Source organism: Mustelus asterias, unplaced genomic scaffold (assembly GCF_964213995.1).
Source record: "Mustelus asterias unplaced genomic scaffold, sMusAst1.hap1.1 HAP1_SCAFFOLD_944, whole genome shotgun sequence".
Taxonomy (NCBI): Eukaryota; Metazoa; Chordata; class Chondrichthyes; order Carcharhiniformes; family Triakidae; genus Mustelus; species Mustelus asterias.
In genome coordinates, this window is record NW_027590890.1 from 3568 (window position 1) to 146586 (window position 143019).

The following is a 143019-nucleotide window of genomic DNA, read 5'->3' on the forward strand; positions in this document are numbered from 1 at the left end:
CCCTCCTGATTTTTTACACCTCAACAGGTTCTCCCCGCCTGCCCTCCACCGAGGTGCCTGCCTTGAATTGGGCTCGTCAGCGATGCCACTGCAGTCGAATAGCTCACCTGTTCTGTAATACTGGCTGGAGAGGCAGGTGAATACGCTTTAACCCAGTCACTTTCTCACTCAGACACATCGGAGGAGGATGAGGGAGGAGATTGGAGCCGGAGTGGTCTTCCTGGTGCGCTTGGTCAGCAGACGGAGTGATCTGCAACCGGATAAGATTGAGGAGTTTGGGGAGAAACTGCGGGAGGTGCTACGCCAGAGATACCTGGGGCATTGGTACCCAGCCAATCCCAGCAAAGGACAGGCGTACAGGTAACCAATCAGCAGAGCTGCTCACTATGTTGACCTCTCTCTGTGATGTGATATTCTGGCCATTCGGCCCCTCTGCTCCAGGCTGGCATTCCTGCCCCACACCAGCCTCTTCCCACCCCCCTCTCCATCTCCAGCCACCCCTCCCCCCCCCCCCACCCAATCACCATATCTGTCATGGGAACAGTATGAATATTGGGTCAGTGCTGAGGGAGTGCCGCACTGTCAGAGGGTCAGTACTGAGGGAGTGCCGCACTGTCAGAGGGTCAGTGCTGAGGGAGTGCCGCATTGTCAGAGGGTCAGTGCTGAGGGAGTGCCGCACTGTCAGAGGGTCAGTGCTGAGGGAGTGCCGCACTGTCAGAGGGTCAGTGCTGAGGGAGTGCCGCACTGTCAGAGGGTCAGTACTGAGGGAGTGCCGCACTGTCAGAGGGTCAGTACTGAGGGAGTGCCGCACTGTCAGAGGGTCAGTGCTGAGGGAGTGCCGCAGTGTCAGAGGGTCAGTACTGAGGGAGTGCCACACTGTCAGAGGGTCAGTACTGAGGGAGTGCCGCACTATCAGAGGGTCAGTGCTGAGGGAGTGCCGCACTGTCAGAGGGTCAGTGCTGAGGGAGTGCCGCACTGTCAGGGGGTCAGTGCTGAGGGAGTGCCGCACTGTCAGAGGGTCAGTACTGAGGGAGTGCCGCACTGTCAGAGGGTCAGTACTGAGGGAGTGCCGCACTGTCAGAGGGTCAGTACTGAGGGAGTGCCGCACTGTCAGAGGGTCAGTACTGAGGGAGTGCCGCACTGTCAGAAGGTCAGTACTGAGGGAGTGCCGCACTGTCAGAGGGTCAGTACGGAGGGAGTGCCGCACTGTCAGAGTGTCAGTGCTGAGGGAGTGCCGCACTGTCAGAGGGTCAGTGCTGAGGGAGTGCCGCACTGTCAGAGGGTCAGTACTGAGGGAGTGCCGCACTGTCAGAGGGTCAGTACTGAGGGAGTGCCGCACTGTCAGAGGGTCAGTACTGAGGGAGTGCCGCACTGTCAGTGGGTCAGTACTGAGGGAGTGCCGCACTGTCAGAGGGTCAGTACTGAGGGAGTGCCGCACTGTCAGTGGGTCAGTACTGAGGGAGTGCCGCAGTGTCAGAGGGTCAGTGCTGAGGGAGTGCCGCACTGTCGGAGATGCTGCCTTTCAGGATGATCCATTAAACCATCCTCTCTCGGGATGGATGTGAAAGAATTATTTGTTAGAACAAGGGTGGGGGTGAGTGGGGTGGAGTTCTCTTCAGCGTCCAGGGGCCAATATTTATCCTTCAGTAAAAAAAATTAATTGATATGCTTTATCATCACAGTGCTGTCTGTGGGATCTTGCTGTGCACAAGTTGGCTGCTGTTTTTCCCACAACGGTGACCATACTCCCCCCAAAAAATCTTTCCTTGTCTGTGAAACACTTTGGGTGGTCCTGTGTTCGGATAGGCGCTATCGAAATGCAGCTCTGCCCTTTGGCAGTTGTCCCTCGTGCTGTGCTTCGCCCTCAATGTGGTTGCGCTGCGCCATCTACTGGCGGTGCCCGTTATTACAGGAAACAAAAAGTAACAACAACTTGCATTTATATAGCACTGAACCAAAAGCAAAATATTGGCTGCTGGGAACCTGAAATTTAAACAGAAAATGCTGGATAGAATTTTTGCAGCATTTTCTGTCTGTGTTTATACATTGCCATTTATATTGTAAAGGTGTTTCTGTGTTTGAGGATTTTGAGTCAGAATGTCAGCCTCGTAGTCAGAATTGGAGGAGTGCAGTGATCTGGCAGTGTTGGAGGAGGTTACAGTGATAGGGACGGTTGTCGGGGCTGGAGGAGGTTACAAGAGATAGGGAGGGGTGTAGGGGCTGGAGATTACAGAGGGAGGGTTGTTGGAGCTACAGGAGGTTACAGAGATAGGGAAGGTTGTAGGGACTGGAGGAGGTTATGGAGATGGGGAGAAGGAGTGGGGCTGGCAGAGGTTACAGAGATAGGGACAGTTGTAGGGGTTGGAGGAGGTTACAGAGATAGGGAGGGTTGTAGGGGCTGCAGGAGGTTATGGAGATAGGGTTGTCGGGGCTGGAGAAGGTTACAGTGATAGGGCGGGGTGTAGGGGCTGAAGGCGGTTACAGTGATGGGGGGGTGTAGGGGCTGGCAGAGGTTACAGCGAGGGGGGTGTAGGGGCTGGAGGGGGTTAGAGATAGGGAGGGTTTTGGGGCTGCAGGAGGTTATGGAGATAGGGAGGAGGAGTGGGGCTGGCAGAGGTTACAGAGATGGGGAGGGTTGTAGGGTTTGGAGGAGGTTATGGAGATAGGGTTGTCGGGGCTGGAGAAGGTTACAGAGATAGGGTGGGGTGTAGGGGCTGGAGAAGGTTAGAGATAGGGAAGAGTGTAGGGGCTGGAGGAGGTTTCAGAGATGAGGGTTGTCGGCGCTGGAGGAGGTTACATAGATAGAAATCATAGAACTCATAGAAACCCTACAGTGCAGAAGGAGGCCATTCGGCCCATCGAGTCTGCACCGACCACAATCCCACCCAGGCCCTACCCCCACATATTTTACCCGCTAATCCCTCTAACCTACGCATCCCAGGACTCTAAGGGGCAATTTTTAACCTGGCCAATCACCCTAACCCGCACATCTTTGGACTGTGGGAGGAAACCGGAGCACCCGGAGGAAACCCACGCAGACACGAGGAGAATGTACAAACTCCACACAGACAGTGACCCGAGCCGGGAATCGAACCCGGGACCCTGGAGCTGTGAAGCAGCAGTGCTAACCACTGTGCTACCGGGCCGCCATAAGGTTAGAGATAGGGAGGGGTTGTAGGGGCTGGAGGAGGTTACAGAGATAGGGGTGTAGGGGCTGGAGGGGGTTACAGAGATAGGGAAGGTTGTAGGGGCTGGAGGAGGTTACGGAGATATGGAGGGGTGTAGGAGCTGGAGGAGGTTACAACAATAGGGAGGGGTGTAGGGGCTGGAAGAGGTTACAGAGATAGGGGTGTAGGGGCTGGAGGGGGTTACAGAGATAGGGAAGGTTGTAGGGGCTGGAGGAGGTTACGGAGATATGGAGGGGTGTAAGAGCTGGAGGAGGTTACAGAGATGGGGAGGGTTGTAGGTGCTGGAAGAGGTTATGGAGATAGGGAGGGTTGTAGGGGCTGGCAGAGGTTACAGGGATAGGGAGGGTTGTAGGGATTGGAGGAGGTTATGGAGATAGGGTTGTCGGGGCTGGAGAAGGTTACAGAGATGGGGGAGGTGTCGGGGCTGGGGGAGGTTAGAGATCGGGACGGGATGAAGTTACAGAGATTGGGAGGGTTGTCGGGTCTGGAGGAGGTTACAGATAGGGAGGGGTGTTGGGGCTGGAGGAGGTTACAGAGATAGGGAGGGGTGTTGGGGCTGGAGGAGGTTACAGAGATCGGGAGGGTTGTAGGGGTTGCAGGAGGTTACAGAGATAGGGAGGGGTGTTGGGGCTGGAGGAGGTTACAGAGATAGGGAGGGTTGTAGGGGCTGGAGGAGGTTACAGAGATAGGGAGGGGTGTTGGGGCTGGAGGAGGTTACAGAGATAGGGAGGGGTGTTGGGGCTGGAGGAGGTTACAGAGATAGGGAGGGGTGTTGGGGCTGGAGGATGTTACGGAGATAGGTAGTTAGTGAGGAGTAATTTGACAGATTTTGAGTGGAGGTTGGATTAGGAGCTGCTGTTAATTGGTGAGTGACTTGGGGGGGTGAAAGGTTAATTTGGGGTGAGTTTGGAAATGCGACAATAATGTTGAATATTCCATCAGTTTATTTTTCCTTCTTCCTGATAGGTGCATTCGGATAAACAGGAAACAGAAAATAGACCCCACACTGCTCCTGGCATGTCAGGACTGTGAGCTGGACTATAATCAACTGAAACTTCCCAAGGAGATTACGCTGTGGATCGATCCCAGAGAGGTGTGGTGTCGGTGAGTCTACACACAGATCGATTAGCAACAGAGACCGACACAGGGGCTTGTCTACAATCAACCCCAGTCTCAGTCTCGGGTCCAGTTCTGACCTCAATTCTCTTTGGGAAGAACGTCAGGACCTTGGAGAGGGAGATTTACCAGAACATTCCCAGGGATGAGGGGGCTTCAGTTCACGCGGAGAGACGGGGAGAAGCTGGGATCGCTCCCCTCGGAGCGGAGAAGGTTCAGGGGGAGATTGAATCGAGGCGTTCAGAATCACGAGGGGGAGGGAGGGGGTTTGGATGGAGTGAATGAGGAGAAAGTGTTTCCAGTGACAGGAGGCTCGGTAACCAGGGGGGACACAGATTGAAGAGAATCGGGGAAAGAACCAGAGCGGGGGGGAGATGAGGGGAATTTTATTTTGGACACACAGCGAGTTGTTGTGATCTGGAAGGCGCTGCCTGACAGGGCGGTGGAAGCAGATTCAACAGGAACTTTCAAAAGGGGGGATAGGGTCTCGGTGTCTCTCGCCCTCGTGCCCATGCGCATGCTGGATCACGGTTTGGGGGCCAGACGCACTCAGTCTCTCATTCTCCGTGTAGTGAACTTCTCTGCGCTGTGTGTGGTGTTCGTGCGGGCGGCTGTTTTGTCACGACCCTGTCTGAGGTTCACACTCAGTCTGGTTTTCTGAATCGCTGTAGGTCTGGAGAGGGCAGTCAACCCTTCACCGTGGCTGAGTTTGAAGAGGACTCCAGGAAGCCGGGATCGCTGGACTCTGAGCAGAGCAGTGAAGTGTCATCGGGGGCCAGCACGTCCGATTACCACTCAGACACCTCGTCAGACGATGAGGAACGTATCAAGGGACAAACAACCAAGGAGCCGACGGCAAAAGCTGCTGCCTCTCATCACAGGGTGAGTGACAGGAATATCGAGTATCTGGGCTGGAGGTCAGGGGGAGGTCAGAATGAACAAACTCTCAGCCACATTCACCACTCAATTAAACCTCCAACTGCCCCCATTACCCAGCCCGAACTGAGACCCATTCAACCATCTCCACTTGTCACGCACTGACCCCACACTGACCTCCCGGTTCCAGCAACCCTATCTCTGCAACCTCCTCCAGCCCCTACACCCCTCCCTATCTCTGTAACCTCCTCCAGCCCCGACACCCCTCCCTATCTCTGTAACCTCCTCCAGCCCCGACACCCCTCCCTATTTCTGCAACCTCCTCCAGTCCCTACACCCTCCCTATTTCTGTAACCTCCTCCAGCCCCGACACCCCTCCCTATCTCTGTAACCTCCTCCAGCCCCGACACCCCTCCCTATTTCTGCAACCTCCTCCAGTCCCTACACCCTCCCTATTTCTGTAACCTCCTCCAGCCCCGACACCCCTCCCTATCTCTGTAACCTCCTCCAGACCCTACACCCCTCCCAATCTCTGTAACCTCCTTCAGCCCCGACACCCCTCCCTATCTCTGTAACCTCCTCCAGCCCCGACACCCCTCCCTATTTCTGTAACCTCCTCCAGCCCCTACACCCCTCCCTATCTCTGTAACCTCCTCCAGCCCCGACACCCCTCCCTATTTCTGTAACCTCCTCCAGCCCCGACACCCCTCCCTATCTCTGTAACCTCCTCCAGCCCCGACACCCCTCCCTACTTCTGTAACCTCCTCCAGCCCCGACACCGCTCCCTATCTCTGTAACCTCCTCCAGCCCCTACACCCCTCCCTATCTCTGTAACCTCCTCCAGCCCCGACACCCCTCCCTATTTCTGTAACCCCCTCCAGCCCCTCCCTACTTCTGTAACCTCCTCCAGCCCCTACACCCCTCCCTATTTCTGTAACCTCCTCCAGCCCCTACACCCCTCCCTATCTCTGTAACCTCCTCCAGCCCCGACACCCCTCCCTATTTCTGTAACCCCCTCCAGCCCCTCCCTACTTCTGTAACCTCCTCCAGCCCCTACACCCCTCCCTATCTCTGTAACCTCCTCCAGCCCCTACACCCCTCCCTATTTCTGTAACCTCCTCCAGCCCCTACAACCCTCCCTAGCTCTGTAACCTCCTCCAGCCCCTACAACCCTCCCTATCTCTGTAACCTCCTCCAGCCCCTACAACCCTCCCTATCTCTGTAACCTCCTCCAGCCCCTACATCCCTCCCTAGCTCTATAACCTCCTCCAGCCCCTCCCTATTTCTGTAACCTCCTCCAGCCCCGACACCCCTCCCTATCTCTGTAACCTCCTCCAGCCCCTACACACCTCCCTATCTCTGTAACCTCCTCCAGCCCCAACACCCCTCCCTACTTCTGTAACCTCCTCCAGCCCCTACACCCCTCCCTATCTCTGTAACCTCCTCCAGCCCCTACACCCCTCCCTATCTCTGTAACCTCCTCCAGCCCCTACACCCCTCCCTATTTCTGTAACCTCCTCCATCCCCTACACCCCTCCCTATTTCTGTAACCTCCTCCAGCCCCTACAACCCTCCCTATTTCTGTAACCTCCTCCAGCCCCTACAACCCTCCCTAGCTCTATAACCTCCTCCAGCCCCTCCCTATTTCTGTAACCTCCTCCAGCCCCTACACCCCTCCCTATCTCTGTAACCTCCTCCAGCCCCTACACCCCTCCCTATTTCTGTAACCTCCTCCAGCCCCTACAATCCTCCCTAGCTCTATAACCTCCTCCAGCCCCTACAACCCTCCCTATTTCTGTAACCTCCTCCAGCCCCTACAACCCTCCCTAGCTCTATAACCTCCTCCAGCCCCTCCAGCCCCTCCCTATTTATGTAACCTCCTCCAGCCCCTACACCCCTCCCTATCTCTGTAACCTCCTCCAGCCCCGACACCCCTCCCTATTTCTGTAACCTCCTCCAGCCCCTACACCCCTCCCTATCTCTGTAACCTCCTCCAGCCCCGACACCCCTCCCTATTTCTGTAACCCCCTCCAGCCCCTCCCTACTTCTGTAACCTCCTCCAGCCCCTACACCCCTCCCTATCTCTGTAACCTCCTCCAGCCCCTACACCCCTCCCTATTTCTGTAACCTCCTCCAGCCCCTACACCCCTCCCTATTTCTGTAACCTCCTCCAGCTCCTACAACCCTCCCTATCTCTGTAACCTCCTCCAGCCCCTACACCCCTCCCTATCTCCGTAACCCCCTCCAGCCCCTACACCCCTCCCTATCTCTGTAACCTCCTCCAGCCCCTGCAACCCTCCCTAGCTCTATAACCTCCTCCAGCCCCTACAACCCTCCCTATTTCTGTAACCTCCTCCAGCCCCGACACCCCTCCCTATCTCTGTAACCTCCTCCAGCCCCGACACCCCTCCCTATCTCTGTAACCTCCTCCAGCCCCGACACCCCTCCCTATCTCTGTAACCTCCTCCAGCCCCGACACCCCTCCCTATCTCTGTAACCTCCTCCAGCCCCGACACCCCTCCCTATCTCTGTAACCTCCTCCAGCCCCGACACCCCTCCCTATTTCTGCAACCTCCTCCAGTCCCTACACCCTCCCTATTTCTGTAACCTCCTCCAGCCCCGACACCCCTCCCTATCTCTGTAACCTCCTCCAGCCCCGACACCCCTCCCTATTTCTGCAACCTCCTCCAGACCCTACACCCCTCCCTATCTCTGTAATCTCCTCCAGCCCCGACACCCCTCCCTATCTTTGTAACCACCTCCAGCCCCGACACCCCTCCCTATTTCTGTAACCTCCTCCAGCCCCTACACCCCTCCCTATCTCTGTAACCTCCTCCAGCCCCGACACCCCTCCCTATTTCTGTAACCCCCTCCAGCCCCTCCCTACTTCTGTAACCTCCTCCAGCCCCTACACCCCTCCCTATCTCTGTAACCTCCTCCAGCCCCTACACCCCTCCCTATCTCTGTAACCTCCTCCAGCCCCGACACCCCTCCCTATTTCTGTAACCCCCTCCAGCCCCTTCCTACTTCTGTAACCTCCTCCAGCCCCTACACCCCTCCCTATTTCTGTAACCTCCTCCAGCCCCTACACCCCTCCCTATCTCTGTAACCTCCTCCAGCCCCGACACCCCTCCCTATTTCTGTAACCCCCTCCAGCCCCTCCCTACTTCTGTAACCTCCTCCAGCCCCTACACCCCTCCCTATCTCTGTAACCTCCTCCAGCCCCTACACCCCTCCCTATTTCTGTAACCTCCTCCAGCACCTACAACCCTCCCTAGCTCTATAACCTCCTCCAGCCCCTACACCCCTCCCTATTTCTGTAACCTCCTCCAGCCCCTACAACCCTCCCTATCTCTGTAACCTCCTCCAGCCCCTACAACCCTCCCTATCTCTGTAACTTCCTCCAGCCCCTACAACCCTCCCTAGCTCTATAACCTCCTCCAGCCCCTCCCTATTTCTGTAACCTCCTCCAGCCCCGACACCCCTCCCTATCTCTGTAACCTCCTCCAGCCCCTACACACCTCCCTATCTCTGTAACCTCCTCCAGCCCCTACACCCCTCCCTATCTCTGTAACCTCCTCCAGCCCCAACACCCCTCCCTATCTCTGTAACCTCCTCCAGCCCCTACACCCCTCCCTATTTCTGTAACCTCCTCCAGCCCCTACACCCCTCCCTATTTCTGTAACCTCCTCCAGCCCCTACAACCCTCCCTATTTCTGTAACCTCCTCCAGCCCCTACAACCCTCCCTAGCTCTATAACCTCCTCCAGCCCGTCCCTATTTGTGTAACCTCCTCCAGCCCCTACACCCCTCCCTATCTCTGTAACCTCCTCCAGCCCCTACACCCCTCCCTATTTCTGTAACCTCCTCCAGCCCCTACAATCCTCCCTAGCTCTATAACCTCCTCCAGCCCCTACAACCCTCCCTATTTCTGTAACCTCCTCCAGCCCCTACAACCCTCCCTAGCTCTATAACCTCCTCCAGCCCCTCCCTATTTCTGTAACCTCCTCCAGCCCCTCCACCCCTCCCTATCTCTGTAACCTCCTCCAGCCCCGACACCCCTCCCTATTTCTGTAACCTCCTCCAGCCCCTACACCCCTCCCTATCTCTGTAACCTCCTCCAGCCCCGACACCCCTCCCTATTTCTGTAACCCCCTCCAGCCCCTCCCTACTTCTGTAACCTCCTCCAGCCCCTACACCCATCCCTATCTCTGTAACCTCCTCCAGCCCCTACACCCCTCCCTATTTCTGTAACCTCCTCCAGCCCCTACACCCCTCCCTATTTCTGTAACCTCCTCCAGCCCCTACACCCCTCCCTATCTCTGTAACCTCCTCCAGCCCCTACACCCCTCCCTATCTCCGTAACCCCCTCCAGCCCCTACACCCCTCCCTATCTCTGTAACCTCCTCCAGCCCCTACAACCCTCCCTAGCTCTATAACCTCCTCCAGCCCCTACAACCCTCCCTATTTCTGTAACCTCCTCCAGCCCCTACACCCCGCCCTATCTCTGTAACCTCCTCCAGCCCCTACAACCCTCCCTATTTCTGTAACCTCCTCCAGCCCCTACAACCCTCCCTAGCTCTGTAACCTCCTCCAGCCCCTACACCCCTCCCTATCTCAGTAACCTCCTCCAGCCCCGACACCCCTCCCTATCTCTGTAAACACCTCCAGACCCTACACCCCTCCCTATCTCTGTAACCTCCTCCAGCCCCTACACTCCTCCCTATCTCTGTAACCTCCTCCAGCCCCTACACCCCGCCCTATCCCTGTAACCTCCTCCAGCCCCTACAACCCTCCCTATCTCTGTAACCTCCTCCAGTCCCTACACCCCTCCCTATCTCTGTAACCTCCTCCAGCCCCTACACCCCTCCCTATCTCTGTAACCTCCTCCAGTCCCTACACCCCTCCCTATCTCTGTAACCTCCTCCAGTCCCTACAACCCTCCCTATCTCTGTAACCTCCTCCAGTCCCTACAACCCTCCCTATCTCTGTAACCTCCTCCAGTCCCTACACCCCTCCCTATCTCTGTAACCTCCTCCAGTCCCTACACCCCTCCCTATCTCTGTAACCTCCTCCAGTCCCTACAACCCTCCAAGATCTCAGCACTCCTCCAATTCCGGCCTCTTGAGCATCCCCCCGATTCCCATCGCTCCGCCATTGGCGGCCGTGCCTTCAGCTGCCCGGGGGCCTTCACTTCTGGGATTCCTCCCTAAACCTCTCTGACTTTCTCTGTCGCTCTCATTCTCACTCTCGCTCTGTCTCTCACTGGCATTTTGATGCCACATTAATCCAAGGCACTGTCTGCCTTAGGGTGGATGTAAAAGACCCCATGGTCACCATCTGGAAGAAAAGGGAGGGGAGGTCTCCCTGGTGCCCTGGGCCCGATGTTTATCCCTCAAACAACATCACTTTAAAAATGCTCTGGGCCATTGCTGTTTGTGGGATCTTGCTGTTGCAGATTGGCTGCTGCGTTTCCAACTATTTGGCTGTGATCACACTTCAGCTAAATTCTTTCATTGGTTGCAAAATCTTTGAGGTGGTGACGGGCGCTAGAGGAATGCAGGTCGGAACACGGGGGACTGGGCTGGGGATGGAAGGGAGTGTGTGTGCTTGGAAATGTTGTTTAGTTGCTTCAATTGATTTTCTCAGGTTTCCGGAAGTTTCTCCTTCCCCGCGGCCACCTGGCCTCAGTACCCTCACAAGCTGGTGCAGTACAGCACTGCCTTCTACCAACCTGTGCCCCTGGTCACTTACTACCTGGTGCCCAGACTGGACAGCGCATTGCGACCTCCGCCGGGCTTCCTCCTGCCTCAGGGGCAGCCACACCGTTCAAAGATGGGCAAAAGGCGCAAATGACCAGCGTCCTGGCTGACCAGATGGATCGGATACCTCACTGTCGCTGAGCTGTGAGCAACCCTATACTTGATCACTCTGTACTAACACCTATGGGCAGGTCTGCAATCGTGCGTGTCCGTGTGAGAGGAATATTGCTGTATACAACACCGTGTGTGGGAGGAATATTGTTGTATACAACACCGTGTGCATGTGTGAGGGGAATATTATTCAATACAACGTGTGCATAAGGAATATTGCTGTATACAATACTGTCAGAAATATTGCTGTATGCAGTGTGTGTGTACTCGTGTGTGTACTCGTGTGTGTACTCGTGTGTGTACTCGTGTGTGTACTCGTGTGTGTACTCGTGTGTGTACTCGTGTGTGTACTCGTGTGTGTGTGTGTGTGAGAATGAGTCAGAAATATTGCTGTATGCATTCTGTGTGAGAATGATTGGGAATATTGCTGTACATAACATTTTATGTGTATGTGAACGAGTCAGGAATTGTACTGTAGATAACGTGTGTGTGTAATTATTGAGAAGAATAATGCTGTGTACAACATTGTGTGTGAATGATTGAGAGAGGAATATTGCTGTGTACAACATTCACTGTGAATGAATATTGCTGTGTACAACATTGTGTGTGTGCGTGTGAATGAGCCGGGAATATTGTTGTATATTACATTCACTCTGCGTGTATGTCACTGTCTGTACGGTTCGTACCATTGCCTGTCTGTGTATATTTTATACAGAAATTGAGGCAGTTTCTGTATTATAAATCTAAACACTCAGGGATATCAGAAAATGTAAGATGTGTCCACATTGCCTGACAGCTGTTTGTTATTTATAATATTTCTATTGGAGAGTGCATGATATTAAATTAAAATAACCCAGAGTCTCTGTTCAAACGTACCTGTCAAATCATCATGTTTTTGTACATTTCTTATATTTCCTGATCACTGTCTACGCCCTCCTGTTGAAATCTGAGCCTCTCTCTGGTACGAAGCTTAACTGTGATGCCTGTCATAGTCAAATAGCCCGTCCACATCCACCGAGCGAGGCTCCAGCAGGCACCTGGTGTCAGTGGAACGAACTGGAGTTCAAAAACATGGGGACAAAATCTAGGATTGAAATGATTTTTAAAAATGAATATTGGGTCATTTAAATTATATTTGCCAGGGTTGTACAGTGGTTAGCCCTGCTGCCTCACAGCGCCAGGGACCCAGGTTCGATTCCCAGCTGGGTAACACAGTGGTTAGCACTGCTGCCTCACAGCGCCAGGGACCCAGGTTCGATTCCCAGCTGGGTTGTACAGTGGTTAGCACTGCTGCCTCACAGCACCAGGGACCCGGGTTCGATTCCCAGCTGGGTAACACAGTGGTTAGCACTGCTGCCTCACAGTGCCAGGGACCCAGGTTCGATTCCCAGCTGGGTTGTACAGTGGTTAGCACTGCTGCCTCACAGCGCCAGGGACCCGGGTTCGATTCCCGGGGGCACGGTGACACAGTGATTAGCACTGCTGCCTCACAGCGCCAGGGACCCAGGTTCGATTCCCAGCTGGGTTGTACAGTGGTTAGCACTGCTGCCTCACAGCGCCAGGGACCCGGGTTCGATTCCCAGCTGGGTAACACAGTGGTTAGCACTGCTGCCTCACAGCACCAGGGACCCGGGTTCAATTGGGTGTTGGAGGGAAAAATCCCTTGTACCAGTGCATTCAAGAGGTCGAGTCTCAAGGCAAGGTTCAAAGTGTTTTTCTTTATTGTATAATTACTGGGATCCCAGGGAGACCCCCGTAGCCAGCTCAGAAACAGTGGCATGGCCACGATGATCTCAACTGTTACACATTCGCTCTGGATATTTATAGGAATCCAAATTCGAGCGGGAACATTTGCTCATACATTTTTACAATACCTAAAAAGTGGCGGGACTCTTTAATTGCTGCCCTGAAGATTTGGCGGGCAGTTTCGATTCGAACAGATTAACACTAAGAATATGTATCCTATCCGGTCAGGAAGTTCCCTGGTAGACTTTGTCAATTTGCATCTGTATGGTGTGTGTCCGTGTTAATGGGACTGCCTGTTCTTGCCCCGGTGTTTTAATGTGTTTCCCATTATCCTCTCGATGTGTCCCCTTATCCGATGTTTGTGTCTGTATTCCCTGCTTGCGAGATTAGATGTTAATGTCATTTTGTCCTGCTGTGTGTAGGGGGATTTAATCTAATCTTTTATTCTTTTTATCCTGGTTTATGTCTCTCCAGCTCGTCACAGATGTTAGAGAAAAAGCAGTGTTACTGCCCCCCAATTTGTGAATGGGGGAGGCTTTTATAAAACTCAGTATTTATTGACTGTCAGTTAACATGTTGAAGTGTTTAGTCAAATGGATCGTTAGCAGTTTATTCTGAATGTCTTGCCCTTGTGTGTGTGTAAAGGAAATTAAACCACTACGTTCAAAATAAAATTCACCGGCTGCTGTTTGCGTTTCTGTAAGGGTTGGAGCTCCTCCTATCAGATGTCTCACCGTGTTCATTGGCTGCGAGACCCTTTGGGATTATCGGGTGAGGGAATATTGGTCAGTCACTGGTGAGAGAGACGAGGCGCTGTACTCTGATCACAGAGTGGTTCTCCCACGCTGCCCACCCCCACTGCCAACCTGTGTTAATACGGACAAAGTTTAACATTTATTAATACACCAAATTTAACCTCAAATAAAAACATTTAACTAAAAATTAAAGTTTGTTTATTAGTCACCAGTAAGGCTTACATTAACACTGCAATGAAGTTACTGTGCAACTCCCCTAGTCACCACACTCCGGCGCCTGTTCGGGTACACAGAGAGAATTTAGCATGGCCATTGCACCTAACCAGCACATCTTTTGGACTGCGGGAGGAAACTGGAGCACCCGGAAGAAACCCACGCAGACACGGGGAGAATGTGCAAACTCCACACAGACAGTGACCCAAGCCGAGAATCGAACATGGGTCCCTGGCGCTGTGAGGCAGTAGTGCTAACCCACTGTGTTACCCACAGACAACTACAAGGGCAAACAATATTTATTAATGCAAAGTTTAACTTTGTATCAGTCAAACTTTAAATTAAAACATTTAATACAAAGTTTAAGGACAAACAATATTAACACACAAGTTTAAAGGGAGAACAATATTTCTAAGAGAGAATTAAGTTGGGTCTGTGTTGTAGTCCTGATGTGTTTTAAAGTTGACATGTTGTGTTGTCTGAAGCGAAAGGTTTGAAGTTGTAAGAATGTCTCCATCTGTGATGGCTCCTGCAGTCGAGTTGCCAGACATTGGTTCAATAGGTAGGCTCAGGTTTACAGGGAGGCTCCTCGTTGAGCTGGAACCACTCCTATCTTATCAGATCACAGGATCTAAACACTGGGTGCTGTGCATTTAGTGATCTTTCCTGAGACTCTACGAGTGACGAGGGCTCGTGGTCAGCGGGAAGTGATTCTGATCTCAATGCTACCCTCAATCACCCACAAGGAACCACTGAGTAACTCCCTGTCGTGAATTAATTTAACCCTCCCAACCTCAGTGCGGTGGAGACTCACTCAGTGTTGGACAGTCCTGTTCCCCAGAAGGTTTTGTTCTCCAGACGCTCCATCCTGATGCTCAGGTGCTGTTGTCACAAGGCCCTGTGCTTCACATTAACCGGTCTCCCCTGTCAAAAGGTCATCATTAGATGCTTCATTTTGATCGATCGTGTGTCTATTTTGATTCCTAGAAGAGAACAAACAGCAGAGTTCAGAACGAAAAGAATCCAACACTTTGGCCAGGTGAGTAAAGGAGCCGTTCAGGAACACAGACCCATTAAATTCCACTCAACATCCTGGGTCCCAATGGCAGCTGGAAAATGGGTCACAGGAGCTGCACGGTGATGGAGCACAGAGTGTAGAGGAGAGGAGGCTTATCGGGGAGGCAACGGGCAAGAGCTGGACACTCCACAGGAGCTGTGCAGACCCACAGGGAGGGTCAGAGGATAGAGTTAGAGAACCCTGCAATAGTTCCTGCTGCCACTGTGAGGGGTGTGTGTGGGGATAGGCGGTGAGCACGGAGATGTGGATATTGAGTGAGACAAGGAAATCCGAGATGGCTTTCCCAGTGACTGAATCCTCTGATGTCCGGGTTAAGGGGGAGGTCTGAAAAGTGCAGGAAGAGATTGAACGACAACTGACATTTATAGAGTGTCTTTAACAGAAATCACACCAATTGCTTCACAGGTGTGAAAGCAAAACACCAAAACTCCACCTGGAGAAATTCAGGCAGGAGGGAGGTTTTTAAGGAGCATCTGAAAGTTAGAGATGGGGCAAGCTGTGGGGACAGTGAAGGGGGAGAGGTACATTTATCCTGCATTAGACATATAAGGAGATACTCCAGAATAAACAAAGAGAAATTCTTATCAAAGACTCTTGGGGTGAAATGTAATGGTGAATGATAGTATCAAATTGTAAGGTATCAATTCTGTGAAATTAAATGGGAGGTCAGAATGTTGGCTAACAAGTAAAGAGTAACTTTTTTAAATGTGGAGGAAGGAATTAGGGTGTGAGAGAAAGCTAGCTGGAAATATAAAACAGATAGGAAGAGCTTCTGCAATTATTTAAAAAGAGCAAGTGTAACTAAAGTAATCACTGGTCCTCTGGAGAGAGAATTTGGGATAATGGGAAATAATCAAACGGTGGAAGCATTGAACAGATATTTTGTGTCTGTCTTCAGATGAATAACACCCCAGGAATAATTGTAAATCGAGAGGGGCGGCACGGTAGCACAGTGGTTAGCACTGCTGCTTCACAGCTCCAGGGACCTGGGTTCGATTCCCGGCTTGGGTCACTGTCTGTGTGGAGTTTGCACATTCTCCTCGTGTCTGCGTGGGTTTCCTCCGGGTGCTCCGGTTTCCTCCCACAGTCCAAAGATGTGCGGGTTAGGTTGATTGGCCAGGTTAAAAATTGCCCTTAGTGTCCTGGGATGCGTAGATTAGAGGGATTAGTGGGTAGGGATATAGGGATAGGGTCTGGGTGGGATTGTGGTCGGTGCAGACTCGATGGGTTGAATGGTCTCTTTCTGTGCTGTACGGTTTCTAAGATTTCTAAGAGAGGTGAATGGGTGGGAGGAACTGAAAACAATTAGAAATCGTCAGGGAACGGATACTGAGAAAATGATTAGAACTAAAGACAGACAATAAATAAACTGAACTTACACAGTCTGCCGGACTTGATCACCTTCATCCCAGGATCTGAAAAAGAAGTGGCTGCCGAGATATAGATTCATTGGTTTTAATCTTCCAAAATCTCTCGATTCGGGAAAGGTTCCATCAGATTGGAAATGAGGGATTGTGACCCCTCGCCAAGAAAAGATAGAGACGGAAAGCAGGAAACTACAGTTTAGCTAGCTTTAACATCTGTCACAGGGAGAAGACTAGAATCTATGATTGAGGAGGTTTTGGCAGAGTCAGCATGATCTTGTGAAAGGGAAATCCTGTGTGACTGATCTATCAGAGTTTTTTGAGAAAGGATCAAGCAAGGTGGATTAAGGAGAACCTGTAGATGTGGTGTTCTTGGATTTCCAAAAGGCAGTTGATAAGGTGAATGCAAGCAGGCTTTTTCCGCTGAGGCTCGGGGAGAAAAAAACCAGAGGGCATGGGTTAAGGGTGAAAGGAGAAAAGTTTAAAGGGAATATTAGGGGGGGCTTCTTCACGCAGAGAGTGGTGGGAGTGTGGAATGAGCTGCCGGATAAAGTGGTAAATGCGGGGTCACTTTTAACATTTAAGAAAAACTTGGACGGGTTCATGGATGAGAGGGGTGTGGAGGAATATGGTCCAAGTGCAGGTCAGTGGGACTAGGCAAAAAATGGTTCGGCACAGACAAGAAGGGCCAAAAGGCCTGTTTCTGAGCTGTAATTTTCTATGGTTCTATCAAAGATGCATATTAAAAGTGCCCCTGGTGTAATGGGTAACATATCAGCCTGGATAAAGGGCGATGGGCTGATAGGGAACAGGCAGTAGAGACAATTGGGTCATTTTCTACCAGTGGAGTGTGACAAGGATCAGCGCTGGGCCCCAACTATTCACAATTTATACAAATGAGTTGTATGAAGGGACCAAATGTATAGTTGCTAAATTTCCTGAGCGCAGCGCTGCCCGCGTCATTTCAATGAGACATTGAACTGAGGCCCCATCCACCCTCCCAAGTAGATTTTAAAAATCCCACTACCTCACAATGAATCCATGGAATTCCTACAGTGCTGGGGAGGCCACTCAGCCCATTGAGATTGCTCCTATCCCTGTAAACCTGCACATTGATCATCCACCCAACCTGCCCATCTTCGGAGTGAGAGCACCCGGAGGAAACCCACACAGACACGGGGAGAATCCTAATGCAGACTCCACACAGACAGTCACCCGAGGCCGGAATCGAACCTGGGTCCCTGGCACTGAGGCAGCAGTGCTAACCACCGTGCCAGCCACGCCCTCCTCCTGCTAATTCGATTTAAGGAGCATTAGGAGACTCACTGCCTGTAGACAGCATTATCTGTGTTAGTGCAGTGATGAGCAGAGTCATTAAACATCAGACTGCAGATCCACTAATATCAGCACCGGCTTCTCTTTAATCACAGCTCAGAGTGGAAACTACACAGAAATACAAACCCCCAAATGTCTGCACAAATTTCCCCAGACGGCGGCACAATGGTTCGCACTGCTGCCTCACAGCACCAGAGACCCGGGTTCGATTCCAGCCTTGGGTCACTGTGTGGAGTTTACACATTCTCCCCATGTCTGCGTGTCTGAAAGACGTGCTGGTTAGGGTGCATTGATCTGAACAGGTGCCAGAATGTGGCGACTTGGGGATTTTCACAGTAACTTCATTGCAGTGTTAATGCAAACCTTACCTGTAACTAATAAATAAACTTTAACTTTAAAATCAATATAATATTTATAACATATTCTGAACATACATTGACAAACATGACAACCACTGTTGTGACTAAAAACTTCAAATAGAAAGCGACATTTAAATTGCTGTTTGGAGTAAAGATATTGGAGTTATAACATCTGACCTATTGCTGTTTGGAGAAAAGGGCAGAATTTTCCGGCCATTCTTGCCGACAGGATTTTCCAGACCCGCTGCAGTGGCTCCAACCTCTCTGTCCTCACTTGCAGCGGAAGTGGGGCATGAACAGCCAAAAAATTCCCACCACGATTTCAGTGCTATAACAAGTCTGAGATTATATGGTTTAGATCCTGTATATTTGTGGTGAACCATCGTTGGTTCCCACTAGATAGTACTGAGCCAGGGTCTGGCCAGTACTACGAGTCTGTATATATGTTGCTGTTGGGGTTAGGGATGGGTTGTCCTACTTGTTACTGTTGGGGTTAGGGTTGGGCTGTTACACCTGTATTATAGTTCTTATGGTACATCCCAGTCGGGCTCCGCCTCCTGGGAGAGGTATAAAGGTCATTGCTCTGTCTGGGACCCCTCAGTCTGGGATCGTGTACTATACATGGTAGCTTCGTTGTAATAGTAAATAAAAGCCTTTATTTCCTTGAGCATCTCAAGCCTCGTGTGTGATAACGCGCATCAATATTTAAATGTTGCTTTTCTAAATATCTGCATCAAACACTGTTTGTGACATTCTGGAACCCTCCGTGTGTGACACACACTCTGCCCAGTGTAATTGGTGTTGGAAGAGAAGGTATTCAGTTCTGGACAGATTGGTGCTGTTGAGAACATCATTGTTTGTGATGTAGTTCTGCCGTCTGCTGTTCATGATGGATCGAGGGCAGTGTTGATGGAAGCTCTCCATTTGTTTTCTGTACCGAACCCATCATTCTGACCCACTCAAGAGGGCAGTAATGACAATCTCTCTGTAAACCCGAGTTCTGTTAGACACGGGTAGTGAATGGTTTCAACACACATTCAAGAGGTGGCCAAAGGAGCTGTTAGTCTTCGACAGTCGATTGTCAATGTCCTCATCGACAGTAATACTGAGATACATTAAATAAATACTGGTTGGAAACAATTACAGAAGGGATGTTGGCATCAGTCAGTTTTCTTGAGGCTGTGGTGGTTACCCAGGGCTGTGCAAAGTGATTCAGTGCAAAGTGATTCAGTGCTGGACAGTCCCATTCCCCAGAAGGTTTTGTTCTCCAGCCGCTCCATCCTGATGCTCAGGTGCTGTTGTCACAAGGCCCCGTGCTTCACATTAACAGGTCTCCCCTGTCAAAGGGACATCATTAGATGCTTCATTTTGATCGATCGTGTGTCTATTTTGATTCCTAGAAGAGAACAAACAGCAAGAGTTCAGAATGAAAAGAATCCAACACTTTGGCCAGGTGAGTAAAGGAGCCGTTCAGGAACACAGACCCATTAAATTCCACGCAACATCCTGGGTCCCAATGGAAGCTGGAAAATGGGTCACAGGAGCTGCACAGTGATGGAGCACAGAGTGTAGAGGAGAGGAGGCTTATCGGGGAGGCAACGGGCAAGAGCTGGACAGTCCACAGGAGCTGTGCTGACCCACAGAGGGAGGGTCAGAGGATAGAGTTAGAGAACCCTGCAATAGCTCCTGCTGCCACTGTGAGGGGAGTGTGTGGGGATAGGCGGTGAGCACGGAGATGTGGATATTGAGTGAGACAAGGAAATCCGAGATGGCTTTCCCAGTGACTGAATCCTCTGATGTCCGGGTTAAGGGGGAGGTCTGAAAAGTGCAGGAAGAGATTGAACTACAACTGACATTTATAGAGTGTCTTTAACAGAAATCACACCAATTGCTTCACAGGTGTGAAAGCAAAACACCAAAACTCCACCCGGAGAAATTCAGGCAGGAGGGAGGTTTTTAAGGAGCATCTGAAAGTTAGAGATGGGGCAAGCTGTGGGGACAGTGAAGGGGGAGAGGTACATTTATCCTGCATTAGACATATAAGGAGATACTCCAGAATAAACAAAGATAAATTCTTATCAAAGACTCTTGGGGTGAAATGTAATGGTGAATGATAGTATCAAATTGTAAGGTATCAATTCTGTGAAATTAAATGGGAGGTCAGAATGTTGGCTAACAAGTAAAGAGTAACTTTTTTAAATGTGGAGGAAGGAATTAGGGTGTGAGAGAAAGCTAGCTGGAAATATAAAACAGATAGGAAGAGCTTCTGCAATTATTTAAAAAGAGCAAGTGTAACTAAAGTAATCACTGGTCCTCTGGAGAGAGAATTTGGGATAATGGGAAATAATCAAACGGTGGAAGCATTGAACAGATATTTTGTGTCTGTCTTCAGATGAATAACACCCCAGGAATAATTGTAAATCGAGAGGGGCGGCACGGTAGCACAGTGGTTAGCACTGCTGCTTCACAGCTCCAGGGACCTGGGTTCGATTCCCAGCTTGGGTCACTGTCTGTGTGGAGTTTGCACATTCTCCTCGTGTCTGCGTGGGTTTCCTCCGGGTGCTCCGGTTTCCTCCCACAGTCCAAAGATGTGCGGGTTAGGTTGATTGGCCAGGTTAAAAATTGCCCTTAGTGTCCTGGGATGCGTAGATTAGAGGGATTAGTGGGTAGGGATATAGGGATAGGGCCTGGGTGGGATTGTGGTCGGTGCAGACTCGATGGGTCGAATGGTCTCTTTCTGTGCTGTACGGTTTCTAAGATTTCTAAGAGAGGTGAATGGGTGGGAGGAACTGAAAACAATTAGAAATCGTCAGGGAACGGATACTGAGAAAATGATTAGAACTAAAGACAGACAATAAATAAACTGAACTTACACAGTCTGCCGGACTTGATCACCTTCATCCCAGGATGCTGAAAAAGAAGTGGCTGCCGAGATACAGATTCATTGGTTTTAATCTTCCAAAATCTCTCGATTCGGGAAAGGTTCCATCAGATTGGAAATGAGGGATTGTGACCCCTCGCCAAGAAAAGATAGAGACGGAAAGCAGGAAACTACAGTTTAGCTAGCTTTAACATCTGTCACAGGGAGAAGACTAGAATCTATGATTGAGGAGGTTTTGGCAGAGTCAGCATGATCTTGTGAAAGGGAAATCCTGTGTGACTGATCTATCAGAGTTTTTTGAGAAAGGATCAAGCAAGGTGGATTAAGGAGAACCTGTACATGTGGTGTTCTTGGATTTCCAAAAGGCAGTTGATAAGGTGCTGCATTGTTCTTTGTTCTTTGTTCACACTGGAGGCTGCTGAGTAAGATCAGAGCCCATGGTGTCGGAGGCAAGGTACCAGCATGGATAGAAGATTGGTTGAGTGGTAGAAGGCAGAGAGTGGGGATAAAGGGGTCTTTTTCAGGATGGCAGCCGGTGACTAGTGGAGTTGCGCAGGATCCACAAACTTTTTACTTTATATATCAATGATCTCGATGAAGGAATTGAGGGCATTGTGGCTAAGTTTACAAATGAGACAAAGATAGGTGGAGGGACAGGTAATATTGAAGAGGCGGAAGGACAGGTTAGGAGAGTGGGCAAAGAAGTTGCAGAGGGAATACAACGTGTGAGGTTATAAACTTTGGTGGGAAGAACAGAGGCATAGACTTTTTTCTAAATGGGGAGAGAATTCAGAAATCGGAATCGCAAAGGGACTTGGGAGTCTTAGTTCAGGATTCGCTCAAGGTTAATTTGCAGGTTCAGTCTGAGGAAGGCAAATGCAATTCATTTCGATAGGACTAGAATGCAAAAGCAGGGGTGTACTGCTGAGGTTTTATAAATCAGATCACGTTTAGAATATTGCGAGAAACTTTGGGCCCCGTATCTAAGGAAAGATGTGCTGGCTTTAGAGGGTTCAGAGGAGGTTCACGAGAATGATGCCGGGAATGAAAAGCTGAATGTACGAGGAGAGTCTGAGGACTCTGGGTCAGTACTCGATGGAGTTTAGAAGGCTGAGGGGGGGGAATCTCATTGAAACTTACAGAATAATTAAAGACCTTGATAGAGTGGACGTGGGGAAGATGTTTCCATTAGTGGGAGAGACTAGTATCCGAAGGCACAGCCTCAGAGTAGAGGGACGACCCTTTAGAACCGAGACGAGGAGGAATTTCTTCAGCCAGAGGATGGTGAATCTATGGAGTTCATTGCCACAGAAAGCTGTGGAGGCCGGGTCACTGAGTGCATTTAAGACAGAGACAGATAGGTTTTTGATTGGTAAAGAGATCAAAGGTTACTGGGAAAAGGCGGGAGAATGGAGTTGAGAAACTTATAAAGAACAAAGAACAATACAGCACAGGAACAGGCCCTTCGGCCCTCCAAGCCCGTGCCACTCCCTGGTCCAAACTAGACCATTCTTTTGTATCCCTCCATTCCCACTCCATTCATATGACTATCTAGATAAGTCTTAAACGTTCCCAGTGTGTCCGCCTTCACCACCTTGCCTGGCAGCGCATTCCAGGCCCCCACCACCCTCTGTGTAAAATATGTCCTTCTGATATCTGTGTTAAACCTCCCCTCTTCACCTTGAACCTATGACCCCTCGTGAACGTCACCACCGACCTGGGGAAAAGCTTCCCACCGTTCACCCTATCTATGCCTTTCATAATTTTATACACCTCTATTAAGTCTCCCCTCATCCTCCGTCTTTCCAGGGAGAACAACCCCAGTTTACCCAATCTCTCCTCATAACTAAGCCCCTCCATACCAGGCAACATCCTGGTAAACCTCCTCTCTACTCTCTCCAAACCCTCCACGTCCTTCTGGTAGTGTGGCGACCAGAACTGGACGCAGTATTCCAAATGCGGCCGAACCAACGTTCTATACATCTGCAACATCAGACCCCAACTTTTATACTCTATGCCCCGTCCTATAAAGGCAAGCATGCCATATGCCTTCTTCACCACCTTCTCCACCTGTGACATCACCTTCAAGCATCTGTGGACTTGCACGCCCAGGTCCCTCTGCGTATCTACACCCTTTATGGTTCTGCCATTTATCATATAGCTCCCCCCTACATTATTTCTACCAAAATGCATCACTTCGCATTTATCTGGATTGAACTCCATCTGCCATTTCTTTGCCCAAATTTCCAGCCTATCCATATCCTTCTGTCGCCTCTGACAATGCTCCTCACTATCTGCAAGTCCTGCCAATTTTGTGTCGTCATGATATCAGCCATGATGGCATGCTGGAGCAGTCTCAATGGGCAAAATTACCTAATTCTGCTCCTATATCCTATGGTCTTATAGAGGGCAGTGGAGGTAGGGTCATGGAGTACTTTAATTTTGGAGTTAAACAGATTTTTATTGATAAGGAAGTCAAAGGGTATTAGAAACATAGAAAAACTACAGCACAAACAGGCCCTTCGGCCCCACAAGTTGTGCCGAACATATCCCTACCTTTTAGGCCTACCTATAACCCTCCATCCTATTAAGTCCCATGTACTCATCCAGGAGTCTCTTAAAAGACCCTATTGAGTTCGCCTCCACCACCACTGACGGCAGCCGATTCCACTCGCCCACCACCTTCTGTGTGAAAAACTTGCCCCTAACATTTCCCCTGTACCTACCCCCCAGCACCTTAAACCTGTGTCCTCTCGTAGCAGCCATTTCCACCCTGGGAAAAAGCCTCTGAGAGTCCACCCGATCTATGCCTCTCAACATCTTATATACCTCTATTAGGTCTCCTCTCATCCTAGAGAAAAGACCGAGCTCCCTCAGCCTATCCTCATAAGGCATGCCACTCAATCCAGGCAACATCCTTGTAAATCTCCTCTGCACCCTTTCAATCTTTTCCACATCCTTCCTGTAATGTGGCGACCAGAACTGAGCACAGTACTCCAAGTGGGGTCTGATGAGTGTCTTATATTGAGGGCGGGTAGTCAAAAGAACAAAGAACAATACAGCACAGGAACAGGCCCTTCGGCCCTCCAAGCCCGCGCCGCTCCCCGGTCCAGGATTGAATCCTGAATCCAGGATCCCCGCCCAATTTTCCAGCCTATCTACATACCAATATCCTATCCACCGAGCTGTCCCTCACAGCTACGATGCTTTGTTCATTACAACCTATTAACTCACCCCCACCCCCCTATTCCAGACCATGTGATCCCCAGGGAGAGGCGAAAACCCAGAGTGAAAAACCCCAGGGCCAATATGGGGAAAAAAAAAATCTGGGAAATTCCTCTCCGACCCCCTGAGGCGATCGAAACGAGTGAGAAAAAATTGTGAGAAAACAGGAAAATAAAATTGAGGCCACTGTCAAGTCCGCCATTAAGTGGTCAAATGGTGATGCAGGGTTGAGGAGCTGAATGGCCTACTCCTGTTCCGAATTTCTAAGTTCCTGTGTCTTGGATTAGCAGAACAAACTGGACACAGTACTCAATGTTTGGTCTGACCCATGCTCCACTTACATTTCAGCAAGATTTCTTTCCTCTTATTCTCCGAGCAAATTGCAATGGAGGCCAACATCCCATTTACCTTGCTGGCTGTTTGCAGTACCTGGATGTTAACTTGGTGATTGGTGTACAAATCCCTCCAAATGTCATTCATTGGCCTCTCAGCTTTTCCATTCTTCCAAACCATTTCCCACATTGTACTCCATCTGCCACCATTATTTCCTGATGTGGAGATGCTGGCGTTGGACAGACGAACTTAGGGCCTTAATGCTCACGAGGAATTTGGATGTGGTTGCGGTGACAGAGACTTGGTTGAAGGAGGGACAGGACTGGCAGCTGAATATTCCGGGGTACAAGTGTTTTAGGCGAGACAGAGGAGGGGCCAAAAGGGGGTGGGGGAGTAGCAGTATTAGTTGGAGAGCATATTACAGCGGTGCAGAGGGAGGGCAATTCAGAGGGGTTGTGTAACGAGTCACTCTGGGTGGAGCTTAGAAACAGGAAGGGCGCAGTCACTATGTTGGGGGTATACTACAGGCCCCCCAACAGCCCAAGGGAAGTGGAAGAACGGATATGTCAGGAGATACTGGATAGGTGCAGGAAAAATAGGGTTGTTGTAGTGGGAGACTTCAATTTCCCTGGTATAGACTGGAAATCGCTGAGAGCTGGGACTCTGAATGGGGAGGAATTTGTAAAATGCGTACAGGAGGGTTCTTTGGAACAATATGTAGATAGCCCGACTAGAGAGGGGGCTATACTGGACCTAGTACTGGGGAATGAGCCCGGTCAGGTCTTCAAAGTTTTGGTTGGGGAACATGTGGCAAATAGTGACCACAATTCTGTTAGCTTTAGGATAGTGAAGGAAAAGGATGAGTGGTGTCCCAAGGGTAAGGTGTTGGATTGGGGGAAGGCTAACTTTAGTGGGATTAGGCAGAAATTGGCAGCTCTTGATTGGGAGAGGCTGTTTGAGGGTAAATCCACATCTGGCATGTGGGAGTCTTTTAAGGAACAGTTGTTAGGGCTACAGGACAGGCATGTGCCTGTAAAAAAGGATAGGAAGGGTAGGATTCGAGAACCGTGGATAACCAGGGAAATTGAGGGACTGGTCAAAAAGAAAAGAGAGGCGTATGTTAGGTCCAGGCAGCTAAAAACGGAGGGAGCTCTGGAGGAGTACAAAGAAAGTAGGAAAGAACTCAATGAACGGGGAATTAGAAGGGCAAAAAGGGGTCATGAAATGTCCTTGGCAGACAGGATTAAGGACAATCCCAAGGCATTTTATTCATACGTTAGGAACAAAAGGGTTGTCAGGGAAAAAATCGGACCTCTCAGTGACAAAAGTGGGAAATTATGCTTGGAGCCCAAAGAAGTAGGGGAGATCCTAAATGAATACTTTGCGTCGGTATTCACAAAGGAGAGGGACGTGTTGACTGGGAGTGTCTCGGAGGGGAGTGTTGAACCGTTGGAGAAAATCTCCATTACAAGGGAGGAAGTGTTAGGTTTGTTAGAGAATATAAAGACTGACAAATCCCCAGGGCCTGATAGAATCTATCCAAGGCTGCTCAGGGAGATGAGAGATGAAATCGCTGGGCCTCTGACGCAAATCTTTGTCTCGTCACTGGATGCAGGTGAGGTCCCAGAGGATTGGAGGATAGCTAATGTGGTCCCGTTATTTAAGAAGGGTAGGAAGGATAACCTGGGTAATGATGGGCCGGTGAGCTTGACGTCCGTGTTCGGGAAGTTGTTGGGAGAAGATTCTTAGAGATAGGATGTATGCGCATTTAGAAAGGAATAAACTCAATAACGATAGTCAGCTTGGTTTTGTGAGAGGGAGGTCATGCCTCACTAACCTGGTGGAGTTTTTTGAAGAAGTGACCAGAATGGTTGATGAGGTAAGGGCCGTGGGTGTCGTCTATATGGACTTTAGTAAAGCGTTTGACAAAGTCCCTCATGGTAGGCTGGTGAAAAAGGTTGGATCTCATGGGATAAAGGGGGAGGTGGCTAGATGGGTGGAGAACTGGCTTGGTCACAGAAGACAGAGGGTGGTAGTGGAAGGGTCTTTTTCCGGCTGCAGGCCTGTGACTAGTGGTGTTCCGCAGGGCTCTGTATTGGGATCTCTGCTGTTTGTGATTTATATCAACAATCTGGAAGAAGGTGTAACTGGGGTGATCAGTAAGTTTGCGGACGACACAAAATTGGCAGGACTTGCAGATAGTGAGGAGCATTGTCAGAAGCTACAGAAGGATATAGGTAGGCTGGAAATTTGGGCAAAGAAATGGCAGATGGAGTTCAATCCTGATATATGCGAAGTGATGCATTTTGGTAGAAATAATGTAGCGAGGAGCTATACGATAAATGGCAGAACCATAAAGGGTGTAGATACGCAGAGGGACCTGGGTGTGCAAGTCCAAAGGTCCTTGAAGGTGACGTCACAGGTGGAGAAGGTGGTGAAGAAGGCATATGGCATGCTTGCCTTTATAGGATGGGGTATAGAGTATAAAAGTTGGGGTCTGATGTTGCAGATGTATAGAACGTTGGTTCGGCCGCATTTGGAGTACTGCGTCCAGTTCTGGTCACCACACTACCAGAAGGACGTGGAGGCTTTGGAGAGAGTACAGAGGAGGTTTACCAGGATGTTGCCTGGTATGGAGGGGCTTAGTTATGAGGAGAGATTGGGTAAACTGGGGTTGTTCTCCCTGGAAAGACGGAGGATGAGGGGAGACTTAATAGAGGTGTATAAAATTATGAAAGGCATAGATAGGGTGAATAGTGGGAAGCTTTTCCCCAGGTCGGTGGTGACGTTCACGAGGGGTCATAGGTTCAAGGTGAAGGGGGGGAGGTTTAACACAGATATCAGAAGGACATGTTTTACACAGAGGGTGGTGGGGGCCTGGAATGCGCTGCCAGGCAAGGTGGTGGAGGAGGACACACTGGGAAAGACTTATCTAGATAGCCATATGAACGGAGTGGGAATGGAGGGATACAAAAGAATGGTCTAGTTTGGACCAGGGAGCGGCACGGGCTTGGAGGGCCGAAGGGCCTGTTCCTGTGCTGTATTGTCCTTTGTTCTTTGGACTGCTGTGGGAGATCCTCTCCACTTTGAGCCGGCGCTGTGCAGTATCGGTGGCACACACCAGTCCGACGGCTACCACCGACACCGCAAACCGCTGGCTCAAAGCGGAGAGGATCTCCAAGAAGGTTGTGCATATCGCCACTCACCTGATGAAGGAGCAGCACTCCGAAAGCTCGTGATTCCAAATAAACCTGTTGGACTTTAACCTGCTGTTGTGTGACTTCTTACTGTGCCCGTTATTTCCCGATTATTGAACTGGTCAAGATCTGTTTGCAGCCTCGGTGTCCTCCTCACAGCTTACTCTCCCACCCAACTTTCTATCGCCAGTAAACTTGGACACATCGCACTCTCTCCCCTGATCAAAGACTGCCCCCCAATTTGTGAATGGGGGAGGCTCTTATAAAACTCAGCAATCTCTAAGGCAGTGGTTCCCAAACGTTTTTCACTGGGCCGCACTTTCGCAATAAAAATTTGCTCGTGCAACACCGAATTTTTTATTGATAAGAAATACATTCCAAAACAAAAAAAAACAACTCCGAGCAGTGCTTGATTCATAACATAGAACACAACTAATTTATAATATCATGGGACATCCAGAAAGTATAAAACAATCACTTTGGAAAAATATCTAATCCATGTTTAAATGTTTCTTTGATTATCCTTGAATCTTCCCGCCGCACTTGCCACCCTCTCTCGCCGCACCCTTTGGGAACCACTGCTCTTAAGTGTTTGTTGAATAATTGTTCTGTATGTCTCACTCACCATCTTTGTTGTATTGTGTGTGTGAAATAAATTAAATCATTCAAAATTCACAGGGTGATGTGTGTTTTTGTACAGATTTGGGAATCATGACTTCTGATCAGTGACCTCATTGACAATGAGGTACTTAGGAATTTTCTAGGGCAGTTGAAGAAAGGGCAGATGAAGTGGGGCAAAGCATTAATCTTCACCCCCATTGCAGGGGTGGTGGTCCCCACAGTGGAATTGACCAGAATGGGCACCAGAGAGCAGCTGGTGACCCAGAGTGTTAAGGTGGTGAAAGCCTGAACCCTCTTAATCCCACAAAGCTGCCATAGTGAACCCACCAAATACAGCTGTACTGGGGAACCCTTAAATATAGTGGACTGTTTGTTGCAGGTCTTCCTTGATGTCCTGCCTGTTACTGTATTTATTACTTTGTTCCATTTAAGTATCCAGACAAAGTCACAGAGTAGTTCAAAATGATTTATTCTTAAATTATAGGACTCTGAAAGGTCAGCAAGGCCAGTCAGAATACAGATTTCAGGAATACAGAAGCAGATATAGTTTCAAATTCAATTACAAATAATTAACATATACCAATCAAGGTATAGGAGTTATCTCTATCCACTCACAGCTATTGATTAAGGTTACATCATGCGTAAAATACAGATATCAAAACTAATCACAATGGGGAGAATTTTACCATTTTGAGTCTAAGTGCCGAATCCGGGCATCAAATAGATCCGCGCCTGGAATCCTCTTTGCAGCGCGCCCATACGCGTTTTGCCGGCTCCGGCCCAATCCGTGCCATGTCCGGGCCTTAGCGCTGCCGGACAGTTCGAAAAAAATCTGACAGAGCGCGCCCGGGCTCAAAAAAAAGCAGAAAGAGCGGCTCTCTGACGTTCATCCTCTGGTCGGGGGGGGAGGGGAGGGGGTGTGACCGATCATTCCCTGGGGGGAGTGGGAGGGGAGGGGGTGTGACCGATCATCCCCTGGGGGGGGGGGGAGAGAGGGGGTGTGATGTCTCATCCTCTGGTCGGGAGGGGGGTGTCGGCTGCCAGTCTGCGGCCAATGCCTCCTGCCGGAGTGGACGTGCGGCCATGCCATCCCACGAAACCTTCAGGATGAAGCAATTCCTCGCGAAGAAGATGAAGCAGAACCGGCCGATTCCACCGTGTAAAGGGATACACCATCACTGGTACACTACCAGCCACAGCCATCTCTCCCGCTCTCTTGCCCCTGCAGGGAAGAGTAATCTGTGGCTGGTAGTGTACCAGTGATGGTGCCAGGAGGCATCGGCCACAGACTGGCAGCCGACCCCCACCGCCCCCCCCCCCCACCACCCCGACCAGAGGATGATACATCACACCCCATCCCCCCCCCCCCCTGGGGTGATACGTCACACCCCCTCTCCTCCCCCCCCACTCCGACCAGGGGATGAGACGTCACACCCCCTCTCCTCCCCCCCCACTCCGACCAGGGGATGAGACGTCACACCCCCTCTCCTCCTCCTCCCACCCCCCTCCCGCCCCGACCAGAGGATGACCTGGGTCAGAGAGTCGTTGCAGTCTCTGACCCCGCTCTTCGGAAGCTGCAGCAGCGACTTCAGACTTTTATTTTGCAGGTCGGTTACAGCCCGGACGCGGATCGGGCCGGAAGACGGTAAAGTGGGATTTGGCGGTAGAGTTGGGCGCGCGGTTCATTAAGTCGATTTAAATATATGCAAATGCATTTAAATCGTCGGGCCGCCCGATTCGGGTGTGGGCCGGACCCATGCCCGAATCGGGTGTCGGAAAGGTGCGATCTGCTCGTATTCAGGTGCAGATCGCGTTAAAGGCCCGACGCCCAACTTTACCATGATTTCGCGCCCGTTTGGTAAAATCAGGCCCAATCATTGCATTCCTGCTTAATTATAATATCCAATCAGTGTGAAGACTTAAATCATGTCAGCTGACCGAACTCATCATTGATGCCAAGTTATCATTGATGTCCGAGTTTGTGTCTGTGTTTATGGATATCACTCCCTCCTCCCATGTCCAGATGTCTGATTTAATGAATTCTCTCAGACTAAAGTCCTTTACGTTTATCTGTGTTGGCTTCTATAAAGATTTCTGTTTCTCTTATAGCAGCTTATGTGACTTTTAAACTTGAGTGATTATTAACCCTTTTACCGATGAAAGGAAAGATCATGAAAAGCAGATAACCTTAATACAAACTTTATACAACACAAAATATGATTTAGAGAATCACTAGTAGATTATTTCATTTGTTGTATGTAAAGTAATGGCAGTCTTTGGCAGGAATATATTTCTCAAAAATACTGTAGTGAGTTTGAATATTTTGGTCTGATTCAATTTAAACCATGTCATTTGTCTGAACACAATATTTTCAAGTTACTTTTTGTAGTAAATTTCAGTGTAAACTCAGGTGGCACAGACTTTCCCCACCCCAAAAACAAACACTAGCAGACAGAAGACCGTAATAGTTCAGTTTTTACTCTTGGGCTTTATGTTGCTGATTGACAATCCAACCACATTATTATTCAGCTATTATAATTATCCTTTTATTAAAGAAAGGAGCAGAAATATGTTCTCAACTTTTAAAATGATAACTTTGTACACTTTCCACCTCATCCTCCAGTGTCTAATAGAGGGTACGTAAAGATTGACAGCGAATGGAGCTCCGGCAGCATCACCCACACTGAGAACAAGTTAATAAATTCATCGGAAACTACCTGATGTTCCCACTCATCAATGGGATATTTTGGAAGTTACCATCTCACACAGCAAGTGACCAATCGACACAGCTGACTCGGCAGCCTATCAGAATCCAGTGTTTCACTTCACTGACACACTAGGAAGCTTTTATTGAAACAAATTTTATTTCAACAATACATTTAAAATATAACAAAAATAATTAGCTTCACTTTTGGAAACATAGAAACCCTACAGTGCAGAAAGAGGCCATTTGGCCCATCGAGTCTGCACCGACCACAATCCCACCCAGGCCTTACCCCCATATCCCGACATATTTACCCGCTAATCCCTCTAACCGACGCATCTCAAGACACTAAGGGGCAATTTAGCATGGCCAATCAACCTAACTCGCACATCTTTGGACTGTGGGAGGAAACCGGAGCGCCCGGAAGAAACCCACGCAGAGACGGGGAGAATGTGCAAACTCCGCACAGACAGTGACCCAAGCCGGGAATGGAACCCAGGTCCCTGGAGCTGTGAAGCAGCAGTGCTAACCACTGTGCTACCGTGCCGCCCATATTACCAAATGAAAATACTTAATCATGACAAGATACAATTCTTAACTGCTAACTTAGCTCTATTAGTTCATATTTTTAAGTACTGTTGCAACTATACAAGGCCTTGGTGAGACTGCACCTGGAGTACTGTGCACAGTTGTGGTCCCCTTATTTGAGAAAAGATGTGGCATTGGAAGCAGTTCAGAGGAGGTTCACTAGATTGATTCCAGAGATGAGGGATTTGTCGTATGAAGAGAGATTGAACAGTTTAGGCCTGTACTCTCTGGAATTTAGAAGAATGAGGGGAGATCAAATTGAGGTTTACAAGATGATAAAAGGTATGGATAAAGTAGACGTGGAGCGGATGCTTCCTCTTGTGGGGCATTCTAGGACAAGAGGTCATCGTCTTAGGATAAGGGGCAGCAAATTTAAAACAGAGTTGAGGAGAAACTATTTCTCCCAAAGGGTTGTGAATCTGTGGAACTTACCACCCCAACGTGCAGTAGATCTGGGACAGTGAGCAAAATTTAAGGAGGAGTTAGACAGATTTTTAATTGGTAATGGGTTGAAGGGTTATGGGGAGAAGGCAGGAAAATGGGGACGAGGAGCATAGCAGCCATGATCGAATGGCAGAGCAGATGCAATGGGCCGAATGGCCTAATTCTGCTCCTATATCTTATGAACTTTTGAAATTTAAGCAATATTCCTCAGAGGCACAAACCCCTCTTCAAAATCAGTTCGCAAACAATAGGCCTATGTTCTGGTGCATGGGCTGCCAGACTTCAAGCCTCCAGAACACCTCTGGGGAGAGATATCTATTTTCTAGCAGGTCTCAAACTATAGTCACCAGAGAGGGAGAGTCCCCTTGCAGACCCAAGTGTAAGTGTAGCTCCTCCCATTAACTCATGACTCAGCCTGTCAATCAACCTAATTAAACCCTACTCTAAAACCCCTGGGGACAACCCAAACAATCAACCGAATTGTATCAGCTCAGCTAAATCATATACCCAAATATCTAGGATCAATTATCCTTCTACATTCCCAGCATGTGGACTGTCTGGAACAGACAGATTGATACTGATTCAACAAAGTAGGTCTTAATCATACCCTTCCACAAGAACCATGATACAAATACATTTCTTAAAGGCACAGTATCGTCACAAATTGAACACATACTTTGGTTCACTCTTCACAAAAGAATGCACAAATAACCTCCCAGAGACGTTAGGGAACCAAGAGGGTGGAATTGAAGGAAATCAGTATTTGTAAGAAAATGGCTAAATTAATGGGGTTCAAGCCTGACAATCAGCAGGGCCTGATGATCTACATCCCAGAGTATTAAAGGAAGTGGCCCTCGAAATACTGGATGCATTGGTGGTCACCTGTGAAAATTCGATGAACTCTGGAACAGTTCCTACAGATTGGAGGGTGGAAGAAGTAATCCATGTTGACTGAGATCCTCGAATGACAAGACACAACACCATTGAATCAAATCACTTCTTAATTAAATATAAAATCACGACTACACCCTGTTTAAAACACACAAATGATTCTACCTTCCTCTGCTACCACTACAAATTCCTCAGCATAGGTTTAAACGAACAATACTAATCTAGTGACTTCCAGTGAAGTTGTGGAGATGTCATTGCCTAATCGTACTGGCCAGGCATGAATGGAGACCAAACTCCCTCTTGAAGCTGAAAGCTTGAGGCTCCCTTCCACAATGGTTCTTCCTGAAGGTTATCACGGCACGGTGGCACAGTGGAATATAAGAACATAAGAAATAGGAGCAGGAGTAGGCCATCTAGCCCCTCGAGCCTGCCCCGCCATTCAATAAGATCATGGCTGATCTGAAGTGGATCAGTACCACTTACCCGCCTGATCCCTATAACCCACAATTCCATTACCGATCAGGAATCCATCTATCCGTGATTTAAACATATTCAACGAGGAAGCCTCCACCACTTCAGTGGGCAGAGAATTCCAGAGATTCACCACCCTCTGAGAGAAGAAGTTCCTCCTCAACTCTGTCCTAAACTGACCCCCCTTTATTTTGAGGCTGTGCCCTCTAGTTCTAGTTTTCTTTCTAAGTGGAAAGAATCTCTCCATCTCTACCCTATCCAGCCCCTTCATTATCTTATAGGTCTCTATAAGATCCCCCCTCAGCCTTCTAAATTCCAACAAATACAAACCCAATCTGCTCAGTCTCTCCTCATAATCAACACCCCTCATCTCTGGTATCAACCTGGTGATCCTTCTCTGCACTCCCTCCAAGGCCAATATATCCTTCCGCAAATAAGGGGACCAATACTGCACACAGTATTCCAGCTGCGGCCTCACCAATCCCCTGTACAGATGCAGCAAGACATCTCTGCTTTTATATTCTATCCCCCTTGCGATATAGGCCAACATCCCATTTGCCTTCTTGATTACCTGTTGCACCTGCAGACTGGGTTTTTGCGTCTCATGCACAAGGACCCCCAGGTCCCTCTGCACAGCAGCATGTTGTAATTTCTTTCCATTTAGATAATAATCCAATTTGCGATTATTTCTTCCAAAGTGAATAACCTCGCATTTGTTAACGTTATACTCCATCGGCCAGATCCTCGCCCACTCACTCAGTCTGTCCAAATCTCTCTGCAGACCTTCTACGCCCTCCACACGATTCACTTTTCCACTTATCTTTGTGTAGTCTGCAAACTTTGTTACCCTACACTCAGTCCCCTCCTCCAGATCGTCCAGATCTCCAGACGCTCCATCCTGATGCTCAGCTGCTGTTGTCACAAGGCCCCGTGCTTCACGTTAACAGGTCTCCCCTGTCAAAGGGACATCATTAGAGGTTTCATTTTGATTCATGCTGTATCTGGTTGGTTGCCTAGGAGAGGAAAAAAACAGCAGAGTTCAGGTTACATGAAAAGAATCCAACACTTTGGCCAGGTGAGTAAAGGAGCCGTTCAGGAGCACAGACCCATTAAATTCCACGCAACATCCTGGGTACCAATGGCAGCTGGAAAATGGGTCACAGGAGCTGCACAGTGATGGAGCACAGAGTGTAGAGGAGAGGAGGCAACGGGCAAGAGCTGGACAGTCCACAGGAGCTGTGCTGACCCACAGAGGGAGGGTCAGAGGATAGAGTTAGAGAACCCTGCAATAGTTCCTGCTGCCACTGTGAGGGGAGTGTGTGGGGATAGGCGGTGAGCACGGAGATGTGGATATTGAGTGAGACAAGGAAATCCGAGATGGCTTTCCCAGTGACTGAATCCTCTGATGTCCGGGTTAAGGGGAATGTTTTAAAAGTGCAGGAGGTGATTGACTAACAACAACTTGCATTTATATAGCACCTTTATAGAACACCCAGAAATACTTCACAGAAAGATAAACAATATTTAACATTGAGTTACTGAGGGAGAAATTCAGGCAGAAGGATAAGTTTTAAAGGAGCATTATAGTGGAGGAGGGAGAGAGAGTCCAAGGTTTAGGAAGGGATTTTCCGAGATTAGAGCCCAGGCTTTTGGAGGCATGATCAGCAATGGTGGAGCGGTAGAAACCGAGGGACGTGCGAGAGCACAGAATTTCAGAGATCGCAAGAGTTGTCGGATAATCCATTCATAGGATTCTGTGAGAGATGGGAAAACAACATCATTCAAAATTTGGTAAAAATAGAAAATAAACGATAAAATCAGGAGGTGGCCATTCGGCCCCTTGAGTCTGTGTGCCAACATCCCAATTGCCTGCTTGCCCTGCAGGGAGACTGTGATTCACGCACAAGGACACTAAAATCCTTCAGAATACCAACATTTTCCAGTCTGCCAGCTAATCTGTTTTTCCATTCTTCCCAGCAAAGTGGAAAATTCAGACTGCCCATATTATAGCTTTGTGTCCTCTTTGTGTCTTTGTGTCCTCCACACAGCTTACTTTCCCATCCAGGGTTACATCTTCAGCAAACTTCGACATATATGAAGGGATGGAGTGTAATAAGTCACTGACATGGATTGTGATTAGCTGAGGCTCCAGCACTGATCCCGGCAGCACCAGTTACATCCTGCCAACCAAAAATCACCCATTGTTCCTCCTCTGTTTCTGTCCACTCACCAATCCTCAATCCATGCTATATTACCCCCAATCCCCTGAGCCCGTCTTGTGGAACAACCTATTGTGTGGCACCTTATCAAATACCTTCTGAAATCCCAGATACATTCCTCATCCACTGGTTCTCCCAGTGGGATAATATTCGCTCCTTTCCAGTCCACGGGGACTGTTCAGCAGCAAGAGGATGACAAGCTGGAAGTGACTGGTTAACGCTGCTCAATGATAGGGTGGATTGAAGCATCCTCACAGCTCAGTAAATGGACAGTTCTGGAGTTCAGCAACATTGAACAAACATTATAAACCAAAAACAGGATCCCAATGGAAACAGTGGAACATTCTGGAACTCACCGTCTTTGTCGCTTTCGGAATATGTAAATCCCAATTCCAGCAACAACAAAAACAGCAACAAGAATTCCGATTCCCAATCCAACACTTGCTCCAGTAGAGGGTCCAGGATCTAGAGACAGAATGAAGCCATTAACAGACTGGGACACACTCTCAAAACTAACAGCAGAGACCTTCAGCACCGAGTGTTTCAGAACCATCCCCAGTACAAACAGATCCCTGGTTAATTCTAGTCCTGGAGGGATGTGGGAGTTTAGACACCGATAATCACACACACACCAGGTCACCCCACAGCTCCTTGCACACACACACTGCCCCACAATGTGATCGATACATGCTTTCCAATAGAGATAACTGGACACTGAGCAGCAACAGCGCCCCCTCTTCACTCCCCCTTAAACCCAAACAGCCCACTACAATAGAGCAAGAACTTCATTCTAATGTCCGGTGGAAAATCTCGGGATTCGGTGGAACATCCGGCGCTGCAACATTGACATGTCCGCCCTGAGCGAGACACGATGGGCAGGAGGAGGCCAACTTAAAGACCAAGGTGGTGGATACACCTTCTTCCAAAAGAAGACCGTCGTCTCTACAGTGTTGGCTTTGCCATAAAAAACAAATTGGTCAAAACGTCTCAATGAACCCACCCCTCCCCCCCTTGCAGGGGGAGCAAACAGCTCATGACCCTACGGCTCACCCTGCCCCAGAAACAGCTCATCACAGCCGTCTGTGCCAACACCCCAACCCGAGACTTAACGGACAAGACAAAAGAAACAGTCCACTCCAGCCTTGACCAATCGCTGTCCCACATCCCAAAGGGAGACAAGCTGGTTCTCTTCAGTGATGTCAATGCTCGAGTTGGGAGGGGAACAAGCCTTTAGAAAGGTGTGTTCGGCAGGGAAGACAAACGCCACCTTCAAGAAAGGAGACGGGTCGGACTGTGGACATAACAGAGGGATTTTCCTACACTCTGCCATGGGAAAGGTCATCGCAACAATACTCCTCAACGATTCCTCCCAGTGGCTGTAAAGCTCCTCCCTGACTCTCAGTGTGGCTTTGCCTGTTAACAGACACAATGGACATGATCTTCAGCGCGCGGCAAATCCAAGTAAAGTGCAGGGAGCAGCATCAATCTCCGTACATGGCCTTCTTCGATCTCACAAAGGCTTTCGATTCTGTCAACCGTGAGGGATTGTGGAACATCCTCCTCAAACCCGGCTTCCCACAGAAATTCATCACCATTCTCCACCTGCTCCACCATGACATGCAAACGGTGACCCTCACCAGTGGAACCACCACACGCCCAATACGTGCGCAAACTGGGATCAAACAGGGCTGCATCACTGCACCAACATCTTCTCATTTTCCTGTGGTAAACCACTGTTAAGCTTATTGCCTGTGTGTGTGACATGCCTGGACATGCCCCTGCCGGCCCTGCCTGGGACTCCTCCCCCCCTGGTCCAGGTATAAAGGTGACTGCTTCCCACCCCCTGCCTCAGTCGCTGGACCAGTTCATCAGCATGGGTGTGCTCCAAGTCTTTTGCTAATAAAAGCCTATTTGTTCTAGCATACAAACTAATCTTTGCTTGATTGATAGTGCATCAATTTTATTCGCAATAAGTTTTGGGATGGAGCAGATACTAAAACCCGATAGATTAGAATTGGATCCTCAAGCCGTAGGAGCCTCGAACAGCTTCGATCACTGGCTGCGATGTTTCAAAACTTTCCTCACCGCCTCAGCCTCCGTCGTCCGGACCGAAACCGACAAGCTCCACGTGCTCCACGCCCGGGTAAGCGATCAAGTATTCTCGATGATTAGAGACACTGAAACTTACGAGGATGCAATCAAACTTTTAAAAGGCCAGTACAACAAACAGACTAATGTAATCTACGCCAGACATCTTCTGGCTACTCGCAGACAACAGCCAGGAGAATTGGGGGACCAATTCCTGCGTGCGTTTCGAGCACTTGGCAGGGCCTGCAACTGCAAGGCCGTAACAGCCGCCCAAAACACTGAGGACTTAATCAGAGATGCCTATGTCACGGGTATCAGGTCAAACTATATCCGACAACGACTGCTGGAACAGGGTGGGCTGGACCTCCAAAAGACTGTAGCGCTTGCCGACTCGTTAGAGGTGGCCTTCCGTAATCTCGAGGCCTACACCCCGACCACGGGGGCGCATCGTGGACACCGCGGTCGCCGCCACCTCTGTACTCGGGAGGGCCGAAGGCCTACGCCACGCCACGTCCCACCAATGACCCGACCGCTGCGGCAGTCTCTGGAGGCCTGAAGTGCTACTTCTGCGGCCTGGGGAAGCACCCCCGACAACGCTGCCCGGCGAAGGATGCGATCTGCTCCGGGTGTGGAAAGAAGGGCCATTACGCGAAGGTATGCAGGGCGAAGTCGACCTCCAAGCCCAGTAGCGCCGCCTGCGACCCGCCATCTTGGACGCCGTCAGCCGCGTGTGAGCCATGCGGGCCACCATCTTGGACGCCGTCAGCCGCGTGTGAGCCATGCGGGCCGCCATCTTGGACGCCTTCAGCCGCGTGTGAGCCATGCGGGCCGCCATCTTGGACGCCTTCAGCCACGTGTGAGCCATGCGGGCCGCCATCTTGGACGCCTTCAGCCACGTGTGAGCCATGCGGGCCGCCATCTTGGACGCCTTAAGCTGCGTGTGAGCCGTGCGGGCCGCCATCTTGGACGCCTTCAGCCACGTCGCAAAATCCAATGGTGGCTTCAGTTACCCTGGACCAATCCAGGCCTCACCAACTCGCCAGGTCCATGGTGGACATCGAGGTAAATGGTCGCACTACAAACTGTTTATTTGACTGTGGGAGTACAGAGAGCTTTATTCACCCTAACACAGAGTCGCTACGCCCTTTACTGCCAGTGAAGCAAACGATCTCCATGGCTTCAAAGTCCCACTCGGTGGATGTCCTCGGGTACTGCGTGGCGACCCTGACTGTACGAGGCACAGGCTTCTGGAACAGGGTGGGCTGGATCTACAAAAGACTGTAGCGCTTGCCGACTCGTTAGAGGTGGCCTTCCGTAATCTCGAGGCCGACACCCCCGACCACGGGGGCGCATCGTGGACGATGGTGGTCCAAAAAGATTTCCTGTGTCACCTTAAGAGCGTCACCATGGAGTATAACGGGCCTTTTCCCCCACTCTCTGTTTGCAATCACCAGTTCTTAGATCGCCCACCGCGCTCCACCTGCAGCCTCTCGACCCTTAAAGTCGCCCCTCCCTCACTGTTTGAAAATCTCACCCCCGACTGCAAGCCCATCGCCACCAAGAGCAGACGGTACAGTGCTGGAGACAGGGCTTTTATCAGGTCCGAAGTACAACGGCTCCTAGGGGAGGGGATCATCGAGGCCAGTACCAGCCCCTGGAGAGCCCAAGTAGCAGTTGTTAAGACTGGGGAGAAACATCGCTTGGTCATTGACTACAGCCAGACCATTAACCGCTACACGCAGCTGGACGCGTACCCCCTTCCCCGCATATCTGACATGGTTAATCAGATTGCGCAATATCGGGTGTTCTCCACCATTGACTTAAAATCTGCGTACCACCAGCTCCCTATCCGCCCGGAAGACCGCCAATATACTGCCTTCGAGGTGGATGGCCACCTCTATCACTTCCTTAGGGTCCCCTTCGGCGTCACCAACGGGGTCTCGGTTTTCCAGCGTGAGATGGACCGAATGGTAGACCAGAACGGGCTGCGGGCCACCTTCCCGTACCTGGATAACGTCACCATCTGCGGCCATGATCAGCAGGACCACGACGCCAACCTCCACAAATTCCTCCACACTGCCACACTCCTAAATCTGACCTATAATAAGGAGAAGTGCGTATTCTGCACTCGCCGCCTCGCCATCCTTGGTTGTGTTGTGGAAAACGGGGTCATCGGTCCCGATCCCGACCGCATGTGTCCCCTCCTGGAACTTCCCCTCCCCACCAGCCTCAAAACACTGAGGAGATGCCTGGGCTTCTTCTCGTATTACGCCCAGTGGGTCTCCAATTATGCGGATAAAGCCCGTCCGCTCATCAAATCCACCTCTTTTCCCCTGACGGCAGAGGCCTGCCTGGCCTTCGACCGCATCAAAGCGGATATCGCGAAGGCCACGATGCACGCTGTAGACGAATCCATCCCGTTCCAGGTGGAGAGCGATGCATCTGACTTCACCCTAGCCGCCACCCTTAACAAGGCGGGCAGACCCGTGGCCTCCTTCTCACAAACCCTCCAAGGCCCTGAAATTCGACACTCCTCTGTCGAGAAAAAGGCCCAAGCCACAGTGGAAGCTGTACGGCACTGGCGCCACTATTTAGCTGGTAAACGATTCACCCTACTCACGGACCAACGGTCAGTTGCATTCATGTTTAACAACACGCAGCAGGGCAAGATCAAAACTGATAAAATATTGAGGTGGAGAATCGAGCTTTCCACCTACAATTACGACATCTAATACTGGCCCGGGAAGCTCAATGAACCCCCAGACGCCCTGTCCCGGGGAATATGTGCCAGCGCACAAATAGACCAATTGCAGACTCTCCACAACGACCTCTGCCACCCGGGGGTCACCAGGTTTTTTCACTTCATTAAAGCCCGTAACCTGCCCTACTCCATTGAGGAAGTCAGGTCTATAACCAGACACTGCCAGGCCTGCACAGAGTGCAAGCCGCACTTCTATCGGCCAGACAGAGCACACCTCATAAAGGCCACCCGCCCTTTTGAACGCCTAAGCGTCGACTTCAAGGGCCCCCTCCCCTCTTCTGACCGTAACATATACTTCCTCAACGTCATTGACGAATATTCACGTTTCCCCTTCGCTATTCCCTGCCCGGATATGACCTCAGCCACGGTCGTCAGGGCCCTGCACAGCCTCTTCACCCTGTTTGGTTTCCCGAGCTATATCCATAGCGACCGGGGATCCTCCTTTGTGAGTGGTGAGCTGCGACAGTACCTGCTCTCCAAAGGCATAGCCTTGAGTAGGACCACCAGCTACAACCCCAGGGGGAACGGACAGGTAGAGAGGGAGAACGCGACAGTCTGGAAGGCCGTTTTACTAGCTCTGAGATCTAAAGGTCTTCCAGTCACCCGCTGGCAAGAGGTCCTCCCTGATGCACTACACGCGATTAGATCATTCCTTTGCACAGCTACCAATGCTACCCCTCACGAAAGAATGTTTTTTTTCCCCAGGAAGTCCTCCTCGGGGACCTCACTACCGTCGTGGCTGACGTCCCCAGGCCCTGTCCTGTTCCGGAAGCACATGAGGACCCATAAGTCGGACCCCCTGGTCGAAAGGGTCCAGCTCCTCCATGCCAACCCCCAATACGCCTATTTGGCGTACCCCGACGGGCGGGAGGACACGGTCTCCATTTGAGACCTGGCACCCGCAGGTGCCCCAGGGACCACGACGACCCACAACCCCACACCCCCAACCCCCGTATACAGCACGCCTGAGCCCCAGGAGCCGCCATCACGCACCCGACAATCGGAAGGGACTACAGACGACTCGAGTGACTGCGGCCTGGCGCCTGAACCAAGACCGCAGCACCGGAACCGACACCACAACCGGCACAACGGCGGTCGCGGCGTCAGATCAAGCCCCCAGAGAGACTGAATTTGTAGAATTGTAATTCTGTAAGTATCCAACCACCTCACCCCCGCCGGACTCTTTTTTAAAAGCAGGGGGTGAATGTGGTAAACCACTGTTAGCTTATTGCGTGTGTGTGTGTGTGTGTGTGTGTGACATGCCTGGACATGCCCCTGCCGGCCCTGCCTGAGACTCCTCCCCCCACCCTGTCCAGGTATAAAGGTGACTGCTCCCCACCCCCTGCCTCAGTCTCTGGACCAGTTCATCAGCATGGGTGTGCTCCAAGTCTTTTGCGAATAAAAGCCTGCATACAAACTAGTCTTTGTTTGATTGATAGTGCATCACTTCCTCACAGCAACACTCCATCCCATCACCTTGAAGCTTCCCGCTGGAGTGGAGTGAAACAGGAAACTGTTCAAACTCCGACGCCTCTGGTGTGTGCAGAGCCAAGACCAAGAGGCCGAGCTACAAACCATCGTCAACACATTCACTGAGGCATATTAGAGAATGGACCTCAGACTAAACATCTGGAAAACACAGGTTCTCTACCAGCCCGCTCTTCCTACATTAAACTGCCCCCAACCCCCAACCATCAGGATCCACGGTGAGCCCCTGGACAATGTGGATCATTTCCCACCTCCTCCGGCACGAGCAGACATTGACAATGAAATCCAGCATCAACTCCAATGTGCCAGTGCAGTCTTCGGACACCTGAGCAACACAGTGTTCGAAGCCTGAGACCTCCAATCCAGCTCATGGTTACAGTGCACCCTCCTGTATGCATCAGAAACATGGACAATGTACAGCAGACACCTCAAATCCCTGGAGAGATATCACCAACGTTGCCTCTGCAAAACCACTGGCAGGATAGGCGTATCAATGTGAGCATGGCCTCCCAGGCTGTTATCCCCAGTATTCAGGCATCAGTCACACTAACCAGCTGCGACGGGCAGGTCACATTGTCCACACGCCCGACACAAGACTGCCGAAACTAGTGCTCTGAGCTCTGCAATGGTAAGTGATCATGAGGGCACGCAGAGAAAAAGCTGCAAGGACACTCTGAAAACCTCCCTAAATAAATGCTACATCCCCATCGACATGTGTGAATCACTTGTCTTAGAATGCACAAACTGGAGATGAAGCATCCGCAAAGGCACCAGTCACCTCGAGCGTCACTGAGTAGAGCCACGCAGAGGCCAAGCGTAAACAGCGGAAAGAGAGCGCAGAATCCAGAGCGTCCCACCCACCCGCCCATCTCATCAAACACCAGCTGCCAAACCTGTGGCAGAGTCTGCGGCTCCAGGATTGGACTGTTCAGCCAACTGCAGAACCCACCTCCCTGGAGTAGAAGCAACTCATCCTCGACCCTGAGGGACTGTCATAGAAGGAGAAGATGAGTGAACCAGTTGTGGTTTTACAACAATCCAATAGCTTCATGGTCACTTTTATTGGGACCAACTTTATATTTCCAGATTTTTATTTAATAAACTGAATTTAAATTCTGAAAGTGTGATGGTGGGATTTGAACTCACATTCTCGGGATTATTAGACCAGGCCTCCAGATTACGGGTCTCGTAACATAACCACTGCACAACTGAACCCATAAAATCAGAGATTAAATACAGAAACATACTGAAACAGAAACCTCTCACCTGTTACAGAGAGATAGACGAGATCAAATTGCTCCCAATAATATCCTGCACTCGTCCTCTTGTAAATCTGACACTCGTACTCGCTCTGGTCTGACTCCCTGAGGTCCGAGAGCAGAACTGACCAGTTTCCTTGTTCCAGTTGATCTTTGAACAGCTTTGTTCTGTTTCTGAACCGTGGATCTTGTTGTGTCAAATCATCGTTTCCATTGACCACTCTGTGTAAGATATCACCCTTGGTAGTTCCCCAGATTCCCTGTAAATCTGAGATGGTAACATTCCCTTTGTAGGTACAGGGCAGCACAACCTGCTCCCCAAGGAACCCAGAAACTGGGACAGGCGAGTCACCTGGAAAAGATTGAAAGTATTTATAAATGGATAGAACCTCCTTGTTGAACTCCGTATCTGAGGGACAGGACGGTGAGACTCAGAAACAGAAATAACAATTCTGGGTAGTTGAAGGACCAGTTACAGGGAACAGTGACCCGCACCACTCACTCTCACACAATCATTCTTTGGTAAAATATCACACAGTATTTCAAACCTTCCAATGTTACTCGCTGTCTATCTAGTGAAACAACTGCTGAAATGTTCAAAAGACTCGAAATAATTTTAATAATACAGTCACTGCATCATAAATGTGGAATATCTGAAATAGAAACCTCTCACCTGTTACAAAGAGATCGACTGAATCAACTTTCTCCCAATGAATTTGCTTATCAATCCTCTTGTAAATCTGACACTCGTACTCGCTCTGGTCTGACTCCCTGAGGTCCGAGAGCAGAACTGACCAGTTTCCTTGTTCCAGTTGATCTCTGAACAGCTTTGTTCTGTTTCTGAACCGTGGGTCTTGTTCCCTCAAATCATCGTTTCCATTGACAAATTTGTGCAAAAATTTATGTTTGGGTGTCCCCCAGATTACCAGTAAATCTGAGACTGGGACATTCCCGTTGTAGGTACAGGGCAGCACAACCTGCTCCCCAAGGAACCCAGAAACTGGGAAATGTGAGTCACCTGGAAAAGATTGAAAGTATTTATCCACAGATATAACCTCCCTGCTGGTACATTACATCCCAAGCTTCACATGGTTACACTGCCATGCTTGATTTACAAGAAGCACTGATCAGTACCTCACTGCTTTCATTTGTGTGGGAAGGTTAAAGCTCAGGCATTGAGGGCCTTCAACTAAACCCAGCTTGTGCTGGATATTTGTATATTTTAAAAATGGACACCAGACAGTGAAGATTGCTGAAAATTCACAACCTGCCACGGACAGGAATGGCTACAGGGGATTTCTCGAGGGGGGCAATGGAACATTCCTATCTGCTTCCAGATACGTTACTGATAAAAAGCATCCGAAATCTGAGTGACAAAGCAAGTTTTTCATCTCAAAGTATGTGGGTGCTAATTTCCTGGACAGACCAGTATCCCGTTTTCCTCTTGGAAGAAGGTGTTCTCCCATTATGCCTGTCAGTCAGTGTGCTGAGAATTAGCAACTGGGTGTTTGCCACATAAACTAGAAACAGGAGTAGACCATTCGGCCCTTCGAGCCTGCTCCGTCATTCGTTATGATCATGGCTTATCATTGAATTCAAAATCCTGATCCCCCCCCTTTCCCCCCAAATAGCCCCAAGAACTATATCTAATTACTTCACGAAATCACACAACGTTTTGGCCTCAACTACTTTCTGTAGTATGAATTTCACATTCACCACCCTCTGGGTGAAGAAATTTCTCCTCACCTCAGCTCTAAAAAGGTTTACCCCTTATCCTCAAACTATGAGTTTGAGGATAAGTTTTGGAGAAAGGCAGAGGTGTGACTGGTGACAGGATTTTTGGGGTAAGATTTAATTTAAAGTACTTTTTCGCGGGTGTTATTTATTTATTTAATTAATTAAAAATGTTGGCGCGAAACCGGCAGTGGCCGCGGGGTTTACTGGGAAGGGTCTTTTGAGTTTTTTTTAGTGCACGGGAGGTTTAAAAGGCAGGCCCCACTATCTAACGGGCAGCGTTGGGAGCGGGCAGCGGAGTGAGAGGGAGCTGAGTGAGAACTGAGGGGCTTTGGCTCATCGGGCTTAGGCAGAAAGGGCGAGCAGGGGTGAGTTTCTTTTTTTCTTAATTTATAATTTACTTTTCTCTGTGTACCTTGGAAGAAAGGGTGAAATATGTGTGTTAAGCCAGTGTGTTGCTCGCAGTGCAGTATGTGGGAGGTCCTGGAGGTACCTGGCTTCCCGGACATCCACATCTGTGAGGGGTGTGTCGAACTGCGGTTCCTGAGGGCCCGTGTTAGGGAGCTGGAACTGCAGCTTGACGATCTTAGGCAGGTGAGGGAGAATGAGGAGGTGACAGACAAGAGCTATCATCAGGTGGTCACACCAGGGCCACGGGAGGAGGCCAAGTGGGTGACAGCCAGGAAGGGTAAAACACAGGTGATTGAGAGCACCCCGGTGGAAGTGCCCCTACACAACAAGTACTCCTGTCTGACTACTGTTGGGGGGGACAGCCCATCTGGGGGAAGCAGCAGTGGCCGTGTCTCCGGGGTGAAGTCCGGCCCTGTAACTCAGAGGGCTAAGGAAAAGAGGAGGAAGGCAGTATTAATCGGGGACTCGACAGTCAGGGGGACGGACAGGTGATTTTGCGGAGGCAGGCGGGAGTCTCGCATGGTGGTCTGCCTCCCTGGGGCTGGGATCCAGGATGTCGCTGGTCGACTCCTGGAAATCCTGAGGTGGGAGGGAGAGGAGCTGGAGGTAGCGGTACATATTGGTACCGCTGATGTGGGTAAGAAGGGGGAAGGGAACATGAAAAGAGAGTATAGGGAATTAGGGAGACAGCTGAGAAGGAGGAAAGCAAAAGTAGTAATCTCGGGATTGCTGCCTGTGCCACGGGAAGGTGATGACAGGAATGGAGTGAGGTGGAGGATGAATGTGTGGCTGAGGCAATGGTGCAGGGGGCAGGGATTCAGGTTCCTGGACCATTGGGACCTCTTTAGGGGCAGGTGTGACCTGTATACTAAAAACGGGTGGCACTTGAATCCCAGGGGGACCAATATCCTGGCAGGAAGGTTGGCTAAGGCTACTGGGGAGAGTTTAAACTAGATAGGTTGGGGGGAGGGGATCAAAGTGACGTGACTGAGAGTGAGGAAGGTAGCTCGCAAACAGAGAAGGGTTATAGGCAGTGCAAGAGGGCAGGTGGACTGGGAACAGAGAAGGGGAGAGGTCAGACCATAGGATTGAGAGGTGTCTACTCTAATGCCAGGAGTATAGTGAATAAACAAGTAGCTAAAGGAGGAGAGGGATTGGGAGATGTTAGTAGCGCTTCAACAAACCGGGTCCAGATAAAGGCTGGCATAAAGACACTTTGCCTGAATGCACGAAGCATTCGAAACAAAGTAAATTAGTTGATGGCACAAAACCATACAAATGAATATGATCTAGTGTCCATCACAGAAACGTGGTTGCAGGGTGACCGGGACTGGGAACTGAATATACAGGGTTATCAGGCATTTAGGAAGGATAGACCGGTAGAAAAAGGAGGTGGGGTAGCTTTGTTAATAAAGGATAATATCAGGATGGTAGTGAGAGACGACATAGGCTCTAAGGAGCAAAACGTGGAATCGTTGTGGGTGGAGATAAGGAATAGTAGGGGGAGAAAGACACTGGTAGGCGTGGTCTATAGGCCCCCAAATAATAACTTAGAGGTGGGGAGGGCTATAAACAAGCAAATAATGGATGCGTGCAAAAGTGGAACGGCAATAATCATGGGGGATTTTAACCTACATATTGATTGGTCGACTCAAATTGGACGTGGAGGGCTTGAGGAAGAGTTCTTGGAATGCTGTCGGCATTGTTTCATTGAACAGTATGTTACAGAACCTACGAGAGAGCGAGCTATCTTGGATCTGGTTCTGTGCAATGAGACAGGTAGGATTAAGGATCTTCTTGTGAAGGATCCTCTTGGGATGAGTGATCATAATATGGTGGAATTTCTGATACAGATGGAGGGTGAGAAAGTAGGGTCCCAAACCAGTGTCCTCTGCTTGAACAGAGGGGAGTACGATAGGATGAGGGTGGAATTGGCTAATGTAGACTGGGCGAGCAGACTGGTAGGTAGGACAGCTGAGGGACAGTGGAGGATTTTTAAGGAGATTTTTTTAAGTACTCAGCAAAAATATATTCCGGTGATAAAGAAGGACTGTCAGAAAAAGGATAACCGGACGTGGATAACGAAGGAAATAAAGGAGAGTATTAAAATAAAATCAGATGCGTACAAAGTGGCCAGAAATAGTGGAGAATTAGTGGATTGGGAAAGCTTTAAAGAAAAACAAAGAACGACTAAGAAAGTGATTAAGAAAGGAAAGATAGATTATGAAACTAAACTAGCTCAAAATATAAAAAATGATAGTAAAAGTTTTTACAAGTATATAAAAAGGAATAGAGTGGCTAGAGTGAATGTTGGACCCTTGGAAGATGAGAGGGGGGATTTAATAGTGGAAAACGAGGAAATGGCTGAGACTTTAAATAAGTTCTTTGTGTCGGTCTTCACGGTGGAAGACACAAATAGTTTGCCGAATATTAGAGATCGAGAGTTGGTGGGAGGGGAGGTCCTTAATACAATTACTATTACTAAGGAGGTGGTGCTTGGTAGACTAATAGGACTGAAGGTAGACAAGTCCCCGGGCCCGGATGGAATGCATCCCAGGGTACTGAAAGAAATGGCTGAGGTAATAGCAGATGCGTTAGTAGTAATTTATCAAAATTCGCTGGACTCTGGGGTAGTGCCGGCTGACTGGAAAACAGCTACTGTTACGCCGCTGTTTAAAAAAGGAAGTAGACAAAAGGTGGGTAACTACAGGCCGGTTAGCTTAACGTCCGTAGTTGGGAAGATGCTAGAGTCCATTATTAAAGAGGAAATAACAGAGCACCTGAATAAGAATGGTTCGATCAAGCAGACGCAGCATGGATTCATGAAGGGAAAGTCGTGTTTGACGAATCTACTGGACTTTTATGAAGATGTCACTAGTGCGGTTGACAGAGGGGAACCGGTGGATGTGGTGTTTTTAGATTTCCAGAAGGCGTTCGATAAGGTGCCTCACAAAAGGTTGCTGCAGAAGATTGGGGTACACGGAGTTAGGGGTAAGGTGTTGGCGTGGATTGGGGATTGGCTATCTAACAGGAATCAGAGAGTTGGGATAAATAGGTGCTTTTCTGGTTGGCAGTTGGTGACCAGTGGCGTGCCGCAGGGATCGGTGCTGGGGCCTCAATTGTTTACCATTTACATAGATGATCTGGAGGAGGGGACTGAATGTAGGGTATTCAAGTTTGCTGATGACACGAAGGTGAGTGGGAAAGCGAATTGCGTGGAGGACGCGGAAAGTCTGCAGAGAGATTTGGATAGGCTGAGCGAGTGGGCGAGGATCTGGCAGATGGAATATAACGTTAGCAAATGTGAGGTTATCCACTTTGGAAGAAATAATAGTAAATTGGAATATTATTTAAATGGAGAAAAATTACATCGTGCGACTGTGCAGAGGGACCTGGGGGTCCTTGTGCACGAATCGCAAAAACTCAGTCTGCAGGTGCAGCAGGTGATCAAGAAGGCGAATGAAATGTTGGCCTTTATCGCAAGGGGGATAAAATATAAAAGCAGGGAGGTCTTGCTGCAACTGTACAAGGCACTGGTGAGGCCGCAACTGGAGTACTGTGTGCAGTTTTGGTCCCCTTATTTGCAAAAGGATATATTGGCCTTGGAGGGAGTGCAGAGAAGGTTCACCAGGTTGATACCGGAGATGAGGGGTGTAGCTTATGAGGAGAGATTAAACAGATTGGGTCTGTACTCGTTGGAGTTTAGAAGGATGAGGGGTGATCTTATAGAGACATATAAGATAATGAAGGGGCTGGATAGGGTAGAGGTGGAGAGATTCTTTCCACTTAGAAGGGAAACCAGAACTAGAGGGCACAGCCTCAAAATAAGGGGGGGCCGGTTCAGAACAGAGTTGAGGGGGAACTTCTTCTCTCAGAGGGCAGTGAATCTCTGGAATTCTCTGCCCATTGAAGTGGTGGAGGCTTCCTCGTTGAATATGTTTAAATCACGGGTAGATAGTTTTCTGATCGACACGGGAATTAGGGGTTATGGGGAGCAGGCGGGTAAGTGGAACTGATTCGCTTCAGATCAGCCATGATCTTGTTGAATGGCGGGGCAGGCTCGAAGGGCCAGATGGCCTACTCCTGCTCCTATTTCTTATGTTCTTATGACCACTAGGCTGGACTTCCCCACCATTCTTTCTGAATCTATCCTGTCTAACCCTGTTAAAGGTTTCTGTGAGATCCCCTCTCACTCTTCTAAACTCCAATGGAGTATAATCCAAACTGACTTAGTCTCTCCTCATGTGATAGACCTGTTATCCATTTCAAGGTGCTATAGTAAGGCAGGGCACCTGTAAAACAATAGGCAGTTTTGCAGGCCTATCTAAAACTTGCTCCGAAAATCAATAAGCCAGCAGAAGGATCGCAGCTAGGTAAAGAACAGAAATCGCTACCAAACCAAAAGAATCAACTGTTTACCAACAAAAGCCAAATATACTGAAAAGAATCGCAACGGCTACAATGCATCATCATCATCATCATCTATTCCTCGTAAATCAAGGATTGTTCCCTGTAATCTTTTTTTCTTTATATTTACTAACTATTGACCTAATTTCTAAAACTTATGAATGCAGACGCATGTGTTTTCCCATTTCTTTTACCCTTTTAATAATTTATAATCTTATTCCAGCTTAATTTAAGAAAACCTGGTTGAATTTGTCCCTTTGAAGCTATTGGCTCGGGAAAAGGGGTCCCAGGGAAAAGGGGTCCCAGGGAAAAGGGGTCCCAGGGAAAAGGGGTCCCAGGGAAAAGGGGTCCCAGGGAAAAGGGGTCCCAGGGAAAAGGGGTCCCAGGGAAAAGGGGTCCCAGGGAAAAGGGGTCCCAGGGAAAAGGGAACCTTGTTAGATGAAACCTTTGTTGTTACCAGGGTGGGTTGAGTAAAGACATGGGGCCACACATCCCTCCTCACCCTGGTTTGTGACAATAGGGGGCTATCCCAGCCAGACAGCTCAGCCCAACCTGGGAATCGTCAAAACAACTCATGATCATAGTGTGTGATGTGAAGCTGCTGTGATGACTCCCTCAATGACAGACTCTGTCCCCTCCAAGGACCCAAAGCCCAATTCCCAGTCCTGTTGACTCTACTCCCCATGCTCCCAGACAATTCCCAGTTCAATCCCCCACTCTCTCAATGGCTCCACTTGCAGTTCACACAGCAGCTTAAAGCAAAATGTATTCCTGATCCCCCCCATCCCTTTGATCAGAGCTGAAATGTTGCAGCAGTCACAGCTCTTACCTGGAACAGCAGCAACAACACTAAGCAGCAGCAGCAGGAGGAGTAGTTTGTGGAAGGTGTGTCCCTGCAACAAGAAAACACAGTTACCCCCTTTACAACTGATTCACTTCCTGATGATGGATCAGAGCTGGGCTCAGCGCATGCGTGTTCGGGCCCGCCCCTGGGTGAAGGTGGACAGGGGCGCATTCGGCTGGAGCCAGGTCCGCGCCCGCAAGTGGAGCATGCGCACTGACGCAGCAGCGCCGCTCCCGGGAGGAGCCTGCGCAGTGACACAGCAGTGCCGGTCCCGGCAGAGGAGCCTGCACAATGACACAGCAGCGCCGGACCCGGGAAAGGATCATGCGCAGACCATAAGACCATAAGACATAGGAGCGGAAGTAAGGCCATTCGGCCCATCGAGTCCACTCCACCATTCAATCATGGTTGATTTCAACTCCATTTACCCGCTCTCTCCCCATAGCCCTTAATTCCTCGAGAAATCAAGAATTTATCAATTTCTGTCTTGAAGACGCTCAACGTCTCGGCCTCCACAGCCCTCTGTGGCAATGAATTCCACAGACCTACCACTCTCTGGCTGAAGAAATTTCTCCTCATCTCTGTTCTAAAGTGACTCCCTTTTATTCTAAGGCTGTGCCCCCGCGTCCTAGTCTCCCCTGCTAATGGAAACAACTTCCCTACGTCCATCCTATAGAACATAGAACAGTACAGCACAGAACAGGCCCTTCGGCCCACGATGTTGTGCCGAGCTTTATCTGAAACCAAGATCAAGCTATCCCACTCCCTATCATCCTGGTGTGCTCCATGTGCCTATCCAATAACCGCTTAAATGTTTCTAAAGTGTCTGACTCCACTATCACTGCAGGCAGTCCATTCCACACCCCAACCACTCTCTGCGTAAAGAACCTACCTCTGATATCCGTCCTGTATCTCCCACCACGAACCCTATAGTTATGCCCCCTTGTAATAGCTCCATCCACCCGAGGAAATAGTCTTTGACTATTTCCTCGGGTTCATTATCTTGTAAGTTTCTATTAGATCTCTCCTCAACCTCCTAAACTCCAATGAATATAATCCCACGATCCTCAGACGTTCATCATATGTCAGGCCTACCATTCCTGGGATTATCCGTGTGAATCTCCGCTGGACCCGCTCCAGTGCCAGTATGTCCTTCCTGAGGTGTGGGGCCCAAAATTGCTCACAGTACTCCAAATGGGGCCTAACCAGTGCTTTATAAAACCTCAGAAGTACATCCCTGCTTTTGTATTCCAAGCCTCTTGAGATAAATGACAACATTACATTTGCTTTCTTAATTACGGACTCAACCTGCAAGTTTACCTTTAGAGAATCCTGGACTAGGACTCCCAAGTCCCTTTGCACTTTAGCATTATGAATTTTGTCACCGTTTAGAAAATAGTCCATGCCTCTATTCTTTTTTCCAAAGTGCAAGACCTCGCACTTGCCCACGTTGAATTTCATCAGCCACTTCTTGGACCACTCTCCTAAACTGTCTAAATCTTTCTGCAGCCTCCCCACCTCCTCAATACTACCTGCCCCTCCACCTATCTTTGTATCATCGGCAAACTTGGCCAGAATGCCCCCAGTCCCGTCATCTAGATCGTTAATATATAAAGAGAACAGCTGTGGCCCCAACACTGAACCCTGCGGGACACCACTTGTCACCGGTTGCCATTCTGAGAAAGAAACTTTTATCCCAACTCTCTGCCTTCTGTCTGACAGCCAATCGTCAATCCATGTTAGTACCTTGCCTCGAATACCATGGGCCCTTATTTTACTCAGCAGTCTCCCGTGAGGCACCTTGTCAAAGGCCTTTTGGAAGTCAAGATAGATAACATCCATTGGCTCTCCTTGGTCTAACCTATTTGTTATCTCTTCAAAGAACTCTAACAGGTTTGTCAGGCACGACCTCCCCTTACTAAATCCATGCTGACTTGTCCTAATCCGACCCTGCACTTCCAAGAATTTAGAAATCTCATCCTTAACGATGGATTCTAGAATTTTGCCAACAACTGAGGTTAGGCTAACTGGCCTATAATTTTCCATCTTTTTTCTTGTTCCCTTCTTGAACAGTGGGGTTACAACAGCGATTTTCCAATCCTCTGGGACTTTCCCTGACTCCAGTGACTTTTGAAAGATCATAACTAACACCTCCACTATTTCTTCAGCTATCTCCTTTAGAACTCTAGGATGTAGCCCATCTGGGCCCGGAGATTTATCAATTTTCAGACCTTTTAGTTTCTCTAGCACTTTCTCCTTTGTGATGGCAACCATATTCAACTCTGCCCCCTGACTTTCCTGAATTGTTGGGATATTACTCATGTCTTCTACTGTGAAGACACAGCAGTGCCGGTCCCGGCAGAGGAGCCTGCGCAGTGACACAGGAGTGCCGGACCCGGGAGAGGAGCATGCGCACTGTACAAGTTCATCCTCCGGATCTCCACATTCCCCCCACCATCATCCTCGCTCCGGATTTTACTGACAGCACAAAACCATTGCAGAGCGGAAAACCCAAATCCATTCCTTGTTCCAAAATCAAACTGAATCCAAATGTTCCCCAAAACAGAGACAAACAAGATCCAAACTGACAAGACAAGGCATTGTACCCCACCTTGGGCTGGATCGCAACCAAAAGACCAACAACTCATTCACCCCGAACCCCCCCCCCAAAGCTCACAGCCCCCCCGCCCCCCCTGGACATTTCCAGCTGCTTCACACCATCCTGACTCTGGTCACTTTGCAGCCTCTCTGACTAATCCCCACACTGTCTCCAGGAGCAAACCCTCATTCCCAACCCAGAGCCTGAACCCCGGCTCTGAGACACTGACAGTCCCTGCAGCTCCTTTCCATCCATTCCACCCCGGATCTGAGGCACTGACAGTCCCTGCAGCTCCTTTCCATCCATTCCCCCCCGGCTCTGAGACACTGACAGTCCCTGCAGCTCCTTTCCATCCATTCCCCCCCGGCTCTGAGACACTGACAGTACCTGCAGCTCCTTTCCATCCATTCCCCCTGCACAGGGATCAGCCCTGGGGCTGTGAAACATCTCACTGTCCCAGGCCGCCATCTCCATCCGGACAACAGGCAGCACGCACTCACGCACAGGGGGGCGGGACCTGGTGTCCATGGCAACAGGGGGTGGGTTTACGACATATTTTTACTCACATCCTGTCTTTGTATTTACTGTTGCTGAGCACGTGATCTGGGTGAAGTTATACTGTGTACGTGACCGATTGCTGTAGAAAGAGTATAAAGGGAGGAACTTCCCCCCCTGTTCGGAGAGTATTGCTTAGCGAAATTCAGCGCTGTGCTGAGTTAGTAAAGCAATCCTCCAAAAGCTTGTACTTGCTTGAAAATAAAGGACTGGGTTTTCTTGTACAGATCAGTGTCTTGCTCTTGCATCAAGTACGTAAGGGTCTCTGAAAAACGAACCTTGACAAAACAACACAGCTTTCAAGCTAAGAATTTACTTCACTTTATCTTACAGCAACCAGCTGCGTTTGCACTTTTGCAGGAGCTCACTTTTTCTTTTACAAATGGCCAAGATCATTGGAGATTCATGGGATGTTCACCCCTCAACACCTCACAGCCAGCAGATGGCGATGTTGTCGAGCTCACGTGGTGAATAAAAACTGAACAAGAGCGACACGGTAGCACAGTGGTTAGCACTGCTGCTTCACAGCTCCAGGGACCCGGTTCGATTCCCGGCTTGGGTCACTGTCTGTGTGGAGTTTGCACATTCTCCTCGTGTCTGCGTGGGTTTCCTCCGGGTGCTCCGGTTTCCTCAGGGATCCCACACCCACTGTTGGAAGTGGAATCGCTGAGTTGTTACTAGTTTATTTGCAGTATTTATACATCAATCTCCACCTCTAACAGGTGATAATTGTTAAATAAACCGCTATAAAAATTCAGATCACTCTTTAATATTAGAACAATGTTCAAATGAGGAGAAAAAACTGACACTTACCTTTGAGACAGACTGAACTGTTGGCTGGGGAGGGCTCTCCTCATGTTGCTGTGATTTGGAACATGTTTTACTGTCCGTGTGGTCTCAATGCTCACGGTTTGTAATAATATCCACGCTTCAGAATAAACAAGCCCTTCCTCATTGTTGTGATTGAGTTGACTTCAGTGCCCAGGACACATTGATCGCTCCATTTAGTTGCTGTTGGTCTTGTTTCAGTGTCCAAGGTGGTGATGGGGCTTCTTCTTGAACGGTTTCAGTCCCGTGTGGTGAAGGTGCTCCCACGGTGCCGTTAGGGAGGGAGCTCCAGGATTTTGACCCAGTGACGATGAAGGAACGGCCGATATATCTCCAAGTGGGGACGGTGTGTGTGAGACTGGGAGGGGAACTTGGAGGTGATGGTGTTCCCCATGTTCCTGCTGCCCTCGTCCTTCTCGGGGAGACTGGAGGTTGTGGCTTTGGGAGGTTTTATTGAAGAATGTGGCACTGGGAACAGAAGAGAAAGATAATCATTATAATTACTCTCAATAGAATTGACACTAAAAATACTTGACCTGCTGGAAATTGATGTAAAGACAGAAGTTCTGAAGAGAAATGCCATTGGAAAGCTCAACTCTGAGAATTTCCACCACTTCATTGAATGGAGACTCAGCGGGACAGCCAATCAGATTCTGAATCCGGCTGTCAATCAGAAACAGCCCCGCCTCCCGCGGCCATTTTGTTTCCCGTTGAAAAACAACTCAGTGACACCGCCCCCCCCCCCAACATCCCCCCACCCCAAATCCCCTCCCCCCCAACATCCCCCCACCCCAAATCCCCTCCCCCCCCAACATCCCCCCACCCCAAATCCCCTCCCCCCCAACATCCCCCCACCCCAAATCCCCCCCCCCAGCCACACACACCCCCCCCTCACCCCAAATCCCCTCCCCCCCAAACATCCCCCCACCCCAAATCCCCTCCCCCCCCAACATCCCCCCACCCCAAATCCCCTCCCCCCCAACATCCCCCCACCCCAAATCCCCTCCCCCCTCACCCAGCCCCACCCCCTCTCCCAGGCTCCCTCCTCCCCCCCCACCCCAGCCACACACACCCCCCCTCACCCCAAATCCCCACCCAGGCTCCCCCCCCCAGCGCGGATATCAGGCCCAGATCCAGTGGATGCTAAAGGAAAGGTTTCTCCCTCAGGGGGAGAAACACAAAACTCCTGAAATAAACAAACTCTCCCCCGGCTCAGAGACAGAGAATAAAGAGCTGAATGGGGGTGAGGATGAAGGAAAGTTTCCCCCTTTCCCCCGGCTCTGAGACACTGACAGTCCCTGCAGCTCCTTTCCATCCATTCCCCCCGCACAGGGATCAGCTCTGGGGCTGTGAAACTTCTCACTGTGTTTCCCCCAGTCCCAGACCGCCATCTCCACCCCGACAACAGGCAGCACGCACTCACTGTCAGGGGGCGGGACCTGCTGCGGTTCCATCCACACAGAGAGAGGGGGGTGCTGACCATCCCCGCTCTCTGCTCCCTCTCCCCGGGTGTGGGGTGGACAGTTTCCCGGGAGCCGGCACTCGGATTGTTGTTTCACTCCAATCCCTTCAGGGGAAAAGCAGCTTTTAACCCGGCTTTTCCTGACAGAGGCTGGGACATTATTCCTCACTCCCCCCTGTCCCACAATGGCACAGTCCAGACTCCGCCCTCAGCCCCAGGGGAGGATGACGAAGGCGGTGCAGACTCAGTGCAGAGTGGGAACAGATCCAGAGACACAGACTGAGCTGGTGGCTGTCCAATGCAAACCAGGACAATCGGTTTCCACTGTCAGACCGACAGCGCCGCAGGGATTAAACAATACAGAATAAATTAAAAATAAACAGAATAAAAACATCAGATAAACCCAGAGTCTGGTTCCTGTATTAAAGGGGTTCATGATCTGGAGATGCTGGTGTTGGATTGGGGTAAACACAGTAAGAAGTCTCACAACACCAGGATAAAGTCCAACAGGTTTATTTGGTAGCAAAAGCCACTAGCTTTCGGAGCACTGCTCCTTCATCAGGTGAGTGGGAGTTCTGTACACGAACAGGGCACAAAAGACACAAACTCAATTTACAAAATAATGGTTGGAATGCGAGTCTTTACAGGTAATCAAGTCTTAAAGGTACAGACAATGTGAGTGGAGACAGCGTTAAGCACAGGTTAAAGTTGGACGGCACAGTCGGACAGTGGTTAGCACTGCTGCTTCATAGCTCCAGAGACCTGGGTTCGAATCCCTGCTCGGGTCACTGTCTGTGTGGAGTTTGCACATTCTCCCCGTGTCTGCGTGGGTTTCCTCCGGGTGCTCCGGTTTCCTCCCACAGTCCAAAGATGTGCGGGCTAGGTTGATTGGCCATTCTAAATTGCCCCTTAGTGTCCCGCGATGCATAGGTTAGAGGGATAAGTGGGTAAATATGTAGGGATATGTGGATAGGGCCTGGGTGGGATTGTGATTGGTGCAGACTCGATGGGCCGAATGGCCTCTTTCTGTACTGTAGGATTCTATGATTTAAAGAGATGTATATTGTCTCCAGATAGGACAGTGAGATTTTGCAAGCCCAGGCAAGTCGTGGGGGTTACAGACAGTGTGACATGAACCCAAGATCCCGGTTTAGGCCGTCCTCATGTGCGCAGAACTTGGCTATCAGTCTCTGCTCAGCGACTCTGCGCTGTCGTGTCGTGAAGGCCGCCTTGGAGAACGCTTACCCAAAGATCAGAGGCCGAATGCCCATGATCGCTGAAGTGTTCCCCAACAGGAAGAGAACAGTCTTGCCTGGTGATTGTCGAACGGTGTTCATTCATCCGTTGTCGTAGCGTCTGCATGGTTTCCCCAATGTACCATGCCTCGGGACATCCTTTCCTGCAGTGCATCAGGTCGACAACGTTGGTCGAGTTGCAAAAGTATGTACCGTGTACCTGGTGGATGGTGTTCTCACGTGAGATGATGGCATCCGGGTTGATGATCCGGCACGTCTTGCAGAGGTTGCTGTGGCAGGGTTGTGTGGTGTCGTGGTCACTGTTCTCCTGAAGGCCGAGTAGTTTGCTGCAGACAATGGTCTGTTTCAGATTGTGCAGTCGTTTGAAGGCAAGATGTGGGGGTGTGGGGATGGCCTTGTCATTGATGAAGACGAGCATCTGGCCATGTTGAAATCATAGAAATCATAGAAACCCTACAGTGCAGAAGGAGGCCATTCGGCCCATCGAGTCTGCACCGACCACAATCCCACCCAGGCCCTACCCCCACATATTTACCCGCTAATCCCTCTAACCTACACATCCCAGGACACTAAGGGGCAATTTTTTTTTAACCTGGCCAATCAACCTAACCCGCACATCTTTGGACTGTGGGAGGAAACCGGAGCACCCGGAGGAAACCCACGCAGACACGAGGAGAATGTGCAAACTCCACACAGACAGTGACCCGAGCCGGGAATCGAACCCGGGACCCTGGAGCTGTGAAGTAGCAGTGCTAACCACTGTGCTACCGTGCCGCTCCGGAGAAGATGTTGTAGCTTCTCCGCTCCGGGGAAGTACTGGACAACGAAGGGTACTCTGTCCACCGTGTCCCGTGTTTGTCTTCTGAGGAGGTCGGTGCGGTTTTCCGCTGTGGCGCATCGGAACTGTTGATCGATGAGTTGAGCGCCATATCCTGTACTTACGAGGGTGTCTTTCAGCGTCTGGAGGTGTCTGTTGCAATCCTCCTCATCCGAGCAGATCCTGTGTATACGGAGGGCTTGACTGTAGGGGATGGCTTCTTTAATGTGTTTAGGGTGGAAGCTGAAGAAGTGGAGCATCGTGAGGTTATCCGTGGGCTTGCGGTACAGTGAAGTGCGGAGGTGACCATCCTTGATGGAGATGCCTGTGTCCAAGAATGCAACTGATTCCGGAGAGTAGTCCATGGTGAGTCTGATGGTGGGATGGAACTTGTTGATGTCATCATATAGTTGTTTCAGTGATTGCTCACCATGAGTCCAAAGGAAGAAAATGTCATCGATGTATCTAGTGTATAGCATCGGTTGAAGGTCCTGTGCGGTGGAGAGGTCTTGTTCGAACCTGTGCATGAAGATGTTGGCATATTGAGGTGCGAATTTGGTCCCCATGGCTGTTCCGTGTGTCTGGATGAAGAACTGGTTGTTGAAGGTGAAGACATTGTGGTCCAGGATGAAGCGGGTGAGTTGTAAAATTGCATCTGGAAACTGGCAGTTGTCGGCGTTGAGCACTGAGGCCGTTGCAGCAATGCCATCGTCGTGGGGGATGCTGGTATAGAGTGCCGAGACATCCATTGTGACGAGGAATGTTCCTGGTTCAACTGCTCCATGTGTGCTGAGTTTCTGTAGGAAGTCTGTAGTGTTGCGACACAAGCTGGGAGTTCTTTGTACAATGGGTTTCAGGATGCCCTCGACATAGCCGGAGAAGTTCTCGCACAGGGTTCCATTGCCTGATACGATGGGACGGCCGGGTGTGTTGGCCTTGTGTATCTTCGGGAGGCAGTAGAGATCTCCAACGTGGGGAGTACGTGGGATGAGAGCACGGAGGGTGCTCTGAAGGTCCAGATCAAAGGTCATGATCAGTCTGTTGAGCTGACGGGTGTGTTTTTTGGTCGGATCTGCGGGTAACTGTCTGTAATGTTCCCCGTTGTTCAGTTGTTGGTACACTTCTTTGCAGTAATCCGTTCTGCACCGCAAGCCCATGGATAACCTCACGATGCTCCACTTCTCCAGCTTCCACCCTAAACACGTTAAAGAATCCATCCCCTACGGACAAGCCCTCCGTATACACAGGATCTGCTCGGATGAGGAGGATCGCAACAGACACCTCCAGATGCTGAAAGGTGCCCTCATAAGAACAGGATATGGCGCTCGACTCATCGATCGACAGTTCCAACGTGTCACAGCGAACAACCGCACCGACCTCCTCAGGGACACGGTGGACAGAGTGCCCTTCGTCATCCAGTACTCCCCCGGAGCGGAGAAGCTGCAACATCTTCTCTGGAGCCTTCAACACGTCATTGATGAAGACGAATATCTCGCCAAGGCCATCCCCACACCTCCACTTCTTGCCTTCTAACAACCGCACAACCTCAAACAGACCATTGTCCGCAGCAAACTACCCAAGCCTTCAGGAGAACAGTGACCACGACACCACACAACCCTGCCACAGCAACCTCTGCAAGACGTGCCCGATCGACACGGATGCCATCATCTCACGTGAGAACACCATCCACCAGGTACACGGTACCTACTCTTGCAACTCGGCCAACGTTGTCTACCTGATACGCTGCAGGAAAGGATGTCCTGAGGCATGGTACATTGGGGAGACTATGCAGTCGCTACGACAACGGATGAATGAACACCACTCGACAATCACCAGGCAAGACTGTTCTCTTCCTGTTGGGGAACACTTCAGCGATCATGGGCATTCGGCCTCTGATCTTTGGGTAAGCGTTCTCCAAGGCAGCCTTCACGACACACGACAGTGCAGAGTCGCTGAGCAGAGACTGATAGCCAAGTTCCGCACACACGAGGACGGCCTCAACCGGGATCTTAGGTTCATGTCACAATATCTGTAACCCCCACAACTTGCCTGGACTTGCAAAATCTCACTAACTGTCCTGTCTAAAGACAATACACATCTCTTTAACCTGTGCTTAACGCTCTCTCCATTCACATTGTCTGTACCTTTAAGACTTGATAACCTGTAAAGACTCGCATTCCAATCATTATTTTGTAAATTGAGTTTGTGTTTTTAAAAGCCCCGTTTGTGAACAGAACTTCCACTCACCTGAAGAAGGGGCAGTGCTCCGAAAGCTAGTGGCTTTTGCTACCAAATAAACCTGTTGGACTTTAACCTGGTGTTGTGAGACTTCTTACAAGGTAAATCAGGACAATCGGTTTTTAGTCTCAGACCTTCAGTGTCAGATTGGCAGCGCCACAGGGATTAAACAACATAGAATAAATTAAAAATAAACAGAATAAAACATCAGAAAAACCCAGAGTCTGGTTCCTGTATTAAAGGGGTTCAGCTGCCAGGTTCGTTTTTCAGAGACCCTTACGTACTTGATGCAAGAGCAAGACACTGATCTGTATAAGAAAACCCAGTCCTTTATTTTCAAGCAAGTACAAGCTTTTGGAGGATCGCTTTACTAACTCAGCACAGTGCTGAACTTCGCCGAGCAATACTCTCTGAACAGGGAGCAGTCTCTCCCTTTATACTCTTTTTTTCAGCAATTAGTCACGTACACACAGTATAACTTCACCCAGATTACGTGCTTAGCAACAGCAAGAGTAAATACAAAGATAGTATATGAGTTAAACCATAAATATGTCGAAAAACCACCCCCGGTTGCCATTGAAACTGCACGTCCACCATTGCTCGAGTGTGAGATAGCAACCGTTCCCATATTTCTTGGGACGCTGTTTTGCCATAAAGCGAATGTTATCTCCTTCAGACAAGGACAGCATTAGCCGCATTGATATTTGCAAGGCCGGGGTGACAGTTCAGAATAGGGAATATGTGCTGGTATCAGCACAAATTGTTCCAAACAACACAGCTTTCAAGCTAAGAATTTACTTCACTTTATCTTACAGCAACCAGCTGCACTTCTGCAGGAGCTCACTTTTTTTTTCACAAATGACCAAGATCATAGGAGATTCATGGGATGTTAACTCCTTAACATCTCATTCCCTCCTTTTATCATTCCATGATAACACTAACCTCTTTAGAGGGGAACTTGTGCTCTGTGATATGCTAGGCATTGGCAGACACCCTGCAATAAGCCTAGCAGTAAGCAAACTACCAGGATAATGACTCGCAGGTGCATCAACATCCCTCCCCAGTCTCCAAAGAGGTTACTAAAAGGCCACCAGCCAGGAGGATTGGAGTTCTTAAAGTTTTGCACTTCAGCCCTAATTTTGTCAGTGGTCTCTTTTTAATATGCTCAGCTAAATCAGTGATATTGTGGGAGGCGTCTGGAATGTATGTACAGCGCTCGGAGCCTATTAGGGCACAGGTGCCTCCTGTTGCTGCCAACAAGTAATCTAAAGCCATTCGATTTTGGAGTGCCACCGTCCGTATAGCTACGACTTCAGCTGAAACTTCGGAGATAGCGGTGCTCACATCCTCTAATCCATCCGCAGTATCATTAGCTATTTTCTCAAGAGCTGATGCCATATTGATCAGTTCTCGAGCTGCTATGGCGGTCCCATAGGCAGGAAAGGCTATCATCCAAAACCGTTGAGCTTCGGTGATGGCCTGTTTAAATCTTAACAGATGTATCTTGGGGTGGAGATGCAGGGAGTCATAATGTCGGACATAGGGGACCACATACGCGAGATAGCAAGATCCAGACCAGTCCCAGGGAAGCCAAGGGTAGGCGTTATCTCCACAGACAAAATAGGTGCCACTGTACCCTACCATATCGTCTAATAGGCTGGGATTGGCTGGGAAACTGTTGTCATTGGGGCATGTGATTTTTCTCCCTTCTCAACCCCAACCTTCACATTCCTTTGATAAGGCGGCGGCGTTCTGTATGAACATCCCAGTTTCTGTAGTGGAACAAGAAACATTTTTTTTCTTTCCGACTGGGATAGGTAATAAACTGCTGAATGCAGTAGCTACGGCCAACGGGGATGGTTCCGTTTCTTATCAGACAGATAGATCCTGTTTGTTGATTTTTTACAACAAAGTGGCGTGGGGAGTCTGATCTATCGTAGTTGGGTTGGTAATGGTTCTTAAAATAATTTGTTATATTACACCTCTCTGCAAGTTGAGCAATATTTTTGCCGGAAGGTACCCATAGAGGAGCGTCCTGTCCGTTAACCTTTATGAAACCTATAGGATCGAACACAGCCCTCATTCCACTTTTAGTCTTGTTTTGATGCAAAATCCATTCTATCGTTTCCTGGGGGTTGAGAGGATTAGGGAACAGAGGAATCCTTTCTGTAGCATGTGGTGGTATGTGTGAGCAGACACAACACCCACTTACATTAAACTTTACAGCAAACTCGTAAGACATGTACAAAGTGTTAGAGTGAAATCGTCCATTAGTCAGTCCTTCTTTCCGGTTTCCTTTCCGTTGATCCGGTTGTCCTTGTGCCTTGATTGCAGTTGGAGTCTGGAAGAGAACTTGGAACGGGCCTTTACACGTCAATCCCAGTTTTTTATTAGCACGAGGTCTCCTATCAGTGGTCCAGGGAAGTAGTCCTGTGGGTCAGAATCTTGATCTGGTGTCCGTGGGGTTGATCCAAAGCGCACTGTACCTGTGAATGGAGAAACTTTAAAGGCAGCGTTAGCTGCTGGAAGTACTTCTGCATTTCCTCTCCCACAATGTGTAAATCTATCTGGGTGGACGGGCTTGTATTGGCGTCCCAAGGTGTTCTACTGGGTCGGCCATAAATTATCTCTGCCGCCGAGAGTCCAGTAGTAGAGTGGGGCGTTATTCTCATGTGGTACAGAGCTAGGGGCAAAACCTTTAACCAGTTAAGGCCGGTTTCGGATGTTAACTTAGTCAATTTAGCTTTAAGAGTTCCGTTAGCTCTTTCCACTATTCCTGCAGACTGGGGGTGGTAGGCACAGTGGAATTGTTGTTGGATGTGTAATGCATCTCACAATTCCTTATTGACTTTTCCTACAAAGTGGGGGCCATTATCTGAACTAATTTGTCGAGGCACCCCAAACCTTGGTATTACTTCAGTTAGCAACAATTTTACTACCGTCGAGGCCTTGTTATTTGTTGTTGGGAAAGCCTCTATCCATCTACTAAATACACCAACAATCACAGGACAATACTGATAGCAAGGTACACGCGGCAATTCAATAAAATCTAGCTGAATACATTCAAACGGTCCACCTGGCAAGGGTGTTCATCCTGGCGAGCATCTCACCCCTTGACCAACATTGTTTTGCTGGCATGTCAAACATGATGCTATACGAGACTGGGCTGCCTCAGCTAGTCGGGGGTGCCACCGTTACAGAGCAGAATACCACTCATTCCCTCCTTGCCAAGGTGGGTATCAGAATGAAGACAATAAGCAAAGGCAACAAAGCATCATGTTTACACACTTGGCCGATTGGAGTAACCCAAAGGCCTGATGACGCAGAATGTGAACATCCATGCACCTTCCAAATGTCCTTTTCAGAGGCAGGGCCGTCCCTGTCAGCGCTGAACAGTGACAATATCTGGGATGCCCGTCGTGTTCAAAGAAAATTAAGCTCTTCATGTGAGCCAACCAAAGTATTACCTGCAGAAGAACAAGGCAGTGAAAGATGTACCCAGACACTGTGCACTCTTAATACTTTTGTACAAATTCTAATACAAATAGTTTTTAATTTTTTAGTGAAGGGAACTTCAGGGATCATGTCACAGTGAGAGATCGAACCTTTTTTAAATAGATAATTTTATTGATCCTGATTGCCAGATTATTAATTTATTCCCAAAAACATCAGTTACTTTTAGGATAAATTTAATCCCTGTTAATATTGTTCAATATTCACTCTGCAGTAACCGGTTCCCAGGTGCAGGCATGGAGTGACTGAACTTGTCTGAGGTTCACAAACAGCAGCGCCTGCAGTAGCTGTGGGCCGCCAGCAGATGGTGGCATTGTGTGACTTTAATCTCAAGATAGTGAAAGAGGGTTTTTTTCTGGTTTCCCCCATGGGTTTTAAAAGGATCCTGTCCCTCTCTCCCTGATGTAACTTTATTATTGGAATCGGAAGGGGGAAATACCACTGCCACAAATTTAACATCACGCAATTAATTGTACATAAAAGGATAAAAGGGGTGTTTACTGACTTTGAAAAGTGCTGAATAACCAAGGTGGACAAGCACGAGTCTATAAGAAGGTGCATCTGTTCCCTCTTTGCTCTCAATATGGAGACTCAGAGCGGGAACTGCGAGAGCTTAATTTACGGTACCAACAACAGTACGAGGGCTGAGAAGGACTTGGCGTATTTTTACACAATGTTGCCTTCCACTGTGCATCTCTCAACAGTAAGTTGACCATTATGGATTCAGGAGCGTTTACACAAACCACTTTCTGCCAATTTAATACAAATTGTCTGAATTCATTTCCAAATGTTTCAGCAAACTTAATTGCTAACCCGCAGAAGAAAAAAACTGACCAATGTTGAAAATTATACCGGAAATTATTGAGCCAATGAGACATTTTCTAATTAAATTAGCTAAATGTAAATGACTCCTGTACACAATGGGCCATTTACAGAGTAAACTTCAATTGGCATCTTTCAAATTGACCTAAAAAGGGCTAGAAGAGTTGAGCCTCAATATACTGGTTACATTGTCTAAGTTCCAGTTAACTCCAGTTGTATCAGCTTGTGTTGGTAATTGTGTTGGTATTTTCCCCCGACACATTACTTTCAATACCCTAATCTGGTAAAGTTGGCTCCCATTTTGTATAAAAACCTTACTAGTTTTTCATACTTCCAAGGTGTAAATGAAAGTTTCTGACTCAAAAAATGCATAATGGGGACTTAATCTGCCACTGAAATGTCTTAAGTTTGGTGTAGGTGAGCCGGGAATACATGCTCAAGCAGCTGCTTTTTAACTTGTACTTATATTTTTTAAACTCTTTCCTACAGTTGCACATCTTTCTTTTGCAACCAGCACTGAAAAGGCTGAGCTTCCTTCAGTTTTTCTGAGTGAAAATATTTTGGTGTTACAAATATAAATTGTTTAATGAGCCACTTAAGTCTAGAAATTCAAAAATCACAACCACTGCATTCACTAACTTTGTGTGCACCTCACCAGTATTTCTTCTGTTATAATGTCACTCCTGATTAAAATTTTTGGGAAAATATTTGTTGCACAATGAGGCCAAATAGGGATTTGTTTGCAGTCCCTACAATGAAAGTAATTCCTTGTACCTGGAGCACCTTGAAATATTTCTGTAGCAATGTCATCAGGTGCTGCGCGAATGCAAATTTTGTTTTTTTAACTGTTTGGTTGGGGTTGGATTTGGGGAGCGGTCGGAGCGCGAGGTTACCTTCTCCAATCCTCCTGTTGTTCGTCAGTATCGGTATTTTGGAACAACTTTGGCATGCCAGATGTGTCAGGAGGTACCTCCGGTTTTTTATCTTTCCTTTGTTCAGCTTGCCATTCTAATCCTTGTTCTCGGTTTCGTCTCTCATACTTCTCACATTCCCACTTCAACATTTCCCAGGTTTTCGAGTTTCCCTCATTATCACATTCACTGATCCCTCTCCTACGTGTGTTATCCCCCCCAGCTGGCCAGCTTTCATTTCTCGGTTAATTCATGGGCTCTCGAATAGCCTCTTCTGTTTTAATACATTGATCTACAACCCAAGTTTCCCCTTGTGGCCAATTTTCATTTCCCAGTTTTTTTAAGACACCCTGACAAGCTTCTGAGTAGCTCCTCGTCTTTCCGGTTTTCACGACACATTTTATATAAAGGGGTCCCATCCCCTGACTTATCCAAAGTTTGACCCATTGTTAAGAGACTTTGACCACTTGTACTTCACGCTCTGCAGTGCCTTGTTGCCTCTACGCCCACTTCAGTGTCCTGACCTTCGGTCCAAGGCTGCGTGTTTGAGACTGGCACCTCCCTTCGATCGGCACAAGCAGTCACGTCTCCAACTTCACCTCATTCCCACCCTTTACTTTTTTTCTGCCACAAGAACAAACAGGCTTTCTTTCAATCTATTGCAACGACAAGCAACCAGACCACACAAACACACTGAAATACAAAAACTACTCAAATTATTAGGTCAACCTCAGATTTTCTCTAATCAATTTTCCAATTAATTTATAATATTTCCCTAGTAATTTGAGAGAACATAGTTCCTTTCTCTCAAAAATCTGTAACACACACTGCACACTCCCTCCCTTTTAAAAAAAGCAATTGCTACCGACCGAGGGAGTCGAACCTCAATTACTCCCGGACTGGGGCCTCTAAACCCGAACCTTTACCTCCCTCGGTGGGCTCTTGCGAACATCCACCTTTAACACCTAACCCTCAAACCGGGGGGATGTCTCTCCCTTTATCCTCTTTTTACAGTAATTCGTCATGTACACAGTATTACTTCAGCCAAATCACGTTTTTAGCCACAGCAAAATACAAAGACAGTTGAAAAAACATAAATATGTCGAAAAACCCCCCCGGTTGCCATAGAAACCACACGTCCACCATTGCTCCAGTGTGAGATAATAAATGTTTCCCATATGTCTTGGGACTCTATTTTGCACATAGAACGAATTCTATCTTTCAGAAACAAGGACACATTAGGAGTTGATATGGGGAATATGTTACCAGCAAAAATTGTTCCAGACAGTTTTAAGCTTATCTGCATTTGCAAGTTCAAAAGTTTGCTTAGCTCGCACACTTTTTTTAAGTTAAAAAACCAAGATCATAGCAAATTCATGGGATGTTAACCCCTTAACATCTCATTCCCTCCTTTTATCATTCCATGATAACACTAACCTCTTTAGAGGGGAACTTGTGCTCTATGATATGCTAGGCATTGGCAGACACCCTGCAATAAGCCTAACAGTGAGCAAACTACCAGGATTATGAACCCTCCCCACCCCCCCCCGATTCAGTTTAAAGTCCTAGTTAGTTATGCGATTCGCTAGGACTCTGGTTCCCAGCATGATTCAGATGGAGACTGTCCCATCGGAACAGGTCCCTTCTCCCCCAGTACTGGTGCCAATGTCCCATAAATTCAATCCCATTTCACCCACACCAATCTTTGAGGCACGCATTTAGCTGCTTCATTAAACAGAAACAGAGAGAGCATCTACTCATTAACACTAACTGTTTATGCACATCATAAAAACATAACATTCAAAACAGGATAGAGATCGCACTGTAAAAATATAACATTCGTCGGCACTTAGCTTGGACTGAGTAATACACAGAATGTGGACCATAAATTATGCAAATAATGCTGTGAAAGTGAAGGAATTGCAGAGTGAAAATTTGTAACCACAAGATTCATAAATTAATGCAATGATGCTGGGTCGCAGCTACACGCACCCAGGGAGTGGTTTCTAAATACAAAAACAGTGCAAATGTAAGGAGGCTGTTCTGAACAGTTATAAATCACTAGTTAGACATGAGCAGCAGAATGGTGTCCAATTCAAGGCACCACACATTAAGATGTCAGGCTCATGGAGAGAGGGCACATGGAGATGCTGCTGTAAAGGGAGTTTGTGAAACCTCTTCCATGTTCATCACTGGGAGCACCATCACGACAAGGACTGCAGTGGCTCAAGCAGAGATGGACACTAAATGGGGCCCTGGCAGCATCACCCACACTGACAACAAGTTAATAACTTCATCAGAAACTCTGATGTTCCCATTCACTCATCAACAGGATATTTTGTGAGTTACCATCTCACACAGGGAGTGATCAATGCTAAAGGTGTTTCTGTATGCTCCTGTCAGTGGGTTTGGACACAGTCTGTCACAGGAATGTTGATAATGGCAGGTTCTTCACAGGTGAAGATCATGCAAAGTCTTGTCTCTGTGAAAGTCAGCATAATATATCCTCATCAAGTTCTGCTTTTGACATTCTGGAACCCTCCGTGTGGAGCTATTACAAGGGGGAATAACTATAGGGTTCGTGGTGGGAGATATAGGAAGGATATCAGAGGTAGGTTCTTTACGCAGAGAGTGGTTGGGGTGTGGAATGGACTGCCTGCAGTGATAGTGGAGTCAGACACTTTAGAAACATTTAAGCGGTTATTGGATCGGCACATGGAGCACACCAGGATGATAGGGAGTGGGATAGCTTGATCATGGTTTCAGATAAAGCTCGGCACAACATCGTGGGCCGAAGGGCCTGTTCTGTGCTGTACTGTTCTAAGTCTAAGTGTGTGACACACACTCTGCCCAGTGTAATTGGTGTTGGAAGAGAAGGTATTCAGTTCTGGACAGATTGGTGCTGTTGAGAACATCATTGTTTGTGATGTAGTTCTGCCGTCTGCTGTTCATGATGGATCGAGGGCAGTGTTGATGGAAGCTCTCCATTTGTTTTCTGTACAGAACCCATCATTCTGACCCACTCAAGAGGGCAGTAATGACAATCTCTCTGTAAACCCGAGTTCTGTTAGACACGGGTAGTGAATGGTTTCAACACACAGTCAAGAGGTGGCCAAAGGAGCTGTTAGTCTTCGACAGTCGATTGTCAATGTCCTCGTCGACAGTAATACTGAGATACATTAAATAAATACTGATTGGAAACAATTACAGAAGGGATTTTGGCATCAGTCGGTTTTCTTGAGGCTGTGGTGGTTACCCAGGGCTGTGCAAAGTGATTCAGTGCAAAGTGATTCAGTGCTGGACAGTCCCATTCCCCAGAAGGTTTTGTTCTCCAGCCGCTCCATCCTGATGCTCAGGTGCTGTTGTCACAAGGCCCCGTGCTTCACCTGAACAGGTCACCTCTGTCAAAGGGACATCATTAGATGCTTCATTTTGATCGATCGTGTGTCTGTTTTGATTCCTAGAAGAGAACAAACAGCAGAGTTCAGAATGAAAAGAATCCAACACTTTGGCCAGGTGAGTAAAGGAGCCGTTCAGGAGCACAGACCCATTAAATTCCACTCAACATCCTGGGTCCCAATGGCAGCTGGAAAATGGGTCACAGGAGCTGCACGGTGATGGAGCACAGAGTGTAGAGGAGAGGAGGCTTATCGGGGAGGCAACGGGCAAGAGCTGGACACTCCACAGGAGCTGTGCTGACCCACAGAGGGAGGGTCAGAGGATAGAGTTAGAGAACCCTGCAATAGTTCCTGCTGCCACTGTGAGGGGTGTGTGTGGGGATAGGCGGTGAGCACGGAGATGTGGATATTGAGTGAGACAAGGAAATCCGAGATGGCTTTCCCAGTGACTGAATCCTCTGATGTCCGGGTTAAGGGGGAGGTCTGAAAAGTGCAGGAGGAGATTGAACTACAACGTACTGCATTTACATAGCACCTTTAGAGGAAATCCAGAAATGCTTCAGAGGAGAGATCAATGAATACTCGGAATTTGAGACAGGGGGAAAAACAGAGGGAGAGGCAGAGAATTCCGGAGTTATTATTTAGTTTGTAGTATAGGGGTGTCACAGGCTGGGCCTGCATTTATTGTCCATCCCTAATGGTAATTAAGAGTCAACCATTGCTGTGGGTCTGGAGTGACATGTAGGCCAGATCAGGTAAGGATGGTAGATTTCCTTCGCTATAGGACATGAGCCCCAGGCAGCTGAAAGCATGGCCACCAATGGTGGAGCGATGGGGACTGAGGTACGCACCAAGTGGACAGAATTGGAGTGCGGAGGATTGCGTGGTTGGCTCAGTTACAGAGATGAGGAAGGGGTGAGGTCAGAGGGGAATGTGGAAACTAGAATGGGAATGTTAGAATTGAACCAGTCAATGAGGACGGGGGTGATGTCAGAATAGTTCAGACTAGAATAAATTACGTTATTGATGAGGGTTTCAGGAGCCAATGAGCTGAGGCAAAATGTTCGACCCCTTGTCCTCAGACTGTGACCAATAGTTTCATTCGCTATCTGCGTGTGGGGAAGGGGGTGTGTGAGTGTGTCTGTCTGTGGAGGGAGGAGGGTGACCCTGTCAAGGCCACTGGGAATATTATGCGTTTCAATGAGATCACCTCTCATTCTTCCAGACTCCTGGGAATATTGGCCGGTTCTCCTAACAGCACAGACACAGCTCAGGAACCATTAGGGAAGCAATGTGTCACACCTCCTCCACATTAGGAACATCCTCTTCCTTGGGTAAGGAGACCAGGTTAACTTTGATTCATTTACATTGGACAAGAACGCTCAAAACCTTCACAATGCCCACATTTCCCAGTCTCTCACTCTGAATATTCTCCTTTTCCATTCTTCCCACCAACGTGGATAATTCACACTACCCACATTATACTCCCTGTTCCACCTCCGTGCCCAGTCACCTGACCTGTTAATATCTCTGTATCTTCCTCACCGCTTACTCTCCCACTTTCTATCGTCAGTAAACTTGGACACATCGCACTCTCTCCCCTGATCAAAGACATTGATATGGATTGTGATCAGCTGAGGCTCCAGCACTGATCCCGGCAGCACCAGTTACATCCTGCCAACCAAAAATCACCCATTGTCTCTCCTCTGTTTCTGTCCATTCACCAATCCTCAATCCATGCTACATTACCCCCAATCCCCTGAGCCCATGTCTTGCGGAACAACCTATTGTGTGGCACCTTATCAAATACCTTCTGAAATCCCAGATACATTCCTCATCCACTGGTTCTCCCAGTGGGATAATATTCGCTCCTTTCCAATCCACGGGGACTGTTCAGCAGCAAAAGGATGACAAGCTGGAAGTGACTGGTTAACGCTGCTCAATGATAGGGTGGATTGAAGCATCCTCACAGCTCAGTAAATGGACAGTTCTGGAGTTCAGCAACATTGAACAAACATTATAAACCAAAAACAGGATCCCAATGGCAACAGTGGAACATTCTGGAACTCACCGTCTTTGTCGCTTTCGGAATATGTAAATCCCAATTCCAGCAACAACAAAAACAGCAACAAGAATTCCGATTCCCAATCCAACTCTTGCTCTATCCGGGAGTCCAGGACCTAGAGACAGAACGAAGCCATTAACAGACTGGGACACACTCACAAAACTAACAGCAGAGACCTTCAGCACCGAGTGTTTCAGAACCGTCACCAGTACAAACAGATCCCTGGTTAATTCTAGTCCTGGAGGGATGTGGGAGTTTAGACACCGATAATCACACACACACCAGGTCACCCCACAGCTCCTTGCACACACACACTGCCCCACAATGTGATCGATACATGCTTTCCAATAGAGATAACTGGACACTGAGTAGCAGCAGCCTCCCTCTAATTCAACCCAACAGCACGCTGAACTAGCAGGAGATTTTAAAATAATTTACCAATCGGAAAAGGCCACGGGATTGTGTGGAATGCCGGATTACACCCGGGTAAATATTTCTCTCCACTGACTTCACCCAGTGTTACATCCAATCCCATCAGTTTCCCAACAGGTGGGTTTGGGTAAAATTGTACCCAGACTTTCCACACAGAATTCCAGAAACACTAATGCTCGTGGGAAGCAGGAATCCTCACAGTTCTGTATCTGAGGGACAGGAAGGTGAGGCTCAAACAGAATAACAAATCCCAGTGGTTGCAGGACCAGTTACAGGTAACAGTGACTCACATCACTCACTCTCACACAATCATTCTTGGGTGGCACAGTAGCACAGTGATTAGCACTGCTGTCTCACAGCGCCAGGGACCCGGGTTCGATTCCTGGCTTGGGTCACTGTCTGTGTGGAGTTTGCAAGTTCTCCCTGTGTCTGTGTGGGTTTCCTCCGGGTGCTCCGGTTTCCTCCCACAGTCTGGAAGACGTGCTGGTTAGGGTGCATTGACCCGAACTTGCACCGGAGTGTGGCGACTTGGGGAATTTCTCAGTAACTTCATTGCAGTGTTAATGTAAGCCTTACCTGTGACTAATAAATAACTTTTAATAAATAAACTAATAAACTTTACTTTCAAACCTTCCAGTGTTACTCGCTGTCTATCCAGAATGATGCAACACGCTGAAAACACATGCAGTAGTTTAGAAACAGATTTACCTGGTACAGGTGTGTTCGGTCCAGGTGTAGGAAGTCGCTCTAAAGAAAACATAATATGTTTAGTATTGTGTGTGACACAAACTACAGAAATGGTCAAAGACTATCGGGCTTTAGGGAAAAACATCCAGGGAGCAACGAGACTCGACTCAAACTGATCAGGAAGGATCAGGAACAGGGTCGGCAGAGTGAAAAGTCCAACAGGATTGCATTAACTGTGATGGGTAGAATGGAAGTTTTCCAGAGTTCCCCTGAGCAGGATCATTCCCAGCAGCCTACATCCCCGTGGAGAGAATCCCCACAGGATCCTGGGCCTACTGGGAACAAGGCAAGTGCACTGGGTCTTGTCAAGGCTGCCTGAGAGGTGTTACAGACCCCACCTCCTGCACCCCAACATTCTGACTCAATACCTGGGTCACAGCCAGTGATCCCTTCAGTTTTATTCTGGTTTCTCTGTCCAGTGGTTTGATACAAACTGATTGAAGTGTTTGAGCAAGTCAGAGGGCAGTTAAAAGTCACCCAGGTTAATGTGGGACTGGAGTCACATATAGACCAGACTGGGTACACACGTACATCGATACAAACATATGAATTGGGAGCAGGAGGCGGCCACTCGAGCCTGCTCCACCATTCAATAAGATCATGGCTCACCTGACTAACTTCAACCACACATTCCCGCCGACCCCTGATAACCTTTCACCCCCCCCCATCCCCTTATTAACCTTTCACCCTCGTTAATCAAGAATCTATCTCACTCTGCCTTTAAAATATTCAAAGACACTGTATCCACTGCCATTTGAGGCAGAGAGTTCCAGAAACTCACAACCTACCAAGAGAGAAGAAATTATCCTCACCTCCATGTTAAGTGAGAGCCCTAATTTTTAATCAGTGATCCCTGGTTCTAGATTCTCCTACAAGAGGGAACATCCTCTCCACATCCACCCTGTCGATACCCCTCAGGATCTTAAAGGTTTCCATCAAGTCGCCTCTTACTCTTCTGAACTCTGGTGGATACAGACCTAACCTCTCCAAACTTTCCTCATAAGACACCCAGCCCCTTCCTGGGATTAGTCTGGTAAACCTTCTCTGAACCGCTTCAAACACTGTTACATATTTCCTTAAATAAGGAGACCAATACTGTACACAATACTCTCGATGTGGTCTCACCAATGCCCCGTACAATTGAAACATAACCTCATTACTTTATCCAAGTCCCCTCACAGCAAACAATAACGGTCCATTAGTATTGCTAATTACTTGTTGTACCTGTATATCAGCCTTTTGTGATTCAAGCACTAGAACACCCAGATCCCTCTGCACGATGGCAGGTTTCCTTCCCTAAAGGGACATTAGTGAACCAGTCGGGGTTTTATAATCCAACAGTTTCCTGGTCACTTTTATTAGGACCAACTTTATATTTCCAGATTTTTATTTCATAAACTGAATTTAAATTCTGAAAGTGCCATGGTGGGATTTGAACTCACATTAGAATAGAATAGAATAGAAACCCTACAGTACAGAAAGAGGCCATTCGGCCCATCGAGTCTGCACCGACCACAATCCCACCCAGGCCCTACCCCCATATATTGTACTCACTAATCCCTCTAACCTATGCATCTCAGGACACTAAGGGGCAATTTTAGCACAGCCAATCAACCTAACCCGCACATCTTTGGACTGTGGGAGGAAACCGGAGCACCCGGAGGAAACCCACGCAGACACGAGGAGAATGTGCAAACTCCACACAGACAGTGACCCGAGCCGGGAATCGAACCCAGGACCCTGGAGCTGTGAAGCAGCAGTGCTAACCACTGTGCTACCGTGCCGCCCTCGGGATTCTCCCACATTCTCGGGATTATTTGTTTCATAACATAACCACTGCATGACTGAACCCATAAAATCAGGGATTAAATACAGAATTTCTGAAACAGAAACCTCTCACCTGTTACAGAGAGATAGACGAGATCAAATTGCTCCCAATAATATCCTGCACTCGTCCTCTTGTAAATCTGACACTGATACTGGTTCTGGTCTGACTCCCTGAGGTCAGAGAGCAGAACTGACCAGTTTCCTTGTTCCAGTTGATATCTGAACAGCTTTGTTCTGTTTCTGAACCGTGGGTCTTGTTCCCTCAAATCATCGTTTCCATTGACAAACTTGTGCAAAAATTTATGTTTGGGTGTCCCCCAGATTACCTGTAAATCTGAGACTGGGACATTCCCGTTGTAGGTACAGGGCAGCACAACCTGCTCCGCAAGGAACCCAGAAACTGGGACAGGCGAGTCACCTGGAAAAGATTGAAAGTATTTATCCACAGATATAACCTCCCTGCTGGTACATTACATCCCAAGCTTCACATGGTTACACTGCCATGCTTGATTTACAAGAAGCACTGATCAATACCTCACTGCTTTCATTTGTGTGGGAAGGTTAAAGCTCAGGCATTGAGGGCCTTCAACTAAACCCAGCTTGTGCTGGATATTTGTAAGCACAGAGCAGCTGGACAGCACTTTCAATCACATGTTTTCCATTTGTCCACATGCTGGGAGAACACATCAGGATATTGGTCACCTCCCCTTGGGAGAAAAATCACAGACTGGGGGGTGGACAATGTGAGGTGGAACTCAGGAGCTGAAAACTGACCCGAAAACCAAATGGATTCACCAACCTGATGACCCGACTCCCCACGCTCCTAGATAATTCCCAGCTCTATTTGATCCCAGTGCGGTCCCAGACTCCTGATTCCAGAGCTCAGGATCTCATCCCAGTTCCACTTGATCCCTGTCACCCATTCCAGTGTCACCCAGTCATCATTCCAATGTCACCCAGGCACCCATCCCAGTGTCACTGAGTGTTGCTCGGTGTCCAGATCCCACTGTTCACCTCACAGGGGTTAATGTGAAGACATTAGCTGCCTTCCTTTCAGCTCTGATGATCATTGTGTGTGGTGTGAAGCTACGGGGCCCAATCCCTCATTGGCTCCACTTACAGTTCACACAGCAGCTTAAAGCAAGATGTATTCCTGATCCCCCCACCCTTTGATCAGAGCTGAAATGTTCCAGCAGTCACAGCTCTTACCTGAAACAGCAGCAACAACACTGAGCAGCAGCAGCAGCAGCAGGAGTTTGTGGAAGGTGTGTCCCTGCAACAAGAAAACACAGTTACCCCCTTTACAACTGATTCACTTCCTGCTCAGATTGATGATTGGACTGCCCAAAACTTCCAGTGCAAAGAATTGTCCTCCTGCCCAGGATTATGTGCTGAGGGACACACTCAAGCTTGGAGCAGCTGCTGCCAGGGCACGATGGGGAAAGGTCACTGTGTAAGGCTTTTAAGCCCAGTCATACTGAAGGGCTGTTAAAGATCTATAAACCCTGAGACTGAGAGTTTAATGTCAGAGGGTGAGTGCTGAGGGAGTGCCGCACTGTCAGAGGGTCAGTACTGAGGGAGTGCCGCATTGTTAGAGGGTCAGTACTGAGGAACTGCCGCACTGTCAGAGGGTCAGGACTGAGGGAGTGCTGCACTGTCAGAGGGTCAGTACTGAGAGAGTGCCGCACTGTCAGAGGGTCAGTACTGAGGGAGTGCCACACTGTCAGAGGGTCAGTGCTGAGGGAGTGCCGCACTGTCAGAGGGTCAGTGCTGAGGGAGTGCCGCACTGTCAGAGGGTCAGTACTGAGGGAGTGCCGCACTGTCAGAGGGTCAGAGCTGAAGGAGTGCTGCATTGTGAGAGGGTCAGTACTGAGGGAGTGCCGCACTGTCAGAGGATCAGTACTGAGGGAGTGCCGCACTGTCAGAGAGTCAGTACTGAGGGAGTGCCGCACTGTCAGAGGGTCAGTACTGAGGGAGTGTCGCACTGTCAGAGAGTCAGTACTGAGGGAGTGATGCACTGTCAGAGGGTCAGTGCTGAGGGAGTGCTGCACTGTCAGAGGGTCAGTACTGAGGGAGTGCCGCACTGTCAGAGAGTCAGTACTGAGGGAGTGATGCACTGTCAAAGGGTCAGTACTGAGGGAGTGCCGCACTGTTAGAGGGTCTGTACTGAGGGAGCACCGCACTGCCAGAGGGTGTGCTGCACTGTCAGAGGGTCAGGACTGAGGGGGTGCCGCACTGTGGGAGGGTCAGTACTCAGGGAGTGCCGCACTGTCAGAGGGTCAGAGCTGAAGGAGTGCTGCATTGTGAGAGGGTCAGTACTGAGGGAGTGCCGCACTGTCAGAGGATCAGTACTGAGGGAGTGCCGCACTGTCAGAGGGTCAGTACTGAGGGAGTGCCGCACTGTCAGAGGGTCAGTACTGAGAGAGTGCCGCACTGTCAGAGGGTCAGGACTGAGGGAGTGCCACACTGTCAGAGGGTCAGTACTGAGGGAGTGCCGCACTGTCAGAGGGTCAGTGCTGAGAGAGTGCCGCACTGTCAGAGGGTCAGTGCTGAGGGAGTGGCTCAGTGTCAGAGGGAGCACCGCACTGTCAGAGGGAGTGCTGCACTGTCAGAGGGAGTGCTGCACTGTCAGAGGGTCAGTACTGAGGGAGTGCTGCACTGTCAGAGGGTCAGTACTGAGGGAGTGCCGCACTGTCAGAGGGTCAGTACTGAGGGAGTGCCGGACTGCCAGAGGGTCAGTACTGAGGGAGTGATGCACTGTCAAAGGGTCAGTACTGAGGGAGTGCCGCACTGTTAGAGGGTCTGTACTGAGGGAGCACCGCACTGCCAGAGGGTGTGCTGCACTGTCAGAGGGTCAGTACTGAGGGGGTGCCGCACTGTCAGAGGGTCAGAGCTGAAGGAGTGCTGCATTGTGAGAGGGTCAGGACTGAGGGAGTGCCGCACTGTCAGAGGGTCAGTACTGAGGGAGTGCCGCACTGTCAGAGGGTCAGTACTGAGGGAGTGCCGCACTGTCAGAGGGTCAGTACTGAGAGAGAACTGCAGCGCCAGAGGGTCAGTACTGAGGGAGTGCTGCACTGTCAGAGAGTCAGTCCTGAGTGAGTGCCGCACTGTCAGAGGGTCAGTACTGAGTGAGTGCCATACTGTCAGAGGGTCAGTACTGAGGGAGAGCCGCACTGTCAGAGGGTCTGTCCTGAGGGAGCACCGCACTGTCAGGGGGGTGCTGCACTGTCAGAGGGTCAGTACTGAGGGAGTGCCGCATTGTCAGAGGGTCAGTACTGAGGGAGTGCTGCACTGTCAGAGGGTCAGTACTGAGGGAATGCCGTATTTTGAGAGGGTCAGTACAGAGGGAGTGCCCCACTGTCAGAGGGTCAGTGCTGAGGGAGTGCTGCACTGTCAGAGGTTCAGTACTGAGGGAGTGCTGCACTGTCAGAGGGTCAGTACTAAGGGAGTGCCGCACTGTCAGAGGGTCAGTACTGAGGGAGTGCTGCACTGTCAGAGGGTCAGAACTGAGAGAGTGCCCCACTGTCAGAGGGTCAGTACTGAGGGAGTGCTGCACTGTCAGAGGGTCAGTACTGAGGGAGTGCCGCACTGTCAGAGGGTCAGTGCTGAGGGAGTGCCGCACTGTCAGAGGGTCAGTGCTGAGGGAGTGCCGCACTGCTAGACGATTGAGGGAGTGCTACACTGTCAGAGGGTCAGTATTGAGGAATTGCTACATTGACAGAGGGTCAGCACTGAGGGAGTGCTGCACTGCCAGAGGGTCAGTACAGAGAGAGTGCCGCACTGTCAGAGGGTCAGTGCTGAGGGAGTGCCGCACTGTCAGAGGGTCAGTGCTGAGGGAGTGCCGCACTGTCAGAGGATCAGTACTGAGGGAGTGCCGCACTGTCAGAGGGTCAGTGCTGAGGGAGTGCTGCACTGTCAGAGGGTCAGTACTGAGGCAGTGCCGCACTGTCAGAGGGTCAGTGCTGAGGGAGTGCCGCACTGTCAGAGGATCAGTACAGAGAGAGTGCCGCACTGTCAGAGGGTCAGTCCAGAGGAAGTGCCACACTGTCAGAGGGTCAGTACTCAGGGTGAGCTGCACTGTGAGAGGGTCAGTGCTGAGAGAGTGCCAGACTGTCAGAGGGTCAGTACTGAGGGAATGCTGCACTGTCAGAGGGTCAGTACTGAGGGAATGCTGCACTGTCAGAGGGTCAGTACTGAGGGAGTGCTGCACTGTCAGAGGGTCAGTACTGAGGGAGTGCTGCACTGTCAGAGGGTCAGTACAGAGGGAGTGCCAGACTGTCAGAGGGTCAGTACTGAGGGAGTGCCGCACTGTCAGAGGGTCAGCACTGAGGGGGTGCCGCACAGTGGGAGGGTCAGGACTGAGGGAGTGCCGCACAGTCAGAGGGTCAGTACAGAGGAAGTGCCGCACTGTCAGAGAGTCAGTACAGAGTGAGTGCCGCACTGTTAGAGGGTCTGTACTGAGGGAGCACCGCACTGTCAGAGGGTCAGGACTGAGGGGGTGCCGCACTGTGGGAGGGTCAGTGCTGAGTGAGCGCTGCACTGTCAGAGGGTCAGTACTGAGGGAGTGCCGCACTGTCAGAGGGTCAGTACTGAGGGAGTGCCGCACTGTCAGAGGGTCAGTACTGAGGGAGTGCCGCACTGTCAGAGGGTCAGTACTGAGGGAGTGCCGCACTGTCAGAGGGTCAGTACTGAGGGAGTGCTGCACTGTCCGAGGGTCCGTACTGAGGGAGTGCCGCACAGTCCGAGGGTCAGTGCCGAGGGAGTGCCGCACAGTCCGAGGGTCAGTACTGAGGGAGCACCGCACTGTCAGAGGGTCAGTGCTGAGGGAGTGCCGCACTGTCAGAGGCTCAGTACAGAGGGAGTGCCACATTGTCAGAGGGTCAGTACTCAGGGAGTGCCGCACAGTCCGAGGGTCAGTACTGAGGGAGTGCCGCACAGTCCGAGGGTCAGAGCTGAGGGAGTGCCGCACTGTCAGAGGGTCAGTACTGAGGGAGTGCCGCACTGTCAGAGGGTCAGTGCTGAGGGAGTGCCGCCCAGTCCGAGGGTCAGTACTGAGGGAGTGCCGCACTGTCAGAAGGTCAGTACTGAGGGAGTGCCGCACTGTCAGAGAGTCAGTACTGAGGGAGTGCTGCACTGTCAGAGGGTCAGTACTGAGGGAGTGCCACACTGTCAGAGGGTCAGTACTGAGGGAGTGCCGCACTGTCAAAGGGTCAGTACTGAGGGAGTGCCGCACTGTTAGAGGGTCTGTACTGAGGGGGCACCGCACTGCAAGAGGGTGTGCTGCACTGTCAGAGGGTCAGGACTGAGGGGGTGCCGGACTGTCAGAGGGTCAGTACTGAGAGAGAACTGCACTGTCAGAGGGTCAGTCCTGAGTGAGTGCCGCACTGTCAGAGGGTCAGTACTGAGTGAGTGCCGTACTGTCAGAGGATCAGTACTGAGGGAATGCCGCACTGTCAGAGGGTCAGTACTGAGAGAGAACTGCACTGTCAGAGGGTCAGTACTGAGGGAGTGCTGCACTGTCAGAGAATCAGTCCTGAGTGAGTGCCGCACTGTCAGAGGGTCAGTACTGAGGGAGTGCCGCAATGTCAGAGGGTCAGTACTGAGGGAGTGCCGCACTGTCAGAGGGTCAGTACTGAGGGAGTGCCGCACTGTCAGAGGGTCAGTACTGAGTGAGTGCCGTACTGTCAGAGGATCAGTACAGAGAGAGTGCCGCACTGTCAGAGGGTCAGTCCAGAGGAAGTGCCACACTGTCAGAGGGTCAGTACTCAGGTTGAGCTGCACTGTGAGAGGGTCTGTGCTGAGAGAGTGCCGCACTGTCAGAGAGTCTGTACTCAGGGAGCACCGCACTGTCAGAGGGAGTGCTGCACTGTCAAAGGGTCAGTACTGAGGGAGTGCCGCACTGTTAGAGGGTCTGTACTGAGGGAGCACCGCACTGCCAGAGGGTGTGCTGCACTGTCAGAGGGTCAGGACTGAGGGGGTGCCGCACTGTGGGAGGGTCAGTACTCAGGGAGTGCCGCACTGTCAGAGGGTCAGAGCTGAAGGAATGCTGCATTGTGAGAGGGTCAGTACTGAGGGAGTGCCGCACTGTCAGAGGATCAGTACTGAGGGAGTGCCGCACTGTCAGAGGGTCAGAACTGAGGGAGTGCCGCACTGTCAGAGGGTCAGTACTGAGAGAGTGCCGCACTGTCAGAGGGTCAGTACTGAGGGAGTGCCACACTGTCAGAGGGTCAGTACTGAGGGAGTGCCGCACTGTCAGAGGGTCAGTACTGAGGGAGTGCCGCACTGTCAGAGGGTCAGTGCTGAGAGAGTGCCGCACTGTCAGAGGGTCAGTGCTGAGGGAGTGGCTCAGTGTCAGAGGGAGCACCGCACTGTCAGAGGGAGTGCTGCACTGTCAGAGGGTCAGTACTGAGGGAGTGCTGCACTGTCAGAGGGTCAGTACTGAGGGAGTGCCGGACTGCCAGAGGGTCAGTACTGAGGGAGCGCCGCACTGTCAGAGGGTCAGTGCTGAGGGAGTGCCGCACTGTCAGAGAGTCAGTGCTGAGGGAGTGCCGCACTGTTAGACGGTCTGTACTGAGGGAGCACCACACTGCCAGAGGGTGTGCTGCACTGTCAGAGGGTCAGTACTGAGGGAGTGATGCACTGTCAAAGGGTCAGTACTGAGGGAGTGCCGCACTGTTAGAGGGTCAGTGCTGAGGGAGTGCCGCACTGTTAGAGGGTCTGTACTGAGGGAGCACCGCACTGCCAGAGGGTGTGCTGCACTCTCAGAGGGTCAGTACTGAGGGAGTGCCGCACTGTCAGAGGGTCAGAGCTGAAGGAGTGCTGCATTGTGAGAGGGTCAGTACTGAGGGAGTGCCGCACTGTCAGAGGATCAGTACTGAGGGAGTGCTGCACTGTCAGAGGGTCAGTACTGAGGGAGTGCCGCACTGTCAGAGGGTCAGTACTGAGAGAGAACTGCAGCGCCAGAGGGTCAGTACTGAGGGAGTGCTGCACTGTCAGAGAGTTAGTCCTGAGTGAGTGCCGCACTGTCAGAGGGTCAGTACTGAGTGAGTGCCATACTGTCATTGGGTCAGTACTGAGGGAGAGCCGCACTGTCAGAGGGTCTGTCCTGAGGGAGCACCGCACTGTCAGGGGGGTGCTGCACTGTCAGAGGGCCAGGACTGAGGGAGAGATGCATTGTCAGAGGGTCAGAGCTGAGGAAATGCCGCACTGTCAGAGGGTCAGTACTGAGGGAGAGGTGCATTGTCAGAGGGTCAGTACTGAGGGAGTGCTGCACTGTCAGAGGGTCAGTACTGAGGGAATGCCGTATTTTGAGAGGGTCAGTACAGAGGGAGTGCCCCACTGTCAGAGGTTCAGTGCTAAGGGAGTGCTGCACTGTCAGAGGTTCAGTACTGAGGGAGTGCCGCACTGTCAGAGGGTCAGTACTGAGGGAGTGCTGCACTGTCAGAGGGTCAGAACTGAGAGAGTGCCCCACTGTCAGAGGGTCAGTACTGAGGGAGTGCCGCACTGCTAGACGGTTGATATTGAGGGAGTGCTACACTGTCAGAGGGTCAGTATTGAGGAATTGCTACATTGACAGAGGGTCAGCACTGAGGGAGTGCTGCAGTGCCAGAGGGTCAGTACAGAGAGAGTGCCGCACTGTCAGAGGGTCAGTACTGAGGGAGTGCCGCACTGTCAGAGGGTCAGTGCTGAGGGAGTGCCGCACTGTCAGAGGGTCAGTACTGAGGCAGTGCCGCACTGTCAGAGGATCAGTACAGAGAGAGTGCCGCACTGTCAGAGGGTCAGTCCAGAGGAAGTGCCACACTGTCAGAGGGTCAGTACTCAGGGTGAGCTGCACTGTGAGAGGGTCAGTGCTGAGAGAGTGCCAGACTGTCAGAGGGTCAGTACTGAGGGAATGCTGCACTGTCAGAGGGTCAGTACTGAGGAAATGCTGCACTGTCAGAGGGTCAGTACTGAGGGAGTGCTGCACTGTCAGAGGGTCAGTACAGAGGGAGTGCCAGACTGTCAGAGGGTCAGTACTGAGGGAGTGCCGCACTGTCAGAGGGTGAGCACTGAGGGGGTGCCGCACAGTGGGAGGGTCAGGACTGAGGGAGTGCCGCACAGTCAGAGGGTCAGTACAGAGGAAGTGCCGCACTGTCAGAGAGTCAGTTCAGAGTGAGTGCCGCACTGTTAGAGGGTCTGTACTGGGTGAGCACCGCACTGTCAGAGGGAGTGCTGCACTGTCAGAGGGTCAGGACTGAGGGGGTGCCGCACTGTGGCAGTGTCAGTGCTGAGTGAGTGCTGCACTGTGGGAGGGTCAGTGCTGAGTGAGCGCTGCACTGTCAGAGGGTCAGCACTGAGGGAGTGCCGCACTGTCAGAGGGTCAGTACTGAGGGAGTGCCGCACTGTCAGAGGGTCAGTACTGAGGGAGTGCCGCACTGTCAGAGGGTCAGTACTGAGGGAGTGCCGCACTGTCAGAGGGTCAGTACTGAGGGAGTGCCGCACAGTCCGAGGGTCCGTACTGAGGGAGTGCCGCACAGTCCGAGGGTCAGTACTGAGGGAGTGCCGCACAGTCCGAGGGTCAGTACTGAGGGAGTGCCGCACAGTTAGAGGGTCAGAGCTGAGGGAGTGCCGCACTGTCAGAGGATCAGTACTGAGAGAGTGCCACACTGTCAGAGGGTCAGTACTGAGGGAGTGCCGCACTGTCAGAGGGTCAGTGCTGAGGGAGTGCTGCACAGTCCGAGGGTCAGTACTGGGGGAGCACCGCACTGTCAGAGGGTCAGTGCTGAGGGAGTGCCGCACAGTCCGAGGGTCAGTACTGAGGGAGTGCCGCACTGTCAGAGGGTCAGTGCCGAGGGAGTGCCGCACAGTCCGAGGGTCAGTACTGAGGGAGCACCGCACTGTCAGAGGGTCAATGCTGAGGGAGTGCCGCACTTTCAGAGGCTCAGTACAGAGGGAGTGCCACACTGTCAGAGGGTCAGTACTGAGGGAGTGCCGCACAGTCCGAGGGTCAGTACTGAGGGAGTGCCGCACAGTCCGAGGGTCAGAGCTGAGGGAGTGCCGCACTGTCAGAGGGTCAGTACTGAGGGAGTGCCGCACTGTCAGAGGGTCAGTGCTGAGGGAGTGCCGCACAGTCCGAGGGTCAGTACTGAGGGAGTGCCGCACTGTCAGAAGGTCAGTACTGAGGGAGGGCCGCACTGTCAGAGAGTCAGTACTGAGGGAGTGCTGCACTGTCAGAGGGTCAGTACTGAGGGAGTGCCACACTGTCAGAGGGTCAGTACTGAGGGAGTGCCGCACTGTTAGAGGGTCTGTCCTGAGGGAGCACCGCACTGCCAGAGGGTGTGCTGCACTGTCAGAGGGTCAGTACTGAGGGAGTGCTGCACTGTCAGAGAGTCAGTCCTGAGTGAGTGCCGCACTGTCAGAGGATCAGTACAGAGGAAGTGCCACACTGTCAGAGGGTCAGTACTCAGGTTGAGCTGCACTGTGAGAGGGTCTGTGCTGAGAGAGTGCCGCACTGTCAGAGAGTCTGTACTGAGGGAGCACCGCACTGTCAGAGGCTCAGTACAGAGGGAGTGCCGCACTGTCAGAGGGTCAGTACAGAGGGAGTGCCAGACTGTCAGAGGGTCAGTAGTGAGGGAGTGCCGCACTGTCAGAGGGTCAGCACTGAGGGGGTGCCGCACAGTGGGAGGGTCAGGACTGAGGGAGTGCCGCACTGTCAGAGGGTCAGTGCTGAGGGAGTGCCGCACTGTCAGAGGCTCAGTACAGAGTGAGTGCCGCACTGTCAGACGGTCAGTACTGAGGGAGTGTCGCACAGTCCGAGGGTCAGTGCTGAGGGAGTGCCGCACTGTGGGAGGGTCAATGCTGAGTGAGCGCTGCACTGTCAGAGGGTCAACACTGAGGGAGTGCCGCACTGTCAGAGGGTCAGTACTGAGGGAGTGCCGCACTGTCAGAGGGTCAGTACTGAGGGAGCGCCGCACTGTCAGAGGGTCAGTACTGAGGGAGTGCCGCACAGTCCGAGGGTCAGTACTGAGGGAGTGCCGCGCAGTCCGAGGGTCAGTACTGAGGGAGTGCCGCACTGTGGGAGGGTCAGTACTGAGAGAGTGCCACACTGTCAGAGGGTCAGTACTGAGGGAGTGCCGCACTGTGGGAGGGTCAGTGCTGAGGGAGTGCCGCACAGTCCGAGGGTCAGTGCTGAGGGAGCACCGCACTGTCAGAGGGTCAGTGCTGAGGGAGTGCCGCACTGTCAGTGGGTCAGTACTGAGGGAGTGCCGCACTGTCAGAGGGTCAGTGCCGAGGGAGTGCCGCACAGTCCGAGGGTCAGTACTGAGGGAGCACCGCACTGTCAGAGGGTCAGTGCTGAGGGAGTGCCGCACTGTCAGAGGCTTAGTACAGAGGGAGTGCCACACTGTCAGAGGGTCAGTACTGAGGGAGTGCCGCACAGTCCGAGGGTCAGTGCTGAGGGAGTGCCATACTGTCAGAGGGTCAGTACTGAGGGAGTGCCGCACAGTCCGAGGGTCAGTACTGAGGGAGTGCCGCACAGTCAGAGGGTCAGAGCTGAGGGAGTGCCGCACTGTCAGAGGGTCAGTACTGAAGGAGTGCCGCACTGTCAGAGGGTCAGTACTGAGGGAGTGCTGCACTGTCAGAGGGTCAGTGCCGAGGGAGTGCCGCACAGTCCGAGGGTCAGTACTGAGGGAGCACCGCACTGTCAGAGGGTCAGTGCTGAGGGAGTGCCGCACTGTCAGAGGCTCAGTACAGAGGGAGTGCCACACTGTCAGAGGGTCAGTACTGAGGGAGTGCCGCACAGTCCGAGGGTCAGTGCTGAGGGAGTGCCGCACTGTCAGAGGGTCAGGACTGAGGGAGTGCCGCACAGTCCGAGGGTCAGTACTGAGGGAGTGCCACACAGTCAGAGGGTCAGAGCTGAGGGAGTGCCTCACTGTCAGAGGGTCAGTACTGAGGGAGTGCCGCACTGTCAGAGGGTCAGTACTGAGGGAGTGCCACACTGTCAGAGGGTCAGGACTGAGGGAGTGCCGCACTGTCAGAGGGTCAGTGCTGAGGGAGTGCCGCACAGTCCGAGGGTCAGTACTGAGGGAGTGCCGCACTGTCAGAGGCTCAGTACAGAGGGAGTGCCGCACTGTCAGAGGGTCAGTACTGAGGGAGTGCCGCACTGTCAGAGGGTCAGAGCTGAGGGAGTGCCGCACTGTCAGAGGGTCAGTACTGAGGGAGTGCCACACTGTCAGAGGGTCAGTCCAGAGGGAGTGCCACACTGTCAGAGGGTCAGTGCTGAGGGAGTGCCGCACTGTCAGAGGGTCAGTCCAGAGGGAGTGCCACACTGTCAGAGGGTCAGTGCTGAGGGAGTGCCACACTGTCAGAGGATCAGTGCTGAGGGAGTCCCGCACTGTCAGAGGGTCAGTCCAGAGGGAGTGCAACACTGTCAGAGGGTCAGTGCTGAGGGAGTGCCGCACTGTCAGAGGGTCAGTACTGAGGGAGTGCCGCACTGTCAGAAGGTCAGTACTGAGGGAGTGCCGCACTGTCAGAGAGTCAGTACTGAGGGAGTGCTGCACTGTCAGAAGGTCAGTACTGAGGGAGTGCCGCACTGTCAGAGAGTCAGTACTGAGGGAGTGCTGCACTGTCAGAGGGTCAGTACTGAGGGAGTGCCACACTGTCAGAGGGTCAGTACTGAGGGAGTGCCGCACTGTCAGAGGGTCAGTCCAGAGGGAGTGCTGCACCGTCAGAGGGTCAGTACTGAGGGAATGATGCACTGTGGGAGGGTCAGTACTCAGGGAGTGCCGCACTGTCAGAGGGTCAGAGCTGAGGGAGTGCTGCATTGTGAGAGGGTCAGGACTGAGGGAGTGCCGCGCTGTCAGAGGGTCAGTACTGAGGGAGTGCCGCACTGTCAGAGGCTCAGTACAGAGGGAGTGCCACACTGTCAGAGGGTCAGTACTGAGGGAGTGCCGCACAGTCCGAGGGTCAGTGCTGAGGGAGTGCCACACTGTCAGAGGGCCAGTACTGAGGGAATGCCGCACAGTCCGAGGGTCAGTACTGAGGGAGTGCCACACAGTCAGAGGGTCAGAGCTGAGGGAGTGCCGCACTGTCAGAGGGTCAGTACTGAGGGAGTGCCGCACTGTCAGAGGGTCAGTACTGAGGGAGTGCCACACTGTCAGAGGGTCAGTACTGAGGGAGGGCCGCACTGTCAGAGGGTCAGTGCTGAGGGAGTGCCGCACAGTCCGAGGGTCAGTACTGAGGGAGTGCCGCACTGTCAGAGGCTCAGTACAGAGTGAGTGCCGCACTGTCAGAGGGTCAGTACTGAGGGAGTGCCGCACTGTCAGAGGGTCAGAGCTGAGGGAGTGCCGCACTGTCAGAGGGTCAGTACTGAGGGAGTGCCACACTGTCAGAGGGTCAGTCCAGAGGGAGTGCCACACTGTCAGAGGGTCAGTGCTGAGGGAGTGCCGCACTGTCAGAGGGTCAGTCCAGAGGGAGTGCCACACTGTCAGAGGGTCAGTGCTGAGGGAGTGCCGCACTGTCAGAGGGTCAGTACTGAGGGAGTCCCGCACTGTCAGAGGGTCAGTCCAGAGGGAGTGCAACACTGTCAGAGGGTCAGTGCTGAGGGAGTGCCGCACTGTCAGAGGGTCAGTACTGAGGGAGTGCCGCACTGTCAGAAGGTCAGTACTGAGGGAGTGCCGCACTGTCAGAGAGTCAGTCCTGAGGGAGTGCTGCACTGTCAGAGGGTCAGTACTGAGGGAGTGCCACACTGTCAGAGGGTCAGTACTGAGGGAGTGCCGCACTGTCAGAGGGTCAGTCCAGAGGGAGTGCTGCACCGTCAGAGGGTCAGTACTGAGGGAATGATGCACTGTGGGAGGGTCAGTACTCAGGGAGTGCCGCACTGTCAGAGGGTCAGAGCTGAGGGAGTGCTGCATTGTGAGAGGGTCAGGACTGAGGGAGTGCCGCGCTGTCAGAGGGTCAGTACTGAGGGAGTGCCGCACTGTCACAGGGTCAGTACTGAGTGAGTGCCGCACTGTCACAGGGTCAGTACTGAGGGAGTGCCGCACTGTCAGAGAGTCAGTCCTGAGTGAGTGCCGCACTGTCAGAGGGTCAGTACTGAGTGAGTGCCGTACTGTCAGAGGGTCAGTACTGAGGGAGTGCCGCACTGTCAGAGGGTCTGTCCTGAGGGAGCACCGCACTGTCAGGGGGGGTGCTGCACTGTCAGAGGGCCAGGATGAGGGAGTGCCGCACTGTCAGAGGGTCAGTGCTGAGGGAGTGCTGCACTGTCAGAGGGTCAGCATTGAGGGAGTGCTGCATTGTCAGAGGGTCAGTGCTGAGGGAGTGCTGCACTGTCAGAGGGTCAGCATTGAGGGAGTGCCGCACTGTCAGAGAGTCAGTCCTGAGTGAGTGCCGCACTGTCAGAGGGTCAGTACTGAGTGAGTGCCGTACTGTCAGAGGGTCAGTACTGAGGGAGTGCCGCACTGTCAGAGGGTCTGTCCTGAGGGAGAACCGCACTGTCAGGGGGGGTGCTGCACTGTCAGAGGGCCAGGATGAGAGAGTGCCCCACTGTCAGAGAGTCAGTGCTGAGGGAGTGCTGCACTGTCAGAGGGTCAGCATTGAGGGAGTGCCGCACTGTCAGAGGGTCAATGCTGAGGGAATGCTGCACTGTCAGAGGGTCAGTGCTGAGGGAGTGCCGCACTGTCAGAGGGTCAGTACTGAGGGAGTGCTGCACTGTCAGAGGGTCAGTACTGAGGGAGTGCTGCACTGTCAGAGGGTCAGTACTGAGGGAGTGCCGCATTGTCAGAGGATCAGTACTGAGGGAGTGCCGCACTGTCAGAGAGTCAGGACTGGGTGAGTACCGCACTGTCAGAGGGTCAGTACTGAGGGAGTGCCGCACTGTCAGAGGGTCAGTACTGAGGGAGTGCTGCACTTTCAGAGGGTCAGTACTGAGGGAGTGCTGCACTGTCAGAGGGTCAGTACTGAAGAGGTGCTGCACTGTCAGAGGGTCAGTACTGAGGGAGTGCCACACTCCCAGAGGGTCACGACAGAGGGAGTGCCGCACTGTCAGAGAGTCAGTACTGAGGGAGTGATGCACTGGCAAAGGGTCAGTACTGACGGACTGCCGCACTGTGAGAGGGTCTGTACTGAGGGAGCACCGCACTGCCAGAGGGTGTGCTGCACTGTCAGAGGGTCAGGACTGAGGGGGTGCCGCACTGTGGGAGGGTCAGTACTCAGGGAGTGCCGCACTGTCAGAGGGTCAGAGCTGAGGGAGTGCTGCATTGTGAGAGGGTCAGGACTGAGGGAGTGCCGCACTGTCAGAGGATCAGTACTGAGGGAGTGCCGCACTGTCAGAGGGTCAGTACTGAGGGAGTGCCGCACTGTCAGAGGGTCAGTACTGAGGGAGAGCTGCACTGTCAGAGGGTCAGTACTGAGGGCGTCCTGCACTGTCAGAGAGTCAGTGCTGAGTGAGTGCCGTATTGTCAGAGGGTCAGTACTGAGGGAGAGCCGCACTGTCAGAGGGTCTGTCCTGAGGGAGAGCCGCACTGTCAGAGGGTCAGTACTGAGGGAGAGCCGCACTGTCAGAGGGTCTGTCCTGAGGGAGCACTGCACTGTCAGGGGGAGTGCTGCACTATCAGAGGGCCAGGACTGAGGGGGTGCCGCACAGTCAGAGGGTCAGTACTGAGGGAGTGCCGCACTGTCAGAGGGTCAGTACTGAGGGAGAGGTGCATTGTCAGAGGGTCAGTACTGAGGGAATGCCGTATTTTCAGAGGGTCAGTACAGAGGGAGTGCCCCACTGTCAGAGGGTCAGTGCTGAGAGAGTGCTGCACTGTCAGAGGTTCAGTACTGAGGGAGTGCTGCACTGTCAGAGGGTCAGAACTGAGGGAGTGCCGCACTGTCAGAGGGTCAGTACTGAGGGAGTGCCGCACTGTCAGAGGGTCAGTACTGAGGGAGTGCCAGACTGTCAGAGGGTCAGTACTGAGGGAGTGCCGCACTGTCAGAGGGTGAGCACTGAGGGGGTGCCGCACAGTGGGAGGGTCAGGACTGAGGGAGTGCCGCACAGTCAGAGGGTCAGTACAGAGGAAGTGCCGCACTGTCAGAGAGTCAGTTCAGAGTGAGTGCCGCACTGTTAGAGGGTCTGTACTGGGTGAGCACCGCACTGTCAGAGGGAGTGCTGCACTGTCAGAGGGTCAGGACTGAGGGGGTGCCGCACTGTGGCAGTGTCAGTGCTGAGTGAGTGCTGCACTGTGGGAGGGTCAGTGCTGAGTGAGCGCTGCACTGTCAGAGGGTCAGCACTGAGGGAGTGCCGCACTGTCAGAGGGTCAGTACTGAGGGAGTGCCGCACTGTCAGAGGGTCAGTACTGAGGGAGTGCCGCACTGTCAGAGGGTCAGTACTGAGGGAGTGCCGCACTGTCAGAGGGTCAGTACTGAGGGAGTGCCGCACAGTCCGAGGGTCCGTACTGAGGGAGTGCCGCACAGTCCGAGGGTCAGTACTGAGGGAGTGCCGCACAGTCCGAGGGTCAGTACTGAGGGAGTGCCGCACAGTTAGAGGGTCAGAGCTGAGGGAGTGCCGCACTGTCAGAGGATCAGTACTGAGAGAGTGCCACACTGTCAGAGGGTCAGTACTGAGGGAGTGCCGCACTGTCAGAGGGTCAGTGCTGAGGGAGTGCTGCACAGTCCGAGGGTCAGTACTGGGGGAGCACCGCACTGTCAGAGGGTCAGTGCTGAGGGAGTGCCGCACAGTCCGAGGGTCAGTACTGAGGGAGTGCCGCACTGTCAGAGGGTCAGTGCCGAGGGAGTGCCGCACAGTCCGAGGGTCAGTACTGAGGGAGCACCGCACTGTCAGAGGGTCAATGCTGAGGGAGTGCCGCACTTTCAGAGGCTCAGTACAGAGGGAGTGCCACACTGTCAGAGGGTCAGTACTGAGGGAGTGCCGCACAGTCCGAGGGTCAGTACTGAGGGAGTGCCGCACAGTCCGAGGGTCAGAGCTGAGGGAGTGCCGCACTGTCAGAGGGTCAGTTCTGAGGGAGTGCCGCACTGTCAGAGGGTCAGTGCTGAGGGAGTGCCGCACAGTCCGAGGGTCAGTACTGAGGGAGTGCCGCACTGTCAGAAGGTCAGTACTGAGGGAGGGCCGCACTGTCAGAGAGTCAGTACTGAGGGAGTGCTGCACTGTCAGAGGGTCAGTACTGAGGGAGTGCCACACTGTCAGAGGGTCAGTACTGAGGGAGTGCCGCACTGTTAGAGGGTCTGTCCTGAGGGAGCACCGCACTGCCAGAGGGTGTGCTGCACTGTCAGAGGGTCAGTACTGAGGGAGTGCTGCACTGTCAGAGAGTCAGTCCTGAGTGAGTGCCGCACTGTCAGAGGATCAGTACAGAGGAAGTGCCACACTGTCAGAGGGTCAGCACTCAGGTTGAGCTGCACTGTGAGAGGGTCTGTGCTGAGAGAGTGCCGCACTGTCAGAGAGTCTGTACTGAGGGAGCACCGCACTGTCAGAGGCTCAGTACAGAGGGAGTGCCGCACTGTCAGAGGGTCAGTACAGAGGGAGTGCCAGACTGTCAGAGGGTCAGTAGTGAGGGAGTGCCGCACTGTCAGAGGGTCAGCACTGAGGGGGTGCCGCACAGTGGGAGGGTCAGGACTGAGGGAGTGCCGCACTGTCAGAGGGTCAGTGCTGAGGGAGTGCCGCACTGTCAGAGGCTCAGTACAGAGTGAGTGCCGCACTGTCAGACGGTCAGTACTGAGGGAGTGTCGCACAGTCCGAGGGTCAGTGCTGAGGGAGTGCCGCACTGTGGGAGGGTCAATGCTGAGTGAGCGCTGCACTGTCAGAGGGTCAACACTGAGGGAGTGCCGCACTGTCAGAGGGTCAGTACTGAGGGAGTGCCGCACTGTCAGAGGGTCAGTACTGAGGGAGCGCCGCACTGTCAGAGGGTCAGTACTGAGGGAGTGCCGCACAGTCCGAGGGTCAGTACTGAGGGAGTGCCGCGCAGTCCGAGGGTCAGTACTGAGGGAGTGCCGCACTGTGGGAGGGTCAGTACTGAGAGAGTGCCACACTGTCAGAGGGTCAGTACTGAGGGAGTGCCGCACTGTGGGAGGGTCAGTGCTGAGGGAGTGCCGCACAGTCCGAGGGTCAGTGCTGAGGGAGCACCGCACTGTCAGAGGGTCAGTGCTGAGGGAGTGCCGCACTGTCAGTGGGTCAGTACTGAGGGAGTGCCGCACTGTCAGAGGGTCAGTGCCGAGGGAGTGCCGCACAGTCCGAGGGTCAGTACTGAGGGAGCACCGCACTGTCAGAGGGTCAGTGCTGAGGGAGTGCCGCACTGTCAGAGGCTTAGTACAGAGGGAGTGCCACACTGTCAGAGGGTCAGTACTGAGGGAGTGCCGCACAGTCCGAGGGTCAGTGCTGAGGGAGTGCCATACTGTCAGAGGGTCAGTACTGAGGGAGTGCCGCACAGTCCGAGGGTCAGTACTGAGGGAGTGCCGCACAGTCAGAGGGTCAGAGCTGAGGGAGTGCCGCACTGTCAGAGGGTCAGTACTGAAGGAGTGCCGCACTGTCAGAGGGTCAGTACTGAGGGAGTGCTGCACTGTCAGAGGGTCAGTGCCGAGGGAGTGCCGCACAGTCCGAGGGTCAGTACTGAGGGAGCACCGCACTGTCAGAGGGTCAGTGCTGAGGGAGTGCCGCACTGTCAGAGGCTCAGTACAGAGGGAGTGCCACACTGTCAGAGGGTCAGTACTGAGGGAGTGCCGCACAGTCCGAGGGTCAGTACTGAGGGAGTGCCACACAGTCAGAGGGTCAGAGCTGAGGGAGTGCCTCACTGTCAGAGGGTCAGTACTGAGGGAGTGCCGCACTGTCAGAGGGTCAGTACTGAGGGAGTGCCACACTGTCAGAGGGTCAGGACTGAGGGAGTGCCGCACTGTCAGAGGGTCAGTGCTGAGGGAGTGCCGCACAGTCCGAGGGTCAGTACTGAGGGAGTGCCGCACTGTCAGAGGCTCAGTACAGAGGGAGTGCCGCACTGTCAGAGGGTCAGTACTGAGGGAGTGCCGCACTGTCAGAGGGTCAGAGCTGAGGGAGTGCCGCACTGTCAGAGGGTCAGTACTGAGGGAGTGCCACACTGTCAGAGGGTCAGTCCAGAGGGAGTGCCACACTGTCAGAGGGTCAGTGCTGAGGGAGTGCCGCACTGTCAGAGGGTCAGTCCAGAGGGAGTGCCACACTGTCAGAGGGTCAGTGCTGAGGGAGTGCCACACTGTCAGAGGATCAGTGCTGAGGGAGTCCCGCACTGTCAGAGGGTCAGTCCAGAGGGAGTGCAACACTGTCAGAGGGTCAGTGCTGAGGGAGTGCCGCACTGTCAGAGGGTCAGTACTGAGGGAGTGCCGCACTGTCAGAAGGTCAGTACTGAGGGAGTGCCGCACTGTCAGAGAGTCAGTACTGAGGGAGTGCTGCACTGTCAGAAGGTCAGTACTGAGGGAGTGCCGCACTGTCAGAGAGTCAGTACTGAGGGAGTGCTGCACTGTCAGAGGGTCAGTACTGAGGGAGTGCCACACTGTCAGAGGGTCAGTACTGAGGGAGTGCCGCACTGTCAGAGGGTCAGTCCAGAGGGAGTGCTGCACCGTCAGAGGGTCAGTACTGAGGGAATGATGCACTGTGGGAGGGTCAGTACTCAGGGAGTGCCGCACTGTCAGAGGGTCAGAGCTGAGGGAGTGCTGCATTGTGAGAGGGTCAGGACTGAGGGAGTGCCGCGCTGTCAGAGGGTCAGTACTGAGGGAGTGCCACACTGTCAGAGGCTCAGTACTGAGGGAGTGCCACACTGTCAGAGGGTCAGTACTGAGGGAGTGCCGCACAGTCCGAGGGTCAGTGCTGAGGGAGTGCCACACTGTCAGAGGGCCAGTACTGAGGGAATGCCGCACAGTCCGAGGGTCAGTACTGAGGGAGTGCCACACAGTCAGAGGGTCAGAGCTGAGGGAGTGCCGCACTGTCAGAGGGTCAGTACTGAGGGAGTGCCGCACTGTCAGAGGGTCAGTACTGAGGGAGTGCCACACTGTCAGAGGGTCAGTACTGAGGGAGTGCCGCACTGTCAGAGGGTCAGTGCTGAGGGAGTGCCGCACAGTCCGAGGGTCAGTACTGAGGGAGTGCCGCACTGTCAGAGGCTCAGTACAGAGTGAGTGCCGCACTGTCAGAGGGTCAGTACTGAGGGAGTGCCGCACTGTCAGAGGGTCAGAGCTGAGGGAGTGCCGCACTGTCAGAGGGTCAGTACTGAGGGAGTGCCACACTGTCAGAGGGTCAGTCCAGAGGGAGTGCCACACTGTCAGAGGGTCAGTGCTGAGGGAGTGCCGCACTGTCAGAGGGTCAGTCCAGAGGGAGTGCCACACTGTCAGAGGGTCAGTGCTGAGGGAGTGCCGCACTGTCAGAGGGTCAGTACTGAGGGAGTCCCGCACTGTCAGAGGGTCAGTCCAGAGGGAGTGCAACACTGTCAGAGGGTCAGTGCTGAGGGAGTGCCGCACTGTCAGAGGGTCAGTACTGAGGGAGTGCCGCACTGTCAGAAGGTCAGTACTGAGGGAGTGCCGCACTGTCAGAGAGTCAGTCCTGAGGGAGTGCTGCACTGTCAGAGGGTCAGTACTGAGGGAGTGCCACACTGTCAGAGGGTCAGTACTGAGGGAGTGCCGCACTGTCAGAGGGTCAGTCCAGAGGGAGTGCTGCACCGTCAGAGGGTCAGTACTGAGGGAATGATGCACTGTGGGAGGGTCAGTACTCAGGGAGTGCCGCACTGTCAGAGGGTCAGAGCTGAGGGAGTGCTGCATTGTGAGAGGGTCAGGACTGAGGGAGTGCCGCGCTGTCAGAGGGTCAGTACTGAGGGAGTGCCGCACTGTCACAGGGTCAGTACTGAGGGAGTGCCGCACTGTCACAGGGTCAGTACTGAGGGAGTGCCGCACTGTCAGAGAGTCAGTCCTGAGTGAGTGCCGCACTGTCAGAGGGTCAGTACTGAGTGAGTGCCGTACTGTCAGAGGGTCAGTACTGAGGGAGTGCCGCACTGTCAGAGGGTCTGTCCTGAGGGAGCACCGCACTGTCAGGGGGGGTGCTGCACTGTCAGAGGGCCAGGATGAGGGAGTGCCGCACTGTCAGAGGGTCAGTGCTGAGGGAGTGCTGCACTGTCAGAGGGTCAGCATTGAGGGAGTGCTGCATTGTCAGAGGGTCAGTGCTGAGGGAGTGCTGCACTGTCAGAGGGTCAGCATTGAGGGAGTGCCGCACTGTCAGAGAGTCAGTCCTGAGTGAGTGCCGCACTGTCAGAGGGTCAGTACTGAGTGAGTGCCGTACTGTCAGAGGGTCAGTACTGAGGGAGTGCCGCACTGTCAGAGGGTCTGTCCTGAGGGAGCACCGCACTGTCAGGGGGGGTGCTGCACTTTCAGAGGGCCAGGATGAGAGAGTGCCCCACTGTCAGAGAGTCAGTGCTGAGGGAGTGCTGCACTGTCAGAGGGTCAGCATTGAGGGAGTGCCGCACTGTCAGAGGGTCAATGCTGAGGGAATGCTGCACTGTCAGAGGGTCAGTGCTGAGGGAGTGCCGCACTGTCAGAGGGTCAGTACTGAGGGAGTGCTGCACTGTCAGAGGGTCAGTACTGAGGGAGTGCTGCACTGTCAGAGGGTCAGTACTGAGGGAGTGCCGCACTGTCAGAGAGTCAGGACTGGGTGAGTACCGCACTGTCAGAGGGTCAGTACTGAGGGAGTGCCGCACTGTCAGAGGGTCAGTACTGAGGGAGTGCTGCACTTTCAGAGGGTCAGTACTGAGGGAGTGCTGCACTGTCAGAGGGTCAGTACTGAAGAGGTGCTGCACTGTCAGAGGGTCAGTACTGAGGGAGTGCCACACTCCCAGAGGGTCACGACAGAGGGAGTGCCGCACTGTCAGAGAGTCAGTACTGAGGGAGTGATGCACTGGCAAAGGGTCAGTACTGACGGACTGCCGCACTGTGAGAGGGTCTGTACTGAGGGAGCACCGCACTGCCAGAGGGTGTGCTGCACTGTCAGAGGGTCAGGACTGAGGGGGTGCCGCACTGTGGGAGGGTCAGTACTCAGGGAGTGCCGCACTGTCAGAGGGTCAGAGCTGAGGGAGTGCTGCATTGTGAGAGGGTCAGTACTGAGGGAGTGCCGCACTGTCAGAGGATCAGTACTGAGGGAGTGCCGCACTGTCAGAGGGTCAGTACTGAGGGAGTGCCGCACTGTCAGAGGGTCAGTACTGAGGGAGAGCTGCACTGTCAGAGGGTCAGTACTGAGGGCGTCCTGCACTGTCAGAGAGTCAGTGCTGAGTGAGTGCCGTATTGTCAGAGGGTCAGTACTGAGGGAGAGCCGCACTGTCAGAGGGTCTGTCCTGAGGGAGAGCCGCACTGTCAGAGGGTCAGTACTGAGGGAGAGCCGCACTGTCAGAGGGTCTGTCCTGAGGGAGCACTGCACTGTCAGGGGGAGTGCTGCACTATCAGAGGGCCAGGACTGAGGGGGTGCCGCACAGTCAGAGGGTCAGTACTGAGGGAGTGCCGCACTGTCAGAGGGTCAGTACTGAGGGAGAGGTGCATTGTCAGAGGGTCAGTACTGAGGGAATGCCGTATTTTCAGAGGGTCAGTACAGAGGGAGTGCCCCACTGTCAGAGGGTCAGTGCTGAGAGAGTGCTGCACTGTCAGAGGTTCAGTACTGAGGGAGTGCTGCACTGTCAGAGGGTCAGAACTGAGGGAGTGCCGCACTGTCAGAGGGTCAGTACTGAGGGAGTGCCGCACTGTCAGAGGGTCAGTACTGAGGGAGTGCCGCACTGCAAGACGGTTGATAGTGAGGGAGTGCTGCACTGTCAGAGGGTCAGTATTGAGGAATTGCTACATTGACAGAGGGTCAGTACTGAGGGAGTGCCGCGCTGTCAGGGGGTCAGTCCTGAGGGAGCGCCAGACTGTCGAACGGTCAGAAGAGGGAGTGCTGCACTGTCAGAGGGTCAGTTGTGAGGGAGCACCGCACTGTCAGAGGGAGTGCCGCACTGTCAGAGGGTCAGAACTGAGGGAGTGCCGCACTGTCAGAGGGTCAGTACTGAGGGAGTGCCGCACTGTCAGAGGGTCAGTACTGAGGGAGTGCAGCACTGTCAGAGGGTCTGTACTGAGGGAGTGCTGCACTGTCAGAGGGTCAGTATTGAGGAAGTGCTACGTTGACAGAGGGTCAGCACAGAGGGAGTGCCGCGCTGTCAGGGGGTCAGTCCTGAGGGAGTGCCGCACTGTCAGAGGGTCAGTACTGAGGGAGTGCCGCACTGTCAGAGGGTCAGTAATGAGGGAGTGCCGCACTGTCAGAGAGTCAGTACTGAGGGAGTGCTGCACTGTCAGAGGGTCAGTACTGAGGGAGTACCGCATTGTCAGAGGGTCAGTACTGAGGGAGTGCCTCACTGTCAGAGGGTCAGTACTGAGGGAGTGCCGCACTGTCAGAGGGTCAGTACTGAGGGAGTGCCGCACTGCAAGACGGTTGATAGTGAGGGAGTGCTGCACTGTCAGAGGGTCAGTACTGAGGGAGTGCCGCGCTGTCAGGGGGTCAGTCCTGAGGGAGCGCCAGACTGTCAGAGGGTCAGAAGAGGGAGTGCTGCACTGTCAGAGGGTCAGTACTGAGGGAGTGCCGCACTGTCAGAGGGTCAATACAGAGGAAGTGCCGCACTGTCAGAGAGTCAGTACAGAGGGAGTGATGCACTGTCAAAGGGTCAGCACTGAGGGAGTGCCGCACTGTTAGAGGGTCTGTACTGAGGGAGCACCGCACTGCCAGAGGGAGTGCTGCACTGTCAGAGGGTCAGGACTGATGGGATGCCGCACTGTGGGAGGGTCAGTGCTGAGGGAATGCCGTACTGTCAGAGGGTCAGTACAGAGAGAGTGCCGCACTGTCAGGGGGTCAGTCCAGAGGGAGTGCCACACTGTCAGAGGGTCAGTACTGAGGGAACGCCAGACTGTCAGTGGGTCAGAAGAGGGAGTGCTGCACTGTCAGAGGGTCAGTACTGAGGGAGTGCTGCACTGTCAGAGAGTCAGGACTGAGTGAGTGCCGTACTGTCAGTGGGTCAGTACTGAGGGAGTGCCGCACTGTCAGAGGGTCAGGACTGAGGGGGTGCCGCACAGTGGGAGGGTCGGTACTGAGGGAGTGCTGCACTGTCAGGGGGTCAGTACTGAGGGAGTGCCGCACTGTCAGAGGGTCAGTGCTGAGGGAGTGCCTTACTGTCAGAGGGTCAGTACTGAGGGAGTGCCGCACTGTTCGAGGGTCAGGACTGAGTGAGTGCTGCACCGTCAGAGGGTCAGTGCTGAGGGAGTGCCGCACTGTCAGAGGGTCAGTACTGAGGGAGTGCCGCACTGTGAGAGGGTCAGTACTGAGTGAGTGCCGTATTGTCAGAGGGTCAGTACTGAGGGAGAGCCGCACTGTCAGAGGGTCTGTCCTGAGGGAGCACTGCACTGTCAGGGGGAGTGCTGCACTGTCAGAGGGCCAGGACTGAGGGGGTGCCGCACAGTCAGAGGGTCAGTACTGAGGGAGAGGTGCATTGTCAGAGGGTCAGTACTGAGGGAATGCCGTATTTTCAGAGGGTCAGTACAGAGGGAGTGCCCCACTGTCAGAGGGTCAGTGCTGAGGGAGTGCTGCACTGTCAGAGTTTCAGTACTGAGGGAGTGCTGCACTGTCAGAGGGTCAGTACTAAGGGAGTGCCGCACTGTCAGAGGGTCAGTACTGAGGGAGTGCTGCACTGTCAGAGGGTCAGAACTGAGAGAGTGCCCCACTGTCAGAGGGTCAGTATTGAGGGAGTGCCGCACTGCTAGACGGTTGATAGTGAGGGAGTGCTGCACTGTCAGAGGGTCAGTATTGAGGAATTGCTACAATGACAGAGGGTCAGTACTGAGGGAGTGCCGCGCTGTCAGGGGGTCAGTCCTGAGGGAGTGCTGCACTGTCAGAGGGACAGTGCTGAGGGAGTGCCGCACTGTCAGAGGGAGTGTCAGAGGGTCAGTGCTGAGGGAGTGCTGCACTGTCAGAGGTTCAGTCCTGAGGGAGTGCCGCACTGTCAGAGGGTCAGGACTGAAGGAGTGCCGCACTGTCAGAGGGTCAGTATTGAGTGAGTGCCGCACTGTCAGTGGGTCAGTCCTGAGGGAGCGCCAGACTGTCAGTGGGTCAGTCCTGAGGGAGCGCCAGACTGTCAGAGGGTCAGAAGAGGGAGTGCTGCACTGTCAGAGGGTCAGTACTGAGGGAGTGCCGCACTGTCAGAGGGTCAGTACAGAGGAAGTGATGCACTGTCAAACGGTCAGCACTGAGGGAGTGCCGCACTGTTAGAGGGTCTGTACTGAGGGAGCACCGCACTGCCAGAGGGTGTGCTGCACTGTCAGAGGGTCAGGACTGAGGGGGTGCCGCACTGTGGCAGGATCAGTGCTGAGTGAGTGCTGCACTGTGGGAGGGTCAGTGCTGAGTGAGCGCTGCAATGTCAGAGGGTCAGCACTGAGGGAGTGCCGCACTGTCAGAGGGTCAGTACAGAGAGAGTGCCGCACTGTCAGAGGGTCAGTCCAGAGGGAGTGCCACACTGTCAGAGGGTCAGTACTCAGGGTGAGCTGCACAGTGAGAGGGTCAGTGCTGAGGGAGTGCCGCACTGTCAGAGAGTCTGTACTGAGGGAGCACCGCACTGTCAGAGGCTCAGTACAGAGGGAGTGCCGCACTGTCCGAGGGTCAGTACAGAGGGAGTGCCGCACTGTCAGAGGGTCAGTACTGAGGGAGTGCCGCACTGTCAGAGGGTCAGTACTGAGTGAGTGCTGCACTGTGGGAGGGTCAGTACTGAGGGAGTGCCACACTGTCAGAGGGTCAGTGCTGAGGGAGTGCCGCACTGTCGGAGGGTCACTACTGAGGTTGTGCCACACTGTCAGAGGGTCAGTACTGAGGGAGTGCCCCACTGTCAGAGGGTCAGTCCAGAGGGAGTGCCACACTGTCAGAGGGTCAGTACAGAGGAAGTGCCGCACTGTCAGAGGGTCAGTACTGAGGGAGTGCCGCACTGTCAGAGGGTCAGTACTGAGGGAGTGCCGCACTGTCAGAGGGTCAGTACAGAGGGAGTGCCGCACTGTCCGAGGGTCAGTACTGAGGGCGTGCCGCACTGCTAGACGGTTGATAGCGAGGGAGTGCTGCACTGTCAGAGGGTCAGTATTGAGGAATTGCTACATTGACAGAGGGTCAGCACAGAGGGAGTGCCGCACTGTCAGGGGGTCAGTCCTGAGGGAACGCCAGACTGTCAGTGGGTCAGAAGAGGGAGTGCTGCACTGTCAGAGGGTCAGTACTGAGGGAGTGCTGCACTGTCAGAGAGTCAGGACTGAGTGAGTGCCGTACTGTCAGTGGGTCAGTACTGAGGGAGTGCCGCACTGTCAGAGGGTCAGGACTGAGGGGGTGCCGCACAGTGGGAGGGTCGGTACTGAGGGAGTGCTGCACTGTCAGGGGGTCAGTACTGAGGGAGTGCCGCACTGTCAGAGGGTCAGTGCTGAGGGAGTGCCTTACTGTCAGAGGGTCAGTACTGAGGGAGTGCCGCACTGTTCGAGGGTCAGGACTGAGTGAGTGCCGCACCGTCAGAGGGTCAGTGCTGAGGGAGTGCCGCACTGTCAGAGGGTCAGTACTGAGGGAGTGCCGCACTGTCAGAGGGACAGTGCTGAGGGAGTGCCGCACTGTCAGAGGGTCAGTACTGAGGGAGTGCCGCACTGTCAGAGGGACAGTACTGAGGGAGTACCGTAATGTCAGAGGGTCGGTACTGAGGGAGTGCTGCACTATCAGAGGGTCAGTACTGAGGGAGTGCCGCACTGTTAGAGGGTCAGTACTGAGGGAGAGCCGCACTGTTAGAGGATCAGTCCTGAGGGAGTGCCGCACTGTCAGAGGGTCAGTACTGAAGGAGTGCGGCACTGTGGGAGACTCAGTACTGAGGGAATGTTGCACTGTTAGTGGGTCAGTACTAAGGGAGTACTGCACTGTCAGAGGGTCAGTATTGAGGGAGTGCTGTTCTGTGCGAGGGTCAGAACTGAGGAAGTGCCACACTGTCAGACGGTCAGTACAGAGGGAGTGATGCACTGTCAAAGGGTCAGTACTGAGGGTGTGCCGCACTGCTAGACGGTTGATAGCGAGGGAGTGCTGCACTGTCAGAGGGTCAGTATTGAGGAATTGCTACATTGACAGAGGGTCAGCACAGAGGGAGTGCCGCACTGTCAGGGGGTCAGTCCTGAGGGAACGCCAGACTGTCAGTGGGTCAGAAGAGGGAGTGCTGCACTGTCAGAGGGTCAGTACTGAGGGAGTGCTGCACTGTCAGAGAGTCAGGACTGAGTGAGTGCCGTACTGTCAGTGGGTCAGTACTGAGGGAGTGCCGCACTGTCAGAGGGTCAGGACTGAGGGGTGCCGCACAGTGGGAGGGTCGGTACTGAGGGAGTGCTGTACTGTCAGGGGGTCAGTACTGAGGGAGTGCCGCACTGTCAGAGGGTCAGTGCTGAGGGAGTGCCTTACTGTCAGAGGGTCAGTACTGAGGGAGTGCCGCACTGTTCGAGGGTCAGGACTGAGTGAGTGCCGCACCGTCAGAGGGTCAGTGCTGAGGGAGTGCCGCACTGTCAGAGGGTCAGTACTGAGGGAGTGCCGCACTGTCAGAGGGACAGTGCTGAGGGAGTGCCGCACTGTCAGAGGGTCAGTACTGAGGGAGTGCCGCACTGTCAGAGGGACAGTACTGAGGGAGTACCGTAATGTCAGAGGGTCAGTACTGAGGGAGTGCTGCACTATCAGAGGGTCAGTACTGAGGGAGTGCCGCACTGTTCGAGGGTCAGGACTGAGTGAGTGCCGCACCGTCAGAGGGTCAGTGCTGAGGGAGTGCCGCACTGTCAGAGGGTCAGTACTGAGGGAGTGCCGCACTGTCAGAGGGACAGTGCTGAGGGAGTGCCGCACTGTCAGAGGGTCAGTACTGAGGGAGTGCCGCACTGTCAGAGGGACAGTACTGAGGGAGTACCGTAATGTCAGAGGGTCGGTACTGAGAGAGTGCTGCACTATCAGAGGGTCAGTACTGAGGGAGTGCCACACTGTTAGAGGGTCAGTACTGAGGGAGAGCCGCACTGTTAGAGGATCAGTCCTGAGGGAGTGCCGCACTGTCAGAGGGTCAGTACTGAAGGAGTGCGCACTGTGGGAGAGTCAGTACTGAGGGAATGTTGCACTGTTAGTGGGTCAGTACTGAGGGAGTACTGCACTGTCAGAGGATCAGTATTGAGGGAGTGCTGTTCTGTGCGAGGGTCAGAACTGAGGAAGTGCCACACTGTCAGACGGTCAGTACAGAGGGAGTGATGCACTGTCAAAGGGTCAGCACTGAGGGAGCACCGCTCTGCCAGAGGGTGTGCTGCACTGTCAGAGGGTCAGAGCTGAGGGAGTGCTGCACTGTCAGAGGGTCAGGACTGAGGGGATGCCGCACAGTCGGAGGGTCAGTACTGAGGGAGTGCCGCACAGTCAGAGGGTCAGAGCTGAGGGAGTGCTGCACTGTCAGATGGTCAGTACTGAGGGAGTGCTGCACTGTCAGAGGGTCAGGACTGAGTGAGTGCTGCACTGTGGGAGGGTCAGTACTGAGGGAGTGCCGCACTGTCAGAGGGTCAGTACTGAGGGAGTGCTGCACTGTCAGAGGGTCAGGACTGAGTGAGTGCTGCACTGTCAGAGGGTCAGAAATGAGGGAGTGCTGCACTGTCAGAGGGTCAGTCCAGAGGGAGTGCCGCACTGTCAGAGAGTCAGTACTGAGGGAATGCTGCACTGTCAGAGGGTCAGCATTGAGGGAGTGCCGCACTGTCAGAGGGTCAGTACTGAGGCAGCGCCGCACTGTCAAAAGATCAGTACTTAGTGGGTACTGCACTGTCAGAGGGTCAGAGCTGAGGGAGTGCCGCACTGTGGGAAGGTCAGTGCTGAGGGAGTGCCGCACTGTCAGAGGGTCAGTACGGAGGGAGCACCGCACTGTCAGAGGGTCAGTACTGAGGGAGCGCCGCACTGTCAGGGGGTCAGTACTGAGGGAGGGCTGCACTGTGGGAGGGTCAGTGCTGAGGGAGTGCCGCACTGTCAGAGGGTCAGTACGGAGGGAGCACCGCACTGTCAGAGGGTCAGTACTGAGGGAGCGCCGCACTGTCAGGGGGTCAGTACTGAGGGAGGGCTGCACTGTGGTAGGGTCAGTACTGAGGGAGGGCTGCACCGTGGGAGGGTCAGTGCTGAGGGAGTGCTGCACTGTGGGAGGGTCAGTACTGACTGACTCTCCTGGTCTCTACTTTCTCTCCTTCCAGGTCAGAAGTGAAGTTTCCCTGGAATGTGCACTTGGATCGAGACTGGAACAGTCTGGATATTGTGGAGAAGAGTAGAGGGGCTATTAACTTAGCAAGTCAGGAAGTGCTATTCTGGTAAAAAGGGTTTCCCTTTTTAGCAATGTGATATACAAGGAAACCTCGAACAAAATGTTTTAACTCTTTTCCAAGATGTGGTGTCACTGGCGAGTCCAGCATCTCTAATTGCCCCTTGAGAAGGTGGTGGGTGAGCCGCCTTCTTGAACCGCTGCAGTTATGAGGTGTCGCTACACACACTGTGCTGTTCGGGAAATTGGAAATCAGGAGATACTTGGCAACATGGGGAGCCGTGTGGATTTTTAAGGCTGGGGATTCTTAACAGTAAATGGCTGATAATCGGAATCTGTTGTCGAGAAGTATGAGACAGAGTCTTATTCACCATTAAAATAGAACAGAGCATGACGGGGAAATGAACTGAACTGCCGCAACCAGATGCCCCTGGTTCTTATTAACTGAAATGCAAATAAAGGAACCTGTTGGTATCCGGGATGTAAAAACCAGGCAGCTTGCTGAACTGGTTTGTTTCTGCTTTGAACAAAATGGAAATAGAATCGCCCTCCTGGCACAGGCGACAAGAGACAGATACTGATCTCACCCTCCAACCATCATGGCTCCTTTTCCATCCATTTCCCATTGCTCCCACCCCATTCCCCCCACCTCCCCCACCCTCTCACCTACTCACCCCACCCTTACCCTCTCCCCCACTCTCCCTCGTCCCAACATTGCTGCATTCTGTACCCTCCTGACCGTCCCTGCAGCTCATTTCCATCCATTCCCCCGGATAAGGAGCTGAATGGAGGTGAAGGAAAGTTTCTCCCAGCCTGGATCCATTCTGGGATCTTCCTATCAGGTATAACATCAACTGGGATCGCAACAAAGGGAATGGCTGGAACTGTCAGTGTCTCAGAGCCCGGGGGAACGAGGAGGATCTGGGGGAAACTTTCTTTGATCTTCACCAGGATTCAGCTCTTTATTGCCTGTCTTTCTCTAAACTGGTTCCATCTCGGCAAGGATCCCGAAATCAGTCCCATTCCCGGACTTGAGCACTAAAACCAAGACGGACATGTCTCTTGTAGCAGAGAGTCCATTTCAGAAAGTATTTCATTGACTCTGAAGCACTTTGAGAAATCTGGTGTTCCTGGAAATCGCAACATAAAACTGAGGAAGAGAAATGTGTTTGAATGAAAGATCAGCACTGCAATATTAACTGACTTTTCCTCTCGGCCTGACCTGCTGTGTGTTAGCTTTATTTTAGATTTCCATTATCCACAATATTTTCCTTTTCTGTTCAATGTTTAGCCTCAAACAATCACCAGAGTGTGTGTTACATTAACAACAGTCAGTAGCTGCTGATCACAGCTCCACTGGAACCTGTGCGGTTCCCCCTCCAACAATCGCTGTTTCTCAGGAGCTGTTCCCGGCTGGACCTGAAACTCCCAGTGATCCGGGATCACACTGGACCCTCACAGTAAACACTGCGTCCTTTAACTGTCTCAATTCCCACTCCAAGAAAAAATATCTACACGTGTCTTGAGAGAGGCTCAGATTTCCTTTGCTGGATTTTTTTCTGTTGTGAAATGTTTGGATGAAGCTCAGTATTAACGCCGGGAATATCAGGCCAGCTCTATCAGAATGGGAAAGGAAAGCAAAGATTTCCCCCACCCACCTCCCACCCACAGCTCAGCAACAAAAAAACCCGACAAATTGAACAAACTCTTTCTGGGTGTCACTGGCTAGACCAGCATTTATTGCCCATCTCTAATTGCCCCTTGAGAAAGTGGTGGTGAGCTGCCTTCATGAACCACTGCACTTTATGTGGTGTAGGTACACCTACAGTGCTGTTAGGGAAGTGGGGAATCATAGAATACTTAGCAACATGGGGAGCCGGTGGGGTGTAAGGGATGGGAAGTTTTAACAGTAAATGGCTGATAATCACAATTTAATATTGAGAAGTATGAGACGGAGAGTCATGTTCATAATAAAACAGAGAATAAAGCAATTAAATTGTGGGAGGGAATTGAATCAGCCTCTGCCAGATGGCCAATAAGTCGTTAAATAATGGATAAGCAAAAAAAAAAGCAAATACAGGATATAAAACCAGGCAGCTGCTCAACACGTGCAACAGGACATTTCAGCATTGAACCCAATTTCAGCCGAGTTGTCTTCCAGACACAGACAGATACTCATCTCACCCTCCCCACCCTGATCCCCCCACCCTCACAGGGGAAAGACCCCCACACTGATCCCCCCGCCCTCACAGGGGAAAGACCCCCACACTGATCCCCCCACCCTCACAGGGGAAAGAGACCCACACTGATCCCCCCACCCTCACAGGGGAAAGACCCCCACACTGATCCCCCCACCCTCACAGGGGAAAGAGACCCACACAGATCCCCCCCTTTCCCCCCGGCTCTGAGACACTGACAGTACCTGCAGCTCATTTCCATCCATTCCGCACACAGGGACCAGCTCGGAGACTCCACACTGAGAGCAGGAAGGACACAAACACATTTACTGTCACGCTGAGCAGGAAATGGGGCGGGACCTGCTGCGGTTCCATTCACACAGAGAGGCGGTGCTGACCATCCCCGCTCTCTGCTCCCTCTCCCCGGGTGTGGGCTGGACAGTTTCCCGGGAGCCGGCACTCGGATTGTTGTTTCACTCCAATCCCTTCAGGGGAAAAGCAGCTTTTAACCCGGCTTTTCCTGACAGAGGCTGGGACATTATTCCTCTCTCCCCCCTGTGTCTCTCTCTCTCTGGAAGGACTGGTGCTTCTCTCCAGGTGCATCTGCGGTTCTCTCTCTGTCTCCCCGACTCAGAGCTGATCCCTGTGTGGGGGGAATGGATGGAAAGGAGCTGCAGCTACTGTCAGTGTCTCAGAGCCGGGGGGAAAGGGGGGGGATCTGGGGGAAACTTTCCTTCATCCTCACCCCCATTCAGCTCTTTATTCAAAATAAACTCTGGGGGATGGTGGAAATCTGAAATGCTGCAATTTCTCAGCAGCCCAGAGGGAGAATCTGTGGAGAGAGAAATAGAGTTAATGTTTAAACCAGCTTCGTCCCCGACCCACAACTCAATGTAGGAATCGTTTCAGTCCCCAACCCTCACCACAAGTAAAAACAGCCACAGTTTATATGATTCACAACTGCCCTTTCCATTTTAAAGCAGACAGGGTGAAACCAGAACAACTCACCCAGAAACCGCACCCACAGCATCAGATCTCAAGCCCCTCAGCCCCACAAACTCATTTCAGAATTGAAACACAACATCACAGACACCCTGGCCACGATTCTCCTAAAAACGCTGAATTGGTGTGAAAACTGTTGTAAATCCTGACTGTTTTCTCAGTTCAGCTTCTCACCCGAATCTCTGCACTCTGTGCACTGCAGAGGTCCCAATGGTGAATATAATTAAACGCTGGGCGCTGTGGGTGGGGCCGATTCAGCCAAACAGCCTGAAATCGGTGGGATGATCGGGAATCCGCGCATGCGCACATCGCTGGGAGATCGCGGAAAAGACCCCCCAGCATCCAGATCACTGCCATCCCCCCCCCCACAGACATCGCTGCCTCATCGCTGCCCCCACAACCCCCCCCCCCCCACAGACATCGCTGCCCCCACAACCCCCCCCCACAGACATCACTGCCCCCACAACCCCCCCCCCACAGACATCGCTGCCTCATCGCTGCCCCCACAACCCCCCCCCACCACCCCCCACAGACATCGCTGCCTCATCGCTGCCCCCACAACCCCCCCCCACCACCCCCCACAGACATCGCTGCCTCATCGCTGCCCCCACAACCCCCCCCCCACCACCCCCCACAGACATCGCTGCCCCACCCCCACAGACATCGCTGCCTCATCGCTGCCCCCCCCCACAGACATCGCTGGCCTCATTGCTGCCCCGCCCCCAACAGACATCGCTGCCCCCACAACCCCCCCCCCACCACCCCCCACGGACATCGCTGGCCCCCACAACCCCCCCCCCACCCCCCACGGACATCGCTGGCCCCCACAACCCCCCCCCCCACCCCCCACGGACATCGCTGGCCCCCACAAACCCCCCCCCCCCCCCGCCACAGACATTGCTGGCCTCATCGCTGGCCCCCACAACCCCCCGCCACAGAGACATCGCTAGTCTCATCACTGCCCCCCGCCCCCCTTCCCCCCACACACAGACATTGCTGCCCGCTCACCTCATGCCCCCACGGATCCGGATACTGCGGGTATCCAATCCCTCCATTCCTTGAACACTGTCCTCACTGCTGCCCTGCAGAAACTAGCGCTGACATGCACAACCCCAGCTCGTGATCATTCCCTCTCTTGAATGGGAGCCTTGAGAACTGCACCGCCCCCTCCACCCCCCCCCCCCCCCCCCCCACCCCCGCACCCTGGACACAGCAGCTAATCGATTAGGAGCCCTGAGTATTGCACCCCCCTGGACACAGCAGCCAATCAGCACCGCGAGGGATGCATGACATTCACTGAGGGGTACATGGCACCTATGACCAACTCAGAACCACATAACAGTGCGAATTATGCCGGGCGCAAGTGTACAGGTGGAGGGGGCAGACCTCCCGACTAAGGAGCTGGGCCCATTCCCCGATGACATGTGGTTCTGAGTTGGTCATCGGTGCCATGTTTGGACCTGGCATCCGACCAAAAGGGGGGAATGAAGTCAGGAATGGGTTAATAAACTTCAAAACTCAAAGTGTCAAAGTGACCTCTGTGATATTTAGAGCTTGTATGAGAAGTGCTGTAGAATTCATTGTTTTGGTTAGAATTCATTGTTTCTTACATTCGGACCAGATAAGGGAAAACCGTTGCCTCCTGAATGTATATCAGATTAACTTGTTTGTGCAAAACCTGTAATATTGTTTCAAGGCAATGATGAACGATCGCAGCCTTGGAGATTGCTCATAGAGCGGGAATCTGTATACCAAGGGGTATAAAACTCTGTTCTTACTTGTGTTCGAAGAGAAGGCTGGGGCCCACTGTTAGGAACCTCGCTTCTCCCACAATTGTGAAAATAGAGCTGCACTTTGATCCACTAATAGTGTCAGAGGTTTTTACCTAAACAGTATGTAAAGTCACGCTAATCAGTGGCCTGCCGGTTTTCTGCACGTCCTCGGCGGCACCATTTTTCTCCGGCTGGGAGATGAGCGCGGGTCGTAAAAGCTGGCGGGGAACCTGCGAAATGGCCAACACGCATCTCCCGGCCCGGCCCGCCAGAAAAGCTGTGGGTCGTGATTGGAGAATTGAGGCCCCTGTCTCAATACACACACTCAGCTATACAGTACTGACCCTCTGACAGTGCAGCACTCCCTCAGCACTGACCCTCTGACAGTGCGGCACTCCCTCACTACTGACCCTCTGACAGTGCGGCACTCCCTCAGTACTGACCCTCGGATAGTGCAGCACTCCCTCAGCACTGACCCTCTGACAGTGCGGCACTCCCTCAGTACTGACCCTCTGACAGTGCAGCACTCCCTCAGTACTGACCCTCTGACAGTGCAGCACTCCCTCAGTACTGACCCTCTGATAGTGCAGCACTCCCTCAGTACTGACCCTCTGACAGTGCGTCACTCCCTCAGTACTGACCCTCTGACAGTGCGGCACTCCCTCAGTACTGACCCTCTGACAGTGCAGCACTCCCTCAGTACTGACCCTCTGATAGTGCAGCACTCCCTCAGTACTGACCCTCTGACAGTGCGTCACTCCCTCAGTACTGACCCTCTGACAGTGCGGCACTCCCTCAGTACTGACCCTCTGACAGTGCGGCACTCCCTCAGTACTGACCCTCTGACAGTGTGGCACTCACTCAGTACTGACCCTCTGACAGTGCGGAGCTCCCTCAGCACTGACCCTCTGACAGTGCAGCACTCCCTCAGTACTGACCTTCTGACAGTGCAGCACTCCCTCAGTACTGAACCTCTGACAGTGCAGCACTCCCTCAGCACTGACCCTCTGACAGTGTGGCACTCCCTCAGTACTGACCCTCTGACAGTGCAGCACTCCCTCAGTACTGACCCTCTGACAGTGCGGCACTCCCTCAGTACTGACCCTCTGACAGTGCGGCACTCCCTCAGTACTGACCCTCTGACAGTGCGGCACTCCCTCAGTACTGACCCTCTGACAGTGCAGCACTCCCTCAGCACTGGCCCTCTGGCAGTGCAGCACTCCCTCAGTACTGGCCCTCTGACAGTGCAGCACTCCCTCAGCACTGACCCTCTGACAGTGCAGCACTCCCTCAGCACTGACCCTCTGACAGTGCAGCATTCCCTCAGTACTGGCCCTCTGACAGTGCAGCACTCCCTCAGTACTGGCCCTCTGACAGTGCAGCACTCCCTCAGCACTGACCCTCTGACAGTGCAGCACTCCCTCAGTACTGACCCTCTGACAGTGCGGCACTCCCTCAGCACCGACCCTCTGACAGCGCGGCGCTTCCTCAGTTGTTGCTTTTTCAATATCTGAGACACATTGACCATCCTTGTTGATGTGGCTTTTTAACCAGACACAGTTTCCCCGCTTTATTATAATTGCTGCTTGTTCCCTCTTTCCCGGTGAGCAGAGGTGGGAATTCCAGTCTCTGAAAACTAGGTTGACATCCAGCAGGGAACTGGTGCCCGATGGGAGCGGAGAGTGAACCCACCCTGCGTGGTATCTAGCCGGACCCTCCTGGTCGGGTGTTGTTAGTCAGGCTCTGGACCTGTCCAGATAAAAAGAGTCTTCCTTATGGAGCACAATCTACTGGATGTAAAAGCAGTGGAAGGAATGAGCTTCATCTTTACAATGATATGTTCATTCTCGAGATGTGGGTGCCTCTGGCAAGGCTGATATTTATTGTCCGCCCGAGATGTCCCTTGAGAAGGTGGTGATGGGGCTTCTTCTTCAACGGTTTCAGTCCCGTGTGGTGAAGGTGCTCCCACGGTGCCGTTAGGGAGGGAGCTCCAGGATTTTAACCCAGTGACGATTAAGGATATATCTCCAAGTCGGGACGGTGTGTGAGTATTATGGGATGTGGGATATTGAAACCGGCTCCAGCAGTAAACAATGAGTGGGCTGGTTTGGAGAAACTGGAGGGAAAATGGCCTGTGAAGGGGCAGGTGGAGTGAGCTCCGATGGACAGACTCCATCTAGGTCTGATGGTCGTCACGGTAACGAATCACTGACGGAGGATGAATGCATGGGTGGCAGGGTAAACACCTGCCAGTTGCAAACTGATCATTTCCATCAACCTTTAAAGGTCATTGAAGTGGGGAAAACATGGAGAGGGGTACACAACATGGCTGCCTGGCCCATAAACGGTCACCTGGGAAAAGAGACATTAAACAGGCACTGACTTTTAGTGCAGACAGTTATTTAAAGTTAAAACATGCAGGGAAAAAATGCTGCAGGAAACCAGGGCTTGAGGCACTTTTAGATATCTTCCAGCTGAAATATTTGTCCTCGACCGAGTGTTGCAGACTGGCACATTCCAAGGTCCAGGACTACGTGCTCAGGGACGCGCTCAAGCTTGGGGCAGCCGCCACAAAGGCACAATGGGGAAAGGCCACCGTGTAAAGCGTCTCAACCGAGGCAGACCGAGGGCCCGGTAACTGCAGAATACCCTCGGCCTGCGTAACTGTGTGCCAACCTGCAAAATAACAGCACACAGTAAACTCTGATGTATGTATATAGTTTTAAGGAATGAAATGTAATGAATGTAATGTCATGTAAATAAGCATCGTATTGTACTGTAACAATGATTCTTTTTTGCACTGTTTGTAATTTTTGGATCTGTCGTTTTGCAATGGTTTATTTGAGAGTTTTTTTTATGAATAAAGTCTATTTTTGAAATGAAAAAAATGCTGTTTACTCAGTAAAACAGCTCCACTGTTTTCCGTTAACATGCAATCTAATCACAAGCCCCAGCTTTATCAGACACACATCCTTTTTACAGTTAAGATATAATCATTTCACTCGCCCCAGTTCTGACTATCGGTCGCACACACTCACCATTCTCATGAACTGAAACTCTGCAATATTTTCATTTCTGCTCAGTTTTAATTCTGGACTGGCTGTTCACTGGGGTGTGTTATTGATACACTGGAGAATTGAGCCAATTGGGATTCTCCCAGTCGGTGCAAGGGGATCCTGAGCACTGGGCGATTTATTGATATGAAGAAACTAATGCAGTGGGGACATAGTTCCAAGTCAGGATGATTCAGAGTGGAAATTGCGGGTGATGGGAGGTGCCTGCTGGTGTCTTTCTTGATGGTAGTGGTCACAGCTGATGAAGGAAGGTGCTGGTGAAGGAGCTTTGGCGAGTTGCGTGTGTGTGGTACACACTGTTTGGTTTCATAAATACCATCTTTACCTTGCTTGCCATAGCCATGTGACTCTGCCATGAGGTAAGCACTTTAGACAATAATCTCTCCCTCAAATGTCAACAAAATGAAGGAGATTGTCATCGACTTGAGGAAGTGCAGTGGAGAACATGCCCCTGTCTGCATCAATGGGAACAAAGTAGAAATGGTCAAGAGCTTCAAGTTTTTAGGTGTCCAGGTCACCAACAACCTGTCCTGGTCCCCCCATGCCGACACTATAGTTAAGAAAGCCCATCAACGCCTCTACTTTCTCAGAAGACAAAGTTAATTTGGTATGTCAGTTACGACTCTCTCCAACTTTTACAAATGCATCATAGAAAGCATTCTTTCTGGTTGTATCACAGCTTGGTATGGCTCCTGCTCTGCCCAAGACCGCAAGAAACGACAAAAGGCCATGAATGTAGCCCAGTCCATCACGCAAACCAGCCTCCCATCCATTGACTCTGTCTACACTTCCCGCTGCCTCGGCAAAGCAGCCAGCATAATTAAGGACCCCACACACCCCGGACATTCTCTCTTCCACCTTCTTCCGTCAGGAAAAAGATACAAAAGTCTGAAGTCAAGTACCAACCGACTCAAGAACAGCTTCTTCCCTGCTGCCATCAGACTTTTGAAATGGGGTAGCAAAGTGGTTAGCACTGCTGCTTCACAGCTCCAGGGACCTGGGTTCGAATCCTGGCTCGGGTCGCTGTCTGTGTGGAGTTTGAACATTCTCCCTGTGTCTGCGTGGGTTTCCTCCGGGTGTTCCGGTTTCTTCCCACAGTCCAAAGATGTGCGGGCTAGGTTGATTGGCCATTCTAAATTGCCCCTTAGTGTCCCGGGGTGCATCGGTTAGAGGGATTCGTGGGTAAATATATGGGGATAGGGCCTGGGTGGGATTGTGGTTGGTGCAGACTCGATGGGCCAAATGGCCTCTTTCTGCACTGTAGGATTCTATGATTCTATGATTCTACCTCGCATTAAGTTGATCGTCTTCTACACCCTAGCTATGACTGTAACACTACATTCTGCACCCTCCTTTCCTTCTCTGTGAACGGTATGCTTTGTATGTATAGCGTGCAAGGAGCAATACTTTTCACTGTATACTAATACATGTGACAATAATAAATCAAATCAAATCATCTCTGATCAGTTCAATGAAGCCTCTCACTAAGACAGATACTAATGAATAGTATCATAAATGAAAAATTGTGTCAGGAAGTGAAGAAAAATAGTTTTTTGAACCTTGGAAATGATGTAGAGAAGACACAGAACCCAGGGACACAGATTTTCACTCACAATGGCAGAACTATGAGATTGCAACAGGCTCAATTAACAAGCCTGAACCAATAAGAATAGCCATACTTTTAACACTGCTTTTAACACTTGGTGAGGGACCACTGAAAAGTGCACACCACCCGAATTTGAGTGATGAGCAGAGAAAACAGACTGCAGAGATTTTGAAAACCTTAAAACCTTCGAGACAGACTAACTTAAACATGCAAGACCTCTCGGTGAGCGAAGGTTCACTGAAAGATGAGAAACTGACCTCAGGAAAGCAACAGACCTTTGTTGAAATGTGGAAGTTGTGAAATATCAGCGAGGGCGCATGTATGGTGGAGCAAACCAGGAGATAAATTACGCTGAGAGACACTCCAAGCAGACCAATTGCAGAAAAAGGGCAGGATGCAAATACTGCAGAGCACAGCAGACACAGGAAAAGGATTAAAGCAGAATAATTTCACACAAGTGTTTGATGTGAAAGAAGCAAAATGAGCCGATTGAGTTGGCGGCTACTGGAGAGACATCAGCAGAAGAGTCTGATGAAGAAATATACACAATAAAACTGATTAGTTCAGTCAAGTCTAAAGGAGAAAAATGGTTTGTGGCTTTCACAATGGCAGCCGCAAAGGGAGAGTATCAAATGTACAAGACATGTCAGATAGACACTGAGGCATCGTGTAACATAATGACCTTCACAAATCTGTGTGAAGTGGTTCAACATGGCCATATGAACATAAAGCCCTCAAAAGTAAGATTGTGGCGTTATGATGATGTGATACATATACCGAGAGGGCAAAAGTAATTTGGAAGGGGCATGGATCTCAGTGTGGGGTGATGCACAGCCAAATATAGAAGAAAACCCAAGTCAGTCTGGAAGGCAGTGCAAAGAGAGACACGTTAAGGCACAAGGGAATATTGCAAGGTTGGCTGGCATTTATTTTAATGCAACGACTCTTCTGGGTTAGGCAGATGAATTGAGGGTGTTGATTAACACATAGTTGTGATATTGTCATCATAGAGACATGGTTGAGGGGGGCGGGACTGACAGCTCAATTTTCTGGGGTATGGAGTCTTTGGGCAAGAAGGAGGGGTGTAAGAGAGGAGGTGGTGTTGAGGAGTCAATTAGTGCCATGAGCAGGGGTGATATCTTATCAGGCTCCTCAGTTGAGGCCATATGGGTGGAACATAAACTCAAAAAAGAGGCAATCATGTTGTTGGCTGTGTGCTATAGGCCCCCAAACAGTCAGAGGGAGCGAGAAGAGGAGATGTGCAGACAAACCTAAGGGAAGTATAAAAATTATAGGGCAATAATAGTAAGAATTTCAACTCCCCCAATATTCACTGGGATAGGCAGAGTATGAAAGGCTTAAAGGGTTTGGAATTCTTAAAATGCATCCAAGAGAGTTTTGAGCCATCACGTAGATAGTCCTACAAGAGAGGGGGCAATATTTGATGACATTTTAGGAAATGAAGCTGGGCAGGTGCTAGAAGTGTCAATGGGGAGCATTTCGGTGATAGTGACCATAACTTGGTGAGATTGAAGGAAAAAGAGAAAGATGGACCGGAAATAAGGTTTCTGAACTGGTGGGGGAAAGTCGATTTTAATATGATGAGTCGAGATCTGGCAAAAGTGGACTGGGAGCAGCTATTTGTGGGAAGATCCACATCAGAGCAGTCAGAGTCTTTCAAAAAGGAAATAGGGAGAGAGTATAGGCCAACATGTTCCCATAAAGGTAAAGGGTGGAACCAAAAAGTCCAGAGAAGCTGCATGTCAAGGGATAGTCATGATGTGGAGATGCTGGCGTTGGACTGGGGTAAACACAGTAAGGAGTCTAACTCGGAGCACTCCTCGTCACAATGGATGTCTCGGCACTCCACACCAGCATCCCCCACGACGATGGCATTGCTGCAACTGCCTCAGCACTCAACGCCGACAACTGCCAGTTTCTCATGCAATTTTACAACTCATCCATTTCATCCTGGACCACAATGTCTTCACCTTCAACAACCAGTTCTTCATCCAGACACACGGAACAGCCATGGGGACCAAATTTGCACCTCAATATGCCAACATCTTCTTGCACAGGTTCGAACTAGACTTCTTCACCACACAGGACCTTCAACCGATGCTATGCACTGGATACATCGATGACATTTTCTTCCTTTGGACTCATGGTGAGCAATCACTGAAACAACTATATGATGACATCAATAAGTTCCATCCCACCATCAGACTCACTATGGACTACTCTCCAGAATCAGTTGCATTCTTGGACACACACATCTCCATAAAGGACGGTCACCTCAGCACCTCACTGTACCGCAAGCCCACGGATAACCTCATGATGCTCCACTTCTCCAGCTTCCACCCTAAACACGTAAAAGAAGCCATCCACTACGGACAAGCCCTCCGTATACACAGGATCTGCTCGGATGAGGAGGATCGCAACAGACACCTCCAGAGGCTGATAGGTGCCCTCATAAGAACAGGATATGGCGCTCGACTCATCGATCGACAGTTCCGACGCGCCACAGCGAAAAACCGCACCGACCTCCTCAGAAGACAAACACGGGACATGGTGGACAGAGTACCCTTCGTCGTCCAGTACTTCCCCGGAGCGGAGAAGCTACGACATCTCCTCCAGAGCCTTCAACATGTCATTGATGAAGACGAACATCTCGCCAAGGCCATCCCCACACCCCCACTTCTTGCCTTCAAACAACCGCACAACCTCAAACAGACCATTGTCCACAGCAAACTACCCAGCCTTCAGGAGAACAGTGACCACGACACCACACAACCCTGCCACAGCAACCTCTGCAAGACGTGCCGGATCATCGACATGGATGCCATCATCTCACGTGAGAACACCATCCACCAGGTACACGGTACATACTCTTGCAACTCGGCCAACGTTGTCCACCTGATACGCTGCAGGAAAGGATGTCCCGAGGCATGGTACATTGGGGAGACGATGCAGACGCAACGACAACGGATGAATGAACACCGCTCGACAATCATCAGGCAAGACTGTTCTCTTCCTGTTGGGGAACACTTCAGCGGTCACGGGCATTCGGCCTCTGATGTTCGGGTAAGCGTTCTCCAAGGCGGCCTTCACAACACACGACAGCGCAGAGTCGCTGAGCAGAGACTGATAGCCAGGTTCCGCACACAACCGGGATCTTGGGTTCATGTCACACTATCTGTCACCCCCACAACTTGCCTGGACTTGCAAAATCTCACTGGTTGTCCTGTCTGGAGACAATACACATCTCTTTAACCTGTGCTTAATGCTCTCTCCACTCACATTGTCTGTACCTTTAAGACTTGATTAGCTGTAAAGACTCGCATTCCAATCATTCTTCATTCTTCTGTAAATTGAGTTTGTGTCTTTATATGCCCTGTTTGCTGTTTACTTGCAGATCTCCCACTCACCTGACGAAGGAGCAGCGCTCCGAAAGCTAGTGGCGTTTGCTACCAAATAAACCTGTTGGACTTTAACCTGGTGTTGTTAGACTCCTTACTGTCAAGGGATATGCAGGATTCAATAGAGGAAAAGGGAGACTTGTGACAGTTACAGGGGGCTCAACACAGTGGATGCCCAAGAGGAGTTTAAAAAGTTCAGGGGGCACTTCAAAAAAATTAGGAGAGCGAAAAGGGAGCATGAAAAAGCACCGGTGGACAAAGTAAAGGAAAATCACAAGGTGTTTTATAAGTATATTAAGGGCAAGAGGATAACCATAGAAGAAGCAGGACCCACTAGGGACCAAAGTGACAGCCTCTATGGAGCTGGAAGGCGTCAGTGAGGTATTAAATGAATACTTTGCATCTTGAAAACAGGGAGGGGACTGTGATATAATTGAACAGATTAACATTGGGAGGGAGGAGGTGTTAGCAGTTCTGGTGGGGCTAAAACAGGATAAACCTCCAGGCCCAGGTGAGATGTATCTTAGGCTGCTTTGTGAGGCAGTAGCTCTGAGGCTAATTTTCAAATTCTTTCTGGCCACTACTTTTATATACCATTCCTGCTACAATAAACACCAGGAGAGATTTTAGCACTGTAAATGTGGGGAATGTAGAGATACAGTTTAATTATCCATTTCCCAGCTGAGTTCCAGCCGGATTGGGAGGCTGGCTAACTCACACAGGAAGGGCTGCTGCCAGGAATTGGAGAGGACGGATTGATCATCGAGTCTGGGTAGAAATCACGTGTTGGCCATATATAGGATGGGAGGTTACACATGGCAGATTTACTTGAGGGGGAGAAGCATTGGAGGGACTGGGGGAACTCCGGCTACTCACAACCTCAAGCAGGTGGGTGGATGGATCCAACCATTCTCAGCTCCCTTCAGCTTTTGCGTTTGCTGTGACTTTGGAAATCTGTCACGAATTGTGAAATATCGAAGTCTACGGGCGCGATCTTAAGACCTTGTCCTGCCCGACTTTCATCGAGGCGAGATGATAAGATCGGGCAGGAGACGAAAAATGAAAAGCATGCCTGGTTTTACACCTCCCCTGGTTGTACCGGCCCTGTTTTGCCAATTTAAATATCAATGACATGCTTAGTGATTTAACAAAAAAAATTCTATGTGCTGAACTTGTACGAAAAGCAGGAGAGTTTCAGACCTGTTTTTTGGGTTTGGCCGAGTTGGAAATTGCAATCTTGTGGCAAAAAAAGAGCCAAGATGCGATTCTCACCAGTGAGCGTAGTGGGTGTCGAGCCTGAGCTCGCCGGGGATGCCGGCTATTGGGCTCCAGGGGCACCATTGCACAGGCACCCCAATCTCCCCGAGTCAGCATGTCGTTAATACGTCCCAGACGCTATCATCCAGGCTCACTTACCTTAACCACCTTAGCCTGGCACTGTCTGCCTGGCATCCTGGCACTGCCACCGGGCACCATAACTGCCAGGAGCAATGCCAAGGGGGTGGGAGTTCATTGGAACAGAGGCTAAGGGGTGGAGCTACATGACAGGGAGGGAGGCAATAGGAACTTTGCAGGGGTGGGAGAGAAGGGGGAATTCTGCCAGGCTGGGAGGGAAGGGTGGAACTCTGCATGGGGTGGGAATTGGGATGAGTGGGAGGAAAGTGAACTCTGCAGAAGGGATGGTATTTGGGGTGGGAGGAAGAAACTCTGCTGGGGGGGAGCAATTGGTGGGTGTGGCGATGTCCATGTGGCGAGTGGGAGACCCGCACAGGGAACAATTGGTGGTATGGGGGGGTTCTGATGTCCGTGGAGTGGGGGGGGGGGGTGGGGGTGGGGGTTGCAAGCAGGGCACCTCTGCAGTAGCGCCCCCAGAGCTCAGCAGCCGGCTTCCCCGATGGGCTCAGGCTCCACACCCCCCTCCTCCCACCCTTGCTGGCGAGAATCACATCCTGTCCCTTTTTTGCACTAAATGCCGTAAGATTGCATTTTCATACTCCCCAAAAAACAGGTCTGAAACTCTCCCGTTTTCTCACTCGTTCAGCACTTCGAATTGTTTTGGCTAAATCGCGGCAAAATAAAATGTGAGGCGCACAGCCTGGCCAGTTTGCTAAAATTACTGAACCATATTTATCTGGTTCAGTGTCTTTGTGGCAAGTTCTGGTCATCTTCCAGAGTTTTCAGAATTTACTCTTGCTCCCTCCACCTTGACAATTAAAATTCGAATGGTTCTTCTCCATCAACATTTAAAGATCATTAAATACTGGAACATAATCAGCAAGTTAGTTTCTCTCCACACTTGGCTGGAGAACGGAGTTTTTCTATTTTATTTTGGTTATTTTAGATTTCCAGCATTTGCAGTATTTTGTTTTGTAACTGTAATAGCTGCGAAGTACAACCACAACTCGGCAGGTGAACACTAAACAAAGTAGTTTATTGTGAAACAAATTATTATAGAGCAGAATGATGAATGCGACTTTACTCTCCAACTCCCGGGCTCCAACTGAGGGACATCCCTCTCCCGGACCTGCGTTCTCCGCTGTGATCCGCCAGGTTTACGCGCTCTGCTGCAATAGGCCCATCAGGTCACATGACCCACAATCCACAGGGACAACAGTAGAATCATACAATCCCTACAGTACAGAAGAAGGCCATTCGGCCCATCGTGTCTGCACCAACTCTCCGACAGAGCATCTTTCCCAGGCCCACTCGCTGTTCCCGTAACGCCATGCATTTACCATGGCTAATTCCCCCAACCTCCACATCTTGGGATACCAAGGGACAATTTGCCATGGTCAATTCACCTAACCTGCACATCTTTGGACCTGGAGGAATCCCATGCAGACATGGGGAGAACGTGTAAACTGCACACAGACAGTTGCCCAAGGCGCTGTGAGACGGCAGTGCTAACCACTCTGCCACCATGCCACCCCACATCACTCCTCCCTTAAGTTCCTGATTAACTCTATTTCCAAACAGATAACTATTACAAACAGATAACTATTACAAACAGATAACTATTTGCAACAACAGACAATATTAAAGGAGGTAAAACAGTCAAGTTTCTCATAAGGTCAGTCTATCAGGAGACTTCCAAATTCTCTGAGCTCCCTGATAGGTTCTTCCTCAGTTGAGGTAGTGATGTCTTGAGCAACAGTTGGGTGGCTTTCAGTATCAGAAGGTGTGTTAATGCAAATACCTTCTCCAGTTCCCACTGGAAAAACACGGGGCCTTTCCTCTGGAGCAATGGGTCCCACTCAATTTGGGACCATTGGAGGAACGCTGATAGGTGCTGCTGGAACAACCTGCTCCACTTGTATTGTGTTAAGTTTCTCTCTTCCTTATGTGATCTAGTGTTTCATGACTTTTCTCCCTTGGAGGTCAACCAGGTAAGACACAGGGTCTGCTTTGCTAAGGTCTTCCCAGGGACCCAATCTGGACCAACATTAAAGTTCCAGATGTATACTAGGTCATTCACCTTGAACGATCTATCACCTTTAACAGGATTGTAATATATCTTTTGTGCACCGTTTCACCTCCACCCTCCCCACTAAATTGGGGGACACTAAGTCAATCCTCGTCCAGAGACGCCTTCCCATCATTAGTTGCGAGTGGTGTCGTTCTATATGTAAGGAGGAATCAAGCAAGCTTTGATTGCAAAGATGTGGACTGCTGTTTCCTCATTGCTGATTTGAATGTCTAAACAGCCCTCTGCATTGAGCCATTCAAGACTGGGTGGTTGTAATATCCGAACTGTGTTCGGGGTTGTGAGTTTTAAACAAAAAGAAATGATATGAGGCCCGATTTTACCATCAAGTTGCACCTGTTTTCGAGCACGAAAACCTGGTAAAGTCGGGCGTGAGGCGAGTAGCACGATCCGTGCCCACCTCCATGCTTGCATGCATTTAAATTGACTTAATGGACTGCACGCCCAACCTTACCGGCACTTCCCCCTTTACCACCGCATTCGCCCATCCTGAATCAGCGCAAAACAGACATGCTCCACAAAAGTCCAATTCGGGAGCTCCAATTAGTGAGGAGGTAAGTGCCGTGTGTCCAATAGCTCTCTGCTTGAGATCGATGGTCCGCTGCCATTCTGCCTGTGATCAGTGAGGGAGAAGGGGGGGAGGGGCCCACGATCAGTCTGGGTGGCGGGGGAGTGGGGGGGATAAGGGGGGTCGCAATGTTGTGGGGGTGGGGAATGTCTGTGGGGGCCAGGGGGAGGCATTGTTCAGCCCGGGAGGGATGTGGCAGGGGAGTTGCGTTCTATATATTTTTTTCTGCACATGCGCAGTTGGAGGCGTCGATCGGAGCTGCAGGATTTTGGGCGCGTTAAGCCCCGCCCACAGGCTTGTCCAGCGCCATTCAGAATTGCTGAAATTTTTTCAGGCAGAGTGCATATGGGGACGCCTAAGAACGGGTCTAAAAATCCGATCTGAAACATTCCCAGTTTCAAGTCCGCCCAGCACTTAGAATCAAAATGGTAAAATAGGGCCCAGGCTTTGCACAAGTAGATTCAAACTAACAATAACAGATTTACTCTCGGAGGTCATCCCTGTACAGAGTAGAAACTGAAATTAAAAGCAGAAGCCTGTGAAACACCCTTAATGATGTCATCATCAAATCACTTGATCAGCTCTTAAAGCAATCATGCAACCAGTTAAATATATAACATCCCTATCCTTTTACTTCTGTGGTCATGACACCAAATATTGTGGTGTTTTCAATAGGATCAATAATACTCTAGACACAGTACTAGGCATCATTGATTATTTATACACAGTCAATAAGAAAGTCAATCAGGAGAATGTCTATTCCTCTTTGGTTGAATACGACATTTTGGAATGTGGCAATCCCTGATTCGAGAAGAATAATTTGGAGCTTCAGTAGACACCTCTTTTGAACTAATTCTGTATCATATCACATGGTATAGTAGCAAAGACACAATCATATGACAACTCAGATTCAACTGAGTCTTCGCTCGTAGTACTCACAACACGAGGGACTAAATAAGTTGGTACTTCTGGAGATGATTCTGAAAAATCATTTCGAGATGACACCAATTGATTAGCGTGGTGTCACCGAACTAGTTCATCTCTGAGTAAGAAATTGGACGTATTATTGCTAAAACTATGGCTGGTATCCATTTCTCATTCGTGGCATAATTACACGCTAACACGCGATCTGTTTGTTGAAATGAGTGTTGTCTTTGTAAAGGGGAAAATACAAGGGGGGCACACTCTAAAATGGCAATACAAGAAAGCACACTCTAAAATGGCTGCCTGGCACATAAAGGGTTAACTGGGAAAGCCAAAAGAGCAGACACAGGCTCCTGCTGTTCAGAAAAAACCTAACAGACAAGCCATTTCCAAATCACAGACAGTGACTCATAGCAAACAAACACCTCAGGAAGCCAAAGCCAAGGGTCAAGACATCTTTTAAGATAAGGAAACCCCAAAACAAAGAGCTTAGATTAATGTTAAAGGAAGGCGGGAAATATGAATGCGAGGGAACCGATTAGCACCTGAACGAGACGAAACTAGCCATTGATAGATACAGACATAAGGAGATGTACCCATTCATAAAATGCTAAATGTCTATACCTGTTTGTATTCTTGTAAATATGGGGAAATGTACCCATTCATGAAATGCTAAATACTTGTAAATGTGATAATCTTCGAATCACCGGTCTAACCCATTGTGTAAAGGGTATAAATTTGAACCGCTCCCGGTATACAATGGAGAGAAGGTTTACTACAGACCAAGTACTTTGTCTCTATGGAGCTCCATTTAATAAATCGTATTTTCTGAATCTCGAAGTCTGACTACTAGTGGATTTGTCCCACAACAAATGGCGTAGTCGGCAGGATCCTATTACTGGTGAGACCGATTGGCCATGGTCGCAACCGGGGTAGAGATCACGGAATCTGTGACAGTCGTACTGGATCAGAAAATACGGTTTATAAGGGGGAAATATTTGTACTGTGTATTTGTGATAGTATTTGTTATAGTGATAAGTACTAACTGCTGATAGGAATAAATAACTGTGATTTGTGCTGATCGACAAAAAGGACAAGGTAGTGCCTGTCTCAAAACCTCTGCCTTAGACTGGCTATTAAGAGCAGAAATCTGCCACGTGAAGGTCAGGAATTGAAGTGAGTGAGAGACACCAAGGGCACTAAAGGATTGTGAAGCACAAAAGGGCAGAAGTCGGTTTAACATCACCCTCTGTAGTGGCGAACAGACGCAGATGTGCCAGCTGATTGCATGAAAGTTTGAAAAGTTGGAAACTGTACTGTCAATGTGGTGAAAAGCGGGGCGGAACAGGAGTTTGATCAACTCTGACCTAAACCGAAATCCGGTGGAGAAGCACATTGCCGAAGTGGTAATCGTGGAAGCCGTGAGTATAACTTAAAACCCTGTAACGGCAGTAAAACACGGTGTGAGAATAGCAATAGTGGCCGGGGGTAGTGAAGTCCCTACGGTAGTTAACACACTTTGCTAAGAGTAGTAATAGTGGCCGGGGGTAGTGAAGTCCCTACGGTAGTTAGCACACTTTACTAAAGAATAATCGTGGCCGGGGTTAGTGAAATCTGCGAAATGGCAGATAGTGAAGTTAAAAGGGGATCTGCAGGTTCCCTGATTGAAATCTACATGACAGACAGGAAGGAGTTAATAAAAAGAATGCAAAAGGATGGCTGGGATACTTCTCAAACCTTAGAGCAGCAGAGAAAGTGGATAGATAAAGTGAAAAGAGATAGAACAAAGAAAATAGGAATAATATTAACACATCAGTTAGCAGGTCTAATTGAACAAACAATTGCCTCTACAAGGAAATGGAGAGAGGACAAAGAAAGAATTAGAGAACTAGAATCCCAAGTGAGGGAATTGGAAAAACGAAATCAGGTTTTAGAAAGGCAAGGGGGAGGAGAAACTGATCCTCTACCTTCTTATGAGTCCACCCAGCAAGGGCCAACGGCACCCTCAGAAGAGTGGGAACAGCTGGAACATAACTTAGCGCCCATAACTAGAGGGGGGACCGCAGCGCGACCCAAGGCAAATTATAAACCCTTTACCCCAGGGGAAAGACAGCAGATAATGGCTTCCCTGGGCAAATTACAAACCAGAAGCGCGAACACCACATTCTGGGAGGAATTAGACACAATCTGGGTAGGACATCAATTACACCTAAGAGACATACACCAACTGGTCAGGGCAGCCTGTCCAGCGGATAAATGGAGACAGGTAGTAGGTGGACCCGCTTCCCCTATAGCGCAGGATTATAGTGGGGGACGGTGGACACATGTAATCCCCCTAACAGCAGAAATAGATGCCCAACAGGCACCCTTCTTACAGTTTAAAGAAGAAATTCAGAGGGTCTTAGGGAATGCTCCCACTAACTGGAGCAGAATTACCACCACAAAGCAGCTAAAAGGAGAAGGAGCCTCTGAGTATGGGGAACGATTGTTCCGAATATACCAAGAGTGCTCAGGACATGAGAATCCAGGGCGAGGAGATCGAGCGTTCATCCAGGCTTTTAAGGATGGACTCTCTAGTTCTCACCAGGTCATCCTAAAAATGGGAGTGATTATGTCCCAAGATTACGATGAATTGGTAGAATGGGCTAGTGGCATACCTGCAGATGGATAGGAGAGATCTTAGTTTTTGTATTTCAGTGTGTTTGTGAGATCTGGTAGCTTGTCGAATGTAGGTGGTTGTTGTTGTAATTAGATTGAGAGCAGGGAGCTCTTTGTTCCTGTGGAATGTTTGCTACAGGCAGTGGGTGCAGTGTATATTGCACCTTGGTTTAGCCTCAGGGGGCTGGGAGAGTGTTAAAACTGTTAAAGATTAAAGTGATAAGATTTCTTGAATTTACTTCTGTTTTGAGTCAATTACAGTTTGGAAGAAAGAAGAATAAAAGCGATTGTCTTAATCAATGTTCTGTATTCTCTTTGAATGTTTTACACTCATCCCAGTCTGAAATGATAAGTTTGAATGAAAAAGGATGTACTGTGGAATGACTTTTGGAAGCTTCCATGTGTATGTGTGTGTGTGTTTAAACAAAGTGGTTGCGTGGATGCTTTGTTGTTGTTTGTTTTAATGTTAAGAAAGGATTTAAACCTTGGAAGGAAGCATGTGCTCTTTCCTTTGTCTTGAAGTAGAAATTATAAGAGTTAGTCGAGGAGTTAAGAGAAGAAAATAAGTTATTTTGTGGAAAGGTAGAAAAGCAGGAACAAAAGACTGAGGTCTATGAATCAGTTTAAAGTATATCAAGTCAGTGAAATACAGTATTAATCGCAGAATATCGCGATTTGCGAACGTCAGATAGTTTAGTATCCTGAACTAGTTAAAATTATGTACTGCCATCGGAATTTCATGAGCCATCAAGGTTCAAGGTTTGCCAAATATAAAAGCACTGCAAAGCTTAAAATCTAGCCAGTTAAGAAACCAAAATGTTCCTAATCAAATAACTGGTATGTATTGTACCTGCTTTGATTTTGATTCGGCGCCTGTTACTTTTCCTAGAGTGCGGGGGTTTCGATCTGGAGCTCAGTTTAAAAATAGAAACGGCTTGAATTAAAAGGGTTTGGATATCACGGTTACGATGTGTAAAGTGGTATGATACAACTGCCGCTTGATTATTTTTATTATACAGTATAGCACTGCCATATAGACACAAGAATAACATCAAATCCTGAAAAGCCTTAACCCGCATAATTCGGGAGGCGGAGGTGGAAGTTGATAGGAGTTATAGAGAAATAGTAACTCCTAGAAATGAGGCTTGGGTCAATGCCAGGAGGAGGGGTAAGAAGCAATCGGGAAGACAATCCCCTGGGGCGGTTCCCCTCCATAATAGGTTTTCGGTGCTGGAGGCTACAGTTGAGGAGGAATCAACTGAGCATAGAGAGCAGATCTCTGGGGGTGAGCCGAGTGAGAAAGCTCAGGTGGTTAGGGGCTGTAAAAGACTGGGCCTTGTGATTGGGGACTCCACAATTAAGGGGACAGATAGGAGGGTCGGAACTAAAGGTAGGGACTCAGGGTTGGTGTGTTGCCTACCAGGGGCTGGGGTCCGGGATGTGTCTGACAGGGTATTCAGGACTCTTAGGGGGGAGGGAGATAAACCACAAGTTATTGTACATGTGGGGACACACGACATAGGGAGGATAGGGGAAGGGGATATTAGGCAGGGATTTATGGAGTTGGGGTGGAAACTAAAGGCCAAGACTGACAGAGTGGTTATCTCTGGACTCTTGCCTGTACCACGGGATAGTTTAGAGAGGAATAGGGAGAGGGAAGGTTTGAATTCATGGCTGAGGGGATGGTGCAGGAGGGAGGGGTTCAGGTACTTAAGCAATTGGGGCTCGTACTGGGGAAGGTGTGACCTCTATGAGAAGGATGGTCTACACCTTAATCAGAAGGGGACCAATATCCTGGGGGGTAAATTTGCTAAGGCCATGCAGGGAGGTTTAAACTGATTCGGGGGGGGGGAGGGATCCTGAGTAGTGGGGCTGAAAGTGAGGGATGCATGGATGGGGACTGCAATGCACGGCATTGCAGAGGTGGGGTGGAGCAGGGTTTGAAATGTGTATACTTCAATGCCAGGAGTATTCGCAATAAAGTGGGTGAACTTGCAGCGTGGATCAGTACCTGGGACTTCGATGTTGTGGCTATTTCAGAGACATGGATAGAGCAGGGGCAGGAATGGATGCTGCAGGTCCCGGGGTTCAAATGTTTTAGTCGAAGTAGGGAAGGAGGTAGAAGAGGGGGAGGGGTAGCATTATTGGTCAGAGATTGTATCACAGTGTCAGAGAGGAGGTTTGATGAGGACTTATCTGTTGAGGTAGTATGGGCGGAGATTAGAAATAGGAGAGGAGAGGTCACCCTGTTGGGAGTCTTTTATAGACCTCCTAAAAGTTCTAGAGAGGTTGAGGAAAGGATTGCGGAGTCAATCCTGCTTAGGAGTGAAAGTAATAGGGCAATTGTTATGGGGGATTTTAACTTGACTAATATTGACTGGAATTGTTATAGCTCTAGCTCGTTAGAGGGGTCAGTTTTTGTTCAAAGCGTGCAGGAAGGTTTTTTGACTCAGTATGTAGACAGGCCAACTAGAGGTGAGGCTATATTGGATCTGGTGCTGGGAAATGAGCCAGACCAGGTGCTAGACTTGGAAGGTGGTGTGCATTTTGGTGATAGTGACCACAATTCGGTTACGTTCACCTTAGTGATGGAAAGGGATAGGCATGAACCTCGGGCCAGTGGTTTTAGCTGGGGGAAGGGTAATTATGAGGCTATTAGGAGAGAATTAGGAAACATAGGTTGGACTAGGAGATTACAGGGACTGGGAACGTCCGACATGTGGAGTTTTTTCAAGGAGCAGCTACTGCGAGTCTGTGATAGGTATGTCCCTGTCAGGCAAGGAGGAATTGGTAGGGCTAGGGAACCGTGGTGCACCAAAAAAGTTTCTTTGTTGGTTAAAAAGAAAAAGGAGGCTTATGTTCGGATGAGACGTGAGCACTCGGGTAGTGCACTAGAAAGCTTTAGATTGGCTAAGAGGGAGTTGAAGAGCGAGCTTAGAAGGGCTAAAAGGGGACATGAGAAGACTTTGGCGGATAGGGTTAAAGAGAATCCTAAGGCGTTCTATAGGTATGTCAAGAACAGAAGGTTGGTTAGGGCAAGTTTAGGGCCAGTTATAGATGGCAGAGGGAAGTTATGTGTGGAACCGGAGGAGATTGGTGAAGCATTGAACCAATATTTCTCTTCGGTGTTCACGCAAGGGGGCATGAATATAGCTGAGGAGGACACTGGGTTGCAAGGGAGTAGAATAGACAGTATTACAGTTGATAAGGAGGATGTGCAGGATATTCTGGAGGGTCTGAAAATAGATAAATCCCCTGGTCCGGATGGGATTTATCCAAGGATTCTCTGGGAGGCAAGAGAAGTGATTGCAGAGCCTCTGGCTCTGATCTTCAGGTCGTCGTTGGCCTCTGGTATAGTACCAGAAGATTGGAGGTTAGCGAATGTTGTCCCATTGTTTAAGAAGGGGAACAGAGACTTCCCCGGGAATTATAGACCGGTGAGTCTCACTTCTGTTGTCGGCAAGATGTTGGAAAAAATTATAAGGGATAGGATTTATAGTTATTTGGAGAGTAATGAATTGATAGGTAATAGTCAGCATGGTTTTGTGGCAGGTAGGTCGTGCCTTACTAACCTTATTGAGTTTTTTGAGAAAGTGACCAAGGAGGTGGATGGGGGCAAGGCAGTGGACGTGGTATATATGGATTTTAGTAAGGCGTTTGATAAGGTTCACCATGGTAGGCTTCTGCAGAAAATGCAGATGTATGGGATTGGGGGTGATCTAGGAAATTGTATCAGGAATTGGCTAGCGGATAGGAAACAGAGGGTGGTGGTTGATAGTAAATATTCATCATGGAGTGCGGTTACAAGTGGTGTACCTCAGGGATCTGTTTTGGGGCCACTGCTGTTTGTAATATTTATTAATGATCTGGATGAGGGTATAGTTGGGTGGATTAGCAAATTTGCTGATGACACCAAAGTCGGTGGTGTGGTAGACAGTGAGGAAGGGTGTCGTAGTTTGCAGGAAGACTTAGACAGGTTGCAAAGTTGGGCCGAGAGGTGGCGGATGGAGTTTAATGCGGAGAAGTGTGAGGTAATTCACTTTGGTAGGAATAACAGATGTGTTGAGTATAGGGCTAACGGGAGGACTTTGAATAGTGTGGAGGAGCAGAGGGATCTAGGTGTATGTGTGCATAGATCCCTGAAAGTTGGGAATCAAGTAGATAAGGTTGTTAAGAAGGCATATGGTGTCTTGGCGTTTATTGGTAGGGGGATTGAATTTAGGAGTCGTAGCGTTATGTTGCAACTGTACACAACTCTGGTGCGGCCGCACTTGGAGTACTGTGTGCAGTTCTGGTCCCCACATTACAGGAAGGATGTGGAGGCTTTGGAGAGGGTGCAGAGGAGGTTTACCAGGATGTTGCCTGGTATGGAGGGGAGATCCTATGAGGAGAGGCTGAGGGATTTGGGATTGTTTTCGCTGGAAAGGCGGCGGCTAAGAGGGGATCTTATTGAAACATATAAGATGATTAGAGGTTTAGATAGGGTGGATAGTGATAGCCTTTTTCCTCTGATGGAGAAATCCAGCACGAGGGGGCATGGCTTTAAATTGAGGGGGGGTAGTTATAGAACCGATGTCAGGGGTAGGTTCTTTACCCAGAGGGTGGTGAGGGATTGGAATGCCCTGCCAGCATCAGTAGTAAATGCGCCTAGTTTGGGGGCGTTTAAGAGATCCGTAGATAGGTTCATGGACGAAAAGAAATTGGTTTAGGTTGGAGGGTCACAGTTTTTTTTTAACTGGTCGGTGCAACATCGTGGGCCGAAGGGCCTGTTCTGCGCTGTAATGTTCTATGTTCTAACTTTGTATGATATATTCATATACTATATTGTGTATTGATAAAGACATAATTATTTTGTGAAGTACTGTGGTGTAGCGCTTACACACAAACAAATGATCAAATTAGAGATAATGTAAGAGTACATCATATAAAGATCGGAACTGAATGGCATGTGATTTTAATTGGGAAAGCGATGTCTTTTGATAAAGATTACATACAAATGAATGGATGTCCAATTGCAGCCAAAAAAGGCCAGTACAAAGTGTTATTTAATTCACACTAAGCTTGCTATGGAAGGGGGATATATAGTTAAAATGTATAATGCACTAGCTAAAGACATACAAACATCAGGGAGAAGGTGGGCAGAGGTATTGCCCACTAGTTTAAAGAAATTAAGAGCTACCACAAACCGGACAACCGGATTAACCCCTTATGAACTAATGACAAGACGGGCGATGCAATTACCAGAAAGCATCATAACAGGTGGGACCGATGTCGGTCCACTAAAAGATAAAATCAAAAGATACGTTCTGGACCTGAGCACCCAGCTAAAAGGGATGCGCAAATTGGTAAAAGACAATCAGGAAATAAAAGACGCAGAGAGAGAGCTGGAAATGCTCCCTGACGTCCCAACAGTGGGAAGTCGCGTCCTAGTGAAAACACTACCCGACAAACCAGGGTTTGCACCAAAGTGGAAAGGGCCACATGAAATTATAATTAGTGGGGACACCTGTGCCTGTATAGACATAAGAGGAAAGGTGTCTGGAAGCACTGGACACAGCTGAAATTATACAAAGGAGATAAGTAGCTAAATTGATGAACTAACAGAACTGCTTTCCTCGACACAGGCAAAGACTGCAAGCAAGAGCCGGCGTGCGCGGGTTAATAAATGAAATAACTGTAAAAAATTGAATTGTAGTGTTAAGTTTTATAACTGTTGCGAATATGTATGTAATCGCGTATGTAATTGTATTATTTTGTGTTGTGGTAACCGTAAATCTGACTGGGCTAGAAGACAACTTGTTTTACAAAGCCCACATACATTTACATGGGAATCGTACCTGTTACATGGGTTGATTATACTCATTGTCATTATACTTGTCTGTTGTCTGACTGTGGGATGCCTTAAAGCCTGTTTTAAAATAATGTTGACAAGAATTGTGCCAGGAGCCAGTGTGTACATCGAAGAAGAACCCCTAATGAAGATCCCCGAAGACGTCAGAAGAAATGAAGATACTGGAAGAAATAAAGACATCAAAAGAAGCAAAGAAGGAGAGAAGAACGAAGACCTGTATATGTGGCTTTTGCTACCAAATAAACCTGTTGGACTTTAACCTGGTGTTGTTAAACTTCTTACTGTGTTTACCCCAGTCCAACGCCGGCATCTCCACATCACGAGAAGGTTTACTACAGACCAAGTACTTTGTCTCTATGGAGCTCCATTTAATAAATCGTATTTTCTGAATCTCGAAGTCTGACTACTAGTGGATTTTTCCCACAACAAATGGCGTAGTCGGCAGGATCCTATCACTGGTGAGACCGATTGGCCATGGTCGCAACCGGGGTAGAGATCACGGAATCTGTGACAGTCGGACTGGATCAGAAAATACGGTTTATAAGGGGGAAATATTTGTACTGTGTATTTGTGATAGTATTTGTTATAGTGATAAGTACTAACTGCTGATAGGAATAAATAACTGTGATTTGTGCTGATCGACAAAAAGGACAAGGTAGTGCCTGTCTCAAAACCTCTGCCTTAGACTGGCTATTAAGAGCAGAAATCTGCCACGTGAAGGTCAGGAATTGAAGTGAGTGAGAGACACCAAGGGCACTAAAGGATTGTGAAGCACAAAAGGGCAGAAGTCGGTTGAACATCACCCTCTGTAGTGGCGAACAGACGCAGAGGTGCCAGCTGATTGCATGAAAGTTTGAAAAGTTGGAAACTGTACTGTCAATGTGGTGAAAAGCGGGGCGGAACAGGAGTTTGATCAACTCTGACCTAAACCGAAATCCGGTGGAGAAGCACATTGCCGAAGTGGTAATCGTGGAAGCCGTGAGTATAACTTAAAACCCTGTAACGGCAGTAAAACACGGTGTGAGAATAGCAATAGTGGCCGGGGGTAGTGAAGTCCCTACGGTAGTTAACACACTTTGCTAAGAGTAGTAATAGTGGCCGGGGGTAGTGAAGTCCCTACGGTAGTTAGCACACTTTACTAAAGAATAATCGTGGCCGGGGTTAGTGAAATCTGCGAAATGGCAGATAGTGAAGTTAAAAGGGGATCTGCAGGTTCCCTGATTGAAATCTACATGACAGACAGGAAGGAGTTAATAAAGAGAATGCAAAAGGATGGCTGGGATACTTCTCAAACCTTAGAGCAGCAGAGAAAGTGGATAGATAAAGTGAAAAGAGATAGAACAAAGAAAATAGGAATAATATTAACACATCAGTTAGCAGGTCTAATTGAACAAACAATTGCCTCTACAAGGAAATGGAGAGAGGACAAAGAAAGAATTAGAGAACTAGAATCCCAAGTGAGGGAATTGGAAAAACGAAATCAGGTTTTAGAAAGGCAAGGGGGAGGAGAAACTGATCCTCTACCTTCTTATGAGTCCACCCAGCAAGGGCCAACGGCACCCTCAGAAGAGTGGGAACAGCTGGAACATAACTTAGCGCCCATAACTAGAGGGGGGACCGCAGCGCGACCCAAGGCAAATTATAAACCCTTTACCCCAGGGGAAAGACAGCAGATAATGGCTTCCCTGGGCAAATTACAAACCAGAAGCGCGAACACCACATTCTGGGAGGAATTAGACACAATCTGGGTAGGACATCAATTACACCTAAGAGACATACACCAACTGGTCAGGGCAGCCTGTCCAGCGGATAAATGGAGACAGGTAGTAGGTGGACCCGCTTCCCCTATAGCGCAGGATTATAGTGGGGGTCGGTGGACACATGTAATCCCCCTAACAGCAGAAATAGATGCCCAACAGGCACCCTTCTTACAGTTTAAAGAAGAAATTCAGAGGGTCTTAGGGAATGCTCCCACTAACTGGAGCAGAATTACCACCACAAAGCAGCTAAAAGGAGAAGGAGCCTCTGAGTATGGGGAACGATTGTTCCGAATATACCAAGAGTGCTCAGGACATGGGAATCCAGGGCGAGGAGATTGAGCGTTCATCCAGGCTTTTAAGGATGGACTCTCTAGTTCTCACCAGGTCATCCTAAAAATGGGAGTGATTATGTCCCAAGATTACGATGAATTGGTAGAATGGGCTAGTGGCATACCTGCAGATGGATAGGAGAGATCTTAGTTTTTGTATTTCAGTGTGTTTGTGAGATCTGGTAGCTTGTCGAATGTAGGTGGTTGTTGTTGTAATTAGATTGAGAGCAGGGAGCTCTTTGTTCCTGTGGAATGTTTGCTACAGGCAGTGGGTGCAGTGTATTGCACCTTGGTTTAGCCTCAGGGGGCTGGGAGAGTGTTAAAACTGTTAAAAATTAAAGTGATAGGATTTCTTGAATTTACTTCTGTTTTGAGTCAATTACAGTTTGGAAGAAAGAAGAATAAAAGCGATTGTCTTAATCAATGTTCTGTATTCTCTTTGAATGTTTTACACTCATCCCAGTCTGAAATGATAAGTTTGAATGAAAAAGGATGTACTGTGGAATGACTTTTGGAAGCTTCCATGTGTGTGTGTGTGTGTGTTTAAACAAAGTGGTTGCGTGGATGCTTTGTTGTTGTTTGTTTTAATGTTAAGAAAGGATTTAAACCTTGGAAGGAAGTATGTGCTCTTTCCTTTGTCTTGAAGTAGAAATTATAAGAGTTAGTTGAGGAGTTAAGAGAAGAAAATAAGTTATTTTGTGGAAAGGTAGAAAAGCAGGAACAAAAGACTGAGGTCTATGAATCAGTTTAAAGTATATCAAGTCAGTGAAATACAGTATTAATCGCAGAATATCGCGATTTGCGAACGTCAGATAGTTTAGTATCCTGAACTAGTTAAAATTATGTACTGCCATCGGAATTTCATGAGCCATCAAGGTTCAAGGTTTGCCAAATATAAAAGCACTGCAAAGCTTAAAATCTAGCCAGTTAAGAAACCAAAATGTTCCTAATTAAATAACTGGTATGTATTGTACCTGCTTTGATTTTGATTCGGCGCCTGTTACTTTTCCTAGAGTGCGGGGGTTTCGATCTGGAGCTCAGTTTAAAAATAGAAACGGCTTGAATTAAAAGGGTTTGGATATCACGGTTACGATGTGTAAAGTGGTATGATACAACTGCCGCTTGATTATTTTTATTATACAGTATAGCACTGCCATATAGACACAAGAATAACATCAAATCCTGAAAAGCCTTAACCAACTTTGTATGATATATTCATATACTATATTGTGTATTGATAAAGACATAATTATTTTGTGAAGTACTGTGGTGTAGCGCTTGCACGCAAACAAATGATCAAATTAGATATAATGTAAGAGTACATCATATAAAGATCGGAACTGAATGGCATGTGATTTTAATTGGGAAAGCGATGTCTTTTGATAAAGATTACATACAAATGAATGGATGTCCAATTGCAGCCAAAAAAGGCCAGTACAAAGTGTTATTTAATTCACACTAAGCTTGCTATGGAAGGGGGATATATAGTTAAAATGTATAATGCACTAGCTAAAGACATACAAACATCAGGGAGAAGGTGGGCAGAGGTATTGCCCACTAGTTTAAAGAAATTAAGAGCTACCACAAACCGGACAACCGGATTAACCCCTTATGAACTAATGACAAGACGGGCGATGCAATTACCAGAAAGCATCATAACAGGTGGGACCGATGTCGGTCCACTAAAAGATAAAATCAAAAGATACGTTCTGGACCTGAGCACCCAGCTAAAAGGGATGCGCAAATTGGTAAAAGACAATCAGGAAATAAAAGACGCAGAGAGAGAGCTGGAAATGCTCCCTGACGTCCCAACAGTGGGAAGTCGCGTCCTAGTGAAAACACTACCCGACAAACCAGGGTTTGCACCAAAGTGGAAAGGGCCACATGAAATTATAATTAGTGGGGACACCTGTGCCTGTATAGACATAAGAGGAAAGGTGTCTGGAAGCACTGGACACAGCTGAAATTATACAAAGGAGATAAGTAGCTAAATTGATGAACTAACAGAACTGCTTTCCTCGACACAGGCAAAGACTGCAAGCAAGAGCCGGCGTGCGCGGGTTAATAAATGAAATAACTGTAAAAAATTGAATTGTAGTGTTAAGTTTTATAACTGTTGCGAATATGTATGTAATCGCGTATGTAATTGTATTATTTTGTGTTGTGGTAACCGTAAATCTGACTGGGCTAGAAGACAACTTGTTTTACAAAGCCCACATACATTTACATGGGAATCGTACCTGTTACATGGGTTGATTATACTCATTGTCATTATACTTGTCTGTTGTCTGACTGTGGGATGCCTTAAAGCCTGTTTTAAAATAATGTTGACAAGAATTGTGCCAGGAGCCAGTGTGTACATCGAAGAAGAACCCCTAATGAAGATCCCCGAAGACGTCAGAAGAAATGAAGATACTGGAAGAAATAAAGACATCAAAAGAAGCAAAGAAGGAGAGAAGAACGAAGACCTGTATATGTGGCTTTTGCTACCAAATAAACCTGTTGGACTTTAACCTGGTGTTGTTAAACTTCTTACTGTGTTTACCCCAGTCCAACGCCGGCATCTCCACATCACGAGAAGGTTTACTACAGACCAAGTACTTTGTCTCTATGGAGCTCCATTTAATAAATCGTATTTTCTGAATCTCGAAGTCTGACTACTAGTGGATTTTTCCCACAACAAATGGCGTAGTCGGCAGGATCCTATCACTGGTGAGACCGATTGGCCATGGTCGCAACCGGGGTAGAGATCACGGAATCTGTGACAGTCGTACTGGATCAGAAAATACGGTTTATAAGGGGGAAATATTTGTACTGTGTATTTGTGATAGTATTTGTTATAGTGATAAGTACTAACTGCTGATAGGAATAAATAACTGTGATTTGTGCTGATCGACAAAAAGGACAAGGTAGTGCCTGTCTCAAAACCTCTGCCTTAGACTGGCTATTAAGAGCAGAAATCTGCCACGTGAAGGTCAGGAATTGAAGTGAGTGAGAGACACCAAGGGCACTAAAGGATTGTGAAGCACAAAAGGGCAGAAGTCGGTTGAACATCACCCTCTGTAGTGGCGAACAGACGCAGAGGTGCCAGCTGATTGCATGAAAGTTTGAAAAGTTGGAAACTGTACTGTCAATGTGGTGAAAAGCGGGGCGGAACAGGAGTTTGATCAACTCTGACCTAAACCGAAATCCGGTGGAGAAGCACATTGCCGAAGTGGTAATCGTGGAAGCCGTGAGTATAACTTAAAACCCTGTAACGGCAGTAAAACACGGTGTGAGAATAGCAATAGTGGCCGGGGGTAGTGAAGTCCCTACGGTAGTTAACACACTTTGCTAAGAGTAGTAATAGTGGCCGGGGGTAGTGAAGTCCCTACGGTAGTTAGCACACTTTACTAAAGAATAATCGTGGCCGGGGTTAGTGAAATCTGCGAAATGGCAGATAGTGAAGTTAAAAGGGGATCTGCAGGTTCCCTGATTGAAATCTACATGACAGACAGGAAGGAGTTAATAAAGAGAATGCAAAAGGATGGCTGGGATACTTCTCAAACCTTAGAGCAGCAGAGAAAGTGGATAGATAAAGTGAAAAGAGATAGAACAAAGAAAATAGGAATAATATTAACACATCAGTTAGCAGGTCTAATTGAACAAACAATTGCCTCTACAAGGAAATGGAGAGAGGACAAAGAAAGAATTAGAGAACTAGAATCCCAAGTGAGGGAATTGGAAAAACGAAATCAGGTTTTAGAAAGGCAAGGGGGAGGAGAAACTGATCCTCTACCTTCTTATGAGTCCACCCAGCAAGGGCCAACGGCACCCTCAGAAGAGTGGGAACAGCTGGAACATAACTTAGCGCCCATAACTAGAGGGGGGACCGCAGCGCGACCCAAGGCAAATTATAAACCCTTTACCCCAGGGGAAAGACAGCAGATAATGGCTTCCCTGGGCAAATTACAAACCAGAAGCGCGAACACCACATTCTGGGAGGAATTAGACACAATCTGGGTAGGACATCAATTACACCTAAGAGACATACACCAACTGGTCAGGGCAGCCTGTCCAGCGGATAAATGGAGACAGGTAGTAGGTGGACCCGCTTCCCCTATAGCGCAGGATTATAGTGGGGGTCGGTGGACACATGTAATCCCCCTAACAGCAGAAATAGATGCCCAACAGGCACCCTTCTTACAGTTTAAAGAAGAAATTCAGAGGGTCTTAGGGAATGCTCCCACTAACTGGAGCAGAATTACCACCACAAAGCAGCTAAAAGGAGAAGGAGCCTCTGAGTATGGGGAACGATTGTTCCGAATATACCAAGAGTGCTCAGGACATGGGAATCCAGGGCGAGGAGATTGAGCGTTCATCCAGGCTTTTAAGGATGGACTCTCTAGTTCTCACCAGGTCATCCTAAAAATGGGAGTGATTATGTCCCAAGATTACGATGAATTGGTAGAATGGGCTAGTGGCATACCTGCAGATGGATAGGAGAGATCTTAGTTTTTGTATTTCAGTGTGTTTGTGAGATCTGGTAGCTTGTCGAATGTAGGTGGTTGTTGTTGTAATTAGATTGAGAGCAGGGAGCTCTTTGTTCCTGTGGAATGTTTGCTACAGGCAGTGGGTGCAGTGTATATTGCACCTTGGTTTAGCCTCAGGGGGCTGGGAGAGTGTTAAAACTGTTAAAGATTAAAGTGATAAGATTTCTTGAATTTACTTCTGTTTTGAGTCAATTACAGTTTGGAAGAAAGAAGAATAAAAGCGATTGTCTTAATCAATGTTCTGTATTCTCTTTGAATGTTTTACACTCATCCCAGTCTGAAATGATAAGTTTGAATGAAAAAGGATGTACTGTGGAATGACTTTTGGAAGCTTCCATGTGTGTGTGTGTGTGTGTTTAAACAAAGTGGTTGCGTGGATGCTTTGTTGTTGTTTGTTTTAATGTTAAGAAAGGATTTAAACCTTGGAAGGAAGTATGTGCTCTTTCCTTTGTCTTGAAGTAGAAATTATAAGAGTTAGTTGAGGAGTTAAGAGAAGAAAATAAGTTATTTTGTGGAAAGGTAGAAAAGCAGGAACAAAAGACTGAGGTCTATGAATCAGTTTAAAGTATATCAAGTCAGTGAAATACAGTATTAATCGCAGAATATCGCGATTTGCGAACGTCAGATAGTTTAGTATCCTGAACTAGTTAAAATTATGTACTGCCATCGGAATTTCATGAGCCATCAAGGTTCAAGGTTTGCCAAATATAAAAGCACTGCAAAGCTTAAAATCTAGCCAGTTAAGAAACCAAAATGTTCCTAATCAAATAACTGGTATGTATTGTACCTGCTTTGATTTTGATTCGGCGCCTGTTACTTTTCCTAGAGTGCGGGGGTTTCGATCTGGAGCTCAGTTTAAAAATAGAAACGGCTTGAATTAAAAGGGTTTGGATATCACGGTTACGATGTGTAAAGTGGTATGATACAACTGCCGCTTGATTATTTTTATTATACAGTATAGCACTGCCATATAGACACAAGAATAACATCAAATCCTGAAAAGCCTTAACCAACTTTGTATGATATATTCATATACTATATTGTGTATTGATAAAGACATAATTATTTTGTGAAGTACTGTGGTGTAGCGCTTGCACGCAAACAAATGATCAAATTAGAGATAATGTAAGAGTACATCATATAAAGATCGGAACTGAATGGCATGTGATTTTAATTGGGAAAGCGATGTCTTTTGATAAAGATTACATACAAATGAATGGATGTCCAATTGCAGCCAAAAAAGGCCAGTACAAAGTGTTATTTAATTCACACTAAGCTTGCTATGGAAGGGGGATATATAGTTAAAATGTATAATGCACTAGCTAAAGACATACAAACATCAGGGAGAAGGTGGGCAGAGGTATTGCCCACTAGTTTAAAGAAATTAAGAGCGACCACAAACCGGACAACCGGATTAACCCCTTATGAACTAATGACAGGACGGGCGATGCAATTACCAGAAAGCATCATAACAGGTGGGACCGATGTCGGTCCACTAAAAGATAAAATCAAAAGATACGTTCTGGACCTGAGCACCCAGCTAAAAGGGATGCGCAAATTGGTAAAAGACAATCAGGAAATAAAAGACGCAGAGAGAGAGCTGGAAATGCTCCCTGACGTCCCAACAGTGGGAAGTCGCGTCCTAGTGAAAACACTACCCGACAAACCAGGGTTTGCACCAAAGTGGAATGGGCCACATGAAATTATAATTAGTGGGGATACCTGTGCCTGTATAGACATAAGAGGAAAGGTGTCTGGAAGCACTGGACACAGCTGAAATTATACAAAGGAGATAAGTAGCTAAATTGATGAACTAACAGAACTGCTTTCCTCGACACAGGCAAAGACTGCAAGCAAGAGCCGGCGTGCGCGGGTTAATAAATGAAATAACTGTAAAAAATTGAATTGTAGTGTTAAGTTTTATAACTGTTGCGAATATGTATGTAATCGCGTATGTAATTGTATTATTTTGTGTTGTGGTAACCGTAAATCTGACTGGGCTAGAAGACAACTTGTTTTACAAAGCCCACATACATTTACATGGGAATCGTACCTGTTACATGGGTTGATTATACTCATTGTCATTATACTTGTCTGTTGTCTGACTGTGGGATGCCTTAAAGCCTGTTTTAAAATAATGTTGACAAGAATTGTGCCAGGAGCCAGTGTGTACATCGAAGAAGAACCCCTAATGAAGATCCCCGAAGACGTCAGAAGAAATGAAGATACTGGAAGAAATAAAGACATCAAAAGAAGCAAAGAAGGAGAGAAGAACGAAGACCTGTATATGTGAATGTATGATTGTTGGTCTGAGGATTGTCCAAGCTATAATCCGACCAAAAGGAGGGACTGTAAGGGGGAAAATACAAGGGGGGCACACTCTAAAATGGCAATACAAGAAAGCACACTCTAAAATGGCTGCCTGGCACATAAAGGGTTAACTGGGAAAGCCAAAAGAGCAGACACAGGCTCCTGCTGTTCAGAAAAAACCTAACACACAAGCCATTTCCAAATCACAGACAGTGACTCATAGCAAACAAACACCTCAGGAAGCCAAAGCCAAGGGTCAAGACATCTTTTAAGATAAGGAAACCCCAAAACAAAGAGCTTAGATTAATGTTAAAGGAAGGCGGGAAATATGAATGCGAGGGAACCGATTAGCACCTGAACGAGACGAAACTAGCCATTGATAGATACAGACATAAGGAGATGTACCCATTCATAAAATGCTAAATGTCTATACCTGTTTGTATTCTTGTAAATATGGGGAAATGTACCCATTCATGAAATGCTAAATACTTGTAAATGTGATAATCTTCGAATCACCGGTCTAACCCATTGTGTAAAGGGTATAAATTTGAACCGCTCCCGGTATACAATGGAGAGAAGGTTTACTACAGACCAAGTACTTTGTCTCTATGGAGCTCCATTTAATAAATCGTATTTTCTGAATCTCGAAGTCTGACTACTAGTGGATTTTTCCCACAACATCTTGCTCTCACATCTCATCTGGCAACTTGAGATTGTTGTTGACGCTCTATCTCTGAGGTTTCTGGAGGTAACAACAAATCAAACATAGTTCGCAACTTTCTCTTGATCAACGCAGGAGAACTTTGGGCAGTTGCAGGAGGAGTTTTCTACAAGATACCAAAAAGCTTTTCACATGGCATGACAATCAACCTTGCTCTTTTGAAGAATCTTTCAAAGATTGTACAAGTCTTTCAGCTAATCTATTGGTTGATGGATGATAATGCCTGCAATTTACGTACTGAAGACCATTTACTTTCAGATAATCTTCTGTGAAGTGAACTGTGAACCATTATTACTAATAATCTGTTCCAGTTTACCAAGTCTTGCAAAGATTTCATCAAGTTTTTTAATGGTTTGTTTGTAGATCTCATGATAACAATTTCTGGCCATTTTGAGTGTGCATCAATTCTAACTAAAAACATGCAACCCTCAAACGGACCAACAAAATCTACATCAACAGTCAGGCTGTAAATGAGACAATGGTGATGTATTTCTTATTCATCTACGAGATCGACACTGTCCCTCTTTTTCTTCAATCTGAGCATCCAGATCCAGCCACCAAAAATAACTATGTGCTACTTCCTTCATCTGGACTATACCAATATCTTAGAATCTTAGAATCCCTATAGTGCAGAAGGAGGCCATTTGGCCCATTGAGCCTGCACTAGCAACACTCCCACCAGGCCCTATTCCCGTAACTCCATACATTTACCCTGCTAATCCCCCAGACACTAAGGAAAATTTCAGCATGGTCAATCCATCTAACCCGCACATCTTTGGACTGTGGGAGGAAACTGGAGCACTCGGAGGAAACCCACACAGACACGAGGAGAATGTGCAGACTCTGGACAGACAGTGACCCAAGCTGGAAACCGATCCCAGGTCCCTGGCCCTAGGAGGCAGCAGTGGTAACCACTGTGCCACCATGCCATCCAATGTCCTTCATGTAGGTGTTCAAGAACTCTTCACGCAGACTAGGAAGAATGATCATTCAGATTCCCCACAATAGACAGCCATCTTGGCTGGTGAACTCAAGCTTTCTTGGCACAGTTGGTTTGAAATCAGGATGTTAATGTTGCGTTCCAGCTATCATTCCTTTCAATACCATATCCAATACCTTCCCCAAGACAGGGTCATTTCTGGTATGTTTCTGAACTTGAGAAGCTGGCACAAGGAAATGCTCTTCTAGCGAAAAGTAAAGAATATTAGCAAAACTAGTTGTTGGCATCTGCTCAATAGGTAAAGGTAAGTGTGATAATGCATCAGCATTAACATAGCATTCTGATTGACGATACTTTATATCACAGGAGTGTGCAGGGAAGATCAGTGACCATCTTTGCGATTGACTGGCAGCTAATAATGGTATGCCCAATATATGGCCCAATAGTAGTTAAGGGTGCACGGTCAGCCAATAATGAGGAATGATGACCACATAATTGTTTCTCAGACAATTGGCTAAGATCAAGCATCGGATCAAGCCCAAGCTGGGCGCAATGCCTTATCTTGTCAGCTTGGATTGTGTTTGTCTCTCTTGCGGGTTCAATTCAGGTCTTGGTTGGCTGTGTGGAGTTTGCACATTCTTCCCATGTCTGTGTGTGTTTTCTCCAGATGCTCCAGTTTCCTCCCACAATCCAAAGATGTGTTGGTTAAATGGATTGTCTGTGGTAAATGTGTGGGGTTACGGGGATAGGGCGGGGCAGAGGGTCTGGGTAAGATGTTCTGTCAGAGGGTCGGTGCAGACCTGATGGGCTGAATGGCCTCTTCTACACTGTAGGTGTTCTATGATGTACGATTTTAGTTCAGCATGAGTTGAGATCCAATGAAATACTTTCTGAAATGGAGTCTCTGCTATCGGGAATATGTCAGCCTCGATTTTTGTGTTTAAGTCCCGGAATGGGACTGAATTTGGGATCTTTGTCCCTTTGAGCTCAGTGCGAACAACACGCTAATACTCAGTTCTGGTGAAAGGTCACAGAACTGAAATGTGAAACTCCTTCGGTCTCTACAACTGCTGGGATTTCCAGCATTCTTTTCTTTTTATTCAAATCTTCAATAGCTTCACGATCTGGTCGGTCCATTTCCTGGCCTGGCACTGCCGCTTCATAGATGCTTGGTTCTGTCACAGTTCATCTACAGAGTGACATTTCACTGGGCTTCACTTCCTGGCCAGCTCCATTCCTGAGTGGACAAAGCTTCCTAATCGTCACTCTCTTTTTTACGATTCTAATACAGTTCCTCTCAGGGTGAAATATCTCCTTTTAAAAACCAGTTTGGAGAAGTTTCCCAGAAATAGAACTGGTTTCGAGAGACAGAGAATAAAGAGCTGAATGGGGGTGAAGATGGAGGAAAGTTTCCCCCAGATCCCCCTCTTCTCCACCACCCAGCTTGCCCCCTGCCCCACCTCACCCCACCCTGAGACACTGACAGTCCCTGCAGCTCCTTTCCATCCATTCCCCACACAGGGATCAGCTCGGAGACTCCACACTGAGAGCAGGAGGGACACAAACACATTCACTGTCACGCTGAGCAGGAAATAGTTAATCTGGGGTAGGGTCCTGCAGCTGGTTCCATTCACACAGAGAGAGGGTGCTGAACATCCCCGCTCTCTCCTTCCTCTGCGGGGGAGAGGGGGGAGAATGCTGGACATTTGGACCATCCCCGCTCTCTGCTCCCTCTCCCCGGGTGTGGGCTGGACAGTTTCCCGGGAGCCGGCACTCGGATTGTTGTTTCACTCCAATCCCTTCAGCGGAAAAGCAGCTTTTAACCCGGCTTTTCCTGACAGAGGCTGGGACATTATTCCTCTCCCTCCCCCCCCCCACCCCCCGGCACCCCCACCCCACCATCACCCACACATCACCCCCACCCCACCCTCACCCCCCCACCATCACCCCCATCCCACCCTCGCCCCCCCCACCATCACCCCCACCCTACCCTACCCTTACCCCCACCCCACCATCACCCCCACCCTACCCTTAACCCCACCCCACCATCACCCTCACCCCACCCTCACCCCCACCATCACCCCCACCATCACCCCCACCCCACCATCACCCCCACCCCACCATCACCCCCACCCCACCATCACCCCCACCCCACCATCACCCCCATCCCACCATCACCCCCACCCCACCATCACCCCCACCCTCACCCCCACCCCACCATTACTCTCACCCCCACCCCACCCTCACCCCCCTCCATCCACCCCCACCCCACCATCACCCCCACCCCCACCCCACCATCACCCCCACCCCACCATCACCCCCACCCCACCCCACCATTACTCTCACCCCCACCCCACCCTCACCCCCCCACCCCACCATTACTCTCACCCCCACCCCACCCTCACCCCCCCACCCTCACCCCCACCCTCACCCCCACCCCCCCACCCTCACCCCCACCCTCACCCCCACCCCCACCCCACCATCACCCCCACCCCACCATCACCCCCACCCCACCCTCACCCCCACCATCACCCCCACCCCACCCCCCCCAACCATCACTACCCCCACCCCACCATCACCCTCACCCCCACCCCACCCTCACCCCCACCCCACCATCTCACTGTCAATGGGACAGACAGCAGAGTTTTCACTTACAACATGGTTTTCTGGAGGGGAGGTCGTGTCTCACTAACTTGATCAAGTTTTTCGAAGAAGTGACGAAGATGGTTGATGAGGGTAGGGCAGTGGATGTTGTCTACATGGACTTCAGTAAGGCCTTTGACAAGGTCCCTCATGGCAGACTGGTGCAGAAGGTGATTGCATGGGATCAGAGGTGAGCTGGTAAGGTGGATACAAAACTGGCTCGGTCACAGAAGACAGAGGGTAGCATTGGACGGGTGCGTTTCTGAATGGAGGGCTGTGACAAGTGGCATTCCTCACGCAGCAGTGCTGGGACTTTTGCTGTTCGCAATAGAACATAGAACATAGAACATTACAGTGCAGTACAGGCCATTCGGCCCTCGATGTTGTGCCAACGAGTGAAACCAATCTAAGGCCCATCTAACCTACACTATTCCAATATCACCCATATGTTTATCCAATAACCATTTGAATGCTCTTAATGTTGGCGAGTCCACTACTGCTGCAGGCAGGGCATTCCACGCCCTTACTACTTTCTGAGTGAAGAAACTACCTCTGACATCTGTCCTATATCTATCACCTCTCAATTTAAAGCTATGTCCCCTCACGCGAGCTATCACCATCCAAGGAAAAAGGCTCTCACTATCCACCCTATCTAATCCTCTGATCATCTTGTATGCCTCTATTAAGTCACTTCTTAACCTTCTTCTCTCCAACGAAAACAATCTTAAGTCCCTCAGCCTTTCCTCATAAGACCTTCCCACCATACCAAGCAACATCCTGGTAAATCTCCTCTGCACCCTTTCCAATGCTTGCGCATCCTTCCTATAATGCGGCGACCAGAACTGTACGCAATACTCCAAGTGCGGCCGCACCAGAGTTTTGTACAGCTGCAACATGACCTCCTGGCTCTGAAACTCAATCCCTCTACCAATAAAAGCTAACACTCCGTACGCCTTCTTAACAACCCTATCAACCTGGGGTGCCAACTTTCAGGGATCTATGCACATGGACACTGAGATCTCTCC

At 50.2% G+C, this 143019-nt stretch overlaps 3 protein-coding genes across 4 annotated transcripts; 1 reads left to right on the forward strand and 2 right to left on the reverse strand.

The window, feature by feature from the left end:
• Positions 1-176: 176 nt before the first annotated feature.
• LOC144487639 (maternal B9.10 protein-like) lies at positions 177-13569 on the forward strand. 2 transcript variants are annotated; one of them, XR_013496441.1, is made up of 5 exons: positions 179-360; positions 4155-4292; positions 4976-5186; positions 10829-12329; positions 12649-13569. XR_013496441.1 is itself a non-coding variant. In XM_078205716.1 (4 exons), the coding sequence occupies exons 1-4, from the start codon at positions 188-190 to the stop codon at positions 11033-11035; spliced, it is 729 nt and encodes a 242-aa protein (XP_078061842.1). In that variant the 5' UTR covers positions 177-187; the 3' UTR covers positions 11036-13569. The 2 variants fall into 2 exon arrangements, 1 of the variants encoding a protein (XP_078061842.1); XM_078205716.1 differs by having other exon boundaries at positions 177-360; positions 10829-13569.
• Positions 13570-30959: 17390 nt separating this feature from the next.
• Positions 30960-65621, reverse strand: LOC144487640 (uncharacterized). The gene is made up of 9 exons (XM_078205717.1): positions 65452-65621; positions 62436-62628; positions 61435-61726; positions 54436-54518; positions 50454-50517; positions 43746-44090; positions 43080-43424; positions 35833-35941; positions 30960-34270 (listed from the first exon to the last, which is right to left on the reverse strand). The coding sequence occupies exons 1-9, from the start codon at positions 65619-65621 to the stop codon at positions 34198-34200; spliced, it is 1674 nt and encodes a 557-aa protein (XP_078061843.1). The 3' UTR covers positions 30960-34197.
• Positions 65622-67223: 1602 nt separating this feature from the next.
• Positions 67224-104727, reverse strand: LOC144487638 (uncharacterized). The gene is made up of 6 exons (XM_078205714.1): positions 104647-104727; positions 75148-75211; positions 74265-74356; positions 72073-72111; positions 70939-71047; positions 67224-68929 (listed from the first exon to the last, which is right to left on the reverse strand). Exons 1-6 carry the CDS (start codon positions 104725-104727, stop codon positions 68874-68876), a joined length of 441 nt encoding a protein of 146 aa, XP_078061840.1. The 3' UTR covers positions 67224-68873.
• Positions 104728-143019: the final 38292 nt, after the last annotated feature.

Excerpts from the sequence above, each read along its gene's own strand:
- LOC144487639 (XM_078205716.1), top strand. The coding sequence starts at position 188 with ATGAGGGAGGAGATTGGAGCCGGAGTGGTCTTCCTGGTGCGCTTGGTC. Across the intron at positions 361-4,154 it reads AGCAAAGGACAGGCGTACAG|GTGCATTCGGATAAACAGGA; the intron begins GTAACCAATCAG and ends TCTTCCTGATAG. Across the intron at positions 4,293-4,975 it reads CCCAGAGAGGTGTGGTGTCG|GTCTGGAGAGGGCAGTCAAC; the intron begins GTGAGTCTACAC and ends GAATCGCTGTAG.
- LOC144487640 (XM_078205717.1), bottom strand. The coding sequence starts at position 65,621 with ATGTTGAAGTGGGAATGTGAGAAGTATGAGAGACGAAACCGAGAACAA. Across the intron at positions 62,629-65,451 it reads CAACAGGAGGATTGGAGAAG|GAGACCTCGTGCTAATAAAA; the intron begins GTAACCTCGCGC and ends GACCACTGATAG. Across the intron at positions 44,091-50,453 it reads TGTTGTTGCTGCTGTTCCAG|GTGACTCACATTTCCCAGTT; the intron begins GTAAGAGCTGTG and ends AATCTTTTCCAG.
- LOC144487638 (XM_078205714.1), bottom strand. The coding sequence starts at position 104,727 with ATGTGTTTGTGTCCTTCCTGCTCTCAGTGTGGAGTCTCCGAGCTGGTC. Across the intron at positions 71,048-72,072 it reads ACCGAACACACCTGTACCAG|GTCCTGGACTCCCGGATAGA; the intron begins GTAAATCTGTTT and ends TTCTGTCTCTAG. Across the intron at positions 68,930-70,938 it reads TTCCGAAAGCGACAAAGACG|GAATCAAAACAGACACACGA; the intron begins GTGAGTTCCAGA and ends GTTCTCTTCTAG.